At 44.9% G+C, this 142928-nt stretch overlaps 3 protein-coding genes and 1 pseudogene across 9 annotated transcripts; 2 read left to right on the top strand and 2 right to left on the bottom strand.

Moving 5' to 3' along the window:
* The first annotated feature begins 7767 nt into the window (after window positions 1–7767).
* Window positions 7768–26699, top strand: FAM89A (family with sequence similarity 89 member A). Its single transcript, XM_058696129.1, has 2 exons — window positions 7768–8103; window positions 25557–26699. The coding sequence occupies exons 1-2, from the start codon at window positions 7819–7821 to the stop codon at window positions 25818–25820; spliced, it is 549 nt and encodes a 182-aa protein (XP_058552112.1). The 5' UTR covers window positions 7768–7818; the 3' UTR covers window positions 25821–26699.
* Window positions 26700–37485: 10786 nt separating this feature from the next.
* On the bottom strand, window positions 37486–55192 carry ARV1 (ARV1 homolog, fatty acid homeostasis modulator). The gene is made up of 5 exons (XM_058696128.1): window positions 54762–55192; window positions 46700–46819; window positions 44051–44204; window positions 40742–40966; window positions 37486–39858 (listed from the first exon to the last, which is right to left on the bottom strand). The coding sequence occupies exons 1-5, from the start codon at window positions 54969–54971 to the stop codon at window positions 39716–39718; spliced, it is 852 nt and encodes a 283-aa protein (XP_058552111.1). The 5' UTR covers window positions 54972–55192; the 3' UTR covers window positions 37486–39715.
* TTC13 (tetratricopeptide repeat domain 13) lies at window positions 55147–138582 on the top strand. Of its 7 annotated transcripts, XM_058696127.1 has the most exons (24): window positions 55495–55513; window positions 73588–73682; window positions 74708–74796; window positions 77452–77527; window positions 81323–81393; window positions 90766–90831; window positions 92351–92443; window positions 95123–95239; window positions 96300–96410; window positions 101623–101705; window positions 103602–103743; window positions 104246–104420; window positions 106452–106608; window positions 115383–115513; window positions 116292–116424; window positions 117255–117347; window positions 118658–118741; window positions 119566–119650; window positions 130234–130343; window positions 132281–132416; window positions 133611–133690; window positions 136350–136428; window positions 136581–136660; window positions 138118–138582. In XM_058696127.1, exons 5-24 carry the CDS (start codon window positions 81385–81387, stop codon window positions 138230–138232), a joined length of 2079 nt encoding a protein of 692 aa, XP_058552110.1. In that variant the 5' UTR covers window positions 55495–55513; window positions 73588–73682; window positions 74708–74796; window positions 77452–77527; window positions 81323–81384; the 3' UTR covers window positions 138233–138582. The 7 variants fall into 7 exon arrangements, with proteins under 7 accessions (XP_058552105.1, XP_058552104.1, XP_058552107.1 ...); XM_058696122.1 differs by lacking the exon at window positions 74708–74796 and having other exon boundaries at window positions 55147–55513; window positions 130237–130343; XM_058696121.1 differs by lacking the exon at window positions 74708–74796 and having other exon boundaries at window positions 55147–55513.
* On the bottom strand, window positions 85779–85918 carry LOC131493754 (small nucleolar RNA SNORA62/SNORA6 family; annotated as a pseudogene).
* Window positions 138583–142928: the final 4346 nt, after the last annotated feature.

The following is a 142928-nucleotide window of genomic DNA, read 5'->3' as shown; positions in this document are numbered from 1 at the left end:
TAGCCATTCAATGGGAGTGAAAATAGCCATCCAGACAACCTCAGCGAGCAGGGTGTAACCAGGGTTTGAACTGTTGGGAAGGCATATTTTGACTAAGTAGGGACTTTGGTGGAGATAAGTGAGCAGGAAAGGGGCTTTTTTAAATTAGAAGCCGCCAGGGAGGAATATTATTTCTAAAAATCAGAAGGGTCTGAAGCGTGAATGCGTGACCAAGTGTACTCCCCCCAATCATCTCAGATTTTAAGGAGAGGCTCGTACTCCATTCGCGAAAATAACCGCCATGGTCTTCAATGCATTTCATTCATTATGTCAGAGAAATTTATTTGTGTCTTTGAGCCTGGCTCCTTGCCAGGTGCAAAATAGATTAAAATAGAAGAAAGGAAGGAGAGAGGGCGAGAGGGAAGGAGAGAAGGAGGGGGAGGAAGGGAGGGAGAGAGGAGGGGGAGGGAGAGGGAGGAAGGGAGGGAGGGAGAGAGGGAGGGAGGGAGGGAGGAATGAGTGATATTAACTCCAGCATCCCACCAGCTTGCCCGTTCTAATTTCACAGTCTCCTTTTGCCTTGATTTTTCACGTCTACCACTCTATTCCTCTACCCCACTTTTCCGTTCTCCTCTTCCACTAGGTTCAGTTACTGCTGAAAACTCTTGCGATCCTTCTTCTTCTCTCCCAAGGGGCATTTTATCGTCTGGGGAAGCCTCCTGGGCGAGGCACTTCACCTTGCACTCCAGAAAAGCCAACTTGTGGCAGGTCCTTCCCAAATGGTGTAATTCACTTGCTGCACTTTCTAGGTTTCTGCACTCTCCTTGGCCATTCTCTGTAACTTCAAAGGGCTAGTATTGAATGAGAGGGTTTCTAAGTCCTGGTTGGGCTTGCTCTCCCTGTGATGTACCTCTTCTAGGTATTGTGACCATCACTCGTTAGTGCAGACCCTCCGGGCCCTTCCACAACCAAATAGCTCCCTGGATTCTGCCTCAGGCACCTCCCCAGTAAGAAGACAGTGGCCCCGCGGGGAGGTCCCACTGCTTATTAGCTAAGCAAATACCTTTGATGAACCCCTTTCTCCCTCATTCCTTAGAGGGAACTCTGGGAAGTACCTCCCAGGGATTTCTTGGCTCACATGAGAAAGTGCTTTACAACGAACCAAGCGCTGGTTATTTTTATTTCTTTTTCCTATCCCTTGCTTTCTGCCACCTAGTTGGGACCTTCCTTGCCTCTCGATTCAAAGATGCGTTAACCTCTCAACTACTCTCCCTGCCTCTAAGCTCTGTATCTCCCTCCAACCTATTGGACGTGGAAGTGCCTGAATGATCTTTGTTTTGTTAAGAACCTTTAAAAAGAAATGTGAGAGAGAGAGAGAGCAGTGGAGAGGGGCAGAGGGAGAGGGAGAAAGAATCTCAAGCAGGCTCCACCCTCAGCACAGACCCTGATGCAGGGCTTGATCCCAGGACGCTGGCTGGGAGCTCACCTGAGCGGAAATCAAGAGTGGGACGCTCAACTGACTGAGCCATCCAGGCGCCCCCTGACTGATCCCTCCAAAGCTCAGGTTTTAGTCCTTTGAAGCGCTCAATATAATTAAAATAAACACTTAAAATAAAAAAACATAAATAACTAAAGTGCTCAATAGCTTCCCATTACCTAAGAGACAGAATCCAAACGTTACAGCGTGCACTTTGAAACCCTCCCCAGCCTGGTACGAAAACCGGTGTTCCGGCCTCTCTACCTTTTGATCCCCAAAGCACCCCCCCTTCCAACTGACCAGCACTCTCCCTGCCCCTCGCCAACCTCACCTCCCTTGTTCAAAGTCAAGCCCAATTTAAGTGAACACACACCAAATAAGTTTTTTAAACTAGTTATATTCCAGTAGCTTTGCGAATGAAAAAGTGTTAAGAAAATTAAGACCAAATAATGGAGTCATTTTTTTCACCGATCCTCATGCAAATTTCAGGAAAATCATTTCCCCAAAGCAGCAATTCTGTCTGATAAATCTTTCTATGCCGAAAGAGAAACTGAAACAAAAAAAAGTGAAATTATGGGAAAACCTATGACAGTTTACTAGATATTGTGTGCTTCTAATAACCCAACACTGGTAATACTTGATAATCAAGAGTAAATTAACAGGCTAACATTTACAAATGCATACTTTATGGGGCACCCGGGTGGCTCAGTCGGTTGAATGACTGACTTCGGCTCGGGTCACGATCTCTCGGTTTGTGAGTTCGAGCCCCGCGTCGGGCTCTGTGCGGACAGCTCGGAGCCTGGAGCCCGCTTCGGATTCTGTGTCTCCCTTTCTCTCTGCCCCTCCCCCACTCATGCTCTGTCTCTCTCTGTCTCAGAAATAAAGATAAAAAAAACTAGAAAAAATAAAAATGTATACTTTAGAAAGTATATAAGCAATTAGGTGAGCATGTAGGGAAGCTGACCAAGATACATACATCAGGAGATGCAAATGTCCGTCCAGATTGTCTATGTTTCTTTTTTTTTACAGTGATGATATATTTATAGTAATGATTTTTTTTTTCAAAGAATTTTTAGATCACTAAGTGCCTAGCATTGTGCTGGGTGCTATAGCAGCTACAAGAAAAGCCTGGAGGCGCACCTGGCTGGCTGCATCAGTACAGCACGCAATCCTTAATTTTGGGGTTGTGTGTTCATACCCCACATTGGGCATAGAGCTTACTTAAAAAAAAAAACAAACCGAAAAACCAAATACCCTTAAAAATAGAACTACCCCATCATCCAGCAATTGTACCAGTATTTACCCAAAGAATACAAAAACACTAATTCAAAGGGATGCGTGTACCACTTTGTATCGACGAGCATTATCTACAATAGCCAAATTATGGAAACAGCCCAAATGCCCATGGACTGATGAGTGGATAAAGAAGATGTGATATGTACACACACACACACACACACACACACACACACACAGTGGAATGTTACTCAGCCATAAAAAAGAATGGAATCTTACCATTTGGAACAATCTGGATGGAGCCAGAGAGTATTATACAGAGCAAAACAAGTCAGTCAGAGAAAGACAAATACCATATGATTTCACTCATACGTGGAATTTAAGAAACAAATGATTATAGGGAAAACAAAAGAGAGGCAAACCAAGAAACAGACTCTTAGTTACAGAGAACATACTGAAGGTTGAAGGGGGAGAGAAGTGGGGGATGGGTTAAATAGGTGGCAGGGATTAGGGAGCGCACTTGTGACAAACGCCACGTGATGTACGGAAGGGTTGTTGAATCACTGTATTGTACACCTGAAACTAACGTTACACTGTATGCTCACTAAGTGGGATTTAAACAAAAGCTTCAAAGAAACACAACCAAATACCTTTTCCTCCCTCAATAAACTTCCTAAAAAAAAAAAAAAAAAAAAAAAGCCATGCCCTTATTCCAGACTACATGAACTTCAGGGTTTGTAAAAGGAGATCTCAACATGGAGCGAGTCTCGCTCAGAGTCTCTTCTCTCTCTCTTTTTTTCCCGTAAATTTCCTTTAATGTTCATTTATTTTTGAGAGAGAGAGAGAGAGACAGAGACAGAGACAGAGAGTGAGTGGGGGAGGGGCAGAGAGAGAGGGAGACGTAGAATTGGAAACAGGCTCCAGGCTCCGAGCTGGCAGCACAGAGCCCGACGCGGGGCTCAAACCCACGAACCGGGAGACCTGAGCCGAAATTGGACACTAAACCGAGTGAGCCACTCAGGTGCCATTCTGCCTCCCTCATTGTCTTCTTCAGAGCACAAGTCAGGTTGCTACCTGAATCTGTGTCTCCCAAATTGCTCAGACGAATGTCCGTGTGCTTTAATTTTCAGTGAATTCTTTCTTTGTCAACATTTTGAGGTGATAAAGCACCAACTTAAAAAAAGAAAAAACTACATCAAAGAGTCTAGAATTAAATACATGTGCTAAAGTTTTGGCCAAATACATTGCACAAGTGGTCTCAAAGTATTCTAGTTTTAGGTTCTGCCACAAAGGGAAAACAGCTACTGTGGACAAGAAGGTACACTTCTAAATGGCTGGCCGAATTTAAGGTCATTAAATTCTCAAAAAAGAAAGTTCAGGGATGCCTGGGTAGCTCAGTCGGTTAAGCGACCCACTCTTGATTTTGGCTCAGGTCATGATCTCATGGTTCATGGCTTCAAGCCCTGAGTCAGACTCCACACTGACAATATGGAGCCTGCTTGGGATTCTCTCTCTCTCTCTCTCTCTCTCTCTCTCTGTCTGCCCCTCCTGCGTGCTCTCTCTCTCTGTCTCTCTCAAAATAATTAAATAAACTTAAAAAAAAAAAAAGAAAGCTCAATCAGACTTAATGTGCTTTTCAGCTTCCTTCTATTCTATCCACAACCTAAGTTATTCAGGTTTTAGAATTATGAAGAAAAGCACAGAAAGATTCTGTGATGTTCCAGAAAGCACATGCCAAGTGGGTAGGAATTCAGGGTGGGAATGAAGAAGTGGTTGGATTAGAGGGAGGACAGAATGCAGGTAAGAGACTGCCTCTTGGTGAATGGTGTCAGATGTCAGTGACTTTGAGGTCTGTGTTGCAAGGCCCAGGTCCCAGACCTTGACCTACAAAATCTAAGAAGAGGTGTGGGTTACTGAATAAAGCACTAGATTAAACGTCTGCATTCCCCGACCTCCAGGAACTTGTGAATAACAAAACAAAAACAAAGACAAACAGATATGAAAAAAAAGTTGATTTAGCTGAATAGGAGATGGCCGGGCCTCATTCTGGCTTCAAGTCAGAATACCAGTGTTTCAGAATTGAATAAAAGCAAAACAACCAAAAAACAAACAAACCAAAAAACCAAAAAACCCCACACAGTCAGCCTTGAACAACACAGGTTTGAACTTCACCAGTCTACTCAGATGCAGATTTTTCTAGAACTACAGTACAGTGCTATAAATGTATTTTCTCTTCTTTGTGATTTTCATGACATTTTCTTTTCTCTAGCTTTATTATAAGACTACAGTATAGAACACATAAACATACAAAATATGTGTTCATTGACTGTTTATGTTATTGGCATGGCCTGCAGTCAATAGTAGGCGAGTAGTAATTAAGTTTTGGAGGAATCAAAAGTTATACACAGATTTTCACTGTGGTTGGCGCGCCTAACCCCCACGTTGTTCAAGGGTTAACTGTATTTTCAGAAGTTATTTATTACTTCATTCCTGTTATAAGCATGAACTTTAAAAGGTACCTTATATTGGCGGAATATGCAGGCACTGACTGACATTTTCCAGGGTGTTAAAACATTGGGTGGGCTCTTACATAATTATGTTTTGGGTTTATACAAATAAAGTCTTAGCATCATAGACATTCTATAGAAATTTCTGTTCACGCTGGGATGTTATTTCTGATGTAACGGGGGCCTATTTCAATATGTTCACCTCACTGAGTATATGCCAGAACACAGAGCCTGCCTTTAAAACTGGGGGGGTTGGCATCATCCGAGCTGCCCTTTATGACCTGGTGACGAACTATTGGGGGTGATGGTGGGGGGTCCGGAGCTGATGGCCAAGAAAGAATTCTTGAAGATGTCTTTGGTGCAAATAGGTGATTTTATTAAGGCATGGGGACAGGACCCGTGGGCAGAAAGAGCTTGTGAAGAGTGGCTCCTTACATACTATGGGGCTGGGGGAGGTAAAGTCAAAAAGGAAGTTTCCAAAGAGATTTTCATATGCTAAAGACTCACAGATTACCGGTGGCCTAGCTATTGTCAAGCTAAGGTTGTTTTCCCCTCTAGCAAAGCCTTATTAACATTAAGACAGTAGGGAGAAATGTTCCGCTCTGTATTTGCCTGAAGTATTTGCCAATGGGCTGCAGGTTGCAAGGAAATTGGATTTTACCTGTTTTTTTCTTCTTGCCTTTGTTCCCAATATCACTATGGAAGGGAAGGGGATGTTGGGGCTCCAGGAAACTGAGTCTGGAGACTTCTGGAGATTAGGCTATTGATAAGATTGCCTTTTTCTCGTAATTTACTAAGATATTTGTAAACTGACAGAGACTCACATCCTGTATGACTGTGATCTCTATCAGTTAACCATTTGTTTTCTTTCCTTTCCTTTGTCCTCGGGCAGCCAGGAGTGCCTGAGGAGTGCCTGAGGACTACAACTTACCCCTCTGCTAGGCCCTGTAGGACAGACAGCAATGCGACACATGAAATTAAAGGAATTCATGCCAGGGTGTGACCCAAGATCAAAACGTTTCCCACCCTCTCCTCTCCCTTAGTCCCCCACACCAGCAATTTGTAACTTTCCCAAAGAGGCCCTCTGTTTAAACAGGCTAATGAACAAATACCTGAAATCCGGAAATGTGACTAGGTAATTAGTGGAAGGTGAGGCACAGTGAGGAGATGGAAAATTCTGGGCAGTGGGTGGGGTGGGAAGCCTTCCTGATGCTCTCAAATCACACTGCCTGCCCTGAGGCTTCTTAGGGTCAATATCAACCTGTGGCAAGGGTCCAGCAGAGAACATCCGCCAATGTTAAACACACTGATCATGGGGCCGACTCTACAGGGTGGTAGGTTAAAGGGGAAAAGACCCCCCAAAATGCAGGCCTCTTTTACGTTGGGTGTCTGAAGCACTCAGAACACTTTATAATTATGATCCTATTGGGTATTTGGAACAATTAAATCTCTTTGATAATTAAAATCAATACTCAGCGGGCATTAAATTTATCCGCTCTATATGCACTGCATTGGCTTTTAGTCCGTGGAGGGACTGTTGTCTGCTAATCAGTCCTTACTTCCTTACCTTTCTATCTCTAATCTGGTTATAACTGTCATTTTTATTCTGCCTAGAAAGGATACAGCTTGTTTCTCTCTCCCTTTTCTCTCCCAGAGGTGTGAGTCGTGTTTCTTTTCGTCTCAGAGCTGACGGATAGTTTCTGAGATTTAAGTTTTCCCTACTTTTGTCAACATTTCCATCGAGAATTACTCTTGTGTTCACGGCCAGGCTGAAAGGCGTGTTTGTTTGCGGTTTGAAGTTCCAAAAGTGGACCTAGAGCTCTTCCTGGCTGCTGTCCGTAGGGCTGGACATTGTCACTGACTGAGGCCAGCGTGCCCTGGAGGGAACAAGCGACTCGCTCCGGTCTGGATGTCCCAACCCTCCAGGCAGCGAGCTGGACTTAAAAGGAGGTCCCGATTCAGGCCTGGGGGAGGGGCAGGGGTCCTGTGGCCAGAGCCCCGCCTCCCCCACCTCATTTGGCCGGGACTCTGCCTGTAGGGCCCTGGCCTCTGGGGACGAAGACCGCGGGCGGGGGAGGGGGGGGGTCCTCCAGCACTGCCTGACCTTCTCTCCGAGCGGGAGCCTTTGTCCCCCACCCCCTCACGAGCCGTCCGTCGGGTTGCATCGGACGTGGGGGCTCCCTCGGTAATTACAAGCAGGTTTGGCGGCCGGTGGGAAGGCCACCTCGCCAATGGAGCCGTCCCCCAGGACTGTGGGCAGGTGAGGGGGGAGTCCAGGGAGGGGCCTGAGGTGAGGCGGGGCGCGGGGCGGTGCTCGGGAGTGGGGGCGGGGCGAAAAGTAAGGGGGCAAAGTTGGAAGTGAGCAGGGATGCGGGGGCGGACACAGGCGTAGGGGGCCTGGGGGCGAATGGGCGGGGCTGGGGGGGTGAGCCGGGCCGGGGCGGGGGCCGCCAGGGGGGTCCGGGCGTGAGGCGGGGAGGCGGGGCGGGGGCGGAGGCGGAGGCCGGGAGGCGGGGAGGGGAAGTGGGTGGGGCGCCACCGGGAAGGGGGCGGATCCGAGGAGGCTTGGGGCCCGGGCGGCGGCGGCGGCGGGACAGGCGCGTGGCCGGGTCCGGCGCGATGAGCGGGGCCGGAGCCGCTCCGGGGGCGGCGGACGCGGTCCGGGGGCTGCGGGTGGACGGACTGCCCCCACTGCCCAAGAGCCTGAGCGGGTTGCTGCACTCGGCGTCGGGCGGCGGCGCGTCGGGGGGCTGGCGACACCTGGAGCGTCTGTACGCGCAGAAGTCGCGCATCCAGGACGAGCTGAGCCGCGGGGGCGCGGGCGGCGGCGGGGCCCGGGCCGCGGGGCTGCCCGCCAAGCCTCCCAACCTGGACGCCGCGTTGGCCCTGCTCCGCAAGGAGATGGTAAGGGGGGCTCCGCGGGTCGGGGCGGGGGGGGGGGGGTTCCCCGTCCGGGCTCGCCGTCCCGGGAAAGTTCGCCGGGACCCGCGCTCTGCTCCGGAAGTCTGCGCGCCCACCCGCCCCTTTCTGGCTCTTTTGCTCCTGGAGCCGGCGCCGAGTGAGGGATCCTGTCCTCTCTGCCCACGGTGCAACCCTCACCCGGGGAGGGTCCCCACCCAAAAGGCAGTTTTCGGAGCCCGGGCGCCCCAGGTCCGGCCCCAGCTGGCTCGGAAACGGGAGGCGCGTTGTGGGGTTCGCTCGTGGCCTCTGGGCGGACGCGGCGCGCCGCGGTCACTCCTCTCCCGAGTGAAACAGACCTCCGGGGTCAGGGAAGGGCTTTCACTTCGGCTGTGGGGTGAAGGGCTGTGTGCGACTGTGTTTTGCTGCCTGGGAGAGGACAGTTTTTTCCGCGCGAGTGTAGACAGCAGATTGGAACAGCCCTCGCCCCCCTCCCCCGCGCCCCAGGCGGCGCGTGCAGAATCCGATTACTTCGGGATGGCTCCAGCCTCAGATGGCTGTGAAGGCGAGCGCTCGGCCCAACCCCTCAGCGTGGTGGAACCGAATCCCCCAACCCGCTTCCCCGTCTGGGTGAAGCCCGTGTGGGTTCTTCGGGTCGTGTCTGGGCGCCAGACAGTGGGGCTTAGCTTTTTTCAGTCCTTTGGAAGTACATTTGGTGATGTGGACCGGGACACAGGATTTCAGGTGACGCCAAAACAGGGCAAGGGCTGGGATTTAGGTGACCTCGAGCCTTTCTCCAGCTTTCTTCAACAGGCTTAGGCTAGGCCAGCGGAGAACAAACTTCCCTCCTTTCTAACTTCCCGCTGGGCCCTGATCACCTACCCCTGGCCACCGGGCTTTCATCTTGGAATCGGCCCCTTTCTTTCACTTAGTGCAGGTTCTTATCCTCTTTTAAGTACAGGTAGAAACTTTATTAAGGAAATCTAATACACGAAAGCTGCTTTTTTCCTAAGACTCAATTTGCCAAAAAACTTATCACAGAAATCCTTTGTAGATGCATCTGGTACGTTAAGATACTGTTTAGAAACAACTTACGTCGGGGCGCCTGGGTGGCGCAGTCGGTTAAGCGTCCGACTTCAGCCAGGTCACGATCTCGCGGTCCGTGAGTTCGAGCCCCGCGTCAGGCTCTGGGCTGACGGCTCGGAGCCTGGAGCCTGTTTCCGATTCTGTGTCTCCCTCTCTCTCTGCCCCTCCCCCGTTCATGCTCTGTCTCTCTCTGTCCCAAAAATAAATAAAAAATGTTGAAAAAAAAAATTAAAAAGAAACAACTTATGTCTTTCTTTCTTTTTTTTTTTTCAGGAGCATATCCATTCTGAAAAGTGAGACTTAATTAAATCTGGAAAAGCAGTCTTGTTTTTTAATCAATTAGATATTGTCTTCCCACTCTGTGGCTGGCACTGAAATTGTGATTTCCAGTTCTCTCTGAATAGATTTTATAAGCTTCTTACAGAATGACTCAAATTCCAAGACAACCATTTTTGATTTATTAATAAACATTAATTGACACCAGCATTGCACAGCTAGTGAGCTGCATTTTAAGTAGATAAATCCACATCTAGGATGTTTACAGTTGGGATTTAGATGTGGCACAAATATGGGGGTGAAATGGGAGTACTCATCCCGGGTTAAGTTCGACACTGGAACAGACAGGAAAACCTCAGGGCCACTCCTTTTCTGAAGCTCTGGTTCATAAACACACTCTAGTGGCTTGGGAGTCGATGTGCTATTCCCAGAAGTATTTTTCCAGGTCCCTCCTGGTTCAGATGGAGAACAGCCACAACCTTATAATTATGCCTTGGACCAGAGCTCTAAGTATTTGAAATACAAGGAAAAATAAACTGCTATCTTTGGTCCGTCTGATATTTAGCTGAGATAAAGATAAGATATGGCTACAGGCCTTGACAAGTTCTTTCACAGAATGCCCCAAGGTCTTTAAAAGTACTCTAGGTGTTTGGGCTTTTTTTGTTTTTGTTTTTTTTGTTAATGTTTATTTATTTTTGAGAGAGAGAGAGAGAGACAGTGTGAGCGGGGGAAGGGGCAGAGTGAAAGGGAGACACAGAATCCGAAGCAGGCTTCAGGCTCCCAGCTGTCAGCACAGAGCCCAACGCGGGGCTCGAACCCACGAGCTGTGAGATCATGACCTGAGCTGAAGGCCGAAGCTTAACCAGCTGAGCCACCCAGGCACCCCTCTGGGTGTTTGGGCTTTAAGAGATTTACTAGCCTGGGGCAGTGGGGTCCAAGTAGTAACTTAAACGGAGTTCATTCCTGAATTATCTGGAATAATTTGTGTTGATCTATTTCATTGGAAGGCCCCGAGGTCAAATCTGTGTCGAGGGATGTACTAGAAGTCCTGGCAGAATGTGATTAATCCCTTTTTGAAAAAGTCCTGTGCAGTCACAGATTCATGTGATTAATCCTTTTTTTTTTTTTTTTTTTGAAAGTCCTGTGCAAGCCAGCAGTGGTGGTGTCTCAAGGCCTCTCTGATAATCAACAAGGGAATAGCGCAGATTGTACCTTAAAGAGGGAGCGGGCACTGGGAAGGTGGGTTCCAGAGAGCCTCAAGTAGCGTGGGAAGGGTTGAAGTGGAAGACTGGCACAGAATCAGACTTTGAGGAATTAACTTGATAGCAGGGTGCAGAGGAAGCAGAAGTGGGGGGTGCTAGAGGTGTGCTTGGAGAAGGTGAGAGCCTCCAGCAGGGTGGAGGCCAGTGACCGGGAAACAAGAAGCAAATGGGAGACACTTCTCTGAAGCAGAAAATGCAGGAGTTGCCAGTTAACTATTAGAGTCTGGGAGGAGACGTTAAGTTTTTTTATGGAAAGTGCAGCTAAGCAAAACAATGAAAAGTTCCTCATAGACCTAGCACCCTGAGATAATCACTGTTAATAGTTTGGGATATTTCCTGTGTAGGCACAATGTAAATGCTTTCTGTACATCAGAACTTCTCCATGAGATGGATACTCAAGTTCTTTCTTCCTTCCTTCTTACCTCCCTCTTTTTTCTCTCTTTCTTTCTCTCCTTTCTTTTCTTCTCTTTATTTTTCCTTCCTCCCTTCCTTCCTTCCTCCCCCTCTCTCCTCCCTTCCTTCCTCCATCCCTCCTTCCTTCCTTGCTACCTTCTTCCTTCCTTTCTTCCTCCCTCCCTCCCTCCCTCCCTCCCTCCCTCCCTCCCTCCTTCCTTCTTTCCTTCTTCCTTCCTTCCTCCCTCCTTCCTTCTTTCCTTCCTTCCTTCCTCCCTCTTTCCTTCCTCCCTCCCTCCTTCCTTCCTTCTTTCCTTCTTCCTTCCTTCCTTCCTTCCTTCCTTCCTTCCTTCCTTCCCCTTCTTCCTTCCTCCTTCCTTCCTTCCTTCCTCCCTTCCTCCCTTCCTTCCTTCCTTCCTTCCTTCCTCCCTCTTTCCTTCCTTCCTCCCTCCCTCTTTTCCTTCCTCCCTCCCTCCCTCCCTTCCTGTATGCTTGACACACAATGTTAACATTAGTTTCAGGTGTACCACACACTGACTCAAGTCTCTGTGTTCTGGGATGCTCACTACAAGCGTGGCTACTATCTGTCACGACACAACGCTATTACGATGCCACTGACTATATTCTCTATGCTGTGCCTTTCATCCCTGTGACTCAACTCATTCCAGAACTGGAAACCTGTACCTCCTGGACCTTCACCCATTTTGCCCATCCCCCCCACTCTGTCTCCTCTGGCAACCATTGGTCTGTTCTCTGTATTCTTGGGTCTGTTTCTGCTTTTGGTTAGTTTGTGCATGTTTTGCCTTTTAGATTCCACATGTAAGTGCAATCATATGGTATTTGTCGTTCTGTGTCTGACTTACTTCACTTCGCATAATCCTCTCTAAGGTCCACCCTATTTCCATATATTTTAAAAAATCACTCAGAATTTAATTCCCCTAAGATCACAGATTCAACCAGATGTGTCCCAAAGCTTTGTTTTAACCCTTGCATTGTACTGCTCGCATGCACAGGCACTCCCACCGACACAAATACACACGGATCGCATTATACATTCTTAGTTGCATTTTCAGGAGCACATCTTGCAAAGGTTTTCCTAGTCAACACATGTTACAATGTCTTCAGTAACTGCAGAGTCTGCCATTGTGCAGGAGAGCAATAACCTTGCTAATCCATCATTGGGAAGGTGGGGTTCATTGCAGCAACGGGGGAGTCAGGAGGGGTGGCTCCTTTAGAGGGAAAGGTGGTTTGTCATTACATCAGTGGAGGAGTATGTTACACATTTAAAAATGAGGAGCTGGAGGCTGGAAAAGAGGCTTGGACCTGGTGATAAGACAGTGAGGGGTGGGGGTGTTGGGTCCGGGGCAGTCTGGGCTCTGAGGGCAGGGGAGCTGTGTGGACTTGGTGGTTCCCTGCCCCGCATGGTGCCTGCTGTACCCCCTGAGTTAGCACTTCCTGTTCTAGGAACCCTCCTCGGTGAAGCTTTATCCTGCTGCTGTGGTCCCCGCCCTGCCCCGGGGCGGGTGGGGGGAGTGGGGCCATTTGGGATGCGGGGAGGGTCACACAGATAATACTGAGCTCTATAGCTTACCTGCTCTATAGACCGGAAAAAAGTCCTTTAAGACCAGAAGCTGAGTTTGTTGGTTTTTTGTTTTTGTTTTTTTTAAACATCAGAGGATCTTTTAGAATCACATTCAACAGATGTTCGTTGGGTGCGTGTTAGGTGTAAAATGCTATGGAGATCCAAGGAAACTCTCTAGCCATTTCAGGAGCGTTATACCATCTGGGAGATGTGGTCATCTTTAAGCCAATAGGAGTGCTGTAGCGTGGATCACCTCTCAGTTTTCATGCCTGGGCTCTCCGTGTGAGTGATAGTAACTCCGTCTGAACCAGCTCTTGCTGAAGAAAACTCTCGAAGGGCTGGATATATACAGAGACAGACTGGAACCAGGGCCGATGGGGCATCCGGGAAGCCCACCGTATTCTCCTCCCCCCCCTCCCCCCGCATCATTTTATTTTTTTCCCACGTTTTGGACCGTGGCTGTTAACAGGGTCCACACTCAGTTTCGGCCATGCTTCTTAGTTCCAGTTGGTAAATACTGTGTGGAAGGACGCCAGCGGGCCCAGCTTGGGTGGTCTGGCCAGCGTGGGCCAGCTAGTAGTGACTGAGGACAGGATCGCATTTTACTAAGATAGTGTGACCATGTGGATGGGGTAGGGGAGGGGTGGGGGTGCTGGAGATCCCCCCGCAAAGAAAGGCCAGTTAGCAGAAATAGAGCAGGGGGCTGCTGGACAAACTATGTATCCCAGACCTCTTTCTACGTAAAAATACTTTGCCCTGAAGGGCCCCCCCAGTTTAATAGACTCTTACCTGCTAAGCGGATAAAGCCATATTTGCTCACTGGATCTGGGTTGGCTTTTCAAATCCTTGCGTGTGGCTGCAGGACACCCTTGACTCTCAGTGTCAGCCGGGACCCCCGACACACACTTTCCTTGATGTTTGTACACAGACCACCCATCCAGCGGCTCCGTGACATTAGCTCATCAAGTTTGAACACCCCAGAGAGTCACACGAAAGCGTGGACAGCAGATTCTCAGATATGGGGGGCAGGACATCTTTGAGGGGCTGCTATCGTAGGGATTCTTGGGGTCCACCTCTTACACCATCAGGGGCAGGTTCTAACAGCTTTGATTTGGAACCTTTTTTTTTTTTCGTGTTCCCCCCCCCCCTCACCCGTTAAAACTGTCAAATAGCTATTTTGGTCACCAACCCGGGTGTGAGTGGGAAGTCATCCACACAGAACCTTTGAGTGCCTGGGCTGCGGTGGTTTAGGCGAAGAATTTAATCTGATTCAATAACGCTAGATTTCTGAGACCAGCAATGCTTCTCTTCCCTGCGTTTTAGTTGAGAGAACAAGTGCATGTCCAATGAGTTTGTTCAGTGAACTGTATTCCAGGAGACGTGCGTTAGCTTGAATAGCCCGCATTCCCGTGGAATTCAGCTCTTATCCTGCACGTGAAGCCGGTGTGTTAGGGGATTTTAGTCTTTAAAAGGGTTTATGGTAAAGGTCCAGTCCCAAAGTCAGGCCTGTGAAATGCCATCTGGAATAACAGCATTAGCCTCCGGTACAGCATTCTTGATTGATGTTGATCATAGGAGAGCGGAATGTCTGGTGTCCTTTAATACTGTCTTTGTGTATTGTGTTCCCTGAAAAATGGACCACCAGCCCCAGAATCCTCCGGGCTGCTTGCTAAAATGCTAATTCCCGGGCCTCTTCCTATACCAGCAGTATCAGACTAGGAGAAGACAGAATCTGCATTTTGAACAAGCTGTTTAAGAATTGGGTAGCTCATGGGGCGCCTGGGTGGCGCAATCGGTTAAGCGTCCGACTTCAGCCAGGTCACGATCTCGCGGTCCGTGAGTTCGAGCCCCGCGTCGGGCTCTGGGCTGATGGCTCGGAGCCTGGAGCCTGTTTCCGATTCTGTGTCTCCCTCTCTCTCTGCCCCTCCCCCGTTCATGCTCTGTCTCTCTCTGTCCCAAAAATAAATAAAAAACGTTGAAAAAAAAAATTTAAAAAAAAAAAAAATTGGGTAGCTCCTGGGGCACCTGGGTGGTGCAGTCAGTTACATCCTACCTGTGATTTCGGCTCAGGTCATGATCTCACGGTTGGTGGGATCGAGCCCTGAGTCAGGCTCCGTGCTGACAGCGTGGAGCCTGCTTGGGATTCTCTCTCTTTCTCTCCGCCTCTCTCTCTCTCTGCCCCTCCCCTGCTCCCGTGCTCTCTCACTCTCTCAAAATAAATAAACTTAAAAAAATATATTAAAAGAAAGATTTGGGAAGCTCCTGAACCAGGCATCAAGAGCCCCAATTCTGTTATTAGATTATGTGGTATAATTGAAGCAAGCACTTTGCTATTTTCAGCTAGAGGTCCCTTATGGGGAAAATGAGAATTAAATGCCATATAGGCTCCTTTTGGCTATAACAATATAATTCTTTCTCCCTCCTGCCTATATGGGTCTTGATGGTGCCTGCAGAAGTTTACTCTGTCATAAAATAGTGTAGGTGGGGCGCCTGGGTGGCTCAGTCCGTTAAGCGTCCGACTTCAGCTCAGGTCACGATCTCGCGGTCTGCGAGTTCGAGCCCCGCATCGGGCTCTGGGCTGACAGCTCAGAGCCTGGAGCCTGTTTCCGATTCTGTGTCTCCCTCTCTCTCTGACCCTCCCCCATTCATGCTGTCTCTCTCTCTGTCTCAAAAATAAATAAAAACGTTAAAAAAAAATTAAAAAAAAAATAGTGTAGGCACAAGTACAGGACCTACCTGTTGCCATGTGCTTGGTGTCCCTGAGGACACCACGTGGTGTCTGTAAATTCTACAAAGAAAAGGAAGAGCAGCACAAGGTTGTTGTTCTTGGACCGTGTTCGTCAAAAATTAAGCTGTCTAGGGGCGCCTGGGTAGCTCAGTCGGCTAAACGTTGGACTTCAGCTCAGGTCATGATCTCGCAGTTGGGAGGTCGAGCCCCGCGTCGGGCTCTGTGCTGACAGCTCGCGGAGCCTGGAGCCTGCTTCCGATTCTGTGTCTGCCTCTTGCTCTCTGCCTCTCCCCGCCCCAACCCGCCACGCACATGCTCTCTCTCTCAAAAAATGAATAAACATTAAAAAAAATTTTTTTTAAAAATTAGACTGTTTAGGCTGTAATTGCTCTGTATAGTACTTGTCCCCACCCCAGGATCCACCCAATAAAAGCACAACTAGAAAGGTGTATATGTATCATAGTTTGTGGGGTGGGGGCGGGTGCAGCAGGTGGCCTTTTTTTAGGCTTTGGATACAAACCCTTGAGGAATGGTCTCCTGTTTGCAGGCCCAGGACTGGGGAGGGATTGGAAGGAAAGCATCCTTTTCCTTTCTCAACCCCTTCTGCAATTTCATTTTTATAAATTTTTCTTACAGTAATAGTCACACAGTGGGTAATGATACTTGCACTCAGATGTGTCTTGCAGTGATATAGAATAGTGATCGAAACTCACTGAAAAGCGTGTGATAACTATATGAACCTAGATGTTCACAGTACGAAAAAGTAAGTTGCACAGACGTGTGTATATGTGGTATCTAGCTAAACAGCTTGCATAAACATGGTGTCTCGAGGGATACATACTAAACTGCTAAAAGTGGGTATCTTTAAAACTTCTTTTTTTTTTTAATTTTTTAACATTTTATTTATTTTTGAGACACATAGAGACAGAGCACGAGCAGAGGAGGAGCAGGGAGAGAGAGGGAGACACAGAATCAGAAGCAGGCTCCAGGCTCTGAGCTGTCAGCACAAAGCCCGATGCGGGGCTTGAACTCATGAACTGTGAGATCATGACCTGAGCTGAAGTCAGATGCTTAACTGAATGAGCCACCCAGGCGCCCCCTAAAACTGCTCTTAAAGTGTGGGCTGGGGGACATTTAGGGGTCCCTAGATCCTTTTCAGTGTCCATAGTTATGTGGTTGTCATATTGATAAATGAGTTGTTTTAAAATATTACCTAAGGAGGGGGCACTTGGGTGGCTTAGTCGGTTAAGTATTGACTCCATCCCAGCAGAGGTCTTGGTCTCAGGGTCATGAGTTTAAGGCCTGGGCTGGGTGTGGAGCCTACTTAAAAAAAAAAAAAAAAAAAAAAAATTACCGAGGGAAATGTATCAACATTTGGAAGGTCTGCATAATTCAGTGAGTCAATTTTTCACAGTTTTCATAGCACTAATGCTTGCTGTTACAAAATCACACCTGGTTAAAAGATCCATTCAAAGTGCAAGACTGATAGATTTTAAAAGATTTTTTTAATGTTTATTTATTTTTGAGACCGAGAGAGACAGAGCATGAGCAGGGGCGGGGCAGAGAGAGAGGGAGACACAGATTCCGAAGAAGGCTCCAGGTTCTGAGCGGTCAGCACAGAGCCCAACGCGGGGCTCGAACCCATGAACTCCGTGAGATCATGACCTGAGCCAAAGTCGGATGCTTAACCGACTGAGCCACCCAGGCGCCCCTGATGGATTTTAATGTAACAGTATAAAAAGTCCATTGGCATAGTTTCAAATTCCACACTGCAGCCAACTGAAGGGTAGTGTCCAAGAAGAAAACCCACTGTTTTCTAAAAGGCTATTTCATATCTGTGTGAGGCCAGATTTTCTTCATTTACTTCAACCAAAGCAACGGGTCACAAAGGATCAAATGCAGGAGATAAGCCAGGCATTAAAAAGATGTACAAAGTGGTGGCGTTCATAAAAACGTTATGTTGGGGCGCCTGGGGGGCTCAGTCGGTTGAGCGTCCGACTTTGGCTCAGGTCATGCCCTCGCGGTCCGTGGGTTCGAGCCCCGCATCTGGCTCTGTGCTGACAGCTCAAAGCCTGGAGCCTGCTTCGGATTCTGTGTCTCCCACTCTGTCCCTCCCCCACTCATGCTCTGTCTCTCTCTCTCTCTGTCAAAAATAAATAAACATTAAAAAAAAGTTATGTTAACATGTAATGGGTATATTATTTATGTTTAAATGGATCAATATGAAAACTCAGTCTCAATTCCTAATAAGGTAAATGTTGACAGGTATAATACACATAAATGACAGCTCTTAGGGGCCCTCAATAGTTAGAGGTCCCAAGACCAAAACATTTGGAGACAGCTGCTTTAGAACATGGGAGGAGGGAATTATGGTTCACATAATTATGAACCATTGACGTTTTAATATGACTAGAACGTTTTATTTTTATAATGGGGAAAAAGTAAAAGAATGTGCAAAGCCATCACTTCATTGGTACCAATATTAGTTCAGGTTCGAGGGAAGCCAGTGTGGCCTGGAAGAGGTTGCAGAATGGGCTCCGTCAGTGTGGAGTAGTAAACACACTAGCTGTGAGCAGTAAACACACTGAAACCACCTTACGTGGTAGAGAGGGCATATGGGCGAGTGTAAAGCTGCAGGAACTGTGGGTGTGGCTTAATCTGGGGGTGCAGCCACGCAGCCTGGTCTGTTTTCTGTCTCTGAATCACCCTGACTCTTCAGAGTGTAGTTCTCAGCCCGGTGAGCCTAGGGCCCGCACAGGAGACGAAGGAGACCAAGTAACCCAAATGCTTTTCCACCCAGGAGAGGACAGTGCCACGCAGGGGCCACATGATGGACTGGAAGCTTGCTTAGTGAGCACAGAATTACGGGCCACCAGGGAGTTTAGAAGTCCTTCAGGGGCCGGGCGCCTGGTTGGCTCAGTCGGTTCAGCGTCAGACTTTGGCTCAGGTCATGATCTCACAGTTCGTGGGTTCGAGCCCTGCGTCGGGCTTGTGTGCCGACAGCTCGGAGCCTGGAGCCTGCTTCCTATTCTGTCTCTGTGCCCCTCCCCTACTTGCTCTCTGTCTCTCAAATATAAAAAATTAAACAAAAAAAGTCCTTCAGGGGGATCTCAGTCCAGCCTGAGCTGCCAAGTTAATAGCCCCTTCTCCTACTGGATCGACACCAAAGAAATCTTTCTCTTCGGTTTTCCTTTGCAAAAGAGTATGCAGGTCAGCGTCCTTTGGTCACCGCGTCCTTTTTTCAAAAATCAGGTTATGATCCATCAGGTCACTGCTTTATTGCATTCCAGCCTCGCAGATACCCGCTGGACACCTGGATCAGACTTGGGGGCATTTCCCAGGTCTTCTGTAAAATAAATTCGTTCACAAGCCATCCGTGTGTGCTTAGTCATTCATTCCGTTTTTGAAAGGTAACTTTGAAAATGGTCTCATTGTAAGTTAATACATATTCATAGTAGAAAATCCAGAAAGTTCAGAAAAGCCAAATACAAGTCATCTGTGATGTTAGCAGCTAGCAAGCTGCTATCCCAGCTGACACGGCGACACCTCTTTGCCCGGGTCAGCTGTGCGGGCAGTACAGGCTGGTGGTCAAAGCGCTGACCTTGGAGTCCTAAACATGGGTGCTGCTCCCTGCCCTCCTACTGTATGCCGATGATCAAGAGCCTTCATCTTTCCGGGCCCCAATTTCCTCATCATAACAGAATCGGCACCTACCACACAGAACAAGGAGGAGATTATGTATTTGTGCACCACCGAGATTTTCTTCTCTCCGGTCAATCCCTAGAAGGGAACAGTTAGCTGGTTAAAAGTTGTGTGCTATTTTAAGGCTTTTGTTGCCGTTACCAGTCAGACCGCCGCGCAGGTTTCACAGGCATGCAGCCCTGTGTGGTGTTGCCTACATGATATGCTTTTTTATTGTTACTAGTTTTTTTTTTAACGTTTATAAATTGAGAGAGTGTGAGAGCACCTGCAAGCGGGGGAGGGACAGGGAGAAAGGGAGACAGAGAATCGTAGCAGGCTCCGGGCTCTGAGTTGTCAGCACCTACCCGACACTGGGCTCGAACCCACGAACCATGAGAGCATGAGCCAAAGCCGGACGCTTACCTGAGCCGCCCAGGCGCCCGTTATTCCTAGGTTTTAAAATTGAGAGCATTGTGCTCGTTGAGAAAAAAATTAAGCAGTGCAGAAGGCTATAAATTCCCAGTCCCACTTTCTAGAGGTAAGTTCTGCTAACAGACCTTTTCTCTTCCGGTCAGAAGCTTGCACATGTGTGCTTATGCATATAAAGTGAATTCCTACCGTGTACTGTTTGGTAACCTGAGCTTTTGTGCTCAGCACCACACCTGGGTCACTGTTGTGGGTCACTGTTGTACTCAGCTGCTCACCCTTTGAAATGACTGCCTAGTTTTTATTGTATGACTTTACCCTACTTTTCAAAGCCAAGTCCTTACCTCCTTATGTTTCGATGTGAATTTTCATCCAACAAACCTTTTTTTGCATCTGTCCCCGTATTTCACACCACCCCCCTCCCTGCCTATATTATAGCTCATGATTCTTTAGTTTCACTTGGAATCTGTGCAACCCTGCCCATCTTAGGTTGAGGAATGCGGTGGGGAGATAATGGTCTGGTGTGGCAGTGGGGGGGTCATCTCAGAGCCGGTCCCAGTATGATTTACTGAACTAACCCATCCCCCCACGTTGACCTGCTTCTCCCCAGCCCCACGCACAGAGCCGGCTGCGCCTATGGAGCAAACACAAACAAAACCGATTATTTTTGTCTCTGTTGTGTTTCCTACTTATTGCTGGATTTGGGAAGAAGTTGCTTTTGTTTATGTACTGGTGAGTCACCCCAGCTTGTAGTTTCTTAAAACTATTTTTCTTAACTACCACTTATTTCTAAAAAAAAAATACCCTGAAGTTTTTTGTGATGCTTTGTTTTCAGTCATCAAAAGCTTCCTTTTAAAAAGTTCCTTTCATCTTCCGAGCCTTGTATCCGAATGGTCACGTACCTGCTGGAATTGTGTGAAAGTTGGGAACAACACTGACCCATGGCACCTTCCAAAGGTAGAAACTTAGCACCCCGAAACCCGGCTGGGAACCAGTACCCTGTCCGATGTGACTTGTATTCATGTGGCCAGTCTGTTGGGCGTCTTTGAGACCATTTCGAGGGTGATTCAGGATTGTTGGGCCCCATTGTTGGAGATGTGGGTTGCTGAGCCACCTGTGCGTGGCAGCAGGGGTGGGGGGTGGTGGGGAGCTCTGTGCAGGGGAAAAGAGAAGAACATGACCAGGAAGTTAAGCAGGAAGCCCAGACAGAGAGAGGAAGGAATGGCATTAGCAGTTTAAAGCAATGGAAGCTAGCTGATTGTTCTTAATTGTCTTGAAGGTCTAGAATAAGGGCTACAAATTACACGGTCTTAGAATATTCTGTAGTTTTCTTCAATTATCTGAAGTTTTGCAATCTGCTTTCACAAAAGAGCTGTATTTTCTGAATCCAGCCATGAATTAGATCAGCTGGCCTTCAGGGACATGTGGGAACAGATCACTAAGGTGACAGGCTTCCCCTGCTTGTAGTATGGGGACAGTGGTGGGGGAGGGGGGTTAGTGGGCTTGCTGAGGGCTTGGCCCCACCCCAGTTCTTTTTTCTGGGAGGACAGGTTCCTGTTCGTGGGTGATTTAATCACGTTCTGAAACCACTCTGCAGTTGAGTTCTCTTGCATGGTCCCTCTCTCCCCTTCCATATTCTCAGACACCCATCCCTTCCCCCCGGCCTTCAAGGTTGAGAGTGAGTTTGATTTCTGGAGCTGTCCTGAGTCTCTCTCCCTGATGCAGACAGTAGCTGGGTCACTGCATGTGGGCTTGTCCTACATTAGAAGAAAGCAGACCCATGTGCTTACTGGCAGCACAAGGCAGGCAGAGAAGGTGGGGGGAACTGGGGAGCACCGGTGCCTCAGCCAAGGTCCAAAGAGCGGAGGAGAAGCTGGCGTTGGGCCGGGCAAGCAAAGAGGCTTTTTAACACAGTGGGGACAGGTCCGGGACAGTCTGGGGAAGAAGGGACCTCTGGCCAACCGTTGCATGAGGTGCAGGTAGGAGAGCGCAGATTCAGACCAGATTATAGAACGCTGCCTAGGGATTTTCAGTTTGCCTCTAGAAAATGTAAGTTAAAGTGTTGAATCAGCCACCGCCGAGGGAGAGGCGCCCGGCGGGGAAACTGACTTGCTCATGTAGCTACTTCCCTCCTGCCCGCCGAGTTCATTTGGAGGATGGCTGGTAACTCAGAGGAGTTTGGTCTAGTGCCTGCAGAAGGCACTGAGAAACTGGGGTGTGTGTAGGCATGTGCGTGCACGTGTGTGTGCTTAAATCCCTGTTAACTTAGTCTAAGCACTTGGCGTCTGTTCAGCAGGGTAATAGGTGTGTGCAGGACGGAGCTGTATTCCTAGGCGGGTCCGACCTCCGTTTCTAGGCCAGCGTTCCACCCGATGACAGGGCAACTTGGTGCGTCATTCCAGCTGCTGCCGCCCAGAAAGGTCCAGGACATGATCCTGACTCGGGGCCTGGAAGACCTTGGACAGGGCACCTGAAGAGAAAAGCTTGGGACCACAGGTCTTTGAGTTGTGTGGAGTCAGAGGAAGTTAGAGCCTCAGAAACCCGGTTAGCGGTTGTTAGGGCTGTAGAGCCCCGTGTTCCCCTGTGCCCCCCTGGGCCCACGCCCACCCTGCCCAGAAGATGAAGGCCAGGCCTGGTCCGGTACTGCTCCTTCTGGTTTTTCCTCATTCATTTCCAGGGTGGGAAACAGTTTTGGGATTGCCCAGCCCTACTGGTATTAGAGTGACTCGGTAGAAATCGCTTCAGGATTCCAGATGAATCTTCTCTATGACTTTTTTTTTTTTTTTTTTTTTAATAATTCCAGGCTAGTTAACATCCAGGGTTGTATTAGTTTATGACTTTTTTTAAAACGTTGGTTGAGGGGCACCTGGGTGGCTCAGTCGGTTAAGCGTCCGACTTCAGCTCAGGTCACGATCTCATGGTCCGTGAGTTTGAGCCCTGCGTTGGGCTCTGGGCTGATGGCTCAGAGCCTGGAGCCTGCTTCCGATTCTGTGTCTCCCTCTCTCTCTGCCCCTCCCCCATTCATGCTCTGTCTCTCTCTGTCTCAAAAATAAAAAATAAACGTTAAAAAAAATTTAAAAAAAAATGTTGGTTTATTTTTGAGAGAGACAGAGTGTGAGCAGGGGAAGGGCAGAGAGAAAGACAGAGACAGAATCCAAAGTAGGCTGCAGGCTCCAGGCTGCAAGCTGTCGGCACAGAGCCCGACGGGCTTGAACCCACAAACCATGAGATCGTGACCTGAGCTGAAGTCAGATGCCCAAATGACTGAGCCACCCAGGCGCCCCTAGTTTATGACTTTTTAAGCAAATACTACTAAGACTCTAAGAGGGTGTGGCTTTCTTTATTAGAGTTTCCATTCCTTGTATTAAATCCTAGCACGGACAGTAGGTATGTGTGAACTTGCCAAGTCAGAGTCTTGCAGTTTGGTTACTGTATTCAGACCCGGACACTATGGAGGAGCCCTGGGAAAAAAGGAGCAAGTCCCTGGGGAAGGGACTAGTTGGTTAACGGACCAGGACATCATTGCGAATAGTTGAAAGACCCGAAGCTACTGGCTGGAGAAAACAAATCGTTTTTTTCAGGGGTTAGAGGTGGCAGACCGAAAATTACCTTCAAGTATTTAAAAGGTGGTTAAGAGAAATGAGATTTGTGTGCGTTGCATAATGGTCACACCTAGCATCAGGGGACCTAGAACCTAAGGGCTGGGAGATTTTGACTTGGCATGCTGAAGAATTATGGCTGTTGGAAAATGAATGAATTGGCCTGGAAGGTCCTCCTTTGGAGGGTTTGAAGTAAGACATTTGAGGTCCTTTCCTGTTCGAGAGTCTGCAGTGAGCACCCTGGTCCTCAAGAAGCAGGTTTGCTGGTTAATTTTCAGCTGGCTTGTGACTTCCCTGGCAGGTGACCATCTTCTACCAAAGATGGTCAGGTGGTTGCTGCTCCGTCTGCGGGATTGAGTTGGGGCAGGAGGAATATGGCTCCACACGGGCTGCCTGGTACATCCTGTTCCTGCCGTTCCTTTCCAAGATGGCATTCTGTAGGCTGGCAGAGTGGAAAGAATCATGAACATAGTAACAACAGTAGCAGCTGTCACCCTTTCCAGAAGTTGAACAGGATGTCCCTGGTCTCACAGCTAGGGAGTGGCAGAGCCAGCATTTGAACCCAAGCAGGCAGGCTCCAGAACCCGCGCTGTGTTCCGTGCTCTTCTGCCTGGCTGGCCTGAAAGTCAGTGCTCACAGGAGAATAAATACAAGGGGCCCAGGGAAGACAGATACTTGTGTCAAGAACACTGGCTTCGGCACCAGAACTGGACGTCAAGATCGTCTGGGTAATTTTCCAAACACAAAGGTCGGGAGCCCGCTTTTCCTCATGACGACATGTGCACAAGCTGATCAGGAACAAGAGTGTTGGTGTCCGACTCTAGGATGTGGCCCTGTGGCCTGGGCGTCTTTTGGCTTACCCACGACTTACCTAGTCAGGGTGGACTTCTGACAGTGGATGCCATCCAGCCAACTCTGCCCTCTCAGACCCTCTCTCCTGAAGTCTTCCCTGAACGTCTTGGCAAAATATGCTAAGTCAAGGTGCCTTGGTCCCATTTCTGTGGTCTACTCAGCTAGAGCAGGGAGATAGCCAGTGTTTCCTCGGCAGTTTAGCGTGGTTGAAGGGCGTGAAGAAAAATCTGGGACTTAACACCCAGTCTTAGTCATGAGATGAATGCTGCTTTCTGGACCCCAGCTTCCCTTGTGTGAAAGTCGGACCGTCTTATATGGCGGGTCTCGTCGCTGGGTAATTAGGCTGTAGATCTTGTCTTTCTCGGTTTTCTGTGTGCACATTCCCATGCCTCTTCGGTGCTTTAGCCCTTGCTGCACAGGAGACATTTGATGACTGTTTATTAAAATGGATGGGTAGCTCATTGGAGCCCTCCCGGTAGCCCCGTAAGAGAAATGATTATTCCCTCTTGTCATCAGCCAAGGCTTAGAGCTGATGCATGGCTTGCAAAAGGGCCAAGAAGCAGGAGGCAGGTCTCCTAGCATCTATGTAGAGTGTCTCCCCTTACGACTCGCAGGGAGGTCTACAGCTCAGCAGCTCTGTCACCAGCGGCCCCACACCCGCTGGACGCGAGGCCGCACGGTTAACAATCACCGCAGGTGATTCTCATGCAGTGGCGTCGGATGCACTGGGCTGGGCTGCATTTCCAACTGGATTAACCCTTCTGTCTTTGGGACTGATGGAAACACTCCATTTCCCGGGCTGACTTGTGCTCTTTCCCTTGGGACAAGGCCGTGGGAAGAAGGGAACTTGAAGGTGAACAAATAGGTGACTTTCAACTGTTCCTTGATAAGCCACCAGTGGTGAAAGTGGTTCCCAGGAGAATCCGTGGAGGCCCCCAGGTCTCACTAGACTTACTCAGTCGCCTGCTCTGGGGAGTGATCCCACAACCATCTTTGGGTAAGACTGACCTTGTCCGAAGAGAGGGAGTCGGAACACTTCTCTTGGGGGCCCGGAGGCTGAGCCGGTCAGAGGGTGGGTGCTCCAGGGCGCAGTGTGTGACACTGACAGCTGAACCGCTGTCACTGGCAAGGGGACTCTTGTCCCAGAGAGTTGAGAATGATTTTGGTATCAGGGAGGGCACACGCGGGTCCCCTCTTGAGTCTGATCATGAGGAAAGGCCACACTTGTATCTTGGCATCCAAAGGGTAACCAGTTGGGGCCACCAGAATGCGTAGCACTGTTCCTTCCCAGGGCACGCCCGGGTGCCAGGGTGAATTCCACAGGCTGGGGCCCACCGCCCCGACGGTGCGATCCTGCCCTGACACACTGAGTAACGTCTGAGGTGTGGGCATCCCACAATTAAGGTTTTCTCCAAATTGGAAAATCCAAAGCATCCGAGTGATGCCCTGCGTCGTCCACGGTACGGAAAGAATGTGCTGGCACGAGCAGATTGCTGGCTGAGCGTTCGACTAAAATTAAACTCCAGTGCTGACTTCTTGTTTTTCCCTCCCCCCCTCCCCCCGCTCCCCTCAAGGTTGGCCTCCGCCAGCTGGACATGTCCTTGCTCTGCCAACTCTACAGCCTGTACGAGTCCATTCAGGAATATAAGGGAGCGTGCCAGGCAGCCTCCAGCCCGGACTGCACCTACGGCCTGGAGAACGGCTTCTTCGAGGAGGAGGAGGACTATTTCCAGGAGCAGAACACCCTCCACGATGGGAGGGAGCGGGGCCCTCCACGGGACCTGCCGCTGCCCGTCTCCCCGCTCTCCAGCAGCGACTGGATTCTCGAATCCATCTAGAAAGGGCTCTCCGCCGAGAGGCCACTGCTGCTACCGGACCACCAGCATTTGCCTCTCCTCTTGAAGAAAGCTCCTCTCCTCCATCGTGGGCGGTCATCGGGCGCCAGCGGCCGGTGCTGTCAGTTTAATCTGGAGGACACACGTGGCGGGGTGTTCTGGTGGCCGGAGTTTGTGCCTGGGCGATCCAGAGGTGCCCAGCCACATCCTCGGCTCCGTGGTACTCAGGCGCGCCTGCCGAGGAAGGTTCTTCCTCCATCCTTTCCCCCGGGGGACACCTTTCGGGGGGTTTTGCGCAAGGCGACTTTTACTGGTTCGTTACTTCCTTACGGGGTGGTGGACGATTTGCACCCTCTGTGTTGTAGGAACTGCGTCCAGTTTGCAACGCAGGGAAACTAGCATTTCGCGGCTCCCCTGCCTCTATGCATTCGGCAGCCTTTCTCGTTTCTGTCTTGTAAGCGTTTAAGGCCCTGGGTTGGGCTTTATTTCTCTGTAAGCCGCACTGCTAGCTGCCCAGGTGACTCAGTGGAAGCTTTTTACCAAAAAAGTAAACATTTCAGGTCCTACCCATCGACTGCGTTCTCTTCACCTGTCGAAACAACTCCTATCGTTCTTTGTCTATTCTATGGAGGAGGGAGGGAGCTAATACGGAGATGTGTGAACGTGGGAAGCTGGGGCAAGCTCATGTTTTGTGTCATTCACCGAAAGGTGGTGGCAAACGTTTTTGTTATGAAAGATTCTGAACGTGAGCTAGAATATTAGCGATCCTGCCTCTTCCACTCAAAAGCAACGATCACCTTAAGCCTTAATATATTTATTAAAATCCTTCACGAACACTTTACACTTTGTAGGTTAAAAATGAGGATAAAATGCTAGACTCTCTGACTGGGGTTGTGTGTTCTTTTGGTCTGAACGCCGAATCGTCCGTTTCCAGAACTTGAATGCATTGAATCCAGTCAACTACTGAAAGAGAATTACAGTTTGTTTTCTTGCCGTTGAGAATTTCAAAGACGCTTCATTCCTCTGTTGATTTATTCTTGGACCACGAAGTTGGGTCTCAGCGCTGCTCTGTCTCTGACCACTTCAGATCCCCTGCCCTCTTCTTTCTTTTGACGTGATAATTGCTTACTAACGTCTTTTTCGGGTTAGAGAGAGGAGGGAAAACTAATCCCCAGGAACCAACAGTTGACAGCCTGCTATGTACGGGATCGGACCGTGTGTTGGGAACTGGGGTGAGGCATACAGAGAAGGAAGAGCATTCCTGCTGATCTCCTGTGTTGAAAGTAGTAGTTAAATGAGAGACGGCAAACTGCCTCCAGTATGTGGCTCAATCGTTCAGGGGGGGACAAGAGAATTAAAAGTGGCAGGACTGGTGCAGTCTGGTCATCTCCCGGAATCTTTGAGGTGGGGCCCCTACTTAACAAGGAGTCGAACCTCAGGTCAGCTGTTCTCAACCCTGACCACGTTAAGATCACGTGGGGGGCTTTCAGAAGAATATTGAGTCTGGCTCAAGAACCCCCATCTCCATTCTGATTTAATTAGTCAGGAGTGAGGCCTGGGTCTCTGCACACTTCTAGAAGTCCCCCAGGTGATTCTAACGCAGATCCAGTTGCCATCTAGTGTTCACACTGGCCCGGGAAGCAGCATCTTCTTGGAGCCCCGGACAATGGCCAGGAGACTCTGTCCTCTCAGGATGGGCACCCACAGCCAGGGAGTGAAGCTTGCAGGGAGTGAAGCTCAGGCGAGGGGGAGCCCCCCAGTTTAGAATGCACAGCTTCTGGGTGCCTGGGTGGCTCAGTCGGTTAAGCATCCGACTTAAGCTCAGGTCATGGTCTCACGGTTCGTGGGTTTGAGTCCTGCATCAGGCTCTGTGCTGACAGCTTAGAGCCCGGAGCCTGCTTTGGATTCTGTGTCTCCCTCTTTCTCTGCCCCTCCCCTGCTCTCTCTCTCTCTCTCTTTCAAAAATAAATAAATGTTAAAAAAAAAAAATCGAGAATGCACAGCTTCCCTGGGTCTGCTGCCTCTGGACTCTTCTGGAACTGCAACCACAGATTCACAGTGCCTTTGAGTTTGGGGACCCTCATGTCAGTATTGGGGGGATAGGCTACCAAAGCTAGAAGTGGAGTGAATCCAGGTAAGCAAGGGGCCTCTCCCTTACTGTGGGGAAGGGCTGACACGTTCCTCACCCTGATGGTGACGTGGCAAATATACATAAACCACTGCAGGCCTTAGTAGTCCATTCGAAATCTATATAAATTGCCCCAAACTTTCTCTTACTCCAAATATAGTGTAAATATATCTTGGCAAGGAATATTAAAATTTCCCAAACAATAAAATGTTTTCTAATACCTCACCTTACAAAGGTCCTGCAAATGATTAGAAAATAAATTCTGCTGGGGTGGGGGGGAGGCTCCTGGGTGGCTCAGCAGGTTAAGTGTCAAACTCTTGATTTCGGCTCAGGTCATGATCTCTCGGTTCGTGGGATCGAGACCCGCATTGGGCTCTGTGCTGACAGCACGGAGCCTGCTTGGGATTCTCTCTCTCTCTCTCTCTCTCTCTCTCTCTCTCTCTCTCTCCTCTCTGCTCCTCCCCCACTTGCACACTCTTGCGTGCACTCTCTCTCTTACTCTCAAAATAAATAAGTAATTAAATTCAGCCACTGCCCTTTATTGCTCCCTGGCATAAGTCATCACCTCTATGTTTGGAGTGGGGCTATTTTGCTACTCCAACAGAATGGCCAATGGAGGGCCTGGTAGGCAGTAAAACAGTCCAATTTTTGCTGAAGAAGCTGTAATCTGTAAGGCAATGTACAGAGCAGATAGAGAAAGGCACCTTTTGCTTTCTAGGGCACATGTGCAGTGAACCCAGAGTTGTTGATAATTTAAGCCTTGCCATTCACAAATGATGCAGTTCCTCTCATGTCCCTAAGTGGCTCTCAGAGTCAATTAACCAGCCTGATTCCTTGCTTTCATTTTTCTGTAACCTAGGTTGATGTCATTCATTCGGCTGACATGTACTTAGTCCTATTTTGGGTCGCGCTGAGGCAGGCACTGAGAGCACAATGCAGAACCGGGAGGGTCTCTGGCAGATCCCCCTTCTACAAACACCTAACGTGTGCGGGTAAATACTACGATCAGGGAAGTACGAGGGGCCCCTGAGGCCCAGAAGGTCATGGCTAAGGGAACTGGAGTTCTCAAATGAGGTTTGGGCTCCATTTACGCTTAAGACCCAAGCAGGTGTTGGAATAACGTGCTGTAGCCCCTCGATCTTAAATCACAGCGCGTTATTTCACGATTTACCGTGCAGTGCTCTCTCCTGGATCTTGCTCTGACTTCTCCGTGCACACGCCTAATTTCTTTCAGAGCCCGTGATTATAGACATAGGTATGGCCAAGCGCACGGGTGACGGAAAGGCTCTTTAGCAACCAACGTCAGGCCAGGTATCCATTTGATTTCATCCTTCTGTCCAAAGAAAACTGACTGATTGTAAAAGCCCAAACATGTCTGGTCTACTTGTCTTCGGGGCAGATTGTACTTTGAGTTCGGAGAGATGCATCTGAGCCGATTCTACACGGAGGTGGTAGGGCTTCTGTCGCAAAGATGACACCTGCAGGCTCCACGTGAGAGACAGCTGACACCTGGGTCACAGTCCCATGGGTGAAAATGCGACGGGAGCCGGTGGGCCTCGCGACCACCCAGGGAGGACAGGCTCTGGAAGTGGACCTGGTGCCTTTGTTCTAACCAACTGTGAGAATGCATTACGTTTCCACCTCATTTCTCTGGCTTCCGGTCAACTGAGGACAGGTCCCTAGATACCCAGATCCCTGTCTGCTTCTGACTCCCTGAAGAACGTGCACAAACCGAGTACCTACAGAGGGTTGAGCAAAACCTTTGTTAGATACACTAACGGGGCAATGTTAGCAAAACGAAAAGCGTGAAGCAAGTCAGTAAGGAGGAGTTATGGCCCTAGGGAGCCTATGCCAGAGAGAGGAGAGAGCACAGGGGCACATGTCAGCCTCAGGGACAAGCCCGGAGACCCCGCCCCCACCTCCCTGCTTCTTGTTTGGTCTCCAAGATGGGGAAGCTCCAATGAAAGTCCCACAGGAACACAGAGACCGTTGTTATTGGGAAGGCGGGTTTTGGTGGGAGGAGCACTTGTGTTAGAAATAGACGTGGTCAAAGCCACAGTCACCTCGTGGCCGAGAGCACGCCCCAGTTTCCTTCAGAGGGAGCGGCCTAGGAGAAGGGAAGTGAGGACTGAGTCGGGCTCTGTCCCAGGACTTAGGGAAGAGAGCACCTTCCCCTTCATTCCCTTTCTTTCTCCTGTCCTCAGGATGATGCAACGCCAGGGTGGGGCTCTGGGAGAAAGGGTGAAAGGGGAGACCATTACGATGGCCTCTATGGGCACCTGGGTGGCTCAGTCAGTTAAGCATCTGACTCTTGATTTCAGCTCAGGTCACGATCTCACGGTTCGTGAGTTCGAGCCCCATGCTGGGCTCTGCACTGATGACGAGCGCAGAACCTGCTTGGGAAAAAAAAAAAAAAAAAAGATGGCCTCTAAAAAATATTGTGTTAGAAACAAGAAGAAAGCACCTTTGAAACCCCTAAGTCTAGCACAAGGGTGGGAAAACAGCCCGGATTTGAGGTTGAAGGGCAAGCTGGTGACCGTGCCCGCCCATTTCTCCCGTGTGTCCCTCTGCAGAGAACCCAGGGATCTAGATGGAGATGAATTTGGGGATTGAGGACGGCGCTCAGTCACCAGACTCCACTTGCAGTGTGTGCCCAGCATGTCAAGGCCGGCAACACGCCCTCCGGGGCACGGGTCCTCTCTGTGGCTGATCCCTACTTGCCCTGCCGGCAGAAATACCAGGGAAGACAGGTTCAGCTCCGTCCCCCTGTGGTCATACGCCACCGTCACCATGTGTGACTGATTCCTTTCAACAAGCTTCTATCGGACACACCCTGATGACTGCCTCCCTGAGGAATAAACCTCCAGAGGCCCAGCCACTCCTACCAATGCATTTTCACTGTGCCAGGACCTCAAGCTGGAAGGAGCCTGGCATAAGACCTGGAAGTTGAGTTTACCTCGCCCTACCGTAGAAGAAAGGATGGAAACACACCCCATAGGGCAGGAGACAAACTGGGACCCATATGTGCTAGGTCATACACTTCTTTGTCTTAAATGGATTGATACGATGTATATACCACCTTGGGTCTTTATAAAAATTCACACAATACAATAAAATGCCATTAAAAAATTTTTTTTTAACGTTTATTCATTTTGGAGAGACAGAGTGGGAGTGGGGGAGGGGCAGAGAGAGAGGGAGACCGAATCCGAAGCAGGCTCCAGGCTCTGAGCTGTCAGCACAGAGTCTGACACGGGGATTCGAACTCACGAATCGTGAGATCACGACCTGAGCCGAAGCCGGATGTTTAACCAACTGAGCCACCCAGGCGCTCCCAAAATGCCATTTTTTTTTTTAAAAAAAGTGGGTTTAGAAGTCGGCACAAAGCTGGGGCACCTCGGTGGCTCAGTCCGTTAAGTGTGCGACTCTTGGTTTTGGCTCAGGTCATGATCTCATGGTTTGTGAAATTGAGCCCTGCCTGACAGCTCAGAGCCTACTTGGGATTCATTGTCTCTCTCTCTTTCTCAAAATGAATAAGCATCTAAAAAAAAAAAAAAAAAGACGGGCGCCTGGGTGGCTCAGTGGGTTAAGCGTCCGACTTCGGCTCAGGGCACGATCTCAGTTCATGAGTTCTAGCCCCGCATCGGGCTCTGTGCTGACAGTTCAGAGCCTGGAGCCTGCTCCTGTTTCTGTGCGTCTCTCTCTCTGCCCCTCCCCTGTTCATGCTCTGTCTCTCTCTGTTTCTCAAAAATAAATAAACGTTAAAAAAAGAAAAAGAAATCAGCACAAGGGGAATACAAGGGCAGGACAGAGAAGAGGAAGCCAGCTGTAAAATCAGCACAAGACTCACCTGTGAGGAATGCAAGTTGTCCTATTTGCTAGCAGAACACAAACGGGGCAGATACGGGGTGAAAATGCTCAGCTCTCAGGCAAGTGTTTACTTTGGTGTTTCCCTGCCGAGTGTGTCTAAGTGAGAGTCGACTTCTGGAAAATGTGGGGACAAGTCAGAAGAGCATTCTTTAAATGTTTGCAAGGGAATCGCGAGAGTCACCGGGATCCACTCCCAACCGCTGTAGGGATCTCCCCCGTGACCCACATCTAGTCTCGGAGCTTCTGCTGCAACAGCTCCCAAAACAGGAAGCTGTGCAGTAAGGTGACTGTCAAGAGTGTTCCTTGTAGGGCCCTGACGTCTGCTTTCCCTTTGATGAAGTTACAGATAAAGGGTTAGGCTTCACGGGAGAATCCTATTCAAGCGTGGGAGGGCGAGGGTATTTGTATGTGTGTGGGGGCGACGTGGGGATGCTAGGGGGAGGGGGCTGCTATTAGCCAGGCAGTTTTGTGGCAGGCTGAAAATTGTCCCCCCGAAAACATCTGGCCTAAAGACAGAATCTCTGGAACTTGTGAATGTTACTGTGTTTGGAAAAGGCCTTTATAAAAGACGTGATTAAGGATCTTGAGGTCACCGGAGTACCCTGGATTATCCAGGTGGGTCCTAAATGCCATCACAAGTGGCCTTGTAAGAGAAAGGCAGAGGGAGACTTGACACAAGGGAGGAGCAGGTGACGTGGGGTTGGAAGGGACATGGGAGAGACTTGGCCACAGCCTTGGAACCGCAGCAGCCACCCAGAGCTGGGAGAGGCAAGGGTGCATTCCCCGCTGTAGCCTCTAGGGGGAGCAGGGCCCTACCAACACCTGTGAACCGGAGGCCGGACTTTGTTCTTTCTGCCTCTGGATTTGTGAGCGGATAAATATGTCGTCTTTAAAAATAAAAAAAAAAAAAAAAAAAAATTTAACGTTTACTTTTGAGAGAGACAGGGAGAATGCAATGGGGACGGGGGCGTGGGGCAGAGAGAGAGAAGGAGACACAGAATCCGGAGCAGGCTCCAGGCGCTGAACTGTCAGCACAGAGCCCGACGCAGGGTTCGAACTCACGAACTGTGAGATCATGATCTGAGCCGAAGTCGGGCTTTAACCGACTGAGCCACCCAGGCGCCCCTAAATATGTTGTCTTAAGCCCCCAAGCTTGTGGTAATTTGTTGCGCTAACCACAGAAAACTAACACACGTTTCGGGGTACTGTTCGGTTCTTCCCCGCCTTTTCTATTTATGTGTGTCACCCGGGGACATCATCACTCAATCTGCTGGCTGAACACGACGTGCTAACTCCTCCAATGCATTCAGATACGTTTCCTGATGGGCTCTTGGAGTCATTTTAGTCCACAGACGTCTTCTAGGGTTAATATAAGGATAAAATGACTTATTAATTATAAAGCCCTTAAAATAGTGCCTGGCTCCAGGTAAATATATTACAGTGCTCAGCTCAGAGCGTATATAAATATTTGTCAAGTCGGAATAAATAAATAGGATCCTGTTTGGGGTCCTGGAGTTCTTGCTTTTGTAGTGCTTTTCCTCTGTTGACTCTTCGGGAGCCAGAGAGCATTTTAAATTTAGTCTTGGGTTCATAACATTTCCCTTCAGAACGTGTGCCCAATGTTATAAGGAAAGGTTATGGCTAGATGTGTTACATACCAGAAAGAGACAATCCAAGTTTTAAGGCTCACAGCTGTCCCACGGAGAAAAGTCTACGGTAAAATGCTCCTCTCTGTCTACAGTGTCTTCCCTTGGAGACTAATATCTGAATCCAGTCCTAGGGGCTCCTTGGTGGCTTGGTCAGTTAAGCGTCTGACTCTTCATTTCGGCTCAGGTCATGATCTCACAGTTTGTGAGATGGAGCCCTGTGTTGGGCTCTGATGGATGCACCATCAGACGGGGGTGCAGACCAGCACAGCCCCAGGGCCCTAGTTATGCTAGCAGAGGCCAAGGGTTTAGTCCCAACTCTGTCAGTTATCTGCTTGTGACCTTGAGCAAATCCCTTTACCAATCTAAGCTTCAGTTTCTTCATAGAAGACTGTGATTCAAAAAAATACCTGTAGGGGCGCCTGGGTGGCTCAGGCGTCTGACTTGGGACAGGTCACCATCTCGCGGTTCGTGGGTTCGAGTCCTGTGTCAGGCTCTGTGCTGACAACTCAGTGCCTGGGGCCTGCTTCAGATTCTGCGTCTCCCTCTCTCTCTCTGCCTCTCCCCCCATCAAAAAATAAACATTAGAAAACATTTTTTAAAATGTCTAACTTTTCTGATTGATGCCTCTTTGTCTTACAAATATCTAAAAAAAATGCCTTCTGTGACTCTTGTATACAGTGCTTTTGTCCCAACTTAGTTCAAAGGGCTTCATTCACTTTGCTAAAAGTCTTTTTTTTTTTAATTTTTTTTAACGTTTATTTATTTTTGAGACAGAGAGAGACAGAGCATGAACGGGGGAGGGTCAGAGAGAGGGAGACACAGAATCCGAAACAGGCTCCAGGCTCTGAGCTGTCAGCACAGAGCCCGACGCGGGGCTCGAACTCCCGGACTGCGAGATCATGACCTGAGCCGAAGTCGGCCGCCCAACCGACTGAGCCACCCAGGCGCCCCGCTAGAAGTCTTTTGACAAGACCACTGTCTATTTTCCATGTGCCTGATTAGTCTATATTGTGCTCTCATAAATTGGGCGCTTTCCTCTGGTTCTGGGTGACGTGAAACACTCCAGGGCCAGCGCCGGGGTCTGTCAGAGTAGCCACCGTGTGACCATAACCCATCACACTGTGAGTAGGGGGCAGGTTTTCTTTGGTGGCTTGAATACATATACTTTTCAATGAAAGTGGGGCTATCTGAAAGGGATTTGATTTTTATAGCTTCCAGTGGATTTGCATATAAATACCTTTTGCTGTCGTTGTGAGACCACATCTCGATCTTGCAGGGAAGGGGTGTCTTGGAAATCACAGGTGCCTTTCTAAAGCTCCAAGTACCACCGCTACCTTGTAACTTCCCAGTGTAACTAACTGAGCGATTCTGCCGTCTCAGGACTCATCATATAAGCAAACCCGAAAAGAAGTCAGGGAAAAATGTCACAACTGTAAAATGTAGGTGGTGGATATATGGTTTTTCGCTGCAGAATCCTTGTAACTTTTTTGTATCGTTGAACTCTTTTTCATTAAAACATGTTGAAAAATACGTAGGGCTGCTGACAGGTGAGAAAGATGAACTCCGTGGGGTGGGGGAGAACTCATCACTAGTTCAAGTGCACCTGCCGGGCACCTGTGGGTGGCCTCTCTGCGGTGTTCCTGGAGTCTTACCCTTTCTCGGCTCGGCCCAAGGAGGATGTAATAACCAATATGCTGGGTGGACTCCGAGTGCAGATTTGGATCAAATGGGTCTCCTCTGTAGTCTTCTACCATACCTTGCACAGCCTTTAGCTGACTCCGGCTCACCAACACCAAGGAAAGGGTTTAAAAATGAGCAAGCGGGGTAGGGGTCCGCACTGTCAGCACAAAACCCAATGTGGGGCTCGAACCCAGGAACCGTGAGATTGCGACCTGAGCCGAAATGAAAAGTCAGATGCGCAATCGACTGAGTCACCCAGGCGCCCCTCAGGGAAAGGGTTTCTAATAGTTGTTTTCATAAAAATAAATACCTTTATGGTGCTCAAGAAAGATTGGGGATGTATCGAGTGTGGATTAAAAGATCAGTGATGTGTTCGTCTTCACTGACGAGCTGACAGGTCAAAGATTCGAAAAGCTGTGACCAGCATATTACATTGTCATTTTTTTTCTACAGGCTCCATCCTATGGCTACTATGCGAGGTCATTCCAGTTGGTTTTACTTTTTACCTTGGCGTCTTCTTTTTGGCGTTCTGTGTTGGTTTCATCATCCTCAGGATAAATTACAATTCCCGAGGCCCTCTGTTATCTGACCTTACGTAGCTTCCTAGGCTCATTTTTTAAAACCCCCAGCACCCACACTCCACCCAGTTGTGTGGGCTCTTCGGTTCCCTGCACACGTTACATTCTCTGCCCTCCAGGGCTTGGCATGCATGGTTATTTTCCCTCCAGGGACACTGGAAAGTTCCTTTCCTTTCCCCCTCCTCTCAGAGGACCTTCTCGACTTCTAAGGCCGGAACAGGTGTTCCTACTCTGCATTTCCCTAGATCCCCTTTACAGCACTTACCCATGCTCCACTGCAAATACCTTCTCAGGTTTCCAAACCTATCACTACTTCTGTAAACTTTAAGAGGCCTACTCAGCCCTGCATCTATACTGTCTGATGCACGTGGTAGGAGCTCCATAATATGTCACATGAATAAGCGAATGATGAACAAAAGGGTAAACGAAACAGGGAGAGAGAAAGGGGGGCAGTGCGATCTTATCTAAAGGCAAGATTATCTTGCTTTTATCTAATATCAGTTTTATGGAGATAGAATCCACCCCTGTAAAGTGTCGAGCTCAGTGGTGTTAGTTATTTAGTTTTGGATCAGCCATTAAAAAAAAATTTTTTTTTTAATGTTTATTCTTATTTTGAGAGAGAGAGAGAGATAAAGAAGGGGAGGGGGAGACAGAGAGAGAATCCCAAGTCGGCCCTGCACTGTCAGAGTGGATCCCGACCTGGGGCTCAAAATCACAAACTGTGAGATCATGACCTGAGCTGAAATCAAGAGTCGGATGCTTAACCTGCTGAGCCACCCAGACGCCCCTGGGTCAGCCATTTTTTTTTTTTTTTTTTTAACATTTTTTATTTATTTTTGGGACAGAGAGAGACAGAGCATGAATGGGGGAGGGGCAGAGAGAGAGGGAGACACAGAATCGGAAACAGGCTCCAGGCTCCGAGCCATCAGCCCAGAGCCTGACGCGGGGCTCGAACTCACGGGCCGCGAGATCGTGACCTGGCTGAAGTCGGACGCTTAACCGACTGCGCCACCCAGGCGCCCCTGGGTCAGCCATTTTTAAACAGTAGCTTAGTCACAGGGGAAAATACTGAATTCATGAAAAATTCACAAAAGCTGTTTATTTTGACTTTATTAAGAGAAAAATATTTCTGTTGTTGTAAGAACACAATACTAAATACATTATTTATAGCCAGTAACTTACCATTTAAATTAAAAAGATATAAACATGTCAAAGGAATGAAACATAGATCTTTTATTATGTGTGGATCATGGATTCACGTTCCTCCTCCATTTCCAGAGCTTCCCCGAAGTGGTCTAAAGTAGGACTCTCCCCTTGTCCTCTCCCTCATTCCCCAGGCAGCACCCCGGGCTCTGAGCTTGCCTGGGTCTGTGCCTATATGTGGTTCAGTTGTTTCTTATGGGGGCTATGTGGTAGTTTTGGGCGTTTCCGATGCCATAACCATAGCTTTCTTTTTCAGGAAGTGTATCCAAATCTTTGCATCATTTTGCTTGGTTTGTATTTTATGTCTTCTCTGTTGCAAGGGCAGTTGGTTGTGCCACAGATTAATAAAGAACACAACTGGGGGCAGTAAAAGAAGTATGTAGGGTGACACATTCTGCTCAAAATCAACTCCACAAATTCTTCTTGGGGCAGGCCCTGTACTTTGGGAAACATGCTGTTTCCTCATGTATAAACCACCCAGTCTCTCCCAGAACCAACCTTTTACCCAGGCTGGGGGAGTCAGGCATAAACGCTTGGAATCGGAATAGAAGATGTGGACAATATAAAACATGAGGTAACGTAATAGGAGGACAATGGTTTTCAAACGGTTGCGAGGCAGGTGACTTTGTTTTCCTGACTGGAAATTACAGTGGATCGCGTGACAAGTGGAAGCACCTGGGGAAGGAGGACCAGAACAGTCTCCGGAAATCCTGGCTACGACCGCTGTGGTGCTGGGCTGGGCCCTGGGGGGGGGGAGGGGGTCAACGGGAGTGAGCCCACAGACTCGAGTTTTTGGAAAGCCTTCCTTCCACAGAGAAGCCAAGATGACCGACTCTATCTGGTTGGGCAGAGATGAGGCCACTCCAGGCCCCGGGGAGAGCAGAAGACATATGGGGAAGTGCAGAGGCTGTAATTGAAGATGGGGGTAGGAACACGTCTGCGGAGAACGAACTGGGACCGGAACATTGAGGACCACGCTTATGCTAAGAGAACACACAAAGTCGTTCCTCAGGAAGAGACAAGAACCTCCAGGGTCAGCAGTAAGAGACGATGACAGACACGGAGGGACGCCACCACGGTGCGTGGCGCCGGTCTGGGTGGAGGGCCTGGGAGGAGGCTGTTGTAACCTTTGGGGCAGGAGACAAGAGCTGACCCGGAGTCTGAGTGAAAAGGGACATTTCCAGAGAAAAGCTTCGGGCAAGGATTCTGTTTGGGTGGGTACAGGGCGGTGAGATGGGAGTTCAGCTTCAGAGGGAAAGGCGGGGCTGTGCTGGCACTGCCTGGGAGGCAGTGGACGGGCAGAGAGAGCGGGCAGAGGGGCAAGCTGGAGGTGCTGGGTCTGGGAAGCCTATGTCCTGGGAGCTGAACGTGAACGGCAAGAGAGAGGAGAGAAGCTGAGGTCAGAGTCCCGGGGCTGGGAAGCCAGTGAACAAAAGACCGACGGAACGGGGAGGGTCTCAGAAGGAGGGGCTCTGGGTGAGCTTCCAGAGCAGAGCTAAGGGAGGAGTCTGACAAAGACCTGGCAACTGGCTTCCCCCTGATTTTTAGGAGGGCAGAGTCAGGAGACTATGGGAGAAAGTATGTCTTACAAAGAGGAAAGGTGGTGAAGAAGCAGGCTTGACCAGTTGTTCTAGAACAGAGAGCTATGCGTGTACGGTTTGCAGAGAAGCAGCCAGGGCACGGGAGAGGACAATGAAAAGAGCTGTGTCTGAAGACCTGGAAAGGAAGAGCATTGGCTGAGCATGAGGGGAGACTGAGGTCACAGGAGGGAGGATGGCCTTTCCGCAGTGGAGAAGGTTCGGACCTGGGGTGCTCTCCTGCCACTTTTGGGCTTCCCTCGCTGCCTGCACCCCCACCCCCAAACCGGCCTCTGGGTCTGCTCCAGGCCCCCCGCAGCCAGCACAGGCTGCAGGGAGGGCCAGGCTGTGGGCTGGAGCCTGACTGTGACCTGGCGTGGGGGGGGGGGGGGTGGGGAAGGACGCTTCCAGGGAGCAAACAGCCCAGAGAGGAAGACAAGCATGGGTCCAGGACCAGAGGGAGGGAAGGAGGGAAGAAGGCAGGCGACTAAACGAGTTTTGAGCTGAAGAAGGAACAAAGCTCTAGCAATAGCGTAACCAGCTTGACTCTCAGCAACGGGAGGGCAGACGCGGGAGGGAGGAGCGTGGGGGAGGTTCACTGGAGGTGACCACGAAGGCAGAGGGGCATCACGGAGGTCCAGCTGAGGCTCTGTGCACGCGCAGCGCTGGCCTCGTAGGGAAGACGGCCGCGGACTCACCCCAACGGCTCGAATGAGGCGCGGCCGGCAGAAAGGCAAGGAGCTGATGGGTTTCGGGGACTAATGGGGATGAATCGGCAGCTGCCTACATTTGCAGGTGGGTAAAAAGCGAAGCAAGGCCGGTCAGAAGTGGAGGTCGAGGGAAGGTGAAGAGGCAGCCCACAGCAGGGACCGTGGAAGGGAGGACGAGGGACTGGGGCGGGGTGGGGGGGGACAGCGGCCAATGGGGCAGATTTCGGAGTCAGGTCCCGCTACAAGCGACATGGCGTGCCGGTGTCAGAGAGGCGGGGAATAGGGCCCCAGGAAGCAGCAAAGCACGGATGTGGATGTCCTTGACCTAAAGTGAAGGACCCAGAGAGATGTGCACTGAAGTCCTCGAGGGGGGCGGCCGAGGTGACCCAGAGGCAGTCAGGGGCTGGGTCACGTAAGGGCATCTACGGATTCTGCGATGACGTTGGTCTCATTTGAGGAGGACGCCCGTCTGAGTGTGTGAATGCTAAGAGGCTTTTGTACCCTCTTCAAAAGTCTTGAGATTTATAGATGGTGCAATCACTTCCCACGTCCCATTCCATCCTCTGGAAGAAGTAGACCATGGTGCTTTCCACCAGTAAGCCACTCACGATGGCCAGAAAGGAGAGCTTTCGGCTGATATTCAGGGTCACTGGAAAAGAACAGACAACTAGTAAGTCCTTAAGAGTTTAAGTGATGTCAGCATGTAAAGTACGTGGCATTCTGAATGGAACTCTTTTGTAAAGCTGTTTTTGAGAAAAATCTCTATTTGTTCTTATTAATTGGTGCTGGTATCCTTTCCCACTTTTTTAAAATCTACGGACCTCTGGAGAGAAACAAAGCATGTGCCGATAACAAACCCACGAAGTTTCTCCTCCTGAAATCAAGACACAGATTTCCATGAATACTGAGGGAGAAAATTCAGAACAGATTTTAAGGTTATAAAGAGATCGACAAAACAAAACAAAAACAAACCAACCCGGAGACTCTCCGTTTAACAGTAAGCATTACGATAAAAGGTATCAGGTAGCAGGCTCATTTAAAATAACCCTTCGGGGGGATTGAGCTCGAGCTAGCTCGAATAAAGGCTCTTTTGCTTTTACATCGGAAAAAAAATAAAAATAAAAAAAATAAAATAACCCTTCGTTCTCACAATGGATGGGGAAAATGAAGACCCCCAAGGCGGCTCATCCCTTCTTTGGTGTGGTAGGAGCTGTGCTTCCTGGCTTGACGACTGCCCCGCCACGTACAAGTCATCCGCAAAGCGGAGGTTAACGACGGCTGCCCTACTAACCCCATGGCACTGAGATGTTGCACATGAAGGCATTTTGAGAACTAAAAAATACCACGTGGTTAACGTGAACAAATACCGACTATGCGCTCTGAATAAGGCATTAGAGGAGTGCCAGGCCCTGTTATTATTCTATGAAGAATTCCAGAGTTTAACAGGTTTGGCAAGAGCGTGTCGGAGGTGCAAGGCTTTAAGCTTGTGTGTGGGCTGAAAGCGGAGGAGACGGAATAGAACATAAACATACCTCTGATTGCCTGAAAATTGGATGTAAGGACAAATACTTTGATGAGTCTGAGGCACAGGGATGTGTAGTCGTGCTCCCAAATGACGGCTGGAATCAGCAAGAGTTTTCCGTAGCTCGACAACAATAATGCTTTCAGCAGCAAAATGAAGTCGGACTTTTTTTTCGCTGTCGTCGGTCGTTCTACCCACAGGAAAGTAAAGATGCCAGTAAAAAAGGCAGCTTGTTCTAAGGAGGGAACGGAGGACAAACACATGAATGTCCCTATCTGAACCATATCTCTCTAAAACCAAATAAGCCACAATTCCAAAATACAACTTACCGGCTGACTTCATTAGAATTGCTTTATCGAGATCAAATTTTCTTTTTCCTCCCTCCTTTTTTTTTTTTTTTTTTTTAAATAAGCCCCTGCCTTTTGTGTCAAATCCTGCTGGTATGATTTCAGAAACATAGTTCAACAGTTCTTTCGTGGAGTATTTCATCACCCACCGAAGCAAAAGTCAGTCCGTTAGGATTGTGATCATCAGCTCTCTGAAGTTCTTTCTAGGAAGTAAGACTCTGTTTAGGTATTTTCAGTGTTCGAGGCCTCCAAAGAAAGAATAATACAGGAATATGGAGGTTTTTTTTTTTTAAGTCCGAAAGACAGGACCCAGCCTAAGAATTGCATATGAAGATGTTTTTCTTCGCTCATTCTTCCACGATTTATTGAGTACCTAGTATCTACAAGATTTTGAATACTGTTATCTAAATTTAAAACTTCCTTAATTCATGTTAACAAGCTTTCTGAGTGCAATTCCTTATCCTTCCAGAAAGTATTCATAGACAGAGTCCAGTACAGAAGAAGCCACAGTTCCACTGGGTCCACAGAACAGAGCATGGGCTGTTCTAGTCCCATTAACTAGGATTTTAACATTTCTTTTAACTGTGGTATTATTTTTATTCAGACTCTTAGTCCTCTGATTACCCAGCTGCATACATTTTGAGTGATCTGTCCCTAATTCTATTTTTTCCCATAAGCTATGTTATGTAGGTTTCTGCAGAATCTGGTTTTTCTGGAACACGTGTCATCTTATAGGAGAGACAACTGTATCCTTCCTAAAATGTTTTATAACCAAACAGAGTCAAACTAAAGAGGTTCCAAACATAGGTGATTAGAATCAAAAATAATTTTGGCCGGTTGACCTACATGACAGGGACACCAAGGGCTTGTCAACTGCAAAGACCTGCTCAAATAGGCTGATCTTATAGCCTCAGATTTGGACCAAGAAAGTAATAAAAGCAACAAAGAATTCCTTAACAACAAGAACGATCTAATAGTGGGTTGTTTCCTGTGGCTGGAGATACTCAAACAAAGCTAGATCATTTTGCAGAGCTGAGGGAAGGATTTCTAGCACTAGAGAGAAGGGTGGACCAGATAACCTCCACATCTATCTAACTCAGAACTTCAGAGATTTATGTGTTTGCACCAGCCCTTGGGCTCTGCACAGTCTTTCACAAGGCAGATACTATGAGGCTTTCATGGATCAGCCGGGTTCAGGAGGACTTCCCCTGCCTACAGAGTGCTGCACGGAGAAAACACCAGATGGGGAGCCCGGGGAGCCACCTGTCTCAGTGCTGACCTAACCTGCGGTGGGATTTTGGGGAAATCATTGCCTTCCTCCTTCTATGTCTCCACGGGAGAACCTAACCTATCTACCAAAGAGGATGGTTGTGAACATTAAGTTGATAAAATCGTAAAAGCAGTGTTTAAATTATAAAATGCTATATTTATGTAGGGCATTTTTTAATAACCTATTTTAGGGGGTCAGAACCTAATAGTGGATTAAAAAAGTAACAGTAGAAAAAATTTCTGAGTGTCAAAATATCCACTATAGAGTAGGTGCTACAGCAATTCTGAACTATTTGAAAATAAGCCTGGTTTATTTTTTATATTAAAAATTACGGACACACAGGAGCTTATCCTCAGAAATTTTAAGAGGTTTTGCTTTAAAGCTTAAAATTACATTAGGTTCTAGTTCCTGGCGTAGGCAACGTTCTCAAGGATGTTTTTAATATTATTATATACGTTTGCGAATTCTTAAAATGTAAATTTTAAAACCTCAGAAACGGATGAGAGGACCAAGGAAGTGAGAACAAACAGAAGAAAATGGGACAAAAGAGGACACACAGTCCAGGGATATGACACTGCAGTGCACCGGAGACTCAATATTGCTAAAACAATATTTCATTATAATCAAAGAGTTTTAGAAGCAGAGCATGGAAGCCTGTAAGTAAGAAAACAGTGGCAGAAATTAATTCAACACAATTCTGACCTCAGTCACAAACTCGAACTCTGGAGAAAAGCAGTTCCTTGAACTTAAGGAACTTGGGACAGGAGTCACTTTTCCTGAATGCAGTCAGAGAAAGAACAAGTTTTCCCTATTAAACAGGTTGCATGAGTTCAATGCAATTAGCACAACACATTGGATAAGGTCTGGCAATTATCAGTCTGTTTTAATAAAGATGAGACCTGGGGAGTCTTTCTTTTTTTTTTTTTAAAGTTTTTTTTTTTTTTTTTTTAACATTTATTTATTTTTGAGACAGAGAGAGACAGAGCATGAACGGGGGAGGGTCAGAGAGAGAGGGAGACACAGGATCGGAAACAGGCTCCAGGCTCTGAGCTGTCAGCACAGAGCCCGACGCGGGGCTCGAACTCCCGGACTGCAAGATCATGACCTGAGCTGAAGTCGGCCGCTCAACCGACTGAGCCACCCAGGCGCCCCTGGGGAGTCTTTCAACTGGACAATCAGAAAGTAAATTTAAGAATTTTATCGGGGTGCCTGGGTGGCTCAGTCGGTTAAGCGTCTGACTTCAGCTCAGGTCACGATCTCGCGGTCCGTGAGTTCGAGCCCCGCGTCGGGCTCTTGGCTGATGGCTCGGAGCCTGGAGCCTGCTTCCGATTCTGTGTCTCCCTCTCTCTCTGCCCCTCCCCCATTCATGCTCTGTCTCTCTCTGTCTCAAAAATAAATAAAACGTTTAAAAAAAAAAAAAAAGAATTTTATCGACGATGGTATGCCTCGACATATTTTACGAAACTCTCTAATCTGATAAACCTAACCATTTCCATAGCAGATGTGTATAACAAATAAAAAAGCAAGCGAGCACATAATTTAGACAAACTCATCTAGCAGCTTAGCAGTAGAGCTGAACGTTTAAGTCTCAAGTCCTATGTTAACCCCCTCCTCTTACCAATGATTAAGCCCACCCACTTCACTTGTGATCAGAATAGTGGGGACTAGTTGGCTGAGAACAGAAAGCGTGGCTTCTTCGTACCTAGAGAAGCAATTGCGAACATTCTATAGAAATCCCACTCCTTGGCATATCTGATGAAGTCGTCGGGATCAGTGTTCTGGTTTGAATCTTGAAGCTGCCACCATCTCAGGTACGCTTCGCAAAGCAAACAAAATATGCAGAGTTTCCCGTGCATCTGGTAGTCAAAAAGACAATGCCATTTACTGGGTAGAGAAACACCTAATTACACGTAATACCGAGTAGGCACAGACGTAGCTAAGTACTTGCGGTTTTGAAGAACCTCCCATCCCACAGCTTTTCAAATTCAGGACTGCCCGGTTAAGCGTGTAATTGTGTTGCCTGTAAACCCGATGGCTCCTCATCAGCAATGACCATCAGAATCACAAGGGGAGACTTTTCAGATTGCAAATGTCGAGGCCCCAGTCCTGACTCAGAATCTTGGGAAGTAAATCCTACACATGCAATTTGGAAACAGTCCTGGGGGCAAGGCGGGATTCTGATGTATGCCCTTCGCTAAGAAATACCGCTCTAAAGAGTAGTTCACCCTTCACACTCTATTTTCAGCATCTGTCCTATACACAGAAGCAAGCACAGAATTCATGTGACTCGTGGATAGGCAGAAGCAGCAATGAGAACACATTTTAACCTGAAGATTCCATCATACCACATAGGAAACTACTAGTCTGAACATAAATTTTTATTTTTATTTTATTTATTTATTTTTAAGTTTTATGTATTTTAAAAATGTTTACTTTTATTTATTTTATTTTATTTTTTAATTTATTGTTTAATTTACATCCAAGTTAGTTACCATATAGTGCAACAACTGATTTCAGGAGTAGATTCCTTAATGCCCCTTACCCATTTAGACCATCCCCCCTCCCAGAACCCCTCCAGCAACCCTCTGTTTGTTCTCTGTATTTAAGAGTCTATATGTTTTATCCCCTTTCCTGTTTTTATATTACTTTTGCTTCCCTTTCCTTATGTTCACCTGTTTTGTCTCTTAAATTCCTCATGTGAGTGAAATCATGATATTTGTCTTTTTCTGACTAATTTTGCTTAGCATCATACCCTCCAGTTCCATCCACGTAGTTGCAAATGACAAGATTTCATTCTTTTTGAATGCCGAGTAATACTCCATTGTATATATGTACCACATCTTCTTTATCCATTCCTCCATCGATGGACATTTGGGCTCTTTCCATTCTTTGGCTACTGTTGATAGTGCTTCTATAAACACTGGGGTGCATGTGCCCTTTCGAAACAGCACACCTGTATCCCTTGGGTAAGTACCTAGTCGTGCAATTGCGGGGTCATAGGGTATTTCTATTTTTAATTTTTCAAGGAACCTCCATACTGCTTTCCAGAATGGCTGCACCAGTTTGCATTCCCATCAGCAGTACAAAAGAGATCCTCTTTCTCCCCGTCCTCGCCCACATCTGTTCTGAACACATATTTTTAAAAAATGGCCCTATGCTGGATGAGTGTCAATTAATATATGGAAAAAACAGTAATTAAAAGGTAGAAATTTTTAAAGCTGCAAGTTCTAAAGAGTCTGAAATTTTGGCAAAAATAAAAATTATCAGGTAACAAGAACTGGCTTTTTACAACACGTTTCTCCTGGGGTGCCTGGGTGGCTCAGTCGGTTAAGTGTCCAACTCTTGGTTTCAGCTCAGGTCATGATCTCACGGTTTGGGAGTTTGAGCCTTGCCTCAGGTTTCTGTGCTGACAGTGTGGAGCCGGCTTGGGATTCTCTGTCCCTCTCTCTCTCTCTGCCCCTCACTCTCTCAAAATAAATAAACTTTAAAAAATAAAATAAAACCCATTACCCATTGGACTTTCTATATCAATATAAAGTGGGGAAAAGAAAGTGTGTGAAAATGCAATGCAGTCCCAGGATAGGTATCAGTGTGGGCTTCTGAGGTTCTTCTAGTTGGCACAGTGGTTCTCCTGGCTGCACTTCAGAATTACCTGGGGGTTTTAAGAAATACTGATGCCTGAACTCATCCCCAAAGATTCTGATGTAACTGATTCTGGGTGAGGCCTCGGCTTGGAAGGATGAACTGCTATCCACCCTCTCTCTCCCAGGTGATTCCATTGTGTACCAAAGTTTGGGAATCAATGCTCTAGCAATTTAAAAACTGCCCTGGTTATTTATTTTTATTTATTTTATTTTTATTTTTTATTTTTTTTCAATATATGAAATTTATTGTCAAATTAGTTTCTGCCCTGGTTATTTAACGTGGGGGAGGGGAAGGAATTCCCTCAATAGGATATAAAATGTAATACATTGTATTAAAATATTTCTCTTTTAATGGTCGCTTACTTCCTCTAGCTATATTTCTCTCCTTACCTGGATATACTTAATTTTATTCTGGTAGAAATAACTGGTATCTGTTTCAAAAGGAAACCCACTAAAAGGCAATATAGATTATAGTTTTTCAACTTCCTCCCAGTGAGTGTATTCTTAAATATTCACTAAACATTGTGTGCCTTGTTTATCAATGCCTGCTATTTCTAGAAATTTCCAGACACTGTTGAGATAAAAGACCCATGCTTAATAGACTTTCTTTTTAAAATAATGTTCTTTAATTCCGTTCAAATTATTCTTTAAAAATGCAAGAGCATTATCAAGTAAAATTAGAAAATAAAAAAATTAGCACAACTTACGTTTATTTTCGTATTGAAAAGAATATGTCTGTAGGCCTGGGCTTTGCATAAAATAGCATTAATCAAGATGATAACAGGATCATACTCGATATATTTGTCTACAGGTTTCTGGCAGGATTTCTGAAATAATGCAAGATAATATTAGAACAAGCAAACTCATACATTCTGAAATCTTAAAGGATTCTGAACTAGTAGAGTCTATTTTGGACTTGTATAGCAATAAGGACATGTCAGCATTTATTTAAATTAACTTCTCTTCAGATACAAAATGTTCACATAAGCTCTGGTTTCAGAAATGACTAAATGCAATCTTCTAGGCTAGAAATAGTAATCTTTTTTAAAAAATATTTTCTTAATGTTTTTATTTATGAGACAGAGAGAGACAGAGCATGAGCAGGGGAGGGGCAGAGAGAGAGGGAGACACAGAATCCAAAGCAGGCTCCAGGCTCTGACCTGTCAGCACAGAGCCCGACGTGGGGCCTGACTTCATGAAATAGCGAGATCATGACCTGAGCTAAAATCGGACACTTAACCAACTGAGCCACCCAGGCGCCCCAAAAATATTTGATTTAAAGACTGGATTAGGCAGAAAAGTATCCCAGAAAATGCTTTCACTTTGTAGGACTTGTTATAAAATAAAGAAATACATTTATAACGTACTTCCATTGATAAACTGTTGCCTATTGGCTAGATGGCCACCAACTCTGCGGTTCTTGAAACATGACTTGGAGAAAGGGGTTCAGAGAAGTAAGCCTGCACGCGGAGATTCTGAGAGCTAAAAGCAAGTAAAGAATGTGGCAGATACTGAGAAGCTCTTTTCTTCCCCCCCCCCTCCAATTAACATTGAGAATATGGGAGGAAAATGCTCTTTCTCTGTGATGAACAATGGTGAAGACGCTGGAAAATGTTGAGCTATACATAAGCAAATGGGGTGCAGCTTGGTTCCAGGTTACCGGAAGCAAGACACCTGGGCTCTCAGTAATTCCTACTACATTAACTTTTTTGGACACAGGTGATTACAATGTTATCAAAGTTGAACACCGGCAGAACACATAAAACAGGTGTACAAGAACGAGCTCATCAGAGGGGTGCTTGGGTGGCTCAGTCTGTTAAGCGTCAGGTCATGATTTCACGGTCCGTGAGTTTGAGCCCTACATGGGGCTCTCTGCTGTCAGCAGAGCCCGCTTTGGATCTTCTGTCCCCCCTCTCTCTGCCCCTTCCGCATGTATGCTCTCTCTCTCAAAAATAAATAAACATCAAAAAAATTTTTTTTAATAAAAAATATTTTAAAAAAGAGAACAAGCTCATTAGAAATGTGACATTTCAAAGAGTTTTAGTTACAAAGTTGAGTTAAGGCAACTGTTCTAATAGCTACAATTCAAACATAAAACATTTTGAAATTCTGAAAAGATAAAATAAAAATGGAAGTGATGGATATGCAAACATACTGGGATGGCCTTTTAATTACATCAAAGTGCTAGGGGAAAAAAACGAAGGGCGTTGAAAGATATCAACCCCACATTCCAAAGGTAAAGAAAAACCACTTCCGACTGAAAGAGTTTCTCCACTTCATTCGTGTCATTTACAAGAAACGCGTATGTTTTTAAGTCATCAAGTGAACCAATGAAGAGAGACGTGCTATTACCTCATTTAAATACACCTAATCACACCGAGGCATAAGATGTTAACGATTTCACAGTTTTTCAGCTGGGCAAAGAGTAAGCCAGTGTCTAGACAGAAGCCGCGGAATCAGACATCCTATATTCATGACGAAGAGCTGTTTTCTAGACACCCTGCCTGTGCTGCCCCTGGGCAAAACACCTCCTCTCTACAAACAACACTGCAACACCGGGAGATACTATTCCATCGTAAAATGGAACCGCTGGCTGGTCAAGGGTCTTATCTCTGTCCAAGTTCCCTCAAGGGCACCTGGGTGGCTCAGTGGGTTAAGTGACTGCCTCTTGGGGCGCCTGGGTGGCGCAGTCGGTTAAGCGTCCGACTTCAGCTCAGGTCACGATCTCACGGATCTCGTGGTCCGTGAGTTCCAGCCCCGCGTCAGGCTCTGGGCTGATGGCTCAGAGCCTGGAGCCTGCTTCCGATTCTGTGTCTCCTTCTCTCTCTGCCCCTCCCCCCTTCATGCTCTGTCTCTCTCTGTCTCAAAAATAAATAAAAACGTTAAAAAAAAAATTAAAAAAAAAAAGTGACTGCCTCTTGGTTTCAGCTTAGGTCATGATCTCCCGATTCATGGGTTCGAGTCCCATGTCAGGTTTTGCACTGACAGCATGGAGCCTGCTTGGGATTCTCTCTCCCTCTGCCCCTCTCCCTCTCCTGCTTGTTCTCTCTCTCTCTTCCTGCTTGTTCTCTCTCTCTCTTCCTGCTTGTTCTCTCTCTCTCTCTCTCTCTCTCTCCCCCCCAAGAATAAACAAATAAAACTTTAAAAAAAAGTTTCCTAAAACCCGTACGTATGGAGGCGGCAGTGCAAGTCGAGCTGAGCCAGGATTTGGACAATTTTTGGGAGGAAGTGGCAGAAGACAGCAGCCCAGTTTTCCCTTTTACAATCACTTGGCCGACAGATGTGTCTGTCGGGGCCACAGTGTTCATTGCAACAGCTCTCCCAGCCATTTTTATGGACCAGGCACTTCCAGGATGCTAGAAACTCCCCTTGAGATGTCAGTCCCTATCCTCAAGGACCTTATAGTTTAGAAGAGGACGCATAAGCACGCTACTGCAAACACTACAATGGAAGGGACACAGGGTGACAAGAATCCCCATAGGAGGGGCGGCTCCTGGTGTCACGTGCCCTGTGATGTGCTACGCCCACCTTCCCTTCCTAGCATTCTGAGTATTTTACAAGCACTGAAAGTTCATTAGCGCCCACTGGTTCCCTCCCTATCAGGTTAAGCCTAATTTGTCCTTGTTCTGCCTCTGCTACCTTGCTTCTCCCACGAGGGCTCCCTCCACCTTGAATGCAAGGAGGAAACCCACACAGGCACAAAACAGACACACAGTAAAACATCCTAGTGGCAGGCGGCTACGTTTAGATTATGTTTTCTTACTCTGGCAAAATCGTTCCGCTCCCTTTACTACTGACTGGACGAGTATCTCGAAAGAGAAAGTTGTCCTCTGAGAAATCTGTAAGCACAAGGGACTATGCACATCCCAGAAACGCAGATATTTCCGCCACCTCTGTTACCATGGATACGAATTACTTTCTGCTGCTATGTTCTTCAGTGCCCTGGGAAATCACCTCTCCTTCAGCATATAAGCTGGCCAATATTTTATGAACGTTCTTGCTGCTTCTTCCTCCCCATCATCTCTAGGGCCGTCCCCTTCCCCACTCATTCTCAAACCTGTTCCATTTTAGCTCCACAATCAGCAAAACATGTATCTTAAAACTGGAGGCCCCTAGACTTGAAGCTCTTCAGGGTTAGGATACCCTCTCATCCATCTCTGCATCCAGCATGTAAGGGTGGAGGCTCCATACTGTTCGCACTGAACAGAACTCAAACTTGTGAGGATCTCAATGGAGTCTTGTCTTGTTACCATCATGAACCTATCAAGTATCTGAGCACACAAAACAATCCGGGCACTATAGGATGTCAAAAGCACTGTATCTTTAAGCCTACTTATAAGAAACCGTGAAAAGCTGAAGGAGAGGGAGTGGCTGAAAGCAAGTGACATGCTTCCATTAGATGGAGAAAAACTCGGGAGACAGGGGCAAGCTGCAGGGGGCAGCACTGGAGACATAAGAACAAAGGGAAGGGAGGTAACAATGAGAAATACAGGTAGGAGATCAGGCTGAGTATACTGCTGGTAGCTAAGGGACCGAAGCATGCGTGAGTCACCAGCTTATAGCAACTGTGGCTATTTTTCCAGAACAAATAGCCTGATGTGTAAGAACTGTTTACTTTTTACTCTCACGACTTGGAGGGCCTTTAAAAAATTATTTTGCAATTTAATTTCCAGAGTCCAGCATCAACGAAGTGATTTTCCCTAAATAACGCTACTATGCAGGGGCGCCTGGGTGGCTCAGTCGGTTAAGTGTGCGACTTCGGCTCAGGTCATGATCTCACGGTTTGTGGGTTCGAGCCCCGCGTCGGGCTCTGGGCTGATGGCTCGGAGCCTGGAGCCTGTTTCGGAGTCTGTGTCTCCCTCCCTCTGCCCCTCCCCTGTTCACACTCTGTCTCTCTTGAAAATAAATAAACATTAAAAAAAAAAAATTAAAAAAAATAATGCTACTATGCATATTACTATGCATCATCACGATAAAGGAGATTACCCACTCTTATCTCATCAGGAAATGGCTGTGTACAATAATGTACTGTACCACCATTCATTACCCCAAATATAATTCTATAATCTGTCTCCTAGGTGAGAGGGGGCAATGTTGGGGGAACGGGTGGGGAGCCAGACGAGGGTGTAGCGGCTGACCTAAACAGCTATCCAATAATTATTTTCCATAAAATTACTTTCCATAAATAAGGTATAGAGAAGCCAGCATCTGATGATTAGGAAAAGGATTTTGTTAGTTTAATGCCAAGAATTTTAAAAAATAGAGATTAATTTATATTATATATAATAATTTGTTATATATATTATATTATTAAAGATTACTAACTTCAGTTAGATGGTTATGTGGTTGTCATCTTTAAGACAGATGACTTAATTGTGCCAGTCCAAAAATTATTAAGTTTAGATCCCATATAACTTACTATTCTCTCCCTTTGTACTAGGATGGCCAAGGATATCACTATCTAAAAACATAGAAATGGCTCGTTCATTCAACAAATATTTATTGCATACTTACTATGTGTTAGGCACTGTTCTGGATGATCTAGCTACATTAATGAATAAATTATATGTAATCTCTTGTGTAGCTTGTATTTCAGCGGGAAGAGACAAGCAATAAATAACAAATAAGTCAGTTTTACAGAATATTCAAAGATGATAGGTGCTATGGGAAAGATAATGCAGGGAGAAGTGATAAGGCATACCAGACCTGGCAGGGGGAACCACAATTTGTAATAGGGTGGTCAGAATAGACCTCTCTGAGAGGCCAATAAAAATACTTGAAGGAGGTGAGGGAATCAGCCATGTCAGATCCTGACAGAAGAGTGTTCCAGGCACAGTACAAAGGCCCTGAGGAAGGAACTTGCCTGGTTTAAGAGCTATCTGGAGGCAGGGGTGCCTGCCTCCAGTTGGTTGAGCATCCAACTCTTGATTTTGGCCCAGGTCATGATCTCATGGTGGTGGGACTGAGCCATGTGTTGAGTTCCATGCTGACAGCATGGCACCTGCTTGGGATCCTCTCTTTCTCCCTCTCAAAAAAAAAAAAAAAACCCCAAAAAACCAAAACAACAACAATAACAAAACTATCAGGAGGCAATGAAACTGCAGTAGGATAATGGAAGAGTAGCAAGACTACATGAGCCTTATAAACCAGGGCAAGGATCCTGACCTTAATTCTGAGTGAGATGGAAAATCACTGGGAAGTTTGAGAAAACTTCAATTTTATTTTATTATTTATTTATTTATTTTTTAAGTAGGCGCCATGCCCAACATGCAGCTTGCACTCACAATCTGGAGATGAGGAGTCTCATGCTCTACTGCCTGAGCCGGCCAGTTGCTCCTCTACCTTACATTAAAAAAAAATTTTATATGTTTTAATTTATTTTCGTGAGAAAGACAGACACAGTGTGAGTGGGGGAGGGGCAGAGAGAGAGGCAGACCCAGAATCGGAAGTGGGCTCCAGGCTCCGAGCCGTTGGCACAGAGTCCGACGCGGGGTTCGAACTCGTGAACCACGAGATCATGACCTGAGCCCAACTCAGATGCTTAATCGACTGAGCCACCCAGGCGCCCTGTCTAACTTACATTTGAAGAAGAACACTTTGGCTCCTGTGTGAAGAGGCTCAAGACGTTCAAGGGTGCTACAGGTTAAGAATTATGACAATAATCCCGGTGAGACATGATGGCAGCATGGACCAGCACTGTAGCAGCAGAGGTGGTGAAAAATCAGTGGATTCTGAACACGATCTGAAGGCAGAATTAACAGGACCCGCCGAGCACCCGAATAAGGAAATAAATGCGGGAGAAAGGAATCAAGGATGACTCCAAACTTTTTTGGTCTTAGGAACTAACACGGCAGAGCCGCCATTAACTGTGAACGTTTGAGATAACTAGAAATATCCAACTGGAGAAATCAAGTCGTCAGTTGGACATTTGTGTTCTGGAATTCAAGGAAGAGGTTCAGGCTAGAGGTTCAAACTTGGGAACTGTCAAAGTGTAGATGGTCTTTAAAGCCATGAGCCAGAATGAGCTCTTCAAAGGAGAGTGTGTAGACAGAGAAGAGGCCCAAGAACTGAGCCTCACGGCTAAGAGGTGAGGCAGGTGACACAGAACCAGAAAGGAGATTGAGAGGAAACAGCCAACAAGGTAAGAAAACTGGAAGAGCCTGGTGTCCTGGCAAGTGCACGCAGCGTGTCCAGGGGAAAGTAATAAGGTCAAATGTTGCTGACAGTTCACTGAGAATAGACTATTGGGTTTAGCAAAGTAGAGGTCTGTGATCTTAAGAACAGTTTCTAGTGAAATGCTGGGTGGGAAGAAAGTGTGTCTGAAGAAGATTCAAGAGAAACTAGGAAAGGAAATCGAGATAGCAATTAAAAATATCTCTTAAAGGACTTTTGCTGTCAAAGGGAAGGGGAAAAAGAGTGGGAGCCCAAACAAAGGAGGAAGTGGAGTCAAGTTGTGTGTGTGTGTGTGTGTGTGTGTGTGTTTAAATTAAGGAAAGACTGTACATGTATCGGTGGGAATGATCCAGTGGAGAGCAGAAGATTATAGTCACAGAGATGTCCCTAATGGAAGACGACAGGGGCATCTAGTGCACATGAGCACATTGGTTTTGGACAGGTATACTGAACAGTTCATCCATCCTAACAGCAGGGAAGACAGAGCATATGAATAAAGGGTGCTAGGAATGGATTTATGTGGTTGCAAAGCTTGTGGAAGGTCTCCTCTTTTCTTTTTTTTTTTTTTTTAGCAAAGAGGGCAGCATATGTGGGGAAACTTGAGGAGCGAAAAGGTTTGTGGGAATGGTGCATGGATCAGTGAAATGCAATGTGATGGTCAGATGATATCATGGGCTACGTGAGGTTGGTGGTCATGAATTTAGGTGTCTTTTTCCTCAGTGAAATACAGCTGCAAGGGTGAGGAGACAGATCAGACAATATGCTGGACTCAACCAGGGTTGCAATTTTGCCAAGTGAGGGAAAGCACTTGAGACAGGAACAGTGATAATGTCGGCTGACAACAGATTAAATAGGTACACGTTCCTACTTTGTCTGCTCCCTGTGTATTAACACCAGGCCATGTGTTCCGAATGAGGATTATTACTAGCAAATCATCAGATCAGAAATGGGACAAAAACCTATTGACTGCCTACTATGCGGCTGGTTCTTTGCTAATACCGCAAAAAGAACCTCCAATTTTGTGACTTTTTAAACATAAAAAGTCCTGCTAACTCGTCATTTTTGGTTTTTGTGTCATCAACGTCCAGCTTAGTGCTTTGCACACAACACAAACTATACATTCGATCATCGCAAAGGATGAGCCCGACATAAAGTGTTCTAGGAAAATTTAATACAGGTTATGGAGTGTATGGATGATAACATTTACCTGTGCAAGGGTGAACAGCTAAAACTTAAAGAGTTTGGGCGTAAACTCAAATGTCAACATAATCCGATTTTTAAATTTCTCTGCACAACGCCTACATCCATCTCCATTCGAGAATCCGTCCGCCGCGTTAGGTCTCACCAGCAAACACGACGGGTATGAGAAAACCACTGCAGGGTAGTGAGTTCTTTAACACTATGGATAACCGCAAAGGCTCGACTGACTCCGGACAGGAATGTCAAGTATTAAACTGAAGACTGTATTACAGGACCCTGAAACTCGTTGACTTTTCTGCCCTAAAACGCTGACATACATATCCCACTGCCTCTCATGGTCCCCAAATCCCGCCACGCCATTTTCTTCCCCAGGACACCCCACGCCTGACAACTCACGCAGATGGTTATCTTCAGCACTCCGTGGTTATAGTCTCGGTACAACTCCTTGGCCTCTTGGTTGCATTCGATGCACCTGTACTGGCAAGAGGCCGAGGCAGCAGTGGGAGTGGGAGTAGCTGCAACCCCATCGGTGTGCCCCTTGCCCGCGACCACCCCTTCTGCGTTGCCCTTGCCTGGCCGTAGCCCATACCGCCCACCGGTGCCCATTTCCACGCAACTGCAGCCGAGAACTTCCGATTCAGTGGCGGGGAAAGACGTCAGACATCAGACCGGAAAGCCTGTACCGTGCGGTGCTTGCTGGGATTCGTAGTCTCAGCCTCGGAAAGGGGACTCGCGGCTGGCCGAGCTGGGACTACAACTCCCAGCAGGCAACGCCACACCCCTTCCCTCCCCCTTGCCACGGCCCACCTGCCCGCCGCGGGTTAAGGCTGGGAGGCCGCAGCGTGCGGCGAGGGCCGCCGCACATGCGCCTTGAGGAAAGATGGCACCTGCCGGCTGCTGCTGCTGCTACTGCTGCTGGGGCGGCGCTGTGGCCGCCGCGGACGCCGCCCGGCGCGTCCTGATGCTGCTGTTGCTGGGGGTCCTGTCCGTCGGGCCGCGCCCGGGTGCGCTGGCCACTGAGCACTACTCGCCGCTGTCCCTGCTCAAGCAGGAGCTGCAGCATCGGCAGCAGCAGGAGGCCCAGGCAGGCGGCGGCTGCAGCCCGCAGTCCGGGGACTGGGGAGACCAGTACTCGGTCGAGTGCGGCGGTGAGTGGGCGGCGGGCGGGCGTCCGGGTCGCCCGGGGCCGCGGGGACGGCGGGGCCGTGGGGACGGCGGGCTCCCGGGGACCGATGTGCGGGCGGCCCGGGCCTCGCCGCCGCCGGCCGCGGTGCGGCGTGTGCTCCTGGGGGAGCCGGCTCGGCGAGGTGTCATCCTGGGGCCGCTTCCCGCCGCTCGCACCCACGCCGCTGCGCGCCCTTCTCTGGTAGCTGCCGTGGGGAGGGTGGTGAATAGAGAAAAGAGCTGAAGCATGTTCCTGGGGACCAGGGCGGTCTCTTCGGAGTTGCAGCGATTGTCGAAAGGGTGGAGGAGGAGATGGCAAGTGGCCTGGGGCAGCCCCGGTTCCCTCTCTGTGCCCCACGGTTGCCGGTTGCCTCTCTGTGCTCCCTTGCCGGAGCAAGGGAGGGGAAAACGGAAGGACGGAGGAGCACCGGGCCCAGTGGGGGGCCCGCGCCCGGAGTGGGGGTCGTCTGGCCCTTCTTAGGCCTGGAAATCAGGTTCTCTGACCTGGGTTTGATGTCTTGTATTAAACATTATCTCTCCAAATTCGATCCCTGGAAGAAAGAAGGGAAGACAAGAGTAAGCCTATTTTATCTGCTCGATGACATCTTGCTGCCAGTTATTTAAGAGTGACCTGTGACCTGTCCGGTATCTCCCAGTGAGTAAGAGGGCCCCGCAGGCCTTCAGCCTGTGTAAGTCAGAGCCGGGGTATTGGAACTAGGCCATCTCATTGATTAAGTTGGGCGCTTTTGCCCCCAATTTAGTAAGTCGTGGCAGATGCCTTAGGGGCAAATACGTGCTTGTGGTTTTTTGTTTTGACATTTCCATCGGATCTTTTCACCCTTCAATCCCCTCCCCTTCCTTTCCTTTTCCTCTTCCCCCTAATTCCCTCAAGGCTTGCTTTTGAAAGCTCTGGGTCTACCTAATTCACTAGAAGCTGGCTGGTTGCTTTTGCAGCCTGGACAGCTGTGTTCTTGAATATTGTGTAACTGGGAAGACAATAAGCATTTTTTAGTTGAGAGATGTCAAGATTAGCACACTCTGATTTCCTTTTAGCACAATCTGACTCCCTTGAGGAAGTCTCACTCATTGACTTTGTTTTGTAGTGGGCCTTGGCTAGTAACAGCGTAAAAAACTCGGCGGGCATTGTATAGTGGGAAAAGAATGGCTTTTTACCTCTGTGGCTTCCTGTGACTCTGAACAAGTTAATTGCTTGTCTTGGCAAGCGAAATTGCCGCCTCTGTAAATTGAAGACACTGTTACCTAATTACCGGGTTTCATTTTCTTCACAAGAGTGCTGCGGGGAAAGTGAGAAATAGCCAACATAATATGGAGTGCTTGCCGTATGCCAGGTGCTGTCGTAAGAGTAGGTTGGTTAGCCTATTTTCTTAAGTCTTTTGGAACACCCGTCACTACCTCATTGAATGGTAGCTCCTTTTCCTCAGATGAGGAAACTGCGACACGGTGAAATCATCACTTTCCTGCAGGCCCACCGCTGTAAAGGGACGAGGCCAGGTGGTCAGGCTCCAGACAAAGCTTTGTCTTAGACACTAAGTCATTATAGGTAGAAGAACACATCTGTAGTGAGTGCTAGCATATAGGACGTTATGTAAATCTTCATTTCCCCTTCCCTTGTATGGTCATGTGATGCTCACTGGCTCAAGAAGACACAGATTCTAGGCAGTAGAAGTTACAAATTGATTTATATTATGAAATTGATTGATAGTATTGATCTAGGTGGCTCATTTCACTCCATGGCTTATGCCAGTCTTTGGAGTCCTTATTTGGGCCAACTCTGACCTGTATTATGCTTTTCCCCTAGGTAATATAAGTTTTCATGAACCGGGCGTTCGGAGGAGTTTTCCTGTCCATTCTACCATTCCCTCATATGTGGAAACCATTATCCAGAGTTCTTTGCGTCAAAGGATGAACGCAATCTTAATGAGGCTTTAAGCATAATTGGTCAAATGTTTCAGTTTTTCATTTATCTCCCCCCATGTAGTTTCTTAGTACTTGGTTTCTTAGTTTGGCATTCCACATGTGCTGTTGGAAATGTGTGGCATGAGTCTTTGAGCCAGCCTCCCCTGGGGTGACGTGAATGTCCCGCAGTTGCTGACAGGCGCCGAAGTCACTTGGCTGCTGCTGCTGTTCCCAGTTAATAATTCCCAAAGGCAACTGCTTATGCTACTTGGCACTCCAGCTGTGGGACGTGACAGGAGCCATCTCTGTCATGGTAGAGACTCCCCAAATGTCTCTCATTTCTCCCTCTTCATTTTGGACGAGTAGGTAGAAGCTGGACCCTGTGAAACTGCCCCATTCCCTCACTGTCCTAAGAAGAACAGATGTGGGAACAAATTCAGGATTTACAACTAATCATATCATAGCCCAGAGGTTCTGAATCCAGAACCCCCTTCTGATCAACAGAAGGGTCTAGATAAGTGCCAGGATCCAGAACGAATCAGTTCTTGAGAGCCTCACCATCCATTCATCACGTCGTCATCACTTGCTGGCCTTTCCAGCCACGAGCCTGTCCGTGTCAAGCCAGTCCGTATGCAGAGGACAGACACAGAAGCACCGCCACTTTTCAGAAGTCTTCCCACAGCTTTCGGATTCAAATGGCTGAATTGACACCTGCTTGGGTCTAAATCTGCACACCTTCCAATGAGCTGTATGGGTATTCTCGTAAGACCGAACCCCCAGTGATTACAGGGCCAAAGACAATATGTGTCTTCCTATGGTGGGAGCCCATAGGTCTGAACAGTGCACTGGCAATGGCTGATTGTGCTGTGTGGACCACCATCAAATGGAATCCAGTGCCCTGGGATCAGCCTCGAGCTCAGTGGGCTGAACCCCATCGAGGTCCAGCTGCACAGATAAGCATGGATGACTGGGGCACCAGCGGTCTCAGCCTGACTTTGCTGTTCCCAGGCCCCCTTCGACTTTCTCCCCTGGCACGTTTTTGTATTTTATTTGAAAAACATGTATAGCCACAAACGTCAGGCCATCTGTTTTCCTGTGGGAAAAATAATCTTTTTAAAAACGTGAACGCTGTAATGTACATATTTTTCAAATAAAAATCAATTTCCCGGGGCACCTGGGTGGCTCAGTCGGTTAAGCATCTGACTTTGGCTCATGTCATGATCTCATGGTTCATGAGTTTGAGCCCCGAGTCGAACTTAGCACTGACAGTGCAGAGCCTGCTTCAGATTCTGTCTCTGTCTCTGACCCTTACCCACCCCCCCCCCCCCGCAGTATCTCCCTCTCTTTCTCTCAAAAATAAATAAACATTAAAAAAAAATCATTTTCCCTTCCTTGCTACCTTTGCCCTGTTTGTAGTTTGGAATTGCAGGAAGAAATAAGGAACAGAAGGTTTTCCCCCAATTTTTCCCCCTGGTTTTATGTGTATACGCACCGTATGTTATTTAATCCTCGACACTGCAGCAGGTACTGTTTTTATCCCCATTTTACCTAAGGTGAAACTGAGGCAAAGAGAAGTTGGGGAAGGTCCCACAGAGGAGTGCAGAGCCAGGGTTTGAACCTGGCCTCCCGACCTTTTGTGCATTATTTCCTTAGTAATATCTGCTGCTCAGTATACCTTCTTATTACTGATCAAGTCCCACTGTCTTCACGTTTGTTGAAAGTTACATTCTTAAGTAACTTCTAGAATTTTTTTGTTTACGTACCTGGAAGGATGCTTCACTGCACCGAATATTTTGGACGGTAGAGCTAGGATGGCTCTGTTCTTTTGCGGGAAAGCTATCTGTGTGCCTCCCACTTGCTCAGTGTTTTGGATCCTTGGGGATACAGTAGTAGTGGCTGGCTTCCCCCAAGTGGAGCCTGTGCCGGTGCAGGAAGAGACCAGTGTTCAGTAGGCCCGCTGCTAAGTGCCCTGAAGAAGGAAGAGGGCTTTGCTGCCTTGAGGGGGGCCAGGGAAGGCCTCTGATAAGGTGGCATCAACAGGGACCAGAGCAGAGCGAGCTTGGGAGAGGTCTTACCCCTTAACTTGGCACTGTAATGTTACAGATCAGGCAAGTTAAGGGCTAGATAAGCTGTAACCTGTCCCTTAAGAATTCGTCTGTGTCCCCTCTGCTCTTCCTGGGAAAGCCACCTTGCGTCTTTCTTCAAAGGCAGCATTCGTCCCGTATGAAATACATCTTCGTCTGTCCTTTATGGACCAGGATGTATTGTAATAGTTCGAACCTGTGCACCTCTAGTCACTGTTTTTTTTAATTTTTTTTTTTTAACGTTTATTTATTTTTGAGACAGAGACAGAGCATGAACGGGGGAGGGTCAAAGAGGGAGACACAGAATCTGAAACAGGCTCCAGGCTCTGAGCCATCAGCACAGAGCCTGACGCGGGGCTCGAACTCACGAACCGCGAGATCATGACCTGAGCCGAAGTTGGACGCTTCACCGACTGAGCCACCCAGGCGCCCCTCTAGTCACTGTTTTGAAAACACTTTCATTTTCCTTCTTTGAAAATGTAGTATTTACAACAAAAGTGATTTCGGATTTTTTTTTTTTTCCTTTTTCCTGCCTTCTTGAGACTTTTGTCTGCTCCTAAGTTAGGCAGTCCTTGTACCTGGTGTCTTTCTGGAACCTTTGAAATGGCCACCTGCATCTAGCCAGCAGCATTAGTTCTCTCTACGCTTAATGTCTCAATGAAGTTTGACGGTTAATTTACAACCTGAAGTAATTTTCCTTAGTTTGTTGAGATTAATAATCCAAGATTTGAGTTTATTTCCCCACGGTTCTGTGTGAAGAAAAGGGAATTCGTGTCTGATTCGGGAGCTGTTAACTGTCACAAAAATAAGGAAGTAACTACGAACCTGGTTGTGTTTTTGACAGTAAGACCTAAAGATTGTCTATATCTTTCTAACTAAAGGAGGCAGTTATTTAAAATACATGAAATCGGTCTTGCTCACAGCACTTAAATCATTGCTGTGCCTTAACCGTGGCAGGGAATCAGTAGAAGGAAACTTTTATAATGAGCGCTATTTCCTTTTTTTGTTCTGGCTATGAGGAAGTTAAGAACCACATTTTAAGCCCAGTCATGGTAACTGTGGTAACCCTTACTGTTAGTAGATTTGCTTGATCCCTTTTTTACCCTCGGCCCTGATTCTCTGTGCATGTTATCACATCCAGTTTTGTGGCAAATCTCTTCTAGTCTTTTCCTTAAGGTCTACAGAAGTAAGTTTGCCAGTATAAGATAACTCGCTTATTTTGAGTAACAGAGACGGAGGCATAGAGTGAGAAAGAGATTTCTGTATCGTCTCCCCCGGCCCTGGCCACTGGGGCATCGCCTGGAGACTGCTTGCCTCTTTTGCATCTTTCAGAAAGTCTTCTGGTTTAAGAGTTGCTTTTTATAGCATGAGCCCTATGAGGATGACAGCTCTGCTATTTGCAGACTTGTGAAAATTTCTCAAATAGATCTATTGTTCTTAAGAATTACATTTACCTTTTGAACGGTCTGTACCCCAGTAGACCAGTGTTCTGCTTTGGGTCATGAGGGGTCGTCGCTCTCTGGATGAGGACAAAGGATAATGGGGCCTGGGTTTTAGAACCTACCCTGCATGAAACATGCCTACAGGAACGGCAGAGCACTTTGGGTGTACGGACTTTTCAAGAAGTTCTACGGCGCGTAGACACGGCCTGGCGTCACTGGACTCCCTAAACACTTGGCTGACTGACCGGCCTCTGAAGCTTCCCCTTTTCACAATATGGTGTTTCAAAGAGGCCATTTTATCTTTTTTGTTCGGGCCTGTTATCTTGCAGATAGAATAAAGACAAAATTCATTGAAGTAGCAGAATTTGAATACTTCTCACTTCGGGGTTAATGCTTTCTGACATTTTCATTCTCTTATCTTTTTTATTTTTGCCTTTTATCGAAACATGACGTCTATGTAGAAAAATGTATCACAGCTGTTTTCACAAACTGAACCATCTGCGTAACCGGAGGGGGTCCCCAGTACATAGCTGATATCTGTGTTTAAGCTTTGCTAATGAAGTCTCCTCCCCCGTTCCTCCAGTTTGGTTTGGAGGTAATTTGGTATGGCTTTATGTCTGATTCAGGAACCAGCACGGTGAGATTTGCTCTGACTCGGGTGCCGGCGCCCTTTACGTAGACACTCAGAAATCCTGGGTCAGACGGTCCGCCTCTTCGATGCGAAAGGCCAGTTGAGTTCGCTCGCAGTGGAGTGTTCAAAGTGACCCTGTTCCCTTTTCACTAATGGTTTCACAGCATTGCTTTCCCAATGGATTTGATGGTATTTGACATCACGTATAGGTTTATGGACAGAGTCTTCAGCTCTTAAAAGTATGTGCCACCTTGAGCATCTGATGCGTGTGTAATCCATGTTACGACCCTAGGCTAAGTGAATAGCCTTTGTGGCTACAGCGCCCCCCCACCCCCCACCTGGTTCTGCTCTTGGGTCAGTGCTACATGATTTACTTCCTTCCCTCTTTTTCCATTTTGTGCAGCTGACCAGCTCCTTTTTTTTTCTTTTTTAAGGTTTTATACATTCTTTACACCTGTTAATACTTTTGTTAACGTTAATACAGCTTTGATCAGATTATGGTCATGCTTTGTTATAAAACTGCGAAAGATGGCTTTTGCAGATCTTTGTTCTGGTGGATTAATTATACGTTGGCTTTATAATCTCGTTCCCAGTGGGCAGCCTCTATTTGCAAGTTGTTTTATGATAACTTACACATCTTAGGTACTGATGAATGTGATTTTGTTAGAATAAAAGAAGCATATGAATTCCGAGGAGAACTCTTCCTATTACTTTTCGTGTTATCACATTCTAAAAGAAATTTACCATTTGGGACCATCAACCAAGGTGATGTGCAACGTCCTCAACGGTGGTTGTCTTACAAATGCAGAAATTGATCAAAGCAACAGACAGTATAACTGATGCTGCGTATCAGCCCCTTGGCCTTCAGGTCGCGCCTCCAGCCACAGTAATTATTTCTGCTCTTCCCAGGTCACCCTACACCTAGGACTAGAATTGCCAGTAAGTATCTGGCGTCTGACTCCCACGTTCCAGCCCATCGGTGGGAAAGGCCCCGTCATCCTGGTTTCCAGGTGAACTTGGCCCACTGTTCTAACTAGGGCGCGGTGGTAAGTGCAGCCCAGCAGCTGTTGAATCCCTTATAAAACGTCTTCCTTCAGGGATCGGCTCTGAGCGTGCTGCTTGCAAACTTTCAGGCCCTTTCACCTGCCGACATGACTGTATGACAAATACGTGGTACTTCCAATGCCCCCCGCCCACCCCCCACCCCCCGCCACCCCCCAGTCTCCTCTCCTCCCTAGGAGGTAATTTGATTGAGGAAGATGAAATCAGCAGAGAACTTCCGTGCTTCCCACCATCACAGCTGCAGCGTGCCTGCAGCCCTAGGATAGCTTCTGCCTTTGGTCCTGGCGCTGTGCGGAGCTGTGGGAGCCTCTGCGGAGCGGGGCACGCTCCCTGTGCGGGAGCGCTCATTCCCTCTTGTCTTCCGTCAGCATACAGATGGCTCTGAGAGCTCCTGTCTGGAAAACACAAGAAACCAGGACAGGACTACCTGCCCCTCCATCCACCTCTTGTGTCTCTCTCTCTGCTTCCTTTACAGCAGAATTCCTCAGAGGAGATGCTTCTGTGCACTGTCTCCCCATCTCCCATCCTTTGCCGAAGCTACTGCAGTTGGCCCCTCGTGTCTTTACCGAAACCGCTCTTCTTAAAATCAGTGGTCTGTGGGGTTTGGGAGGACAGGAAGGAAGCCTGAGGGCATTGCTAGGACCCAGCAGGGGCAGAATGAGTGGTGACAAGCGGACCGTGCACCTCTGTTGATGTGGTGTCCTGGAGCACAGATGCGGGCGATTTCTTCGTCTTGTGACTTAAACACGCGCGTTAACACTGACCTCGTTTCCCCACGTGTGTGATCCGCCTAAGGCGTGTCCTCCCTGCCTCAGAGGAGGGAGAACCAGTGGACAGAGTGTTGCGAGGGCATTTCGAAAGCTGTCAAGTTCTGCGAAGACCAAAATAATCTTAAGAAGGAAGAAGAAATTAACAGAAAAAAATGGCAATTTCCGAGATATGTATATAGTGGACCCTTAGGGGGTTAGGGGCACCAACCAATTCCCCCCTGCCCCCCACACCATCAAAAGTCCATGTGCCACTTCCGACTCCCCCAAAACTTAACTGCTAATAGCCTACTGTTGACCGGAAGCCTTACTAATAACAAGCAGTCGAGGAACACATATTTTGTATATGTATTACATTCTGTATTCTTAGACTAAAATAAGCTAGAGAGAAGGAACCGTGGTTACGAAAATCATGAAGAGAAAATACGTTTACAGCAGTATCTATGTTTATTTTAAAAAATCTGCATGTAAGTGGACCCACGCAGTTCAATCCCGTGTGGTTCAAGGGCCCGCCCTACCAACCTGTGACAACCATTTCCTGTGAACTGTGGGTATCACGTCTATTCCTCGTAATAGGCCTGTGAGGGTATGTGGGGGTAGTCGTTCCTGTTCTATAAATGAGGAAACTGAGGCTACGAGATACAGAAGGACTTGTGCCAAGTCAACCAGTTAGGCGTCTGAGCCGGGTCAGTCCGGCTCCACAGCCCACACTCTGAACGACTCTCCGACTTTGCCTCCACACTAATTACTCTTTCTCTGACTTCAGATTGAATCAAATTTCACTATCAGAGCTGGTTCTTCGAAAGTACTGGTGAAGTTTAGACAGTTACCTCGCAAGGCTGGTCAAGGAAAATGAGAAGAAACAAATACTTGACTTCAGGAATAAGGGAGTATAATGAAGAATGAAAATCATTATAATAACTCTGTGTGTAGTTTTATGGCAAGGCTGCAGAACAATTCAAAAAAAGTAATTCTGTTTTTCTTTCCATGTTTTAGAGAGAGGGTACGTATGCGAGCAGGGGAGAGGGGCAGAGGGAGAAAGAGAGAAACTTAAGTCAGCTCCGTACTCAGCACAGAGTCCGATGTGGGGCTCGATCCCACGACCCTGGCTGGGATCATGACCTGAGTGAAAATCGAGTTAGGCGCTCAGCCGACTGAGCCACCCAGGCGGCCCTCAAAGAAATGACTCTAGATAGTTCTTTAGAAAAAGGTCATCGATTTGCCCTCCTTTTAAATATCTCGTCCCCACCAGGGTCAGCTCTTTTCTTATTACATTTAAGCTTCCTGAGCTGGCAGAGATCCTACCTACACCCCCTGTTTACTCATCCATCTTAAGTTAATGGTCATCACATTCATATCTGTAGCTCTTGCCTTTCTCTGGAATTGGCCCTTGACTGCCCGCTAGAACCACTTTTCCTCTCAAACTTGCCATTTCAGTTAATGGCACTTCCCCTCTTGTTGCTACACAAAATGGAAAGCCATGCCTTTGTCCTCTTCCCATGCCTACTTTTTCTCAAAGCCCTGGCTTTTTTTTTTTTTTTTTTTTTAACCTCATATATCTCTTTGGAGTCTGACCCTCCCTTTTCAACCCGGTGGCCTCTATGTTTGCACTTTTTCCCTGTTTTAGCTGGCCATGGCCTCCTTGCTAGTCCTTCCGGCTCTTCTCTCTCTCTCCTCACACAAACTTCCGTGATCTTTCTTCTGCTGGAACCTTCCGTTGCTTCTTGGTATTGAAGAAAGATGGGAATAAATGAACTGGATACTAAGCTTGAGCAACAAGCAAACGATTGGGAAATTGGAAGCTTGTCTAGAACAAAGCCAGAATAAATGAATTCGAAACAGAGCAACAACGGTATTGATAAATCGATCCAAGAGTTGTTTTTTTCTTTTTTTTCAAAAAAGAAGAAAATAGATAAACCTGATAAGGCTAACACATAAATAGGTGAGCAAATGCAAACGTACCTTAGGAATGAGGGGCTGTGTGGACAGTGGTAGAGGCCATTAGAATGAAGAGACAAATGTGAAGAAATTCCTGCTAATAAGGTCAAAAATATGAAGCAATAAATAAATGTCCAGGAAGATGATCTGGAAGAAAAAGATGAGATTCTGTAATGTGTTTTGAGAATATTTCTATAGTAATTAATTTTTTTAAATGTTTATTTATTTTTGAGAGAGAGAGAGAGAGAGAGAGAGAGCGTGGGGGAGGGGTAGAGAGAGAGGGAGACAGAATCCGAAGCAGGCTGCAAGCCCTGGGCTGTCAGCACAGAGCCTGATGCGGGGCTTGAACTCACCAACTATGAGATAATGACCTGAACTGAAGTCAGACACTTAATTGACTGAGCCACCCAGGCGCCCCACGTAGTAATTATCTTTAAATTTTACTTGCATTATCTGAGCAAGGAGGAAAACAGAGACTTTTCCTAATTGTATGAAAACCTATTCCATCTAAACATAGATTGTTGGGTTGTTATTGTTAGACAATTAAAGCCATATCGAACAAAACAGTTTTATTTATTTTTTTTTTTAATTTTTTTTTTTTAATGTTTTTTATTTATTTTTGGGACAGACAGAGACAGAGCATGAACGGGGGAGGGGCAGAGAGAGAGGGAGACACAGAATCGGAAACAGGCTCCAGGCTCCGAGCCATCAGCCCAGAGCCCGACGCGGGGCTCGAACTCACGGACCGCGAGATCGTGACCTGGCTGAAGTCGGACGCTTAACCGACTGCGCCACCCAGGCACCCCAGAACAAAACAGTTTTAGATCAAAGAAGAAATTTAACCTGTTCCCAGAGAAATCTAGGTACAACTGTAATAAGCTGTTTTTCTCTTACAGACCTTCTCAAATCAGCGAAAAACATTGATGACAGAACTTAATATAGTGGCAAGTATGGGTAGAAAACTATAGCACAGTTATAAAAATCCTAAGTAAAATATTAATAAGTTGAAACCAGAAATTAAAGTAATGATGTGCCTTGACCAATTAGAATTTATTTTAGAAGTGCAAAGGTGGTTCAACTTAAAAAAAAAAAAAATTGAATTAATCACCTTAGCAAGTCATGGAGAAAAATCATATGATTACCTTAAAGAAATTCCAAAAGCACTTGATAAAGTTCAGCCAGGTTTCCTGATTTAAAAATTTTTGGTAAAATAAAGAGTAGGAAGGGACACCTGGGTGGCTCATTTGGTTAAACTCATGATCTCACGGTTTGTGAGTTGGAGCCCTGTGTCAGGCTCTGTGCTGACAGCTCAGAGCCTGGAGCCTGTTTCAGATTCTGTGACTCCCTCTCTCTCTGCCCCTCCCCTGCTCATGCTCTCTCTCTCTCTCTCTCTCTCTCTCTCTCTCTCTCTGAAAGTAAATTTTTCTCTCTGAAAAATTAAAAAAAAATTTTTTTTTTTTAACGTTTATTTATTTTTGAGACAGAGCATGAACGGGGGAGGGTCAGAGAGAGGGAGACACAGAATCTGAAGCAGGCTCCGGGCTCTGAGCTGTCAGCACAGAGCCCGACGCGGGGCTCGAACTCACGGACCGCGAGATCGTGACCTGAGTCGAAGTCCGCCGCTTAACCGACATAGCCACCCAGGCGCCCCCCCAAAAAAAATTTTTTTTAAAGAATTGCTAAAACTGTACATTAACGAGCAGAGGAGTACTTTACAAAATTTAATCTATTCAAGTGTTTTATTGGCCTATGTGAAATTTTACAATTTTTCTATAGAATTTATACATTCAAATTTGTTGTGATCGAAAAGAAAATTGGTGGATGGCCATTGCTTACGTGTTTGTTGCACATCTGCCTTGTTCTATTCACTGCTCCGTGGTCCGCAAAACCAGAAATGACCCCCGTCCTTGTCTGCGAATACTATAGTTCAGGGAGGGAAACCAACAGTAAGCGAAATCACACGGACATGTGAAATCACGGCAGCTTAAAGACCCTACGAACTAGAGCAGACCATGAGATCATGACCTGAGCCGAAGTTGGACACCAAACTGACTGAGCCGCTCAGGTCCCCCTACGGTCTTCACAATTCTAATAAAAATCACAAGAGGGACTTTTTGGTTTTGGATCCTTAATGACAAGTTTATTTGAAGGAAGAATGTTGATCCAAATAGCCAAGAAACTTTTGGGAAAAAAAAATTGATGAGGCTTTCCTTTACGTTAAAATGTGTGCATCTATTTTAAGGATACATTATGAAACTATTGAAGTCAATAAGCAGATCATTAGAAGGAGTTAGTCTAGAAACAACAAAATACAGGTTTATCGTAGAGCATTGAAATCCTAAAGATATTAAATTAAAAAATGATATATAATCGGGGCGCCTGAGTGGCTCAGTCGGTTAAGCGTCCGACTTCAGCTCAGGTCACGATCTCGAGGTCCGTGAGTCCGAGCCCTGCGTTGGGCTCTGGGCTGATGGCTCAGAGCCTGGAGCCTGCTTCCAATTCTGCGTCTCCCTCTCTCTCTGCCCCTCCCCCGTTCATGCTCTGTCTCTCTCTCTCTCAAAAATAAATAAACGTTAAAAAAAAAATTTTTAAAAATGATATATAATCTCACTAAGTTTAAATTTAAATAGTTTGCAGAAGAAAGTTTAATCAAATGGGGAAGTGTTTATATTATATTGTTACGTTAAAAGGGCAGTTACAAAACAGTGTATCTCCTCACAACCTAATGGTAACAATAGCAAACATCCTCTGTCTCCTTCTTTGTGCCAGAAACTGTACCAAATACTTTACTTATATCTCCTTGTTTATTTTTTTAAAGTTTATTTACTGATTTTGAGAGAGAGAGAGAGAGAGAGAGAGAGAGAGAGAGAGAGAGAGGGAAAGAGAGAATCCAGGCAGGCTCTGTGCTGTCAGCAAAGAGCCTGACGTGGGGCTGGATCCCATGAACCGGGAGATCCTGACATGAGCCGAAATCAACAGATGGACACTTAACTCACTGAGCCACCCAGGTGCCCCTATAATCTTGTTTAAATCAACCACTCCTGTGAAGTAGATACCATCAGCGACCCTGTTTTACAAATGAAGAAACCGAAGATTGATGAGGCCGCTAGATCAGTGGCCAAGAGCTAGTAAGTAGTTGCAGAGAACGGGAATTCAAACCGAGTCTGTCTGATTTCAAGAATTGTCCCTCTTAATTACAGTAATTAACGCCAAGATTTTCACAGTGGATCTCAATGTATGGTAGTATTCTAAATGACTTTTTTTTGGTTTTGTGATTTTTTTTCTATTTTCTAGAATGAACATGGAAGTCCTACTGTAATATTTTAAACATCAGTGCCCGTATAGATTGAATAGTCATCTGTGAGAGCTATTTTAGTTGGATATAACTTATCTCAAAGCTTCCTTTAAGACCCCGGTGACTATAATGTATCGTAAAGGCGGTGTTCAAAATCGTTCTGAGAGAACTGGAAAATAGATAGACATTCGCTTCTGTACCTTAGGCCGGAATAGATAAAATGACTTAAAAATTAGCAGAGGAAACACATGATTTACAAAAGAAGAGATACAAATGGGCAGTAAACCAAAAGTTTGGTCTCCCTAGTGCTATTGTCAGATTAGGAAGAGATGAAAAGAACAGAATACTCTGAGCAGAGTGAAATAGACCATCTTCTACACTGTTGGGTGGGAATGAAATTATTATTACATCCTGGGAGGGAAACGGGGCAGCATATGTGAAAGGTCTTAAAGTTAGTTACACCCTTTGCCTCGGCAATTGTATTGGTTAGAATTTAATTGCCAGATTGGGTGAATTTAAAAAATACGGGTCAAGCATACTTGTAAAATACTATTTATCAGAAGGGGGAGAGGACAGCCTAATTACCCAAAGATGGTTAGGTTTCACAGAAGGGAATGAGTGCATCCACTTACAATTATACCAATGCATGTTTATTGAAACCTCAGTGAATCCCACCAAGTGGAGGGATTGTTAGAACAGAATGAGGCCACGTATATGCAATGCTTACTGCAGCACTTTGCATATGGCAAGGCCTCAAACGTTAGCTTTAAGAAGAAATAGGTTAGAAATTAATGTTATTTCCAACAACCATTACTGCCTCCTCACTCTGGTGAGACTAAAGCCTTTCTCTTGGCTCCAAGACTCCCCAGTCTGACCACTCACATTCCAACCTTCCATCTTTTATTTTCCAACACCGGCTCCCTCTAGCCAGGGTCGCCTGCTTACTGCTCCTTTGCATTTTCTTACCTTTATACTTCTGTGTACACCACTCATCCCACTCGGAATACCCATTCTCTCTGTTCCCCAGTCTGAACCCACCCATCCTCTTATTATTTACTTAATTTTTTACATTTATATCCAAGTCAGCACATAGTGCAATAATGATGCAGGAGTGGAATCCAGTGATCTACCGCCTGCGTATAACACCCAGTGCTCATCCCAGCACGTGTCCTCCTAATGCCCCTTGCCCATTTAGCCCATCCCTCCAACCTTCTCTCCTCCAGCAACCCTCAGTGCTCTGTATTTGAGTCTCTTCTGTTTTGTCCCCCTCCCTGTTTTTATATTATTTTTGCTTCCCTTCCCTTATGTTCATCTGTTTTGTATCTTAAATTCTACATATGAGTGAGGTCATATGATACTTGTCTTTCTCTGACTAATTTCACTTAGCATAACACACTCCATCCACAATGTTGCAAATGGCAAGATTTCATTCTTTTTGATTGCTGAGTAATATTCCATTGTATGTATATACCACTTCTTCTTTATCCATTCATCTTTCAACGGACATTTGGGCTCTTTCCTTCCTTTGAGTATTGTCAACAGCACTGCTATGAACATTGGGGTGCATGTGCCCCATCAAAACAGCATATCTGTATCCTTTGGATAAATACCTAGCACTGCAATTGCTGGGCCATAAGATAATTCTATTTTTAATTTTTTGAGGAACCTCCATACTGTTTTCCAGACTGGCTGCACCAGCTTGCATTCCCACCAGCAGTGCAAAAGGATTCCTTTTTCTCTGCATCCTCACCAACATCTGTTGTTGCCTGAGTTGTTAATTTTAGATATTCTGACAAGTGTGAGGTAGTATCTCACTGTGGCTTTGATTTATATTTGCCTGATGATGAGTGATGTTGAGCATTTTTTTATGCATCTGTTAGCCATCTGGATGTCTTTGGAGAAGTGTCGATTCATGTCTTTTGCCCATTTCTTCACTGGATTATTTGTTTTTTCGGTGTTGAGTTTGATAAGTTCTTTATAGATTTAGGATACTAACCCTTTATCAGGTATGTAATTTGCAAATATCTTTTCCCATTCCGTCAGTTGCCTTTTAGTTTTGCTGATTGTTTCCTTTGCTGTGCAGAAGCTATTTATCTTGATGAGGTCACGATAGTTCATTTTTGCTTTTGTTTCCCTTGCCTCCAGAGACATGTTGAGTAAGAAGTTGCTGTGGCCAAGGTCAAAGAGGTTGTTGCCTGCTTTCTCCTCTAGGATTTTGACGGCTTCCTGTCTTATGCTTAGGTTTTTCATCCATTTTGAGTTTATTTTTGTGTAGGGTGTAAGAAAGTGGTCCAGGTTCATTCTTCTGCATGTCTCTGTCCAGTTTTCCCAACAGCATTCGCTGAAGAGAATGTCTTTATTCCATTGGTTATTATTTCCTGCTTTGTCAAAGATTAGCTGGACTTACGTTTGTGGGTCCATTTCTGGGTTCTCTATTCTGTTCCATTGATCTAAGTGTCTGTTTTTGTGCCAGTACCATACTGTCTTGATGATTACAGCTTTGTAATACATCTTGAAGTCCGGAATAGTGATGCCTCCAGCTTTGGTTTTCTTTTTCAGGATTGCTTTTGTTATTTGATGTCTTTTCTGGTTCCATACAAATTTTGGGATTGTTTGTACTAGCTCTGTGAAGAATGCTGCTGTTATTTTGATAGGGATTGCATTGAATATGTAGATTGCTTTGAGTAGTATCGACATTTTAGCAATATTTTTTCCTCCAATCCATGAGCATGGAATATTTTTCCATTTTTTGGTGCCTTCTTCAGTTTCTTTTATAAGCTTTTTATAGTTTTCAGTGTATAGATTTTTCACGTCTTAGGTTTATTCCTAGGTATTTAATGGGTTTTGGTGCAATTGTAAATGTGATTGATACCTTGATTTCTCCTTTTGTTGCTTCATTATTGGTGTATAGAAATGCAACCAATTTCTGTGCATTGATTTTATATCCTGCGACTTTGCTGAATTCATGCATCTGTTCTAGTAGTTTTTTGGTGGAATCTTTTGGGTTTTCCATGGAGTATCATGTTGTCTGTGAAGAGTGAAAGTTTGATTTCCTCCTTGCTGATTTAGATGCCTTTTATTTCTTTGTGTTGTCTGATTGTTGAGGCTAGAACTTCCAATACTGTGTTGAATAACACAGTGAGAGTGGACATCCCTGTCGTGTTCTTGACCTTAGGGGAAAAGCGCTCAGTTTTTCCCCATTGAGGATGATATTAGCAGAACCCACCCATCCATTTAAACTCTGCTTGGGCCTTGTGAAATTTAACCTTCCAGCTTCAGAAATCACTCACCATCCAGAGCTTCTTTGGTATATTAGCTCTAGTCTCCAGCTGTTAAGACAGACACAAATGAGAATTTATCTCTGTCGGTTCACATGGTCGCTTGAACACAATTTGATGCTCTTTAGTGACTGCTGAATTACAGTATAGGTTTAAAAATAATTGTTGAGGCAAAATTCACATAACATAAAATTAAATGTTTTCCTATGAACAGCTCTGTGGCATTGAGTACAGTCACAATGTTGTGCAGCCACCCCAAAACCTTTCCATCACTCCAAAGTAAGCCCCTCACCCCTCAGCAGTTTCTTCCTCTTTCCTCCTTCAGCCATGGATGTGCATTCTGTCTCTATGGATTTACCTTTTCTGGTTATTTCGTATCAGTGAGCTCACACAATATGTGACTTTTTTGTCTGGCTTCTTTCACTTAGTTTTTGTTTTGGAGGTTCTTACTCATTACATGTTGGAGGTTCTTTCATGTTGTTATATGAACATGTAAAATATTTCATTCTTTTTTAAAAAATTTATCTTTAATATTTGAATGTTTCCAAATATAGGCTAGCATTTTAGATGTAGCTGAGAGTGAAAAGTCTCCAAATTTTGAAATGGTTAAAGTATAAATGTAGATTTATTATTTGAAGAGTAAAGTGTACTAATTAATGGTGATTGTAGTACTTTATTCTGTTTTAAGGCTGAATAGTGTTCCACTGTATGTATATACCACAGTTTGTCCATTGTTTGTTGATGGACATTTGGGCTATTTCTACCATTTGGTTATTGTTAAATATTGCTTCTGTGAAGATGCATGTTCACATACTTGTTTGAGTTCCTGTTTTTAGTTCTTTTGGGTATATTCCTAGGGATGGAATAGTAGGACCATATGGTAATTCTATGTTCAACTTTTGGATGAACCAGTAAACTATCTTCCACAGTGGCCACACCATTTTACACAGCAATCTACAAGGGCTCTAATTTTTCTACATCCTTGCCAACACTTGTTTGCCTCGACAATAAAAAAAAAAAAGCCGTTATTGTGGCAAACCTCATTGTGGTTTGATTTACATCCCTAATCAATAATGATGTAGAGCATCTTTCCATGTATTCAGTGGCCATTTGTGTATCTTCTTTGGAGAATTGCCTATTCCAGTCCTTTGCCCATTTTTTAATTGGGTTGTCTTTTTGTTGTTGAAATCAGGACTTATTTATATATTCTGGATTTATATATTCTGGATATATATCCTGGTACATATCTTTTAACATTAGATCTCCCTGGCTCGACTTTGTTCTCCCTTTTGTAATATTTTTTAACCTATGGTAAACGCTGCCAGGTAGGAGATGTCTGAAAAAGGGATCTTAACAAGTATCGTATTAATGACTGGTTGTGAGGACAGTCATGACAGCTATGCAAGGTATTTGGAAACTGTAGAATGTGACACAGCTGTAACGTGGAAGGCAAGATGCCCCTTTTGGTGCTTTTTTGCCTTGTCCTTATTTTGGTTTGGTAGATTGTGTGTGTGTGTGTGTGTGTGTGTGTGTGTGTACGCGTGCGCGCACATGTGTGTGTTCCTAACATTATAATTCATAGTTAAGAACCTAAGAACCATAAGTTTCAGGTTCGGAGAATAACCAGGGATGTTTGCTTTTCAGAGTCATCCTTTCTGAACTTCCACGACTCAGACTGTGAACCCAAAGGGCCGCCACCCTGTGACTCACTGCTTTCCCTCAACACTGAAAAGATCCTGGTACGCATCTTCCGTCCATGCTTCTGTCTTTATGACCTAAAGTACAATGATACATGTTTCAAAAGGCACAGGTCACCTCTGTTTACCAACTAGGAGTTGGTTCTAGGTGGTCCTATTTGCATAAGATAAAGATAGGTCATCTGGTATTTCGTCACGTTACATTATTATGACTTATGGATTGGATGGTTGATCATTCTAGACCTTGGCCTTTTTACTTCTCAGTTCCAAGGAATAAAGGGGAGATAATGGCTGAGCCTTGCTTCTAGGAACCTAATGTATTTTAAGGTATAATATATTATTCTTCCAGCTTTTGCCTGTGTGGATATCTTTTATATCTATGTTTTTAACTGTCAGTACCCGCTGAACTGTATAGGAGGCCTCTCCACTCCAGGGATGAGTTCCTGGCACTACATAACGTCTGTCTCTGCCTGTTCACGTTAGCACGGACACTCCTCCAGCCTAGCTGCCTCAGGTGCAAGGCTCTTTTTTGTTGTTGTTGTTGTTGTTCACACTTAATTCTCTGAGGCTGAGTTGTTCTTTCAGTGCCCAAGGTGAACATATTTTTTTCTCCAGGCCTTTTCCTTCAGCATCCACATAGATACTGTTTGCTTCTTGTGTTTAAAATTTCCCTTTAGGTTGCTCTCTCTTCTCCAGATAAAGCTTTGCCTTTGCATGTGAGAAACTACTGAAAATGGGTAGAGTTTGCAAGCCAAAGAATGATCAACAGATGTTACCTAACTCATTGCATAGCGATCAACTCGATATATGGAAGAACTTGAATTAGACTGGTCCCCAACCAGAATGGGCTAGCTTGTAGTGAGTTGGCCACCAATGAAAGCACTTAAGTAGAAATTGGGTAATCCCCACCTTGGGGAGGGGATTAGATTCTTAGAATTATTAGGGACCTACCGTCTTACTGACAGTAATTCAAATATTTTCTCCGTGTTGCATTTCTAGTTTAAGATGGCACTAGCTAGTGACCTATGGGAGAAAGCTCATCAATCTTGGCCTTTCATTTTCCCTAGGTTGAAAATATGGGAGTTCGACTATTCATTTCTTCATTAATTCTCCAGATATTTATTTTGCACCTATTATGTGCCAGGCGTTGTGCTAAGTAAGTACTGGGAATAATGCCACAGTGAGCCAGCTAGCCTCAGTCCCTGCACTCGTGACTCCTAGTCACTAACCAGATAATTATACAAATAAACATAGAGGTATAGCAAAAGATCAACATAATCTCCCTTTAAATTAGGGGGATCAGGTAGGACAGCTTTCAGAACTTGAAGCGTAAACAGTGACCTGAGGATGGGTTGGAGTTGGTGTCCCAGCAAAGTGGGGCTGTGTGCATTAACGTCTTTGATTGGAGCTTCTCCCCGCTGTCCAAAGATATCTACAGATGCAGTATTAGGTGGGAAAGACTCGGGGCTCTTGGGTGGCTCAGTCGGTTAAGCGTCTGACTTCGGCTCAGGTCCCGATCTCACAGTTCGTGGGTTCGAGCCCCACGTCGGGCTCTGTGCTGACAGCCCAGAGCCTGGAGCCCGCTTCAGATTCTTTGTCTCCTTCTCTCTCCTGTTCCTTCCCTGCTCACGCTCTCTCTCTCTCTCTCTCTCTCAAAAATAAAGATTATAAAAAAAATTTTTTAATAAAAAAAAGAAGTGGGAAAGACTCTTTTTGATCAAGAAGTTAATTTGTCCATATTATACTTTTCTGCCCACTTCTGTTAGATGTTATTTCTAGTAAAATAAAAACACTTTAACTCAGATATGCTCTTCAGTATACTCTTGATGTTGCTTGGTAATGATTTCTTTTTTTTTTTAAGTTTATTTATTTATTTTGAGAGAGAGAGAGACAGAGACAGAGGGAGAGTAGGGGAAGGGCAGAGAGAGGGAGAGAGGGAAACCCCAAGCAGGCTCAACACTGACAGTGCAGAGCCCAACACAGGACTGTGAGATCACGACCTGAGTTGAAACCAAAAGTTGGACGCTTAACTGACTGAGCCACCAGGCGCTCCAAGTAAATGATATCCTTTTATGGGATTTCATTTTTGTTTTCTTCCTGTGCCTTTCTGCCCAGAGCCTTGGCAAATGGGAAACTCTCACTGAGTACTGGATGAAACGATTAGACTTTTTAAGTACTAAAAGCAATACTCATAGACTCCTTTCCTTGGCTATATGTAACTTACTAAGCGGAAAAGTATTTTACATCTGCGTGCTTATCTGTGACCGCCTGACAAAGAGGAGAGCCTCGTGTCTGGTCACACGGGATGTATGTACTGTGATGCCTTCACATGTTGTTAAACCTGCCGCTTCTTAAGTCTCTCGAGGGTCTCACTGTAAGGCTCCCCATAGCTGTGTGGAAGCTTCCAGCTATAGAGCAAAATGCGAAAGAGCTGAGAGACTTCCTGTCTAGTCATCAGGTTTAACATTCAGTGTTAAACGTTCCCATAGTGGTAGAAGTTTCAGACGTTTCATTTTGTCTGGAGTCCTGCATGGAATGAAGTGCGCATTCATCCCAACATGGGATGCCCTTCTGGCCTCTAGCTTTCAACCAGTGTTTTAACCAGAGGTAGATTATTCTTGACCTGTTTCATAGGCAGACTAAATACCACGCCGTATCTGAGTATCATTCTAGATTTTGAGAGTAAAGGGAGTATAAGCGGAAGTGCCTTGTTACTCTGTTATTTGAGTCCATGAAGTCCAAGAGGCCACAGTTCGTCATCTGCTAATGACCACCAATCATGAGCTGGAAAGCACAAACAGCAATTAGGAGAGACTCTCCTGTAAAATTATTTGGCCATCATATATGCCTATAGGCATCCGTACTATGCATTTTTAAAACAGAAGAACTCAGTTAATTAGGACGCCACTGAGTTCTAATCCTGTGGTCTTGCCCAAAGCCGCAAATCTTTAGTCCCTCACTGTCTTAGCTTCTCCTGTCTCTGTGTATGTACAAGTTTTAATTGTGTCTTAGGTGAATCTCACATGAAGTAATCATTTTAACACGTACCCCGGAGGCTAAGCATATCCCAACTTAGCATCAGCAGTTAAATCTTCCGGGGAAGTGGCCGCTGTAGCGTCCGACGTGATTTGTCTCCTGCACCCTATAGAGCCGTCATTTCCCGTGCTGCTTGTAAAATCACTCCGGTTACTAAGCAAACTTACTCATTTTGTCTGCCCCTAGTTTCCACTTTTGGTTCCGTTTTCCTGCCAAATGGGCATATGTCTGCAGCAATTCTTTGTAGGCAATTTACTGCATTGAGCAGGATGGAGATGTTCACCATCTGCTGTGCACTTTCTACTAGAATGTCTTGTTTCCTGCTCAGATTTTGTGGGTCCCTTTCTGGTGTCATCTCTGGACAACTGGTAGCTCTTTTTTCTAAAGTATTTTTAGAGTTTAAAAAGCAGTATTCTATCATCCAGCCGCATCGGAGGACCGATCGCTAGAACGTGATCCTCGTAACCTAATCGAGGCCATTAAATAGTCTCTGAAAACATGGAGGGAGCATGGAGCAGCCAGCAGGATAAATCCCTCTGGGAGCGAAAAGAAACTTGTTCTTAGAAACAGAACCACTAATGGTAGGGAGGAGGCAAATCAGTTACACCATAAGCTATGTGCTTGAAGTACACAATTGGCATGACTTAAAGTGAACCTTTTCTCACTTCCGTATGAATCAAATGTAGCTTCACTTTGTAAAAATACAGGTTTTCATTGCAAGCCTCGTCTTCATTTGTGAGAAGCTAACATGTACGTTTGTTTGTTTTTATTTCAGAGCCAGGCCAAGTCTATTGCAGAACAAAAGAGATTCCCTTTTGCCACGGATAATGACAGCACAAACGAAGAGCTAGGTGAGATTTGAATCTGGGGGAGGGGGCGGTTCCTGGGGTATTTGCCTAGAATTTATGATTCGATGCCGAGCAGGTAGGCAAGGTGGTGGAGTGGAAAGAACACAGACACCGGCTCTGCCAACATGAGTGGTGTGGTGTCGGGTAGGACGTTCAGCCCTTGTGTGGGTCCGTGCACCCTATGTCAGGATAACATGAAATAGAGAAAATACAGTAAAACCTTGGATGGCGAGTAACTTGTTCTGCGAGTGTTTCGCAAGACGAGCAAACATTTCTAATAAATTTTAACTTGATAAACGAGCAGTTGTCTTGCAATACGAGTATTACGTGATGCCGAATGTCACATGATCACAACTGAACCAGTTGTTACTGAAATTCACTTTGATACACAAGTGCTTTGGATTACAAGCGTGTTTCTAGAATGGGTTATGCTCGCCAACCAAGGTTTTACCGTACAAGGTTTGGAGGAAATGATCGGTAAGGACGTGTCGACCTCTGTGTTTCTCTGGAAAGTAATAATGATGGTCATGAGCCCTTAGGAACGGTTATCATTCATTAAAAGGTCACTTGGGCTGTCATCAAATAGGAGCCGCACAGCAGTGAAAGCCGAGGGGACTCACACCTACTTAATCTTCTGTGTAATAAAATAGCTAGGTGTGGGTTAATTTTACCTTGAGGCCAGTCAGTTATTGTTGTGAGTGTAGAAAAGTTGAGTTCATTCATTGCAGGGGTCCTGCAAGTTGGCTGGGTCGTGGCATGTTTTAAAATAGTCTGGTTTCACCAGTGTCTGACGTGCTTTGGGTGTGTCTCATTCATTGCCTAGTCAGCTTACACTTGAAGGAGTGGAAACAAAATTGAAGACCAGACTGAACGGTGCAGCTGGATGGACTTCCCATAAGCACGTGTTCCTACCTGGTACCTGGTGACCCGAGGCACCTTTGGGAATTTTTTCTATCTTTATACGTAATTATTTTATCCTTTCTGTGGCCATACGCATTTTATATTAAGACTAAGCACTTCAGGACGTGTGGCTGGCTGAGTCGGGAGAGCACGTGACTCCTGATTTCGGGGTCGTGAGTTCAAGCCCCACATTGGGCCTAGAGCTCACTTAAAAAAATAAAGACTGAGTGCTTCTTGTATTGGCTTCTTTGCTCTGTTTGTGCAAGCAAAGAGTTGACTATTTTAAAAGTATTAATCACTTCTTGGTGTTATTCTTTGAGTGGGCTTTGAGAATTAATTACCTGTTAAATCAGATTTGGCCTTTTCTGAAATCCTTGGATCTGTTCAGCCCTGTATTCACATACTAAGTGATGTAATTAAAGGCCTGGTATGGGGTCTAAGACTAATCCTAGTGGATCTGGATAGTATAGGCCCTGACATGGCTTAGGATCTTTCATATCACAGCATTTTTTTTCTTGGAAGAACAGCTTCTGTCAACACACACATTGCCAGGAGATGTAGAATTCTGGTCAGTAATGATTTCTGTGAGAATTCCGGTGTTCTCTTTATGTCTTTGTACTGCCACAGCAACATTTGGCCCTAATACTTATTTATATCTTTGCAAGATTTGGATTAAAAAAAATTTTTTTTTTTTTAACGTTCATTCATTTTTGAGAGACAGAAACAGCACGAGCAGGGCAGGGGCAGAGAGAAAGAGAGGGAGACACAGAATCCAAAGCAGGGCCCGAACTCACGAACCATGAGATCATGACCTGAGCCGAAGTCGGACGCTTGGCCAACTAAGCCACCCAGGTGCCCCAAGATTTGGATTTTTTTTTTAATGGATTCTTTTGGGCTTTTCTCAAAACACATTTACTCTTAGAAAGATTTGAGAGCTGTGTTTGATTTTATTTGAGTGGGGTTCAACAGCCGAGCCACGGAGAACAATTGAAACATGTCCCCAAGTACAGTATTTATCCCCTCACACTGTATTTGTTTTTATGGGTCGCTTATTCTTTTGTTCACTCGACAGATATTTACTGATTATGGGGAGATGGGTAGGAAATTCGAAAAATTTAGATCTGAAAGGAACCTAAGAAAATGTTCTGCAGGCTTGTTAGGCAAGACCCAGAGAGTAATGAGAAGTGACTGAGGTTCCCGTGATCACCGGTGTTTGGCAGAACGAGAACCTGAGCGCCTATCTTGGCCTTCCAATACACACCATCCTCCTGCATTCCAAACAGGATACGTTTATATTTCAGTCTCTGTTCATGTAATCATCAGGAAAGTCAAACCGTTTTGCAGGCCAGCCCGGCACACGGCAGTTTCGGTACAGCCGTGGTCTATGGCAGGGTATGTGTCTGGAGGGTGGGTCCCAGAGCGGGCAGCCTGGGGCCTGTGTCACTGCGCATTCTCTTCAGACAGTTTGTTTAACTGCACTAAGTTTCATTTCCTTGTCTTTGAATGGGGATAGTCTTCGTACCTGCCTCACTGCACTCAAGGAGCAAATGAGTTAATACATGGAAATGTACAGAGTGCCATGCACGTCACCTATTACTCTTGTTGTTTTTCCCGCCTGCTGCTCCTGCCCGCACCCCAAGGGTGTCTCTGGTCATCTGGTCATCTGATACATCTGAACGATATCCATTCTTATTATTCTGAATATGAGTTTGACCGTAATTTCTCTTTTCAAAGAAATTATGACAAAGACAGCCCTCTTCGTTTTGAAGAATGCCCCCAAAGCTCTTGTCTTGTTATGACATTCAGTGCTTTTGAAATTTGCCTTTTTCAGGTTAACTATAAGGATACTTACTTAGTCTCTTTCTGCATTGAATGTTTTCACTACTTTTAACTGGCAGGAAATTTAAGCTCTTCGCGACAAGAAAAGATTTAGTTGCTTGTCTTCACGACAAGAAAAGATTTAGTTGCTTGTCTCCTTGAACACCTGTTAGGGCCTAGAATCAGAGTGTTGCAGTAAAGCTTTATTTGCAAAGAAATGTGACCAAAATAGTATTGTTTTGAGTGAGGAATACAGTTTTTTGAGGGATATTTGGGGATTTAGGGAGTTAGGGCAAGTTTTAGAGATGAAATGTAATATAGAATATCAATAATGTATTCTAGTTTGGACAGGTGAAAAAATGGAGTCCAAATATTGCTGTGTTTTAGGAGGTTGTCATGGCTCTAATTTCAAAATACCGCTTACCTACACAATTTGACTGGAAACTATTCATCTTTAGTGTATATTTAGAGTAGTGTTTTGGCCCTATTTTGAATACAAGAAGTAGGAAAAAGACTGTTGCACTGCACTGTTGTGAGTTGGCTACAATGAAGCATTCTGCTCATATGTATTAATTTGAGCCTCTGTTTTTGTTCTTACTGGGCAACTGGCAGTAAGTTCAGCACCACCACCGCCCCCCTGCCCCCCCCTCCCCCAGCCCTGGAATTGAGACTTGTGCTGCTGTTTGCGTGTTTCTCTTAACTTTCACCATAAAACCACATTGTCATGTTATGTGGGTTTTGTTGAGGCTTATTACTAGCTCTTTTGATGTATAGGTGGGAAACATCATAAAGGTTTTTTGGTATTTGAAAGTGAACAATGGGCTTAGAAAAAGATAATTACTTCTGTAGGCAATGTTTTATAGATGGCTTTAATAATTTAAATCTAGAAAGCACCAGAAGACTGATAGCAAGTGGCGAGTGGTGGAAGGAATTCAATTACATCTTCTTAACTTCCAGGTTTTCTTTAACTGCTTCTAGCCCTTGGAGCTGCCTTTTAGGATTCAGCAAAGCATTTAGTCACCGATTCTGGTGTGAGATCCTTTGTTCTTTCTTTTAATATTTTTGTATTTTGTTTCATAGCTATTGCTTATGTGTTGATTGGCAGTGGTCTCTATGATGAAGCCATAAGACATTTTTCAACAATGCTTCAGGTAATTTCTCTTCTTAATTATGTAATTTCAAGCTTATAGTCACGACAGAAATACAGGCTTATGCGTAAAGCACTACAAGAATACATTGACTTTAAGGTTATGTGAGAAAGTGAAAGAAATCAGCCCTGACTGAGCACTTTCTTGGCGCGGGCCTTGAAACACTGCTCTCATGTCATCTTTGCAGTTTTACTTTATTTTAAAGGAGGAAAATGAGATCAAAGGAGGTCAAGCAATTTGCTGACAGTCTCCCCACCATCAGCGAGAAGAGATGGGACTCAAATGCAAGTTTAAAAGAAAAGAAAACCATTAGCTTCCGTTCACTTTGCTCTGTACCATGCCATCCCCCATAAGATACGGATGCTGGACATTCAGGTTCACTTTCCGTGCAGGAGTTGATCTGCATGGTTCCACTCGTGGGTTTGTTTCTCCCCTTGAAGTATAATTGTGAGACTCCTCAGTGGCCGCATTGAGCCTTCACTGATTGATGGCTGCATTAAAATCTGGTTAAGATAAAAGGCTTAAACAAACATGTGTAAGAGTTGCAGTGGAGACCCGTAAAATAGCCCAACGTTGTTAGCCTCACACCCTTATCTTTATTTAACGGTGTTCTTGTAGATGCTGACCATTGCCGATTGTCGATGTGCGTGTGTCCAGTAGAGTAGTGCAGTGAAGAAGCATGGTCTTTAGAGTTAAAGACTTATACCCATGTTCTAATCCCCTCTGCTGGTTGCTAGCAGGTTATTTAACCTCCTGGCACATGGGGATAATAACCATTACCTTCAAAAATATTCTTGTTAGGTTTAAATGACATATTCTGTAAAGTACTTAGGACTCAGTGCCTGGCACAGAGTAAGTGCTCAGTTCCTTTTAGCTACTCAAAGCAGCATTCTAGCATATTCATCTGTGCCAGCACAGTGAGAACCAACAGATAATTTGCAATCCAGCAGGTAAACTGAATTTTAGAATACTCATTTGGGAGTTTCTGCACCACTTTTGTTTTCTTTTTCGAATTGATTATATTGACAATCGTGCCTTCATCCTCGAAATCACAGAGATTCAAGCCGTCATGTGTTTGAGTGCTCATATGGAATAGCATTCTTCAGCAGAGTTTGAAGGATGAAGGGTAGATTACTAATGTTAAAAATCGCCTTTCTGTGAAGCCTTGCAATATTGGAAAATAGAAGCAAGCACTTCACACAGTTAGCACTTGGCCCTGGTTTGAGAGGGAGGTTTTGGTACTTTTATCGAAGCAAACGTCAGCTAATCTCTGGTGACTGATAGCAGAAAACAGTGAGAGCTTTCAGACATATTATCAATTCATTCAACTTTTTGAAAACTACTTTTACCATTGTAGTTGAAGGCAGTATAAGAATCATAAAGAAAAACTTTAACAAAAAATTTCCTAATTCTGCCACTGTACCGTTCATTGAAGTTGTTTTGCGTATGACCTTTCAAAGCGTGTATGCATTCGTGTTTTATAATCTGAATACACGTAATATTTCATATTACTTTTCACTGAATTTTATACTGTAAATGTTTTTCAGTAAGTCTCTGTAATCTTATGCCTCCATTGGCTCTATGCTACTCCTCGTCTTGTCTGTTTATTGTTTTAAAACGTGTTTCTCTTGCCATTGCATTCAGAAAGTTGATCAAAATTTCTGTGTGTCCAGGCAAGGTCTTAATATACGGATATTTGACATAGCATTTTTATCAGTCTGCGATTCAATGGGCTGCTTTCAAGTGGGAAAGTTTTCTTTGAGCATGTGTGGTTTATACAGTTGGACTCCTTTTCTGGTGATGCAGGCTATTGATGGGGCAGGAACAGAGAATGGGGAACAGCGGAAATTCAAATACTACGGGCTCACAGAGGACAGACCCGGGTGACCACTTAGAACACATTTTGATGTAGGAACAAGAGTGCCTCTGGCTTTCCTGCTCGTGCTGTTCTTGGTGACTTCTGTCTTCTGTGCCTTTGTCTCGGTGCTTCCCAGCCTTATCCACATCAGGACACGTGTGGAAAAGCCTATTCGCACAACACACTGGAGTAAACGAGAGCAAACGCAGAGGCATCTGGATAGAGCTCAGTGAAAATTTGTTATGTTGTCTTCGTGTTCCATAACTACGAGAAACACAGGATATAAAGATTGGTTAAAAAATGCTAAAATTCTTTTCAAAAATTTTAATGAGAGGGGCACCTAGGTGGCTCAGTCGGCTGAGCATCTGACTTCAGCTCAGGTCATGATCTCACGGTTCGTGACTTCGAGCCCCGCATCGGGCTCTGTGCTGACAGCCCAGAGCCTGGAGCCTGTTTCGGATTCTGTGTCTGGCCCTCCCCTGCTCACGCTGTGTGTGTCTCTCTCTCTCAAAAATACACAAACATTTAAAAATTTATTATTTTTTTAAATGAGAAACTCAGTCCTGCCTTTCAGGACAAAACTTTTCCGTGTCCAGGGTCCTGAAGAGCGGTTTGCTCACCACTGCTGCATGGATGCTGCCCTCTTGCCTTTCCCTGTCCATGTTAAGACTGCACTGAGTACCACCGCAGGACGATTTTTGTCAGTATGTGCCAGTGGGTGTTCACCTTTCCCTGCAGGACCCTTTGCACGGGCAGAAACTCTGTAAGCCAGCACACGTCCTCTAGCAAACCTGCAGTGGTAACTGCACACAAGCGTTTCAGGGGTTTTGAGCTCCTGAACGCTTGACAAGACTTTTCGTTTGGACAGCCCGTGAGCTCCTCCAGTATCCAGCAGCAGAGTGTGGATGGAACCTGATTCCTTTCACAGAAAGCTGAAAACAAATGGGACCATGAGGGCTTGGATTATATGAGATTTATCGTTTTTATAAGATCGTTTAATGTGCAATTTGGATCTGTGCATGTGGGCTACTTAAATTCCAGCGTGACCTTTTGATGTAAAGCTTTTAAACCTTTTTTTCTTAGCTGCACCATGAGGGGCAAACTTACAAGATGTGTCCACAGTTTCTGGTGCCGTGAGGTATTTGAGTAGTTCTCTAACTAGGGGGTACTTGGTACAGCTATAAAGGAAGGAAAAAAAAACTCCTCAAGCATCCAGGTTTCTAACTGAGCATAATTTCAAAGCTTGATAGAGCTATCAGACTGCATTGAAAATTCTTGGTTTAAAAGCTTGTGAATTAGTGCTCTCTCTGAGTGTCCTTCCGCATGTCCGTGCATTGAAGACCGTGTTTTTGAAAAGCAGAACCATTCCCTGTGCTTCTTTGGTCCCCAGGCGGGCCTCGGTAAGCTAAGTGCTACAGAAGTTTTATGAAGCCATTGGCCTTTGTTATTAATTGTGTGGGCTTGAGCTCATCTGCTTCAGGTGGTACTGAATCCATAAAGATGTTTCTTATTTCACACGAGCAGACAAAATAGGAAACATGCCTCTCTGTGTGATTTGTGGACATCCTTCATGTAATTATGTATGTGGGTCTGCAGCTCGGGCAAAACTCAGTCCTCATTACCTTGCTGTGCACTGACTTTTTTGACTTATTTGTCTTTGATCCAGTGACTTTTGAGTTTTAATCAGAAGGCCAGGCTTGGTAGTGGAAAAATAAATATTTGTAAAATTTAAAGCCACTCTATAAATGGTATAATGAGGATACTAAATTAGACCTTTCTGAATTTAAGGAGATCGATGTCTTGGGACTTGAGACATCTAAGTGTACATGATTCCAGTAATGTAACTATCTTATTATACAATGATTGTGCATCCGCATAAAGTAAGTAATATTGGAAGATTGAAATCTTAGTTTTCATTGAAGTCATTTCAAATTCAGAACACTTAGGGGCACCTGGGTGGCTCTGTCTGTTGAGCATCCAACTTCGGTTCAGATGATGGTCTTGTGGTTCGTGAGTTCGAGCCCCACATCAGGCTCTCTCCTGTCAGCCTGTCAGTGCAGAGCCCGCTTCAGATCCTCTGTGTCCCTCTCTCTGCCCCTCCCCTGCTTGTACTCTCCTCAAAATAAATAAATATTTAAAAAAATAAAGTAAAATGCTGAACATTTGACAAAACGTAGATATTATTAGACTTGTAGACTCAAAAATCTTTTGAAAAATGGGTGTTCTGAGCCCAATTTGTTTTTAGAAGTAAACATTGGTTTTTATCTGAAAATATAATGCATTATGACATTTCTTAAAGATCTTTGACTTCTTGTTAACATCCAAAGCCCATGATAGACAAAATAATAAACTTGTATCAATCAAGAAAGGTAAGATAATCTGCCCTTTAAATTTAGGACCTCTTAATACTAGATTGTAACTGAAATAACAACCACAATAATCCCTTACAGATTCACACACTATTTAGGTTTCTGTATTCAATTTACTTTTTTTTTTAGAATTACTTTTTTTTTTTTTTTTTTTTTTTTTTACATGTGGCAAGAATTACTATCAAACTCCACTCACTGGACCAGAGACTCTCATGGTGTTAGGGAAAGACTTGCCCTTTATGTAGAACACTGCTGACACTTGTGAGTTCGTTGGCCAGCCAGTGGCCTCTAGAATTTCTTTTTATTTTTTTTAAGTTTATTTATTTATTTTGAGAGAGAGTGAGCGCACAAGCGGTGGTGGGGGGTGGGAGGGAAGGGTGGTGCAGAGAGAAAGAGAGACAGAATCCCAAGCAGGCTCCACGCAGAGCCTGATGCGGGGCTCGAACTCATGAACTGTGAGATCATGACCTGAGCTGAGACCAAGGGTCAGATGTTTAACTGACTGTGCCACCCAGGTGCCCTAGAATTTCTTTTTAAACAGTATAGCAGGATGTATAATTACTGTTGTTGTTAAATAATAGATTTTGTTACTCGTCTTGATTGATACAACTTGTTATCTGTCACTGGCAGAACTGAAAGTCACCGCCACAAGCATCAGACCACGTGGGTGACCCAGAGGGAGGGCTGGGGAAGTGAGGCACGTGGGGCCACTGTAGGGTTCTCTGCCAGTGGCAGCCACATATAAAATCCTAAGGGCCAAAATAATGATGACCAAATTCAGGAAGTGGTCAGTGTTCAGATATTTGAACTGTTACAAACTGTTTAATGGCTATCTTTTAAAGGCTTGAAATCTTTTATTGTTATAAAATATTATAGCTGTGATTGCTGGTGGCCCACCTGGAGCCATTCCAGTGGCACATGTGTCACCCTGCTTTGCCTTATGGAACTATGAATTGCCTTTTTTTCCAATCACGGTACCCCATTGTTTCTGGCCAGGTCATCTGCTTGCTCCCCCTATGAGAAGAGGAGGCCAGGCCAAGCTGACTTTGATCTGATTGTCTTTAATACTCATTAAAATCTTCTTGTCTGCCTAAAAAATGGCCAGTGATTGTTGTTAACTAACAACTGCTACATATTAAGACTCACGTGTCAGGCTAAGACTAAGTGTCACAAATCCAAACATGAGGATACATTCCCTTGAGGAGATTGTCACCATGGGTGACAAATGTGCAGATGCAGTATAATGAGTAATAAGAGAATGACTTCAATGGAATTATATCCGTTAAGAGGCTCCAACTCGACTGCATGCTTTCGCCTGATCCCTCCACACACCCCTACCCATAACTGAGAAAGAATCCCTAGTTGTGTGCCAGTGCCGCCCGGATCAATGGGTGGCACCCTCTTCACTGGCATACGTGAGTCCACCTGCTCCACACATCTGTGTGCTGCTGATTTCAGCACCAACTCTCTCTGGATAGCTCCCAAAGGACCTCTCCTGTCCCTCTGCTTCTCCTGCCTCTGGTCAAACCACAGCCAAGCCACTATCACCTGCCAGATAACCGGTGCAGGCATGGTTGTCTGGCTTATCACCTCACACTCTCCACACACATGCACGCCATCCATACACGTACACTTTTGCACTTTAAAACACACACGTACTTTGCTGTTGTTTTTAGCTTAAAGATTAAAATCCTTAATAACGTCCCTGTCTACCTCTCCAAACTCATCTTGGAGCAGATGCTATACTTCCTGCTTGCCTTGGGGCCTTTGGCTCCCTCTGCCTGGACCAGCTACTCTGAGATGCCCTCACCTGTGGCACATTTCATCCAAGGCACCTCTTCCTGGGGAAACCTTCCTAACCGTGTCTAGTCTTTATGCATTTGCTAACAGCACTATTTACTACTCTCGTTCTTACTGAACCCATGTAACTTTACATTTATGTTTGCGATTCTTTGGCTAAACTCCAAGAAGGCAAGAATCTTACCTTCTGTCTTTGTTTTTGGTGACTATGGTATTCCTCACACATGAAACCAGACATGGCTGAAAGCTGGCCCTAAGTATTTGTTGACCAAATGACTAATGTCTGTACGGTATACAGTAGGGACCAAGGCAAAGGAGCTTATTTATTTTCCAGGGGAGTCTGGAAGGAGTCAGGGGAGAGGTGGTGTTTGAGCTGAGCCGGTGGGTGAGTGTTCCTGGCAGAGGGACTAGCATGTGTAGCACGCTGAGCTTGGGAGAGCGTCTTGTATCTGGGGAGCTATGAAGTAGTACTCGTCTACAGAGTACGAATTATGAGTGGAAAGTGGAAGGAGATGAGACTGAACAAGGCAAGAAAATGACCGATATTTTCTACCAAAGCATTTAGATGTTATCTCATTGTTTTTCAAATTGTGAGTCGCTGCCTTTTAGTAGGGCCTGAAATTGATTGGCAAGTGAGGACAAACACCTTTTAAAAAAATGAAACACACTAGAATAGAAACTAGAAGACTGCATGTCAATAGGAAGACTAGGTTTGACTTAGTGCAACTCTCATTTCTAATGCGTGTATGTGTGTGCGCGTGCATGTCACGGACATATGTATGTGTATCCTGGGTAACGACGTAAAAGGCATTTTACTATGAGTTAGAGCCACAGTATGTTTGAATGTGGCTGTTGTAGGTATATAGGGTGTATGGAGATGCCACTTCAGTAGAAGAACTATTTATTTACGTAAACTTTTTTTTTTCTGATTTGCCCCTTATAATTTTTTTTTTTTCAGTTTTAGGAGAAAAGCTTCTTAGATCATATATTTTGAGACATTACACATCTGAGAGCAGGTGTTGGAGAAAAGCTTCTTAGATCATATATTTTGAGACATTACACATCTGAGAGCAGGTGTTCCTCTCACTGGAGAATGTCCTCAGAGGGGAAGAGCCATGTGGGCTCACTGCCCCCTGCCCCAGCCTGTACTACTTTCTGTGGACTGTTCTGTCTCTTGGCAGGTGGTATTGCTATGGAAACACATGAAGTCAATCTTACCTTAATTCCTCATCAGGAAACTGTTTTCCCTGCTCTTCCTCTCCCTCCATGCCTGTATCCTTCTCCCTCCAAACTAGCCTCTCTGCCTTTTTTATTTTTATTTATTTTTTTATATTTGAGAGAGAGACAGAGAGTGCGTAGGGGAGAGGCAGAGAGAGAGGGGGAGACACAGAATCCAAAGCAGGCTCCAGGCTCCGAGCTGTCAGCACAGAGCCCAACGCGGGGCTCGAACCCACGAACCGTGAGATCATACCTGAGCCGAAGTCGGACGCTCAACCGACCGAGCCACCCAGGCGCCCCACTCTCTGCCTTTTTTATTTTCCAGCCAGGGAGGATATTTAAATGTTTCAAGTGTTATTATCTCTGGGTGGCAGGATTATGGGGTGCCCTTCTCCTTTGTGCTTTTCCTCATTTTCTAGATTTTGCTGTAGTTTATAACAAGTATTCCAACTATTTATCTGAATAAAATGTTTTGTTTATAATAAACATGTCGATATTCTATAATGCATATTACTTTAAACATCTTTTTCCGACTATAAATGTATACATGTTTGTCTTGAACAAGGAAAAGGAATAGTAGTAAGTAGAGTGGGAACATAGCTCGTAATCCCACTCCCAAGAGAAAATTGTTGTTAGCATTTTGGAGCATTCTTTTCTGTGCACGTACGGACCCACACAAATCATTTGTAAGTACTGTTTATAAAAGGAAGTGGCATTCCCCTGCAGTGCTATAACTTGGACTTTTTCCCCATGTAAAGCATAGCATGGAGCCCTTCATGCCAGTCACATATAAGTTATAAATCCCAACTCCAAACAGAACCGTCTGGAGCCAGGGAAGTCGTTTAAATGAGCAAAGTGGACTGCTGTGACGTAGAGGTGATGGGTGGGCTTCTGGGAAACTGATGAGTACACACCCCTCATCTAAGGAAGCCGCCAGTACTTAGCTCTAGTTTTTTTTTTTTTTTTCATGAGAGAATGCAAAAAATATGGGCTTATCTTTGCTGCATGTTTTGATTTTTCAAGTGAAGCTAGAGATCTTTCACTGTTTACTTGAATTTTTCCCATTTTTATACACCGTGAGCCAGTCTGCCGGCTGGGTTGAGGCCACTGATGCACCAGTTTGCTGCTTGATACGGGTGTACCTGATTCTGTTTCAAGTAGTCTTTTTTGTTTTCCAATATATGGAATCTTCTCGTTTATTTTTTCTCGTTATTGTTGGAGTTGCTGTGTCTTTTTCTGCAATGCGGGCAGACAACCTATCTCACATTTGAAACCGAATGATAGACTAGTCTACAAAGTGCCTCATCTGGTACAGTTCTGTTCAATTCTTTAGCAGCATCAAGAGTTTCACCCCGGACGATATAGCCAGAAGCTATATCTTCTTTCTTAAATGCAGAGGAAGGATTCCGAGAAGAGGTAGAAATTGCAGAGGCTAAATGTAGAAGAGAGACATTTCCCTCAGGAAGTGGGATGCTTCATACCACTGACCTGTTTGTGGGGACCTGGTGGCGAGGCAGAGGACCCTGTCCTTGGGCCTGAGGAGGGTTTCATCTAGTCCATCAGGGGGCAGCTTGCAGAAAGGGTCTGATTCCTATTCTGACATACAGCATAAAGGACTGCATTCACCCCAACCGATTGTGGAGTGGACTCGTTTCTTGTTGCTCGATGGAGTTGGCACTGGGAGGTTCTTCCCTTTTCAGATGATTTCACGACTGTGCGAGGGGACAAACTGGGAAGAAGCATTGCCCAGTGCTTCGCGCCTAACCGTTTATTTCCCCAGGCCTCCGTTTCCCCACCCAGAGCACACGATCGCGGACGCTGCGGGTCATAGGGTTGTTGAGAGGATGTTTTAAAGGAGATGACCGTGTGACAGAAACTAGCACAGGGCTCGTTAATGTTGGTTCTCTTTATTATTTTTTTTAACGCAAAGAACCTTAATCACGTGTCTCATTCAAATGAGCCCCAAGCACACTGACTCTTCTGGTTGGGGACCGCGTGTGGACGTATGTGTGGCAGTAGCATAAACTAGAGCTTGTTGCTTGTGGCGTTAACGCGCTTTACGCAGAAACTGATTTGTTTTGTTTTGTTTTGTTTATAGTTTTTGACGTGTTTCTGTTTTGGTCTGACTAGGAGGAGCCTGATCTGGTTAGTGCAATTTATGGCCGAGGGATAGCCTATGGAAAGAAGGGATTACATGTGAGTATGGAATAGCTACTCTTGCCATAGTGCCTAACATGACCTGACCTGGACCAGGGTTCCGACAGAACCGCTCCCTGTTGATTGAGTGCCGATGGACACACAGTGGGGGCACGCCAGTTCCCGCCTGAGAACGTGGCTTTAGAGAATGTACTCAACATCACGTGGCCAGGAAGGTGGGAGCGGGGGACTGGGGATCTCTACCCAGGGCTCCTGGGAGTCCGTCTTGCCATGTACTCTAAAAGGACAGCCTTGCCAGCCTAAATTGTACTTCATGATGAGCTGGACATAGAGCAAGGAAAGTATGAGACCTTAACTGAATTCCCAAGAAATATTCATTGGTAGAAGTGGAGTCTAGGGATGCATAGTGCAGTAGGACTTAGAATCTGAGTTTCTTTTACAATTTTTAAAGGTTGGATAAAAGACCAAAAGGGTTTGTTTGGTTTTTTTTTTTTTTGATAACGATTATTTTTATTTGTTATCATGTATTATACTCTCCCCCAGATAAGTATATCGTTTTCACCTTCTTCCCCCCTATTTCTCTGGGGAATGCAGAAGGAGGGTTGTAACAGACATCTCTTACGCAACAAAGGCACCATGGTATAAACGTGAAGATTTTCCTGAGACTATATGGCAAATAAGGAAATAGTTTAAGATTCAGATCTTTGTATTTTCAGTTAGAATATTGTACACAAACTATTCTGTTGTCCTATTGTATATTAGAAATACTCAAATTAATGATGATTGAAGGAGAAGCATCACTTTTGTCTTTGCCAATTTAAAAAATTGTACGAATCAGGTGCTGGCCTATTGGTGAAATTTTATATAATATTTGTATACTTCTGAGACATAGAGGACTGAGAACGAACTCAGATCTGGGAATGACAGAGGTGTTTAGGAAGGAAGCAGTGTTACATTCAGAGCATCAATAAATGACAGAAGTTGTCAGCGATGAGCTTCTTCCCAGTTCTCCTCTCTTTTAATTTTATGTCTCGACATGAAATTTCCTTGTATCTTTAATGCATTTTTAATGTAAAAGTGACATGCTCATATTTCTAATATAAAAATAACATGCAAATTTTAAAGACAACTTACCTGGACTTCCTAAGGTGTAGGTATGGAGGCTTAGGGGTTTTGACGGACACTGACTCGGTCCCTTTGTATCCCCATGTTGTCACTGGTCAGCATCATTTTGCATGCTGCTATCCATGCACATACTCATCCATTGAAATTCATTGATTCAGTGTTTAAATAGGTTCAATTTAGAAAATAACCTACCATCAGTGGAACTTGTGATATGTAGCCAGGTCTAATGGGCTACTGATGGGTAGGTAGACTTGAGTGAGTTAAATAATCATAACTGAATTTAAACCAGCAGCTCTTTTATCTAGAAGCTAAGTTCATATTTACTTCTAAGTAAGTAGTTATATCTTTACTAAATTTTTAGTTTTTTCAGAAAAACTATTGCACCTGATTTTGAGTAACAGTGTATCTCATACTAAGCTAATGCCTTTTCAAGGACATTAAGAATGCTGAACTTGCTCTGTTCGAATTGAGCCGAGTAATTACCTTGGAACCAGATCGTCCAGAGGTATTTGAACAGCGAGCAGAAGTGAGTGCGGTTTTCTTTTTCCCTCTGTCGTTATTGGATTAGTTGAATCTCAGATTTTTTTTCCTATTATTTTATGGCTTATACATTTTAAAGCTCCCTTATCTATTGCATTTTCCTCCATAGGTACTTTATGCCTTTAAACGTGGTTGAAATTACTAGAAAATTATGGACTGACTGAGAGATACTCCTGATTTAACATTTAATAGTAATATTTAGTATTAAAATATGTGGTTATAACATGTACTATTACTGTCAGTGTTCATGTTTACTCTATCTATGACATACTTTAGTCAAACAGTATGACAGTATGGTCAGAATGAAATTTATAACCATTACAAGTGCGTGCGTGCGTGCGTGTGTGTGTGTGTGTGTATACGCTTATGTACAACTCTTGGGAGATGTACTTATCTACATAGAGACATAGAGCAGGTAAGGGTGACCAAAACCAGACCTTGAAGGAACTTAGGACTTGAAGTGGAGACAGAAATAACTTGGTGAAAATACCAGGTAGTATTTGTGATGGGAGACGGGAAGAGGAAATGCTTCTTCGGGAGCAGGGAGACGTGGTGTGTCAGAGCTTGGGGGAGGCTGGCAGGGGCAGGGTGGGGGTGTGTCTGCCGAGGCCTCACTGAACAGATGATACTAGAGCCAATCAGAGCCCACATCTTGGGGGACAAGGTGGAGAAAGGGTATTCAGATCAGAAAAAGGAGCGTGTGGTGAGGCATTCCTTTTAATAAAACGTGTTCCTCTTACCATTTGCATAATATAATTATAAACTACCCAGATTTCATTTTACCGCTCATTTAACCATATCAAATGCTTTAGAATTTGTTAACGTGTTCACACTGGCTAAAACTTAACTTTTAGTCATCTGACATAATGGGATTTCATAGTTGAACTAAAGGAAAAATGACTTGTTTCCTCTTATGGGGGAGAAAACTTAGAAGTAAAGAAAACACTAAATGTGTTAGTAATTTAACAACTGTATTTGCGATGTTTGTATTCTCAAAATTACAGTGTCTAAAGTTATAGTTCAGTCTCACAAAGTGAATTTTATGTCTTATTGGGAATTTGGGTTTCTGAATAAAATTCTTTCTCAGTTAATGATATAATTCCTTATCTCTTGTCTATTTTGGATTGTAACCGTAAGGGTTAAGGGATTGTAATTTGTTCGTTACTGCACGAGAGCCTTGTTGGTATTTAGGGTGAGATTTGGTGATATCTGCTCTGGGGAGGGGTGCTGATGCTCTTTCCCTCCATTACTCTGATGTCATGTTAAAATGTTACGGTAAAGCATGAATTCATTAAGTGTGCATAGAAAGAAGACTTGTTCAGCAGCTTCAGAAGTTTCTCAAAAGCTACTCAAAAAGCTTCTCATATCTACTCAAAAGCTAGTCGTGTACCCAAAAGTGATATTGGTAATCCAAAAAGTAATTTTCAATGATCTTCAATATATATAGTGATATTCCTCTTTCCTGGCATCATTGGGCAACGATATCACTACAAAGTGGTTTTTCTAGCTAAATTACAGCTTACCGTTTACATACATCTGAAATTATTTGATGAAAAATCTTTCTCTTTCATCCTTGCTGCGATAGTCTGTGTTTAATGAACATCATTCAACCTTTTTTTAGTTACTCAGGTCATTATTATGAATGTTGATTATTGTGCTGAGGTGTGGTGATTCAGTTATGTACATAGGCGTTATGAACTAGGTAGGGATGTTCTTTCTCCCAAAATCTAACCCCAGACTGCTAGGCTTTTTGAATTCTCAGGTGTATATTCTGTAATTTCTTTCTTTCCTGTTTCTGAGCTTCCATTCTTGCCACTGGTGATGTGCCTGCCGGAATCCTCTCTCTTTTGCTGGTTTTCGGTTCCTGCAGAGTAGGAAACCACGTAGTAGAACCTGATGGAAGTGACCTATATTCTAAGAGCAAAATTAACCCGAATTTCAGGACATTTGCTCAGGATGAAATGCTTGAGCTTGATTGCATGAGTCCTGATAACCCATTTTGGATTTTCTCACGTCCTCTTGGTGTAGTTTTGCATTCTCAACTGTCTTCTGTGTTGTCATTGTCACCTGCACACAGCTGACTGCTGCATCACCAGGGTTTCCCAAACAAGCCTGCAGACCTTTGTTCTTCCGCTGTGCAGATCTTGACCGATGAGCTGAGAGTTAACACAAAGGGACTCCCAAAACACCTGGAGTCTTAGATTGTCAGTCAGCCCTTAGTGCCACAGAGGTCATAGCTAAAGACCATGAAGGACTCTAATCTGTGTCTGTCAGTTTCTCTGCTCTTAATGGCTCAAAGTCATCCTTCAGATTAACTTTGAAATGCTAAATTTTGTTTTGAAAGATAAGGATAGGTTGAGAAAAAAAGGGTCACATTTCAAGAAAAGCGACATCTGTTGTAACCCAGACCATGAAACCGTGACAAAGCCATTGCTGTAGTTCTAGTTCGTCAGCCTCCCCGTCTGCGGGACAAAGATCGGCAGCCCCTCGGCCTGTTGACTTTGAACCTCACTGCGTAGTATGTGGGGTCAAGGATTCTTGCCGCTGGGAAAGTAATCTTGTGAGTGGGGTGTGGTGAGGTGGAATTGAAAAGTCAAGAAACATTGGCAGTTTGGGGGTTTGTCACTGGAAGATTTCTCCGCTAATGACATGTTTGGGTTTATAGATTCTGTCCCCTCTGGGACGAATTAATGAAGCAGTGAATGATCTCACCAAAGCTATTCAGCTGCAGCCCTCAGCACGGCTGTACAGACACCGGGGGACCCTGTACTTCATATCAGAGGTGAGTTATTTTTGCCTTGAAATGTTCCTTTTGTGATAATAGAGACTTCGCTTTTCTGTTCACTTCAGAAAGCTGCTCTTTGATAGATGTGGGTTCGGGGCTGCATAATAATATGCTTGTGACACAAGACAGTCATAAAAGCACTTTCGTTAGCTGAAATTGAACCCAGCGGAGAAACGTTAAGTACCAAGAGTACATTGTCTTGTTTGAACTGTCAGCGGTGACTAATTCTAGACTCGGGGAAAAAGAAAGAGAAAATGAAGAGATTTGGTTCATTGACTGTACTTCAGCCTTTTTTGCACATGTCAGCACAGGGAAACAGGTGCACATGTTACCGATGTGATTGTGAAACTGAAAGGCACAGTTGGAATTTCCTCGGGGAGCAAGAGCCATAACTGGAACCAACGTGGCTTCTCAGACCGTAGCTTGTCGGTGGCAGTGACCCAGATCTGGCAAGATTATCTTTTATCATCATGGTGGTATCTGTGATTGCCGCCATTATTTGCGTGGGTTTACGTAACTTCAGGAACAATTTTCTATTGCAAGAGAAAATGGGTATGAAAACAATCTCAGCATAACACACGTTAAGGTTGACCTATGGCACGATCATTTTAGAAGTGTTCAGTGTAGTAAGATGCTAGTACCAGAAAATAATTTGTTAAGTTTCTCTGACAGATTATGACTTTAATACTGTTTTTATAAATAATCTTTTTTTTAATGTTTATTTCTTTTTGAGAGAGAGAGAGAGAGAGAGACAGAGCATGAGCAGGGGAGGGGCAGGGGGAGAGAGACCATAAATAATCTTTTTGTAGTTGAAACAGCGTATTTAAATTAAACCTTTGCAGGATTTCCCCCATCACTTTCTTAAGAAAACCCACTGTTTCAACGAATAGGATAAGCATTCAGCTGATATTTATGGTCATGAAATGTTCCCTTTAAAGCCGAAGAGGGCATAGAATGAAACGGGATTTTTTTTTTCCCTCTACCAATCAAAAGTAGGAAATGTCTAAATATCTAATGAATGCTACTCTCTTTTTTTCCCTTGCTCTCCTTTCTGTAGGACTATGCGACCGCCCACGAAGATTTTCAGCAGTCCCTAGAGCTGAACAAAAACCAGCCTATAGCTATGCTATACAAAGGTCTAACTTTCTTTCACAGAGGACTTTTGAAGGTGAAAGTATTACACAATATGTGCACCATATAATGATTCTGCTTTTCTCTCGAGGGTGGGAAGACTTTAATGGGATTCCACTTGGCCTGTTTGCAAATGGCATCTCATGTGTCCACCTAATTGGTTTATTTTAGGAAGGAGTTTGAGTCGGTGTATTTATTGAGCTCCTACTATCTGGTGCAGACGGGAAAAGGATAAATAGGGAGAAAGAATTCTTTGCACTTTATGCTTAGGAAGGATACAGTTCACCAAGTTCCCCTCTCCCCCCCACCCCCGACGTATAATTTATCATATGGTAAATACACGAAAAAAAGTAGTGTAAACTAAGCGCTTTGGAAACAGGGATAGGAAGGATTCACTTAAGCTGCGGGGTTAGAGAAGGTTCCAGAGAGCAAGTGGACATTGTCCTCGGCCTTGCAGGCGGAGTGGATTGGGGGCAGCCAGCTACTTCAGGCAGAGAGAAAGCATGAGTGCTGGCATAGAACATGGAGGTACGGCCAGTTTGCGGCATAGCAAGGAGGTTTGAGTGGAAGGGAGTTGAGCTGTCAGGTTGGCCGAGGGGAAGCCCCCAAAGTGTCTAGAGTGCTATGCTGAGCATCTTGATTTTAATTTGTAGGCCCAGAGAGCTGTAAAATCTAGCTTTGGGGGAAAGGATGTCATTGAGACCCAATCTGCTATTTAGGATGTGGATTCTGACAACCCAGTGGCTGGGGGGCTTAGGGGCAGAGGACCACGGGGAGACACGGGTAGCTGGAGACCTGATCGGACTCCTGGGGGCTCCAAGAGTGGGTCTGGAGACATTACTACAACGAGCACATTGCTGCTGCCGCCTGGAGATTGCTGTTGGGGGCAAGGAGTTGAAGGAAATAGAAAAGGTGTCGTCCAAGCCGATTGATGTGTGGAGAGGCAGTGTCACCTCTGGCCTGGCCCTGCCTCCTGTCCTTTGCCTGGCACTCTCTGGGCGTGTTGAGGACCTATGGTGCAAGAGCCTTATCTTGGGGCAGAGACCTGGCTGGGAGTCGGGAGGGGAGCTCTGGTCTCTCACCGTGGCCTCCTCGGCGCCCACAGCCGGCACAGGGTCAGAGCTCTGGTGCAGGACCCACCCGAGCCGTCCGTTTGAAGACAGGCCGGCCTAAGAGTCAGCCTGGGTAGGTGAAAAACGCTTAATGCTGTCTGGCAGGTCAAGAGAGCCTGCAAAAGAGAAGGTTGTTCTTTACCTTAACTTTGAAAGCTGTGACGAATCTCAGGAGCGCGTGGCAGGAAAGAGTGCTCTGGCAGAAAGAACGTGCATTTTATTACGGAAAGTGGTTCCGAGGATCACGCCCGCACTCTTGGGGGGTAGGCACAGTTGACCTTTAAAAAGGCCACATGTTGTAAACCCTCAGCATCATGGGCGGTGCCTGTCACATAGTAGGTGCTCAATAAGTACTAGTGGACTGAATGAATTTCAAGGACAGAGCGTTGGGTTTGGAGTTGGAAGGCCGTGGCTGGAGCTCCCGCTCTGAACCCTGTGAACTGTCCCACTGGACAAGCTGCTTAAGCCTTTTCAGCCGCTCCTTCCCTTATCTGTCATGTAGAGATGATTCTGCCGTCTGCCTCTTGAAGGGGTTCAATAAAACAACGTGTGTGAAAGGTACTTTAAGAGCTATGAGCACGAATCAGGTATTAGTTATTATAGATCGTGTTACATGTGAACATTTAATTTCATCTAAGTGTCATAGACCTTAAAAAAATAACTCCCATCCACAAACTACCAAACCAGAGGGAACCGGGGAGATTTTCTTTCGTCTGCCTCCCGTCCTTCCTGCCGGGGTGTGGTGGGTGGTCCTCACAGACCTCCCGTCTCCCCCCGCCCCCCAGGACTCAGGCCAGCAGCCCTGGGTGTCGAGAACAGTTATTTAAAATGTGCTTTGAGCAGCTGCCAGATGGGCGTTTCCAGTTTTATTTTGCATCTGCCTCTCACCTTCTCTCAGTTACCTTAAATTTAAAAAAAACCTCATGGTCACAACACCAGATGCAGAGTCTGTCCCTCGAGTAGCAACCTCGCCGAACTACGTGGTGCTTTCTCCTCTTCGGTGTCCTTGTAAACCCAGCATGAACGTGTGTAATGGATGGGAACCTTTCCTTTGCATTTTTATAGATCTGCTGTCCGAGGAGGTCAGAGTGTTGACGTATTGTCTCACTCGTCCCAACGGCATCCCCACGAAGTACATAGAAGGGGCAGAGGGTGTCCCAGTTACACAGAGTGGAAAACTAGCGGTGACACCTCTTCCTTAAACTAATGAACTTAGTGTAGATATCTTTAGGTCTCTTGTTAACTGTAGAGACAACGTGTTAAACGGACCCATGAATTGGCGCTGTCTTTATATCCTGAAGCTGGTCTGCCCAGGTCAGCGGCAATTCAGAAATGAATTACGGGGGGTGGTTTGCTTCTTTACTTAATGAGGTAATATGTGAGAAATTCTGCAGGCGATATGACCTGACAGATTTCGCAGCCGTCCAGCTTGGTAGATCTGTCAGCCATTTTGGATTTCTCTGGGGAAAACACAGCAAACGCTTGTCTCGTATTTGTGTCGCAAGGATATTTCAAACACGGTACACTCCGAGCGCATGTTTTTTTTATCAGCCTTCGCTTCGAGAGGTCCCTGCAACTGTTCTCTTCATTGTAACGAAGCAGGAAGGCCGGAGTGATGGCCACCCACCACTGGTGAGGGAGGAAGATGGCGGCCCGGGTGGGGTGATGCCCGCCCGCGCTGCGCAAACAAACTCCGAGCCGGTTCGTGTGCTTGGAGACTGATTCATTTCGAACGTAGTTTCTTTGTTCCGAGTGGCTTCAAATCTTGATTCTGCTATGTCCCCTCTTTGGCAGAATGAGGTAGAGAGCTGTGCAGTGATTAGACAGGAACCCCGAAACCAAAGACTCTTAAAAGCTGAAGAGAAATCAGACTTTGAAGAACTGTGGCGTCCCAGCGTGCTGTAAGTGCAGTGGGCAGCAGATGTCGCCCGGGCATCTCCCCCAGACGTCCACAAACACCCCAGACTTCCCACGCCCCAGCTGGACTCATCACCTCCTCCCACCCCTGCCCTGCAGCCGGCCCCCCTACTTCCTCACGTTGGCTAACGCTCTCGCCTTTCACCCGGGCTCTTCAGCTCCTAAGCTTCCTGCCCTCCCTTCTCCCTCACCACCCCCTACCCACGGCCACTGGATTCTTAGTTTGCCTTTCAGGATACCTCCTGAGTGTGACCCTTCTTTTCTGTCCTCAGAGACACCGTCTCAGTTTGAGCTTTCTTTATCTCCTGCCTGGGCTCCTGCAGTCACCTCCTCACTGGGCTTCATCCCCTCCCCTGTCCCGCCCGCCTGCTCTGTTGTGGCCAGTGGCAGTCATCTCTAGAGTCAGTTTTGTGAGGCCGCACACCTACTCAGCCCCCAGTCCTCATTGCTGGCAGGGTGACGCCCCCACTGCAGAGCACGCCAGAGGCCCTTCCCCTCTGGTCCCGGCTCGCCGCAGGGCCTGGCCCCCTGTCTCTTCCTTCCCTCCACTCCCACCCAGGCACCCGCACTCTTGCCGTCCTGCCTCCCCCACCGCTGCGCACCCCCACCCCCCCGTCCAAGATGCCCTCTTTCTCTGCCACCCTCCTTCTCATTCTCCCAGACCCAGCTCAGTTGTCACTTGCCCTCCTGGTGAAGCCTGTCCCGGTGTCCCAGGCTCAGTTAGGTGTTCCTTCCTCTTTATTCCCAGAGACTCTTACTTGTATCTCTCTTGTAGCTCTTAGTTTATATTCTAATAACCTGGTTAAGTAATTGGCTTTCTAACTAGACTGAGTTCTTCGAGGACAGAGAGAGTGATTTGCTCGGCTTTGTGTCCCCTGTGCCTCACCCTGCCCCCGGCACATAGTAGGCGCTCAATACATGTTTGTTGAATTGAAAACGTAGTTGTAAAAAAACTCAGAAGATCTAGACTGTGCCAGGGCCAGAAGCCTAATGAAGAGTAGTCTTTCACATTTAAGTGTTAACATTTATCTGTTCTCATCCTTCCGCTGAGCAGTACAGTCAGTGGGACTCCTTAATGAGTAGGTTGTTGTCCCCGTTGTCACCTGAGAAAGGTTTGAAAGCCCGCCCCTCCTACCCTGCTGCCTCCTACAGAGAAAATCAAGAAGCAGGGAATGAATGATTTTTTTTAGAAAAGAATTAGGATTATGTGCCTACCAAATCACTAAATATTTATTGAGTGCCTACCATGTGCAAGGCATTTGACATGTTAGTAGTTTTTGTGCTATGAATTATCTAATCGGGTGTGAAATACACAGAAGTTTTAAAGTCTTTCTCTTGAAAGCCTTCAGAGATCCTTTGTAGCCACTAACTTAAGTAAGACACATCTTTTCCTTGGGAAATGTGTGAAATGTCTTCATCATTTTTTATCACAGTAAATAATCAAGTCATAATGGAGAGCACACTGAATACAGTGTAAGCCCAGGATGTTTACTGGGAAGCAGACTGGTGCATTGTAGTAACAGTTTCCAGAGGATTCCACAGCGGCCAGGTGCACTGTGCGTTCCCGGCAGGCTGCTCCCTAGAGCGTAACACCCGTGCCGCCTTCTCACTCCGTCAGCCACAGACCCGGAGTTGTGCTGGCAGAAAACTAGGTCCCCCCAGATGCCCCCACCTCAAGGTCTCTGTTTTGTTTTACTGTATCTTTTTCCTATAGATCATGAGATTCATTCACAGAGTCCATCTAGGAGCCTTGGTGCTTTTTGTCTTTTTTTAATGAACAATCTCACTTTGGGCTTGCTTTTTTGTCTCTTTCACTGGTTCAGTTTAAATGCTGCTAGTTTGATCATTTAAAATTGTATACAGCTAGTAGGCTTACTTTTATTCCACAAGGCCTTTGTTGATTAAAGAAATGATATTGACACAAAGGTGATATCGTTACCTGATGAAGTAGATGGAGGGAAGCCGTTTCCCCGTTCTGAAAGGGGAGAAACTTGCAAGGCTCTGTTATTGCCCACAGCAGAGCATTTGTTTACTGTTGAAATCAAATCCTCCTGACTCAGTTTGTCAGACTCTCTACCTCTTTTTGTGAAGTCCTCATATTAAAAAAGGAAAATCGCTCCAAGACCGTGTACGTTATATATTTAAGTCCATTAGTGATTTAAGTGAAACTCAATTTTAATAGTCATGCACATGACATAATTTCCCATATACTTTTTTCAGGAAGCTATTGAGTCCTTCAAAGAAGCCTTGAAGCAGAAAGTTGATTTTATTGACGCGTACAAAAGTCTGGGACAGGCCTATAGGTAAGAAAAGGAACAGTAGTCAGGGTAGGAGGGAGGGTGTAGAGTGGGGAGACAAGAGAGCCTCACATTAATAGTGATATTTTATTAAAAAAAACTTTTTTAATCTTTATTCTTGAGAGAGAGAGGGTGTGAGCAGGGGAGAAGCATAAAGAGAGGGAGACACAGAATCTGAAGCAGGCAGGCTCCAGGCTCCGAGCTGTCAGTACAAAGCCCGACATGGGGCTCGAACTCACGAACCACAAGATCATGACCTGAGGTGAAGTTGGACGCTCAACTGACTGAGCCGCCCAGGCACCCTGTCATAATAGTGATATTTTAAAAGAAATTGTATTTCTTAACCAGAAGAGATTGTCCTTCTAAATCACATAGGCATTAATATGCTTGTTGAGAGCTTCTCTGGAATATAGAAAGACCCGTGGGTCAGAGGGTATCATGACGTATATATCATCTTTTAAAACGACTTTGCTTTGTATATATTGGTCTAGAAAATGTTCGTCCTTCAAAATTTATTGTTTTGAATAGCAGCATTATATGCTGGTTGAGTCATAGACACTGATGCTTTTCTAGACCGTAAATAAGGTTAATTCCCACATCACTGTGATTCGTTTGAAGATTCCTTGATTAAAAGGTTGGAAAATTATGCTGCATAGGATGATATCGATGACCATCAATATGATCAACTATGATATACAGTCACTGTGCATCTCTATCAGGAGTGAGAAGTTGTGTTTTGACCCTGGCATCCTGACTCCTGGTGTCACCCTGACCAGTAGAGCTACTTTGACTTTTGGCTTTCAAAAATCTTTACAGTCTGACCTGAAAAGGAGATTGCATGGCTTGACGGAAGGGCTCGGGATTCAGGAGTCAAGAGATTCGGTTCTGGTTCCAGATGGTCCATTCCACACTTGTGTCTCCTCACCTTCCCTGAGCGTCAGGGTTCTCCCTTACGAGGTTCTGTGAAAGTTAGGAAAGAGACAGTAACCGAGATCCTTGTCAGAGCTGTTAGTCACCTCCCCCAGGAAGGATTGAATTCAAGAGCTTATTTATCTGATGCAGTCATTGGAGAAGGTCTCTTACCACTAACTTGAAGAAAGTGTCTTTGCATTCGTTTTTAATTTAAATGATGATATTTATCCTTGCTGTCCCACAGAATGGTTGGGGACATATGTTGAAAACAGATTTGAAAGCACCTAGAGTAACCAGTAAAGTGATATGTAAATGTAAATGGGTAGTATATTTTTAAAAAATATTATTTACAAAAAATAGACACATGGCATGTTTTTAAGGTGTTTTTGTTATTTGTAAAAAATTTGATAGGTAAAAGAAGCCTAATAATATTTCTACTCTGAAATGATTACTATCCTAAAATATACTTTCTTTCTGATGTTTTAAATTACAAAATGATTTACTGGATTTTAAGGGAAGTAACTTCTGTGACAGGAAAAATACAATTTTCGGCCTATGAATTTGATTTAGAATGATATACCTATGTATGATTGTAACCTACAAACTCCCCCCCCCACCCCCCACCCCCCCACCCCCCGCAAAGGAGAACCATGATTTTATCTAAATACTAAAATCTACACATAGTTTTTTTAAGGGTCGGAGCTCGTCATGAATTGGGGAAAAGGATTTGAATAAGCACTTGCTTTTGGAAAGCAATAAATTCATTTTCCCCAAAGAATTTCAAGGGCTTTGTGGTTATCCTGCAGTCGAGTAAAATTTGGGAAAAGTAAGTGAGATGTGATGTGTCAAAGTGAAAAGTGGTAAAATAGAAAAGGGAATCCCTATCAAGGTGTCTGATTCTCATATGGGACTGCAATTCTGAGGCTAACTTGTTCTGTGTGTTTACTGAAACGTTCTGCACTGTGCTCATAACTGTTGTCAAATACCTAGAGAACTGGGCAATTTTGAAGCCGCCACCGAGAGCTTTCAGAAGGCGCTGTTGCTCAACCAAAATCACGTACAGACCCTGCAGCTGCGGGGAATGATGCTCTATCACCACGGCAGCCTGCAGGAGGCCCTCAAGAACTTCAAGGTGAGCATCCATAAGTGAGAAGCACTGTAGCAGCTCGTGGAGTCTTTTTCTTTTCTTTTTCTTTCTTTCTTTTTTTTTTTTTTTAACTGTTTATTGACTTTGAGAGAGGGAGAGGGAGAGAGAGAATCCCAAGCAGGCTCCACGCTGTCGGTGCAGAGCCTAATGCAGGGCTCGATGCCACGAACTGCATGGATCGTGATGTGTGCCCAAATCAAGAGTCAGACACTCGACTGACTGAGCCACCCAGGCACCCCTGGGATCATTCTGCAACAAAATTTAGTGAAATGACTAGAGAGAAGGGCAAGGTAATGTTTATACCCTCGCAAAAAGAAAGAGAAAAAAACCACTGCTGTGTCCTAGAGACTGATTTACAGAGCATGCGTTTGGTCGGATTTAGCCTGGAGGGAAAGCCCTTCTAATTCCAGATTGAAGAATAAAGCACTTAAGAGTTATCTGCAATTGTATTGAAACTAATGGGGCGTTTTCTCCCTCCATGCCTCAGCGATGTCTGCAGCTAGAACCCTATAATGAGGTGTGCCAGTATATGAAAGGACTCAGCCATGTTGCGATGGGACAGTTTTACGAAGGAATAAAAGCACAAACTAAAGTTATGCTAAATGATCCTCTTCCAGGCCAGAAGGCTAGCCCAGAGTATCTGAAAGTGAAATATCTCCGAGGTAAGTCACAAAATTGCTGAAGCATTGAATTTGGATGCTCAGAGCCACATAAATCATATTGCTTGTCGCTTGTGAGGTATGAGACAGCTGAGTCTCGAAGGCACTAGGAAACATGAACACGGCCATCCCTTGGTGGACTAGATAAGACCCCTGTCTTCTAGAGACCAGTCGCGTACTTTGTCTATCACTTCCTATGGAATTTTTTTTCTCTTTAATGTTAAAAAAGTTAAAAAAATTTTACTCAAGTCAAAAGAAACCTATTTTGAGCTAAACGTGACAACCATCTGGGTATGGGATGGGTCTCATTACACCTGGTCTGGAGACATAGGAGTAATAGGAAAGTAACATTTTCTGAGGTTTTTGTTGTTAAATGTAAACTTGGTAGCTTTGACGTATCTCCTTCATGTCAGAATTCTCACCTACTTTGGAGATATTCAGTTGGGATGAGGAAGAAAGCAAATCTTTGTGTCATCTTTTGATTAGGCAGAATCTCACCTTTTCTCTGCCATATAAAACTATATTTTTGTTTTGTTGTTTTTTTGTTTTGTTCCAAAATGGATTTGTTTTTTATTGAAGCATACTTAACATACAGTGTTATATTTGTTCTAGGCACACGGTGCAATGATTTGACGATTCTGTATACTTTCAGTGCTCATCACGATATAACATTTTTGTTGTTCGTGCAGAGCTCAGATCTTTACTCCCCTTTTTCCTCTTTCCTTTGTCATCAAAAACCCTCTCATACCACTACTGCCCAACTGTAAAAATTTATGAGCCCTGCAGTTTTAAGTTTTTAGTAGTCACGTTAAAAAAAGTAAAAATAAACAGGTGGAATTCATTTTATAATACATTTTATTTGATGTGGTGTATGCATAGTATCAGTTCAACATGTAATTATTATGAAAACATTATTTGTTAGTATCATTAGATATTTTACATTATTTTTTTTACTAAGTTTTTGAAATGTGTATATTTTATATTTACACATCTTATACTTACATCTTTATACTTACATTGGATGTTAAATTTTTATTGGAAGTTCTTTCGTCAAATACCTTTTTTTTTGTCAAAAACTTTTTTTTCTTAAGTTTTTTAGAGTGTGGGGAGGGGCAGCGAGAGAGGGAGAGAGAGAATCCCCAAGCATTCTCCTCAGTGCCAGCATGGAGCTTGACGTCGGGATGGGACTCACGAAACCGTGAGATCATGAGCTGAGCCAAAGTCAAGAGTCTGATGCTTAACTGGCTGAGCCACCCAGGCGCCCCGAATTTTTGTTGGAAATTCTTAATTTGAAGTCTAAATTTTAAATTTTAAATTTTAAATTTAAAAGTAAAATTTAAAGTTGAAAAGTAGGTTCATACATGGGAGTTGTTCCAAATAGACTAAAGTTTTCTAATAATTGACTCAAATATCAGGTTTTAGGTTTAGAGTAATTAAATTAACATTTAAAATACAGTTTCTTGGTTACACTGGCCACATTTTAAGTGTTCACTAGCTAGGTGGCTGGGGGCTGCCTACTGGACAGCATAGCTCCTCACTGTAAATTACAGTTTCCTCTTGTTTCTCGGGTTAGTAGAACATGGGAGCTGTAGATTGAAGGAGGGGCACTCCATGTCCTGGTCTTTTTCTGCACTGCTTCCGTAGAGATAAGCAGCAGTCAGTTGATGAAATCATGTACATGGTCAGTTGATTTATATCAGTTGACAGAAAACCAGGCTCCAACACTGAACTTGGATTCTCAGACTCTGCAGCTAAAAAGTGAGATTTTTGATGGTGTCCATGGAAGGATGATTAAAATTTAGCCAAAGTGGACCCTGATTGACTGGCTTATATTTGACCCTGGTAACTTGAGTTACCCTGTATCATGTGATGATAGCGACTTTCTAAAATTTGGAGCCACCCTTTAGGATTCTGGGAATTAACAGTTTGTCACAGAGCAGTTGTATGACAGCCAGCAAGAAGAAATACTTCTGGAGCGATATTTGGGGGCGTGTGTCCGATGTGGGTGTGTCAGATCTCGTCTCATACCTGCAGAGTATTCTCGGTATCTTCATGCACACCTCGATACTCCCCTTACGGAATATAACATTGATGTGGATCTGCCTGGAAGCTTTAAAGACCACTGGGCTAAAAATCTGCCTTTCCTCATAGAAGATTATGAAGAGCAGCCAGGGTTACAGCCCCACATAAAGTAAGTGCTTTAAATAAAATGACTTTTTTCAAGACTGAACTATAAGCTTATCATGATATCTCTTGCTCAGTAAACGGCTTTCTACCCACGTCTCTCAAGTATTTATTTTTGGATTTGATATGTCTGCAAATAGTTTAGTTTATATGGCACCTTGAAACTTACCTTTGGATATCATCTCTCCTGCTAGCCTGGCCTTCCCTGCTAATTTTATGCAATCTTCAAACTTCAAATGTACTTACTGGCAGTTTTTGATATGCATTATTATTACCATGTTAGTTTTTATTTATTTTATTTTATTTTTGAGAGAGACGGAGCATGAGCATGAGCAGGGGAGGGGCAGAGAGAGAGGGAGACACGATCTGAAACGGGCTCCAGGCTCCCAGCTGTCAGCAGAGAGCCCGACGTGGGGCTCAAACCCACGAACCGTGAGATTATGACCTGAGCTGAAGTCAGACGCTTAACCTGCTGAGCCACCCAGATGCCCCACCATGTTACTTTTAAAACAAATTACTTAAAGCCAGAAGTTTGAAATTACACTGCTGGTCAACTACTGCTTGCATTATGGCAAAACATTCAGGCTAAAGGGCTATCCCATTACAAAAACAATTAGATCAGAAATTAATTCCTGGGAGTCTAGCAGTGCCTTAAAAATTAAGAAAAATCTGCAAAGATCGATCCCCTCATGCTGTAAAAAGAAAGACAAGCTGGGGTGGGGTGGGGGTTGTTGGTGGCAGATTCAAACTAGAGTGGTGAATGATAAGCACATTTGAAAAGCAAAAAGTGTCCTGGAGGTAAAGGCATGTAACAGCCACTACAGTGGGAGGCCTTAAGGTCTAAGCAAGATAGGCTTGCTAAACTTTTTCAAGGAGCTAAAGCAGCCCCATATTGGGGGACGATATTCACAGGATCTCAACAAGAGCAAATGCAAACCTGCGTGGAAAGAAAGTAGTGCCAATTTGGGGTCCAAGTATTTCCGCAGATTAAGATCATTAGAATGAGAGTCAAAAACCAAGATCACCAAAACCATATGTCAAAATCAACAGGAATAACAAACAACAGACTTAGACTCTCAAGGGCTTCAAGTATTGGAATTGTTGAATACAGTCTCTGACACCAAATGAAATTGTTGAGAGAAATTATGAAGAAATCAGAAACATGAGCAAGAAATAAGAGATTATCAAAAATGACCAGGCAGATTAAAAATAAATTGGAAGCTTTAAGAATAGAAAATACTGAAATGAAGAATTCAGTATGTAAGCTTAACAGCAAATTAGACATAGGTGAGAAAAACTTGTTTAATTGGAAGGTGGAGCATTAGGAATTAATCTAAACTGTGGCACAGAGAGTCCAGGTGTTAGAAAACATGATATAGAAGATGTGGAAGATGTAAGAATGTCTAGCATATATCTGATTGAAATCTTGGGAGAAGAGAATGGAGGAGAGGCAGTTTTTGAAGAAATAATAGCTAACAATTTCCCAGAACTAAGGAAATATAAATCCATAGATTTTTTTTTAAGTTGCATAAATGACAAGAAATCCATATCCAGACATACCATAAGTAATAGGAGAACACATAAGGAGAAAATTTTTTAAACAGAAAAATCCTATCACCTTCTTATGGTCAATAATTGGACTGACTATAAACCCCTCAACATCAAAATGGCAGTGAGAAGATAATAGACTATCTTCAAAGTGCTGCAAGAAAAAAAATAACTTTCAACCTAAAGTTCTGTACCCAGCAAAACTATCTTTTATGAATATAGACCAAATAAATATATATTCCATAATCAAAAACTGAACTAACCATCACCTGCCATTCACTAAAAATCTCTTAAGGAATGTAATTAAAGAAAAAGGTAGTTGGCCACAGGCAAAATTTGAGATACAAGAAGGAATAACGAGAAAAGAAAAATGGTAAGCATGATAAATTGGTAAGTCTAAATAAGTATTGTCTATTTAAAATAATGCCTGGTTTGGGGGCTTTATAAAATGGATAGAAATAAAATACTGGGAACAATAGCAAGTAAGTTGAGAGACAGTAAGAATTAAGTATGCTGAGGGAATATGAGTTAAATATTATGTTGAAGCTTTAAATTATACATAAATATTTAAAATACTAGAATGAGTACTAAAAGTTAGAAACAAAGTGTATAGCTTCTATATTAGTGGACGAGTAAAAAAATAAAAAATAAAGTCTACAATCAACCAGAAAAGAGGGGAAAGAGAGGAAGCATAAAAAATAGGGCAAATAAAAAGAAAAAAGTAAGAATAGGTTGAAATAAACCAGGTATATTAATAATGACAATCAATATAAATGGATTTTTAAATGTCAAAAGACAGACATAGTTGGATTTGAATTTTTTTTTTTAATGTTGATTTATTTTTGAGAGAGAGGGACAGAGCACGAATCTGGGAGGGGCCGAGAGAGAGGGAGACACAGAATCTGAAGCAGGCTCCAGGCTCTGAGCTGTCAGCACAGAGCCCGATGAGGAGCTCAAACCCACGAACTGCGAGATCATGACCTGAGCCCAAGTTGGACGCTTAACCTCTGAGCCACCCAGGCACCCCTGACTGTTTTAAAAATCCAGTTAAATGCTTTCTACAAGAGACATGTAATGCCTAAGGACACAGAAAGATTGAAAGTAAAGGGATGGAAAGAATTCTACATGGGAAACACTAAAAGATTCCTGATGTAGGTATGTTTATATTAATGGATTTAAAATTTGTTTTAATTACTAAGAACAAAGATTGTTATTACATAAGGACAGAGGTTCAAATCACCAGGAAAGATGTAAATTTAAACTTATATACACCTACTAAAATAACTTTACAAACTGATAGAAATACACAGAGAAATCAATAGATTCAGTATCCTAATGAGAGATTCTAATTTTTGATCAGTCACACACACACACACAAAACTAGTAAAGATTTAGACTTTCTGGGGGCGCCTGGGTGGCTCAGTCGGTTGGGCGTCCAACTTCGGCTCAGGTCATGATCTCGCGGTCCGTGAGTTCGAGCCCCGCGACGGGCTCTGTGCTGACACCTCAGAGCCTGGAGCCTGTTTCAGATTCTGTGTCTCCCTGTCTCTCTGACCCTCCCCCGTTTATGCTCTGTCTCTCTCTGTCTCAAAAATAAATAAACGTTAAAAAAAAAAAAAAAAAGAAAGAAAATACAAAGCTAAGCTTTAGGCAGGCTTCTTTAAAAAAAAAAAAAAAAGAAAAAAAAAATAGACTTTCTGAACGTCATGATTAACAGACTTGGCCTATCATTCTGCTATAGAACTGTGTACCCAATAATCAAAGAATACATAGTCTTTTCAAGTACACTTTGGTCATTTATAAAGACTGACCACTTACTTATATTTAAATACATTTCAAATAACTGGTGCCATAGTAGATTATGGTAAAATTTTCATTATTTGGAAATTTAAAAGCACACATATTAAAATATAGATTAAAGATAAAATCCACTCTGGAAATTTGAATATACTTTAAAAACAAAAAAAGATGAAAACTCCACATACCAATACTTGTGGAAGCAGTGAGACCATTATTGTATGAAACGTTAATATCTTTAGATGTTATACTAAAGGGGAGCCGAGGTGGCTCGATCGTTGAGTGTCTGACTCTTGATTTTGGCGCAGGTCATGATCCCGGGGTTGTGGGGTTGAACCCCATGTTGGGCTCCGTGCTAAGCATGGAGCCTGCTTAAGATTCTCTCTGTCTCTCTCTCCCTCTACTCCTCTCCTGCTCACAGAATCTAGAATAGAATAGAATAGAATAGAATAGAATAGAATAGAATAGGATACCAGAAAAAACAAGCTAATAGATAAGTATAAAAATTAAGAAGTAGGAAAAACAGCAAAGAAAGCAGAAGGAAAAATAAAGCTGAGGAAAGAAATTAATGAAAACTAAATGTAAACCAGACTTTTATCAAAGGTAAAACTTTGTCTTTTTTTACTAATAGAAATTTCTGGTCAGATTTTTTTTTTTAAAGAAAATAACTAAAAATCTCAAACTTAGAAATTATAAAAAGAAAAATAACTACAGATGTGCCAATATTAAAATGCTGAGGATGCCATGAAAATTTACATGCACATAAATTTAAACACAAAAAATAAATGGACTAATTCCTAGAAAGTCACAATTTGTCAAACTGACTTGAGAAGAAATAAAAAACCTGAATAGTTCTATAATTATTAAAGATATCGAATTGGTATTTATTTTATTTAATTTTTTTAATGTTTACTTATTTTTGAGAGAGAGAGTATGTGCACACACAAGTTGAGGAGGGGCAGAGAGAGAGGAAGACCGAGGATCCAAAGTGGGCTCCAAGCTGACAGCAGAGAGCCTTCCCCATTGCGGGTCTTGAACTCATGAACCCTGAGGTCATGACCTGAGCTGAAGTCAGACGCTTGACTGACTGAGCCACCCAGGTGCCCCTTGAATTGGTATTTAAAAATATCCCCACTTAAACCAAAATCACCAAACCCAAATGGTATCACAGAAGTATTCTATCAAACTTTTAGGAGACTAGAAGGTTAGTATTCCCAAATCATTTTGTGAGGCTAATAGAACAATGATCCCAAATCTGACGAGTATTGTACATGAAAGGAAAATTAGGGGCCATTCTTACTCTTTTTAAATTTTTTTTAAAGTTTTTTTTTTTAACGTTTTTTATTTATTTTTGGGACAGAGAGAGACAGAGCATGAACGGGGGAGGGGCAGAGAGAGAGGGAGACACAGAATCGGAAACAGGCTCCAGGCTCCGAGCCATCAGCCCAGAGCCCGACGCGGGGCTCGAACTCACGGACCGCGAGATCGTGACCTGGCTGAAGTCAGACGCTTAACCGACTGCGCCACCCAGGCGCCCCGGGCCATTCTTACTCTTAAGTGTGGATGTAAGAATCCTAAACAAAATACTGGTAAACCAAACTCACCTGTGTATAGGAAAGATACTATCATGCCAAATTGGGTTTTTCCTAGGAATAAAAAGGGGATCTAATTCAGAAGATGTATAAATATAATTTCCAGTTAATCGATTAAAGGAGAAAAACCACACTAATTATGCCAAAAGAGAAAACCAAGTAGAAGAAAAAAAATAACCATCTACACTTAAAGAAAAAAAATTCATCTGGAAAACCACAGTACAATAGTCCTCCCCTCTTATGTGTAGGGGATATGTCCCAAGACCCCCAGTGGATGCCTGAAACTGTGGATAGTACTGAACCCTATGTATACAGTTTACTTTTGAACATCTTGTGGGTTTGGACAGTTATAATAGGGTACATAATAGAAGCTATATGCCATTTAAAACTTATTGTTTATTTCTAGAATTTTTTATTTAATATTTTTGTGCTGCACAGGATCCCAGGTGACTGAAACTTCAGAAAGCAAAACAACGGATGGGGTTGGGGGGCACTACTGTATTTTCTTAGCCTGATAAGTGATAACTATCATAAACCTACAGCAAACATCATTTTAATTAATAAAGTGTTAGATATAATCACATTAAAATCAGGAGCAAGACCAAAAAGTCTAAAATCATTGCTTCTCTTCAGCAGGGAAGTAGAGGCTTTAGATAATGCATAACAGAAGACAAATCAAATTTATATAGATTTGCAGATTGCATGATTTATTTACAAAAAAATATCCATAAACGAATTACAAGAAGTGGTAATTTCACAAGGTGGTTGATTGTAATTAATGTACTTATAAAAATAACTTGCATTTCTGTATACTAGCAACAAACAAACATACCATTTATAATAGCAGTAAGTACTTAGGAATGTATCTTACAGATGATATGCAAGACCTGTATGGAAATCATTATAAAACTTTATTGGAAGTTACTAAGAGAAAACAAAGAGAAATACTATGTTCAAGAATAAGAAATTCAGTAGTATCGATGGGTCAGTTCTCTGCAAATTAATTCTAGAATCAATAAAATGTGATTCCAAATCCCAACAGTTTTTTGAGGAACTTGATAAACTAATTATATAAATTGCATGGAAGAACAAAGAACCAAGAGTAATCAGGATACTCCTGAAGAAGATGATGCCAAGGCTTGGAGGGGAGGCCTCTTACTCTACCAGACAGCGAGGCTTAAGATAGCAATGAAGACAGAGTGATATTGGAGCAGGGGTGGCCAGGTAGACCAAAGGAGTACGATAGAGAGCTTAGAAGCATTTATCTAGAGAGCCTAGATTTTTTTTTTTTTTTTTTTTTTTGTAATTTTAGAGCACAAGTGGGAGAGAGGGGCAGAGGAAAAAAGAGAATCTTAAGCCAGCTCCACATCTAGCATGGAGCCTGACACGGAGTTCGATCCCATGGCCCTGGACGTTTAACCCACTGAGCCACCCAACCGCCCCTAGAGAGCCTGGATATATGGCAAAGGTGGACCACAGATCAGAGAGGAACTCATCAGCATGTGGGAGTGCTACAATTAGGTTGTCATATGGATAAAAATAAAATGGATATTTATGATAGTGTAGATGCGATCCAGTTCTGGACAGATGAAAATCTTAAATATGAATGGTAAAATTTTTTTAAAGTTTAAGAGAAAATAGAAGTGAATAGTTCCATGATTTTAAGGTAGAAAAGGATTTCTTAATGCACATAAAGCATAGACCTTAGAAAGACTGATAAATTAGACTATGTCGAACCTAAGAAGTGCTGTTCAACAAAAGATACCATAAACAATGAAAAGATAAGTTCAAACCATGAAAGGGTACTTGAAACCTATAAACTGATTATCCAAAATTAGTATCCAGAATTTATGAAAAATTTCCACCAATTAAAAAGTAAAAGTCAAACAACCAGTAAAAAATTGTGCAAAAGACATGAACAAGGGAAAGCACGAATGGCAAATAAATATGTGAAAAGATGCTGCGGTTCCTCAATACATATGATCACGTTCCTCACCCACTAGATAAGCAAATATTATGAAGTCTGATAGTAGTAATATTGACCCCAGGCGGGGGGGCAGGGGGCCAAGGAGAATATAAATGCCTGGTGAGAGTTTAAATTGCCATAACCACTTCGGCAAGCAGTTTGTCCTTATCTTATAAAACTGAACATTTGTATATCCTGCAGTCTTATGATTCTTCCACTATGTGTATTTAGAGAACCTTGTACTTGTGAACATCTCCAATGGGAGATCTGTACCAGACTGTTAACGGTAGTGTTTGTTCAGACTGAAAATCAGCCCAAATATCCATAAGCAGAAGAATGGATAAAAGTGATATGCCACACAGTGGGGTATTATAGAACATTACCAACATATAGCCTGTACAACAGTGTAGACTAATCTTAAAATATAGTGTTGAGTAAAAACAGCAAGCCAGTAAACTGCAGTGTTGTGTCATTTTCCCCATAAAGTTCGTAAGCAAAACTATAGAATATATTGTTTAGAGACATACATTTGTAATTGGTTTTTTTTTTTAAGTTTATTTATTTTGAGAGAAAGAACGGGCATGAGTTGGGGAGGGGCAGAGAGGGAGAGAGAGAATCCCAGGCAGGCTCCGCGCTGTCCGTGCAGAGCCTGACGTGGGTTTTCATCTCACAGCCGTGAGATCACGACCTGAGCCGAAGTCGGACGCGTAACCGACTGAGCCACCCAGGTGCCCTGATTGCTCTCTAGTTCTTAAAATGGGTGATAAGGTTGTATGCTTTTGTATATATCAATTATTATCTAACCAAAAGTAATAAAAAGAAGAGATTGCTCAAAGAAGTTATATATATTCTCTACCACCCCATTTTAGAGAAGTACCCATGTGCAGAAAAGCACAAACCTAGGCAGGCCTGCACTGCTGTCCCTGGAAAAGTCTGCTTGCAAGGCCGGCCCCTGGGTGGCATCTGGGAACGTGGATTTCAGGAGGGTTCCCATCATGCCCAGAACTCATAAGAGTGGCTCACTGTGTGCCAAAGCTGCTTGTACAAACAATATGATTTATGTTAAACACTTGCTTTGCCTCTGGGTATTTGGAATTTGAGTAATTCCAGGCAAAGGCTGTTTACACGATCAGCGTCTGATAAAAAACCCTGGGCACTGAGTATCTAATGAGCTTCCTGGTTAGCATTTCACACAGCAGGGAGGGGGGTTTAATCCTGAGTGTCTCCCCTGGGACAGGACCCTTGGAAGCTTGCGCCTGGTTTCCTCTGCGCTTCGCCCCCTGAGCTTTTCCCCTTTGAGGATTGTGCCTGTGTCCTGCTGTGCTAAATCACAGCCATGAGTACAACTGTGGAGTCCTGTGAGCCCTCCCAGCGGATTATGGGACCCAAGGGTGGTCTTGTGGGCCTCTACACAACCTGTAACCTAAGATTGCAAACTCTGTTACGCAGACTTCGGGCAGGTAGGCAGCCAAACAATTAATAGGCCCCAGGCCATCCCAGGTATACTTGGTCTAATGCAACCTGGGGCAGGGGTGGGGGAGAGACATAGGGCAGAGATTTGGTTGCTTGTTGATAAAGTCAGTCCATGCAGGTTATGTATCCTGGGGAGGTTTATGAAGCAAGTAATGGCCAGAAGTGCCTTCTGAATTGCACTCTAGTTACCAGTGTTACAAGCACGTGATAATAATTGCGCGCATACATGCGTAAAGATTCTTCTAATTTGTGTAAGATTGGGTGCCAAGCACTGGGGTCAAGATTCTGTGGTCATAGGTTTCTCGATCAGTTCTCCAGTGGAGGAAATGACTGCTCTTCAGGTAAAATTGGATTAGCAGACCTCTGTTGTAAAGTCCCTAATCGCGTATGTCGTGTTCCTTCCAGAGACGTGTTACATCAGAACTTTGAGAGTTATAAGCCAGAGGTACAAGAGCTGATCTGTGTAGCTGATCGTTTGGGATCCCTGATGCAGTATGAAACGCCTGGCTTCCTGCCAAACAAGAGAATACACAGAGGTATCCTGAAACCATCCGAAAACGGACAGGTTGCTGACATAAGAGCAAGAATCGTCAAACCATGTTGCGCTTAAAAAAAAAAAAAAAAAAAAAAATCATTTGTGCTAACTCATAAATCTCCATTTGATCCGGACAAAACTGTAGAGATTCATTCACACTGAATTCTGAAAGAGAGCTTCCCATGTGGCCTTGCTGCTGTCGCCACCCTGTTGATGTAGAATATGGGTCTTCAGTTGTGGCTGTGGATGCGACGGCTCGTCCACGGGAGCGGTTTGCTTAGTGTGGGAGCGAGGGAGAATTTGAATCTCCGGTTGTTTAGGAGGCAGAGCTGGGAGGAGACAGCTTCGGGGGGGTGCCTCTAATTTCCTCTGATAGATGTTAGTTTTATGAAGACTGACACGATTGTAGCGTATCTCTGGTCTTGTTAAATTACCAATACGTACAATTCTTTTTTTTTTTTAAGTTTATTTTTGAGACAGAGACAGACAGAGCATGAATGAGGGAGGGGCAGAGAGAGAGGGAGACACAGAATCAAGCAGGCTCCAGGCTCCAAGCCATCAGCCCAGAGCCCAATGCGGGGCTTGAACTCACGGACCGCGAGATCGTGACCTGAGCTGAAGTCGGACGCTTAACCAACTGAGCTACCCAGGCGCCCTACAATTCTTTTTTTATACGGTGACTCAAGTTATCACCGAGACTCTGATGTTCCGAGGGTGAACATCAGTCCCTTGGAAGTGAACTCACAAACCCTTGTTTTCTCAATATTTCCTTCTTTCAGCCATGGGCTTGGCAGCATTGGAAGTCATGCAAGCTGTACAGCGTACGTGGACCAACTCGAAAGTTCGAATGAATGGGAAAACACGGCTGATGCAGTGGAGAGACATGTTTGACATTGCAGTAAAGTGGAGACGGTAACTAATTAAACTCATGTTTAAATAAAAATAAACTAGAAGGGTTATCATTGTAAAATAATAGAAGGCTCCTCTGGGTAACAGGTGTCTTTGGCTAGTGGAGCTGACATGAGGTATCACGCAAGTCTAGGCACATCTGTACATTACGCTGTGTTCACTACAGATGTAGCTCCCATCTGTCCCACACAACACCTTTACAGTAGGACTGTGGTCCTTACGCTGTACCTTGCACCCCGTGACATATTCATTCCATTACTGGGAGCCTGCCCCTCCCACTCAGTTGACGGGTTTCGAATTCTGTTTTGATTACTAGCAATATGCCTTGTAAGTTACTTTTTCCTCTCTACAGTTTGTCGGAAATTGCTGGCATCATTATTCTTTGAAACGCCTTCAGCCGATGTTTACGAAATATAGGAACTGACTGCTCTCAAGTTTCCAAGCACGTTTTTAAGCGAAGTGTTTTAGAAAAAGCCGTCTCTTGGAAAGAACGCATTATCTGGGGTGTACCTTTGAATGAACTGTAGTGTACTGGTCCCTTGATAGTTGAAGTGTGTGCCTGGCTAACCAGCTATGGCTTAGTGGGGAGCTACTGATATTCATTGACATGAGAAAAATACTACTCTTCTAGTAAACCTATACTGACTTCCTACTGGCTCCAATTGGAACATTTATTTGGAGTTAGCAGGTTGGTGTGGCATACTTTTAGATAATGGGCCGAGTACTTGCTTTCTCCCCACTCTTTGCAAAGACTCATCCTGTTTCATTGGTAATGCTTTTGAACATTTCTAGGTTTTATAAGTCCTCCATCTTTAACAAGCTCTGGTTTACAGGATTGCTGACCCGGACCAGCCGGTGCTGTGGTTAGATCAGATGCCAGCACGAAGTCTTAGCAGAGGTTTTAACAACCACATCAATTTAATCAGGTAGGAACCCTTTGTGCATCTTTCCTGTTTGCACAGGAGTTTGTTCTAAATAGACAGGTCATGGAGACCGTGGACGAACGACCCTTGATCCTCTCCCGGGGACTTTTTGAAAAGGGCCCACACGGATTAGTTCTGTACCTGCAGGGTCCCGCCTGCACTCCTTAGAGTGAGTCCAGCTGCAGGAAGAATGAAGTGCGTGCCATGTTCCCTCTCCAGTCTCTCCTCTTAGGAAGAGACTGTGTGATAATTCAGGTGAACAAGTGTGCAAGGGAGGGGGAGCGGAAGAGATGGAGGAGAGAGTGCAGAATCAGGAGCACTGGCACCAGGTTGGAAATGGAGGAGAGCGTAGGGACCCACAGGGAGGCGGTCCCCTCTCTGGCTCAGGTGCGAGGTCCTTCCAATAGGCCAGGTGACAATAGGAGAGAAAGGAGATGGCCACATTTGGGGGCTGGCGCTTGGGGGGAAGTGCAGGGTACGGGAGTGACTTCCTGTGCACGGTTACGAACCTGAGGTCTGAGATGTCTGTAGGGAATCTGGGGAGCGATGCCCAGGGAGCGGTTGGGTGTGTAACACGTTGTACACACGCATGCCGGTTGGATGTGTCCATCAGTATGTCGGCTGTACATGAAGTTCTGGGAGAGAGTTTTAAAACTAGGAGGCGGGGACAGAAATGTGAGTAAAATTTATTTATTTATTTCACTTTTGAGAGAGAGACAGAGCGCTAGCAGGGGAGGGGCAGAGAAAGAGAGGGAGACACGGAATCCGAAGCAGGCTCCAGGCTCCGAGCTGTCAGCCCAGAGCCCGACGCCCGGCTCGAACCCATGAACCACGAGATCGTGACCTGAGCTGAAGTCGGACACTTAACCGACTGAGCCACCCGGGTGCCCTGAGTAAAATAATATTTAGAGTGGGCAGAGGAGATGAAGCCTGTGTGTGAGCTGGACCACAGGAGAACTATCAGGAGAACCAAAGGAGAGGAGAAAAAGTCCAGGGATTCATGAAGGAAATTGGCATAAAAAGGCTGAACGTCGTAGAAGTACTTGAGGATTTTTCTCCTCATTTTGGCATCTTCGGGCCTGAGTTTGGTGCCTCTCCTACCAGGAAAAGCTGCAAGAGCTGACGGGCAATCCTGCCAAGACAGTTCTCTGCTTCTTCCATGCACCGGGTGCAAATAAGCACAGTTTCCAGACTGTTTTGCTACACTATTCTCACAGCTCTCTTACCGTTCTCTTGAATTCACTTGGAAGTTAGATGTTGTTTCTGATACAGTCCTTTCTAAAACGATTCTTAATTTTTTTTTTTTCTTTCAGGGGCCAGGTGATCAACATGAGATACCTGGAATATTTTGAGAAAATTCTTCATTTTATTAAAGATAGGATTCTTGTTTATCACGGGTAATCCTTCAATTTTCTTTTTCACGGTAATCGCTAGCTTTGGTAGAGTTTACAGCAGTTGTATCTGTGAAACTTGAAAACTAAGCCTATTGACAGACTAAACAAAGTCTATCAAATGTTGACACAGTGTTTGGAGTCGTAAAGCCTTTCGATAATGACTTACCAGCCTTCTTTTAACAGCTTTACAGAATCCATGAAATGTTTTAATCTTACGATACTGTGACTTTTCTCATCTCCTTCTCTGAAAAGCAGGACGTTTCTTTGAATTTCTTTATTAGGGGTTTCAGCCGTAATATTCATTCTCTCTCACCTGAAAGGCCATATAGTGAACCCACAGTGAACAGAACACGGGGAAGAAAGAATTCTGAATGGATAGTTATCACCAAGTAAATATAAAAGTGGCACAAAAACCTAGCAGGATATTTCCGTTTGAGCAACTGTAGAAAGGAAAAAAAAAAAAATCACTTCTGATTTCAAAATTGGTCTATGAGAATGAAGGCTTCATCACCAGATTATGACCAGAGACCCGTGCATGTATATACGACCACCGGCCAGCAATCTGTTGTTTCTCCGTTTCACCTTCTAGATGGGCTTCTATCTGTTTTCTTAATTGTCATCTGCGGCCCCAAATTCATTAGGATTAAACCATCCCCATATTTAGAAACTTTTGTTTGGGCCCACCATTTTGACTATGGAGCTACTCATAATTGAGGTTGATTCATTAAAGCTTAAGGTAATAGCAAGTAATAGGATTGTATATTATGTTTCTGTATTAATTTTACTTGCCATCTGCCTCTGTCTCTGTCTCTTTTTCTCTCTTCAAGAGCTAATAATCCTAAAGGATTGTTGGAAGTCAGAGAGGCTCTGGAAAAGGTGCACAAAGTAGAAGATCTCCTGCCAATTATGAAGGTAAGTTTATCATCAGAATCCTGGTAGGTGTTTTTAGGGAAAAAACACAACTAGAGCACTTTTTAAAGAAGAGCTCATAACCGTTTAATGCATGTGTATTAATAGTGTGCTAGAAGCACTTTAAAATTATAAGCATTCTGAGGGGCACCTATGCGGCTCAGTCGGGGGTGCGTCCCACTACGGCTCAGGTCGTGGTCTCACCGCTCGTAAGTTCAAGCCCCGCATCGGGCTCTGTGCTGACAGCTCAGAGCCTGGAGCCTGCTTCGGATTCTGTGTCTCCCTCTCTCTCTGCCCCTCTCCTCACGCTCTATCTCTTTCTCTCAAAAATAAATAAATGTTGGGGCGCCTGGGTGGCTCAGTCGGTTAAGCCTCCGACTTCAGCTCAGGTCACGATCTCACGGTCCGTGAATTCGAGCCCCACGTTGGGCTCTGGGCTGACAGCTCAGAGCCTGGAGCCTGCTTCCGATTCTGTGTCTCCCTCTGTCTCTGCCCCTCCCCCGTTCATGCTCTGTCTCTCTCTGTCTCAAAAATAAATAAACGTTAAAAAAAAAAATTAAAAATAAATAAATAAATAAATGTTAAAAAATAATAATAATAAAATTATAAGCATTCTGAAAACCCTAACGTAAACACCCTCTGAATAATAACCCAAATCACATAAAACACAGGCATCAGTCTCAAACATAAAAGCAAGGCTGTGAGGAAGCAGTTGATACAGGAAACAGAAGGCAACTTAAAAGTATATACCGTTGAATTCTGCTTCTGGTCACAGTGGAGTACTTGATAGTTGACCTCCTTTCCATACTATAACAGTTATAAAACTCCACAAAATACAAGGCACCTGTTTTCAGGGGTTGGCAATTACAAGACTGATTTTTGAGGAAAGGGAAACACTTTCTGTGAGCCCCGTGTTCACCCCAGCCTTCTACCTGGGATTATTTACTAAACCGCTGTGTATGTGGAGCCTAAACAGAGTTTGGCGGTCTTGCTGAGCTAAGGAGGCAGAGATTGGAGTTGGGGTCTGCCGAAGTGGCTGGAGTTTACAGGGCAGAGTACAGAAGAGGAGAGAGCTGCTCAAGGTGAGAAGTCCCCAGAGGTCAGCATGGGCGTTCCTTGTCACGCTTGGCTGAGAGCTGGGCTCTGCTCGCTCGGTGAGACCCAGAGGCCCTGCAGACAGTGGCTGCTATGGGCGTGAGAGCTGAACGGAGGTATGAGCGGTTTTACACCAGGGTGTGAGAGCCGAAGGGAGGTAGCCTCAGTTTTACACCACTGAGAGACATTGGAGTTGTGACCTTGCCAGAATGGAGGGATCCTGGGAGCACCCTGGGCATTTACTCACAACCCCAGAAAGGACACACTGTAGGTATAAGACCACCTAGAATGAGGTCCACATTCTAGGACAAAGGACAATTTCTTTTTCTTTTTCTTTTTTTATGTTCATTTCCTGAGAGAGAGAGAGAGAGTGTGAGCAGGGGAGGGGCAGAGAGAGAGGGAGATACAGAATCTGAAGCAGGCTCCAGGATCTGAGCTGTCAGCACAAACCCCTATGCAGAGCTCGAACCCACCAACTGCGAAATTATGACCAGAGCCAAGTTGGACGCTTAACCGACTGAGCCACCCAGGCGCCCCGAAGCACAATTTCTGAATAGATCACCCTAACGGAAAACCAAGCCTAAGAGGATTAAATGGATCTGCTAGTGATTGGATTGCCTGCCAAAACAAAACTCAACACCCTTTAAAGGAAGGAAACATAGTCTAGACTTCTTAATTATTAGACAAAGGAAGAAGCAGGAGAACGTGATCCATAACCAAAAACCAAAACCAGTTAACAGGAACAGACCCCAGGAGATCCAGAAGTTGCAATGAACTCTTTTAAAGTCTTTGTTTCATTAACATGTTCGAGGACTTAAAGGAAAACATGAGCACAGTGATGAAGAACCTGAGCAGGAGAATGGAAACTATAAAAAGAACCAAAAGAAAATTGGAGGACGCGAAAGTCAGTGGTGTCAGAGAAAACACTACTTTAGTTTTGCAAATGGCCCCAGGTTTGTGTGCCAGTCCTCAGCTTTCCTTGTCCAGAGGCTGTCTTCCAGGTCAGGATGCCTTATGAGGGTCAGTCGTCGTTCCTCAGAGGAGGCCAGAGATGGAACACACTACTCAATAATAATACGGAGAAAGGGTACTGCTAACACACAGCAGCGGGGGGAACTTTAGAAACATTATGTGGGGCAAAGGAAGTCGCATACAGAAGAGTATGATTCCATTTGTAAGAAGTTTGACTGATCTAGAGAGACAGCAGAACAGTGATGGCTTCTGAGGAGTGAGGTTTACCTGAAAGGGGTAGGAGAAAACTTTCCAGAATGATGAAACTACACTATATCTTGACTAGAATAGTAGATACATGGGTGTATATATTTGTCAAAATGCATCAAATTATACACAATACACATGAGGTTCATTGTATATAAACTTTACCTCAATGAAACATACATAAATTAACTTTCTGAGAGATTTGAGCCAGTATCATATGATAGGTAGATAGGTAGACAGACAGTAGCAATAAAAAGGAAATAGAATACTCATGATTAAAAAAAAAAAATCTCCGCTAGTTAAGACTAGTAGATTAAAGACAGATGAATATCAAATACATGTGAGCTGGAAAATCCAATCAGTAAATTCTCCCAGAATATAGTATACAAGGACAAAGAAATATAAAATATGAGAGACGATGAATGCGGAAGATGAAGAACGGACCTGATAGAGATCAGAAAGGAGAGAAGAAAGATAAAGAAACAGAGCGGTTAGTCAACAAAATAATAGAAGGAAAGCTTGTGGAGAGATGAAAAGATCAATGCAGGGCCTCCTAGATGTTCAGCATGATGCTCAATATTGACACCTAGACACATTCTGATAAAATTTGGGGACTTCAAGATTAAAGAGAGTTCCTCAAAAAAATTAGATGTAGAAGGGAGCCTGGGTAGCTCAGTCAGTTGAGAGTCTGATTCTTGATTTCGGCTCCAGTCATGATCTTTGTGCTGAATGTGGGGCCTGCTTAGAATTCCCTCTCTCTCTCTCTCTCTCTTCCTTTCTCCCTGCCCCTCCCTCTGACTCCTTTCTCAAAAATAAATAAATAAATAAAGGTAAAAAATTAGACATAGAATTATGATAAGATCCAAATACTCCCCTTCTAGGTGTATATTCAAAAGAATTGAAAGCAGGGACTTGGATATTTGTACACCCACGTTCATGGCAGTATTATTCACAGTAGCCAAGAGACAGAAGCAACCCAAGGGGCCATTAATGGATGAATGGATAAATAATATGTGGCATGGCCATACGATGGGGTATTATTCAGCCTGAAGAAGGAAGGGAATTCTAACACAGGCTACAGCACAGATGAAGCTTGAGGACATTAGGCAGAGTGAAATAAACCAGTCACAAAAGGACAAATACCCTACGATTCCACTTATATGAGGTGTCCAGAGGAGTCAAATTCATAGAGACAGAAAGTAGAAAGATGGTTGCCAGGGGTTGGGGGAGGGAGACAGAGCTTCTATTTGGGATGATGAAAAAAGTTCTGTGGAAGGTTAGTGGTGATGGTTGCAAACAATGTGAACTTTTCCTTTTACTGCTATTATTTTATTTAAATCCAAGTTAACATATAGTGTAATAATGATTTCAGGAATAGAATTGAGTTGTTCATCACTTACTTACATATAACACCCAGCGCTTATCACAAGTGCCCTCCTTAATGCCCATCACCCAGTTAGCCCATCCCCCCCCACCCAGCACCCCTCCAGCAACCCTCAGTTTGTTCTCTATATTTATTTATTTATTTATTTATTTATTTATTTATTTATTATTTTTTTTTAATTTATTTTTGGGACAGAGAGAGACAGAGCATGAACGGGGGAGGGGCAGAGAGAGAGGGAGACACAGAATCGGAAACAGGCTCCAGGCTCCGAGCCATCAGCCCAGAGCCTGACGCGGGGCTCGAACTCACGGATCGCGAGATCGTGACCTGGCTGAAGTCGGACGCTTAACCGACTGCGCCACCCAGGCGCCCTGTTCTCTATATTTAGAAGTCTCTCATGGTTTGTCTCCTTCTCTGTTTTTATATTATTTTTGTTTCCCTTCCCTCATGTTCATCTTAAATTCCCCTTATGGGTGAAGTCATATGGTATTTGTCTTTCTCTGACTAACTTATTTCACTTAGCATAACACACTCTAGTTCCATTCACATTGTTGCAAATGGAAGGATTCCATTCTTTTTGATCACCAAGTAATATTCCATTAGTAGTGCAATTGCTGGGTCCCAGGGTAGTTCTATTTTTAATTTTTTGAGGAGCCTCCATGCTGTTTTCCAGAGAGGCTGCACCAGTTTGCATTACCACCAGCAGTGCAAAAGGGTTCCTCCTTCTCTGCATCCTGGCCAATATCTGATGTTGCCTGAGTTGTGAATGTGAGCCATTCTGACAGGTGTGAGGTGCTATCTCGTTGTGGTCTTGATTTGTATTTCCCTGATGATGAGTGATGTTGAGCAGTTTTTTCATGTGTCTGTTAGCCATCTGGGTGTCTTCTTTGGAAAAGTGTCTATTCATGTCCTTTGCCCATTTCTTCACTGGATGATTTGTTTTTTCGGTGTTGAGTTTGGTAAGATCTTTAAGATTTTGGATACTAGCCCTTTATCTGATAGGTCATTTCCAAATATCTTCTCCTATTCCGTTGGTTGCCTTCTCCTACTCCTGTGGGTTTTGCTGATTGTTTCCTTCACTGTGCAGACACTTTTTATCTTGATGAGGTCTGAACGTTCTTAATGCCATTGATCTATACATTCACAAATGGTTAAAGTGGCAAATTTTATGTTACATATTTATTTTAACACACAAAGAGTAAAAAGAACATCTTCAAGCTTCCAGAAAAGAAAGAGAAAGAAAGAAAGAAAGAAAGAAAGAAAGAAAGAAAGAAAGAAAGAAAGAAAGAAAGAAAGAAAGAAAGAAAAACTAAGGAAGGAGAATTTCACTGATGCCCAACTTCCTTCCAGCAGCAGTAGTGGATTCTAGAAGACACCGAAGGGAAATTTATTTGAACCTACTCTACCAGCGTTCAAGTGTGAGGGTAAAATAAAAACTGTTTCAAACATACAGTTATTTAGGAATTTCACCAAGTGTAGATTTTCTTTGTCAAAATGATTGAAGGGCATATATACTCTCATCAAATAAGCCCAAGAGAGAAGAAAACACGAGATATAAGAAATCGTGGTGAACAAATAAACCAATGAAATGAATTGTTAACACCTGATGTTTAAAAATATGTATGTCTGGAATTAAAATACTGGATAATGTCAACATTAGAGGTTAGAGAAAGTAGAGAAAGGAAGTAAAACTGTTACTAAGGTATTTGTTTTTTCAGTGAGACAGTATAATCACTGACCCATGATATCGACAGAAAAATGCGTGTTTAAAATATCTATACTAAAAATTTAAAGGCAAACACTGAAACAACAGAGATGCAACGTATCATCGTCTAGACCTGTAGAAGGCAGGAAAACGGCATAAAGAAAACAATGTCAATTCAACTCAAAGCTTAGAAAAAGAGGGGGATAAAAAAGTAGGGTGGGCTAGGAAATGTAGGGAATGACAGTGACAAGTCAACGTGGTGTTATAATTGATCCCCTCAGTGAAAGACTGAGGATTTCAGATTGGTTTTTTAAAGTCCAGCTACATGCTGTTTGCAGGGAGAAAGGCGTACCAGGCAAATGCTAATGAAAAGAGAATGTGAGTGTAGCATGTCGCTATCAGAAATATTGCAATTCAAGATGAAGTACACTTATGGGGACAGAAATCATTGTTTAAAAGTATAATCTATTAAGAAGTTACAATTTTACAAACATTGCCTCTACCCCAGATTATAACTACTCAACAATTTGGCAACAGAAGGTGGATATTTTTTTTTCTTTTTTTTTTTTTTTTTTTTAAATTTTTTTTTCAACGTTTTTAATTTATTTTTGGGACAGAGAGAGACAGAGCATGAACGGGGGAGGGGCAGAGAGAGAGGGAGACACAGAATCGGAAACAGGCTCCAGGCTCCGAGCCATCAGCCCAGAGCCTGACGCGGGGCTCGAACTCACGGACCGCGAGATCGTGACCTGGCTCAAGTCGGACGCTTAACCGACTGCGCCACCCAGGCGCCCCTGGATATTTTTTTTTCAATTAATGGTTTGAACTTTAAAACGTGAATCAGTGTTCTCCTTGTAGCTATAGTAGAGAGGTTTGATGTACATCAGATGAAATTTAAGAAATTGACATGAAGAACCAGAACTTATCCATTTCTTTTGTTTTTTTTAAGTTTATTAGGTTATTTTGAGAGAGAGTGACAGCGTGCGTGGGGGAGGGGAAGAGAGAGAGGGAGAGAGAGAATCCCAAGCAGGCTCCGCACCGCCAGCGTGGAGCCCGATGCGGGGCTCGAACTCAGGAACCGTGAGATGGCCTGAGCCGGAACCAAGAGTCGGGTGCTCTACCAACTAAACCACCCAGGCGTCCCTCCATTTCTTTCTTAATTTTTAAAAAATGTTTATTTATTTTTGTGAGAGAGAGCATGATAGGGGAGGGGCAGTGAAGGAGGGGGACAGAGGATTCCAAGCAGGCTCCATCCTGACAGCACAGAGCCCGACACGGGGCTCAAACCCACCAACCATGATATCATGACCTGAGCTGAAGTTAGACGCTCAACCGACTGAGCCGCCCAGGTGCCCTCTGATCTTACCCATTTCTGAGGAATGAGAGCAGGAAGGATCAGGTCATGAACAAAGCAGCGAGCTAATACTCTGCACACCAGGGTCCACATTCACCTCTTCCACTGTCTAAGTCCCAGGCTCTTGTCTGCTAAGAGCACTGATTCTCTCCAGGCCTGTTTCAGGGGTTATTGCAAGGACCTGATGCACTGACGCAGTGGTTCCCAACCTTCTCAAAGCTACTGTAGTATTGGGGTGCCTGGGTGGCTCAATTGCTTAAGTGCCCGACTCTTCGATTTCATCTCAGGTCATGACCTCGCGGTTTGTGGGATCAAGCCCCACGTCAAGCTCTGTCCTCACTGAAGAGCTTGGAGCCTGCTTGGGATTCCCTCTCTCCCTCTCTCTCTCTCTCTCTCAGAATAAACTTAAAAAAAAAAAAATCTACTCTAGTATCAGACACCTTTTTCACTGCATTCAAATGAAATTCATAGAGAATATATCACACCTACGCAAAATAATTCTTTAAAAGGCCAACGTAGTGCCATAAAGGAGGTCTAAATGGTAAATCATTTGTAACAGAATAGCGTCTGTGTTAGGATGTTGGATTCAGACACGTCTTCACAGAAGCCAGAAAGAAGTAGCTGGTTGCTTACTACACCTGCGGAAAAAGGGGGGTGAACAGGGCAGCTACAAACGCAGCCCCACATCAGTGTGATTTGCTGACTCTGGTATCACGAGCTGCTGGTGACAGCGTTTTTTGAAATGGTAAACTTCCAAACAGTGCCTAATAATCCTGTTTCCCCAGTTGGATGTGCTATTCGCCTTCATGGAAAATTCAGCGTGGATTAAAACTATGTTAACAAATGTTTAGTGTCTAAGTGTGAAATGGAGTCTGGTTCTAGGCCCAAGTAACTATTAAAATATTATTTTAAATGTTTTTAATGTTTATTTTATTTTTGAGAGAGAGAGAGAGAGAGTGTGTGTGTATGTGTGTGTGTGTGCGCGTGCGAGTAGGGGAGGGGCAGAGGGAGACACAGAATCGGAAGCAGGCTCCAGGCCCTGAGCTGTCAGCACAGAGCCCAATGCAGGGCTTGAACTCACAGACCTGGAGATCATGACCTGAGCCGAAGACAGACGCTTAACGGACTGAGCCACCCAAGCGCCCCAGGAATTATTAAATTGTAAATAAGTTCGTCATCTACATGGCAGTCCAGTGGGGCATTGGCAGTCATGCATAACGCGTGACTGTTCCCTGACCCCCTCCCCCCGGGACATCTAGTGTTTTCAGCCCCACCTGCTAAGTGCCAGTGGTAGCCTCCCCGCCACCCCCACGCTGTAGCCACCAGACTCTCCCATAAATTCCCCAGATGCCCCCCAGAGGGCAGAACCGCTCCACTGAGGGCCTCTGGGACATCCTGTACAGAAAGAAAACTGGCGCATGTCTTCGTTTTTAATCTCCCTCTTGTTGGTACTTTAGGCTTTTAAACTTACTCTTTTGGGAAGAATACCAAAGCAGCCTAGGGGGATTTTAACTTTATATTCTCTTTGTTTAAAAAGAAAAGCATAGTGGACTCCAAGCCTGCAATTTACTCAGGGTGCCGCCAAGAGGCCGGGCGCCTGCCCGGTGTGAGGTCCCCGCCTGTCTGACCGTGGTCCGGAAGTGACCATTCCGTCGGGGCCCTGGACACCCAGCTTTCACCCGGGACTGTGGGCATATTGATATTTTTAAGGGCATGCATGGAAGCATATAAAACACCTTTGGTTCTCCAGTGCTTGGTGCGATGTGATGTCACGACAGCTTCCACTGAAATCTGCTTTCAGTGACAAACCAAGTTAAAGTACAATTGACCGTTGAACAACATGGGTTTGAACTGCGTGAGACCACTTATGTGGATTTTTTATCTCTAAAGGCGTCACAGTGCTGTAACTATCTTCCTTGGGATTTTCCTTTTTCTAGCTTACTTTATTGTAAGAATACAGGATCCATACAACGTACAAAATGTGTGTTAATCCAGCTTTTATGTTATCAGTCAGCTGCCCATCACGTTGTTCAGGGTCCACTGGCTACCTCAGCTTCCCTTGAGGCAGCTTATCAGCATATAATGTGGTCTGGAGGCCACTGCCACTCCCGGCTCAGTAACTCCTGCCGGGCCCTCCCCTCCCAGCTGGTTTCCTCCTCTGCAGGATTGAGACTATGCCAGAAAACATACCTGTCTTACCGGTATGTTGTAAGCATCAGATGAGAAAATAGCGTGTAGTAAGTGTTAACGCATTTCTTCCCCTAAAAGCCCTTTCTTGGGGCGCCTGGGTGGCTCAGTTGGTTAAGTGTCCGACTCTTGATTTTGGCTCAGGTCTTGATCTTGTGATCTGTGACATCGAGCCCCACGTCCGGCTCTGCACTGAGCGTGGAGTCTGCTTGGGATTCTCTCTCCCTCTCTCTCTCTGTCCTGCCCTGCTGAAGTACGCACACACACTGTCTCTCTTTCTCAAAATAAACTTTAGGGCACCTGGGTGTCTCAGTCGGTTAAGCGACTGACTTCGGCTCAGGTCATGATCTCACGGTTCGTGGGTTCGAGCCCAGGGTCGGGCTCTGTGCTGACCGCTCAGAGCCTGGGGCCTGTTTCGGATTCTGGGTCTCCCTCTCTCTCTCTGCCCCTCCCCCACTCACGCTCTGTCTCAAAAATAAATAAACATTAAAAAAAAATTTTTTTAAATAAATAAACTTTAAGAAAATAAAATAAAAGCCCTTTCTTCATGAAAGAGTTCCTGTTCCTGTTCCCAGTGCTGGCTCTGATCACCTGTGCCTCATGTCTGTTTGACCGAGGTCCTTCTCTGGACCATTAGTGACCACCTAATTAGTGACCACTAGGGGTCTGCCTAGTTTAGACAACCTTTCCCCTGGTAGTGGCTTATGTAAAGCACAGCGTCTTCTTATTTTATCCTTGGTTCCTTATCAGTTCGAACAAAAACAGCTGGCAAGACTAAATAATTGAACCTGGGGAGGATTTTTCCGGACTGGTGACAAAATCTATTAGCATTTTGGTTTTGCTAAAAATATTTTCCTCTGAAACTGCCTTCCTACTTGTCACCCCTGAAGGCCATTCTTGGCCCTGTGTCGTCCCTCTAACATACTTTTCTGTGGTCTGCAGAGCTGTGTGTGCACATGTGTGAAATTCTCGATTTGACAGATGGAATTCTGAGTACTTTTCGGGACAAATCAGACTGCCTCGAAGGAGCGCGAGCATGAGCACAAGGTGTTTTTCGAGTTTTGGGGGTATTAGGCACAACTGTCCTGCTAAGAATCCCAAGGTGCTGCCAGTTAAGATGATGAGAAACCCAAAGGCGCTCTCAGAAGTGAGCAGCACGCCCGCTGACTCGGGGAGCTATAAGCCTGGTGTGCTGAGCTTCTGTGCTGGCCTCTCGTGGGGGCCCCGGGGCAGTGCAACTTGACCCTGGGCTCTGTGTGGGGCCATAGGGACTGGCAGAGGGCCCTCGGTCACTGTAGAGGTAGGCGTGGTCATGGTCACTTGTGTCGGGAACTTCGGTGACCCTTCTGAAAAACATGGAAATCAGGGGTCGCCTGGGTGGCTGGTCGGTTAATCGTCCGATTCTCGGTTTCAGCTTAGGTCATGAGCCTTACAACCGGCTCCGCCCTGCTTGGGAATCTCCTTCTCTCTCTGCCCTTCCCCTGCTTGCGCTCTCTCTCTCTCTCTCTCTCTCTCTCTCTCTCAAATAAGTAAATAAATAAATAAACTTCAAAACATGGAAGTCAGAGTCAATGCTACAGAATAGCAGTTGGGGGTTTACAATGAGTTATACGCTAGTAATGTGAATTTGTTTTCCCCGAAAGCAGTTTAATACTAAAACGAAGGATGGGTTCACTGTGAACACGAAAGTTCCCAGCCTCAAAGATCAAGGCAAGGAATACGATGGATTCACAATCACGATTACGGGGGACAAGTACGTATGCTTCCTAAGCATGGGCGTGAAGGCGGGCTGGTGTGAGGAAGTGCGCATGCACCTGATTATTGCCACGGGAGGTTAGACCTACCAGACTTTTGCTTTATCCTGAAATGAAAATTGTCAAGGTCCAGCGTGCAGCTATAGCCAGTTATGTTTTTAACGTGACTTTTAGAGTATTACGCCAGCAGACATTCGACTGTGCTGCTATCTAACAACTTTCTAGATATTAAGTATAATGTCTAATGTGCTTTGTGGAAAGCATTCTTCTGGGTTCTTAAAGTTCCTTGTGGGCAACACTCTTAATGACAAAACGAAAAAAGATGACAGATCGGCAGATAGAAAGCCATTGTAAGATTTTTTTGGATATAGGTTTTAATATGTTATGAGATTAGTGCAGCCTTATTATGGAAAATTTAGAGGGGCGCCTGGGTGGCTCAGTCGGTTAAGCCTCCGACTTCAGCTCAGGTCATGATCTCGCCGTTCGTGAGTTCAAGCCCCGCGTCGGGCTCTGTGCTGACAGCTCAGAGCCTGGAGCCTGTTTCCGATTCTGTGTCTCCCTCTCTCTCTCTGACCCTCCCCCGTTCATGCTCTGTCTCTCTCTGTCTCAAAAATAAATAAACGTTAAAAAAAAATTTTAGAATGCACAGATAGGCAAAGATAAAAAAGAAAATCATTAGGTTGTTTTCCTTAAAAACTGAGGTTGTACTCCACATTGTTTTATAACCTGTTTCTTTTCTACCCTTACCATTACCTGATCATGAACATTTTCTCATACTCTTATAAGCATTTGTAATGATTACAGAGTATTTCATTTGATGGATATTTTTGAGTTTCTCTTACTACTTTTCTGTTACTGACCATTTAGAGTGTTTCTCATTTTCACTTTATAAAATATAGCACTGCAGTGACCGTTTTCATTAACCAGTCTTACTTATATCTGAACTCCAAGCTTCACCTAGGAGCCTCCATATCCCTTGAATTTTGGGTGTACCCCCCCCCCAACCCATGTGCCACCCTCCCCCACAGCACAAGTAGATTCAAAACTGGTGTCTCCGTCCCCGTCTCCTGGTGGCTCCCCACTGCAGACCCTCCACTGCCTGTGGATACTGAGACCACCTCCCCTGCCAGACACGAAAGACCTTTTGTGATGCAGCCTCGAGCAACATTTCCTGCTTGAACTTGGCCTGCTGATTCAGCTGGGCTGCTTGTTCCCTGCGGTCACCTCCCACCCCCTGCTTCTGAGCCTCTCTCACTCCCGTCCTGATTTTCAAATTCAGGCCCCTTCCTCCATGAAGCATTTCCTGTTTTCGTCCATGTCTTTCCAAATTAGACCTAATCTCCCTCTTTTGAACCCTGAGGAACTAGGTGATGCATATGGTCTTATAATAATTGATGGCCTCAGGGCTCTGTCCCTTTCCCAGTAAATGCAACAGCTGTGCTGTGTTCTTCTTTACAAGATCTAAGAACTGTTTAGTTATATGATAAACGCCTGTTGCCTCAACTTTCTATCCTCCGTAGTACCTGGCGTGTAGCCAGGTGTGCAGCAAAAGCTTGAAAAGACATCTTGGAGTCCTTGAACTTCTTCTGCGCACAGTGCTGGCTCCCGATCTTCAGTCATAATAGGGTGGCTGTCTGAGAAAATATTTACTATGCCCTCATTTTTACGATGTGTAGTTTCCTTCTATATTAGCTTAAGCTCCTATAGGTACACGTGGTTAGACTGAACAGAATATTGTATTTTGTGAAAAAATTGCATGCTTAGGGAACACGCCTTAATCTGGCTGTAGTTAGGTGGGATACACTCTCACACGTCTTGTGCCACATCGACCTACTGGTTCCTTCCTTTTTTTTTTTTTTTTTTTTTTTTTGCTTTCTGTGTTTGGCTCTTTGAATTGTATGATACGTGCCTCTGACACACATTGTTGTATTTTTAGGGTTGGCAACATACTGTTTTCTGTGGAAACACAAACCACAGAAGAAAGAACACAATTATATCATGCCGAAATAGATGCACTTTATAAAGATCTAACAGCAAAAGGAAAAGTACTGATCCTTTCATCAGAATTTGGGGTAGGTTTTTTGGTTTTTTGGTTTTTTCCATTTTATCCATGCTTCCTAGGATTCTTTTGTAACCTTTTTAAAGCCTCTACCCTTTCGCTGGTATTGTGCGTGCACCTTATGCTTGAGATCGGTTTTCATTGATGACCTATAAATACTTCTTTTTAATATTCTTATGGAAACAATTACTGTATTTAGTAATGATAGTGACTGAGGAAGGGCAATGATACATTTATATAGTTGCTATAAGTCTGGGCTTTCTCAAGATTGAAGTGAACAAGTCGGTCCAGAGTGACAGCAGCCCATGCTGCACTCAGTGGGCCTTTCCTGGTCTGTGACCTCTTCCCTCCGGGTCCCACCCCAACTCGAGGGGTCTCCTTGGAGGCAGGATCTGGCCTGCCCCCTTGTTGATAGCAGCTACCGCTGTGCTGAGAGTATCCGCATTCTGGAGTGGATATCCGTGGTCCTTGGGAAGTCCGTTCATTTCTCGTGCATTCAATCAGTTCATGCCTACAATTAAGCATTCAGGTTTTTACGTAATTAAGTGTATTTATCACGTAAATCTCGGCGCAGAGGGTGTGCCTATCAGAATCTTGGGAAACCATCCTCAGCATTAATAAGCGCTTTGTTTTGTTTAAATCTTAATATATATTTTGACGTGTCAAGTAACATTAAAGGAGGCTGAGATTTTTATGTTTATCAGAGAAGGTTTCAGTTTTAACAACAGCTCAGAAAATATTGCTCGAAACCAAACTGTATGCATACCCTTTCATTAGGAAGAAGTGGTAGCGGGTGCCTGGGTGGCTCAGTCGGTTAAGCGCCCGGCTCTTGGTCTGGCTCAGGTCACGATCTCGCGGTTCATGAATTCAAGCCCCACGTCGGGCTCTGCACTGACTGCGGGGAGCCTGCTTGGGATTCTCTCTCCCTTTCTTTCTGCCCTTCCCCTGCGCACACACACACACACACACGCTCTCTCTCAAAATAAATAAATAAACTTAAAAGCATTTTTTTTTAATAAAAGGAAAAAATGGCAGCAAAGAGTATGAAGTATTCAAGAATGGGAACGTAGGTTCCTGTAGGAGAGGCATGAAATAACCCTTTCCTTGATGTAAACGATTCTTATGTCTTGTCACCTCGTAAGAAACTAGTGTATAATCTAGTATTTAAATTCATGAGCATGTGTCTTTTTTTTTTTTTACCCCCTAGGAAGCTGATGCTGTTTGCAACTTAATCTTATCCTTGGTTTACTACTTTTATAATTTAATGCCACTCTCTCGAGGATCCAGGTGAGTGATACCCTATAATTTAAAACTGTTTTTAAATAAAAGTTTTTACATTGAAAAAACATACTCTTTTTTGCTTGTACTACATACCCCCAGGCAATGGCAAGAAACTCCCTTTTGTCTTTTCCAAAATCCACCCAGATATTATGTCCTCAATCTACCATATCATTTAAAGAATTATGAAAGATTGTTCGAAGATAGTGTGCTTAAGTTTTACAGGTTAGGGGGGCATCTGGGGGGTTCGGTCAGTTGACTGTCCAACTCTTAATTTTGGCTCAGGTCATGATCTCACAGTTCATGAGATTGAACCATGCCTTGGGCTCCGTGCTGACAGGGCGGAACCCTGCTTGGGATTGTCTCTCTCCCCCTCTCTTTCTGCCCCTCCCCTGCTCCTTCTCGCTCTCTGTCTCTCTCTCAAAATAAACACACCTGAAAGAAATCTTAAAAAAAAAAAAGTTTTACAGGTCAGGGATTCATTCATTCAACACAAGTATATTGAAGGCCTACTATGTGCATGCGTTGTACTCACTGTATTTTAACTTCTCGTATTGGCCCAGACTGTTACCCTTCCTTCTTCTCCCCTTCCTCCCAGTTTTTGCCCATCAGTTTTATACTTTTTGATTACCAACCATTCCATACTACTTTTATTATTGTGAACAAATTCTCACTACTTATGAATCCATCAGGAGCCTTTCAGGTGTCATTAAGACGGAGGGGTGAGTCTGCAGAGTTTTCTGTTTATTCTCTGAGCCGTAGATCAGGGAAGGGGCATGTGCTGTTGCTGGCACAGACTTGAATTCACGATATTTTGGCCAAAATAATATACTTGAATGTCCTTAGCTTCAATACTTTAAAAGTAAAGCTCTCCTAAACATGGAAGTAAGTTTTGCTGTGAGAAGGCATGGAGACAAACCAAGAGCGTAAATATTGTGACCTCAGCCTAACTGTTATTAGGGTGCGCACTGAACGTGTGATGTGAGCACGCCCCTGCCCACCCCCTTTTATCAACCACCTAAGCAGGCTCCGCGAGGATAGCCAGCATTTTCCGTTTTGTCCTCACAGCAGCTCTGCTGGCTCGTGGTGACACAGGAGGGGGGTGACCTACAACTATAATCACCTGCACTTCTCCCCCCCCCCCCCCCCCCCCCCCCCCCCGAGCCTACATGTATTCAGTCCCTAATCCGGTTGGGTCTGTCCTCTCTACTGCTCGCAGCTACTGCCACAGTTCAAACCCTCGTCACCCATACCTTTCTGGCTAGTCTCCCTTCTTCCAGGCTTTCCTCCTTCCCCTCTCTGCCCCAGTTCTTTTGTTTGTTTGTTTGGTTGGTTTTAATTCCAGTACAGGTAACCTACAATGTTACCCTGGTTTCAGGTGAACAACACAGTGATTCAGCCTCTCTGCCCCCGTTCTTTGTACCTAGCGGCTCAGGTGCAAACTCGGGGTCGTCACGCATAGTGCCCGTCCCATCTGATCCTAGCTTGCCTTGGCCTCCTCACCGCCCTCCTTCCTCTGCCCTTTTACTGCCCTGCGGAGCTTCTCAAGGGTCTTCCCGTTGCCCTGTCCTGCACGGCTGCCCGCCATGCCTCACCCCTTCGTGTCCACGTGTGCTCTCCCTCTGCGCCAGCTACTTCCCTTCCTTCTTCTCTGCCCCCTTTGCTCCACCCCAGCCCTGAAGGTGTAGCCTGCATGCATGCCCTTGGCCTCCGTGGGGTCGTCCCCTTGGGTGACCCCCAGGCTTCGCTCACTGCACACGGGAGGCTTTGTCTGCAGCTCTCTTGCTGTCTGCCTCCCGGGTCTGGCTGCTTGCTCTCAGAGGCCAGAGCCTCATGCTGGTTATCTTTGCCCAGGGTGCCCTGCACAGGGGCACACATAGTCGGTGTGTACTAAATGTCAGAAGCAAGAGAGAGTCTGTTACATGCCAGGAAGGAAATTTACATGACGCGTCAATTTTCCAAGCAGGCTGTTAGCGCAATCTGAGAAGGTGTTCTGCTTTTCTTCTTTGTGGGCCAAAGGTTTTAATGCTTAAACAATACGATTAATATGTTTATATTACAAAGTGTATTGTATATATGCATTTTAAAAGCCACACTGGGTGCAGTTGCTGGAAATAGAAGCAGACACATTTTCTAATTCATTACTTTATAAGAATAGAAAAGCCAGGTGGGAAGAAAACTGCTAAATAAAAGAAACACTTTTTCCTCAGAAAAAGAATATTCTGGGGGCGCCTGGGTGGCTCAGTTGGTTGAGCGTCCAACCCTTGATTTCAGCTCAGGTCATGATCTCACGGTTCCTGGGTTCAAGCCCAGCATCAGGTTCTGCGCTGACAGAACGGAGCCTGCTTGGGATTCTCTGTCTCCCTCTCTCTGCCCCTCTCCTTCTTGTTCTCTCTCTCTCTCTCCTTCAAAAATGAATAAACATTGAGAAAAAAAAAAAGAAGAATGTCCCGAGTCACATTTACCCTTAAAATAGCGAATCTGTAAATATTTTTATTGGAGTAAATTAGTAAATATTTTTAAGACAAACTATTTTGAAGTTTAATTTCTAGAGAATTCTTAAAAGAGATAAAATGCCGTCTTCCATGGTGGAAAATCCATAATGAGGTTTCACACAGTACCTGTCCGTGGACTGGGACTGACTGGTCGTTGTTCTTTGTTTAAACAGTGTGATAGCTTACTCCGTGATCGTGGGAGCATTGATGGCAAGTGGAAAGGAAGTAACAGGAAAAATTCCCAAAGGGAAGGTACATTGACCCTGGAAGGGCGGATGGCGGGCTGAGCGCTGAAATTCCAGTCCTTGGGTTTTTGCGGTGCGGTCCAGAAGTTAAACAGATCTCCGAGGGAGCCTTTCTTCTCCCCCACACTAATGCCATCCCTCAACTTCCTTCTTTTTCAGTTAGTCGACTTTGAAGCTATGACAGCCCCGGGTTCAGAAGCCTTTAGCAAAATAGCCAAAAGCTGGATGAACCTGAAAAGGTAACTGTTTGGTGGGGGGTCAACAAAAAGACGTTTCCTCCGAAGTAGGGAGGGGACTTCCTGCTCCTTTTGGGGCTGTGCGAGACTGGGGCTGTGCTCCCTTCGCGAGTTCTCACTCTGCCTGTGATGGAATCCACGTTGCCAGGGGGCGTGTAAGACCCCCTGAAAAGGGGGAGTCCACAGATGAAAAACAAATAACGAATAAAAGGCAAGGGCACTGGTGTGGGAGAGAAAAGTTACAAACGTCTTCCTTATATATAATCAGGGATTTGTCTCTCTTGGCTAATTTTTACCCTTTATCCCAAACTGCTAGGGTTCAGGAGGGAATTGGAGGAGGGTGAGCTGGACCCATTTCAGACTTACTCTGAGTGGGTGCACTTTGCCCATTCAGCCGCATTTTTACTGCACTGTAGACTTTGAGAAGGTGGCACTACATTGTAACGTAGGCAAGGAATACACGTGAGTGGTTAGTAAATACTAGTAAATGCTAACCGGACATCATCCCCAGCGGCTACCAGGAGAAGTCCAGCACCCTCCTGCCCTTTCCCGATTCTTGTTTCCAGGAAATTTGGGACGAAATTAACCTCGTAGGTGCTTTAATAGTTCATGAACAACAAGCAAATCTCACTGTTTGACCCCATTTATTCTTGCTCCTTCCCCGTGTGTTTTACGTCACCTCCAACTTTGCCTGTCCCATCTATTAGACATAACAGCTGCTCTAAAAATTGCTGGGTGATTTGCGCTCTGTTTCAGACAGAGAAATCCATGTCTGTAGTGCACTCTTGTTCGATTTGTAAGTATTCTATTAGCTTTGTAACGATCGCTGCTAACGGTCACCCTTCGTTCCAGTATATTCTCGTTTCAGGATTGCTCTTCTCACATGTTTTAGTAAGAGGACCAGAAGGTCAACGATATGGCTTCTGTTAACACGGTTTCATAGTGTTAACCCTTCAACAAGTCTTTAAGGAATGAATAAAAAACTACCTCCCACTGAGCAGGTGCCCTTTCACCCCACCCTTTGGCATCCATTGTCTCCTCCTTTGCTCAGGGTGACTCTGTGAGTTAAGGAGACTGTCCCCGTTGCTACTGATAAGAGTAGGGGCTGGAGAAAGTCCCCTTGCCAATAAGGAGCGAGGTGGGCCTGGGCCCCGTGTCTCTGATTCAAGTCTAGCATGCGCCCCGACGGGACGTGTGTGTGTCACAGTCACGTGTACATCAGAGTTTAATTTTCCTTCCCGAAGACTCTGGTTAACACTCTGCAAGCAGCTCGTTGTGGGAGCCGACAGGTATCCCAGCCCACCGCAGTAGAGGCATCCGTTCTGTTCACAGCGCCTCTGACGTTACACACACGGGGTTGTTGGAAAGAGAGTAATGTCATAGGAATAAATATAAGCTTTGCCACTTTTGGTAAATCTGTGTTAATTTTTCTCTTCCTTCTTTGTGTTTCTCTTTTGTAGTATTTCACCTTCTTATAAGAGTCTCCCGTCCGTGTCAGAGACGTTCCCAACGTTAAGATCAATGATCGAGGTGCTAAACACTGACTCCTCTCCACGTTGTCTTAAGAAACTCTAGTCACGCTGTGGTATTTATACAAGTAAAGGGCCGGACCTCTTGCTTCCTAAGTTATTTTTTAAAACATGGCATTCTAAAGAAACTAGGTCCTTTATTACTTTTGATACCAATTTTTGATAGGAATTGAATACTTGAAATCATTTTCTTTACTTTTGTGAACCATAACAAAAATCACGGAAGAGGGTTTTGGGGGGAAGAGAGCTGGCTCCGTGTCGGGGCAGGAAAGCGTGTCTAGAGGTCACCAGCCTCGTCGGCTTCCACCCACAATGTCATACGGCTCCTTCCTTACGGCCGAGAAGTTCGCTTGAAAAGCCAAACATCGGTCATTAAAAGGAACAAAACCAGCCACAGCACAGGAGTGTTTCCATTCCTTTAGAGATCTGGGTATTTTTCAAAGACCTCCTTTATGTGCACATCGTGGTAGGCCATCTTGTTTCCCCTCACGTGACCTTCACGCGTGCGACCCCCGTTTTATTCGAACGATAGGACACTCGCGGGCCACCACCGTGCCCCACAGCGCTCACAGCCAGGGACGTCTATTGTGACTGATGCAGACTGTATTTGCCAGTGACCCAAACACTGGATTATGGAACCATGTTTTGTTTCGGTTTTTTTTTTTTTTTTTTTCTCTGTGTTGGAAAAAATAAACGAGGGGTGGTTTCTATAACTCACCGGTTTTTGACACTGGATTACGTATGTTTTTATTCTGCGAACTAGTGTCACTTACAGGTGTAAAAACGTTCGGGAAGTGAATGATGCCCCCCCTCCCCCCCCCAACCGAGGCAGGGTGAATGACAGTAAAATGGGTTCATTAAATTGTTGCCATTTCCAGATCAGAAACTGTTCGCTGCTCCCTGCTATTTACTCCTTGTCTTGAAATCTCACGTAAGGGGTAGCACGCCAGGACATCGTGCTTGACTTTAGTGACGCTGGACGTGAGCCGTTATGTGCCCGGCTCGGTAGAACCCAGCTTTTGATCAAGGTGACCTGTCCTTCGGCCGCACGCTGTCCGCGCGTTGACACGGCTTCACAGCAGCCACTGAGTGTGGCTCCCGTTCGTGTCTCATCTGGTGGCCACCAGAAGGGGAGGGAATAAGGGTCTACGTTGTCAGGCACACCCCATCTTGTGAACAGATTTCGCCTCCACAGGTCAGTCTTCTCCTGACGCCGGCATTGCGCCCACAGAGGGCAAGCGTCTGTTCTCATTCCACAGGGGGAGGGAGTTGAGGCTCTGGGCCGGGAATGACTCTCCCAAGAGATCGAGCTGGTGAAGCCATGGTCCTCGCTAAACCCAGGGCCTGCCTTGCCCCACCACGGTCTCCGGAACCAAAGACTCAATCCTCGGGCTTTTCCCAAGACTCAGAGACGATGTCACACGGCACCGTGCAAAGTCCCGTGTATTCCGTTTCTTTGTACTCTCGGCTTCATGCTGTTCGAGCAGACGGGTCTACCTGCAAACTCTGAAACCACAAAAGAGCTCCTCCAGAGATGCTGTGCGTTGCACAGCAGGATGGCGCTGGCGGGGCTTAAACAAAGTAGAAAGGTACAGGCTTTTAACCTTTCTGCCCTTTTTGCTTATTTTCTCAAAGCCAGAATTCTTCACTTTTATCAAAGACCTCCCTTCACTTTATTGCTCGCTCTTTAAGATTTTGAATTACGAGATACTGATGTTTCAACTGGGGGAAATGGTCCAAATAAATTAGCTGACTTTTCTAAAATGCAACGATGCGTCGAACCCCCAGAATTGGAATATATCTTTCTTGAAACTTGGTTTACCAACTGCAAATGCCTACCTTTGCATTTTTATTTCAATAGCCCCGTTTCGCTTCATTCAAGTAAGGTGATTATCACATCATCAGAAATACTGACGTGCTAAATTCTGTGATTTCAAGATGTTTTGGGAAAACATTCCGTCTCCTGCCCCAAGTCCCACAACGCTTGGGCCAAGTTGACTGTGGTCCGAACTGTGTTACGTGCAGTTTTGTTTGGTGGCCAAGAAGGTACTAACCGCTGGGGCGCTGTCACGAGAAGCTTTGGAATGCATTTTTATATCATGATATTTCAAGTTTTCGCCTCTTCTATTAAATTGAAAAACTGTGCCTAAAAATCAACCAGAGTTGCATCATACAAGTTATTCTCTGTTTAAAGCTTTTTTACAGAACATAAATCTCTGTCTTAAAAGTCAGAATTTGGTTTGCTTTTATCCTTAAAATTTCACATCAAGACCTTTTGATCCTTCTGAGGAAACAAGACTGCTGTTTGTTTTATCTGTTTCATTTTTGTCTTGGTAGGTACACGTATCCTTTTGGTTTTATGGCATAATGTTAAGCCCTTCCTGATAGGTGTGTGATACCCTCAGCCTCGTCCCCCTCCACCTCCGTGATGAACTGGAAATCCCACGTTTGAGGTCATCTCTGCCCAGGTCAGATGCGAGTGAGAGGCTGTGTTCCCAATGCCCTGCAGGTCGGGCCACAGGTAGCTAGTGGCTATTATATGGGATGACACAGCCTGGAGAGACCCTAATTAGACTTTAGGATTAAAGTTTTTTCCACAGAAATATTCCCAAGTGATGTTCTCTGGTGGTAACTAATATTATTATGTCACAGAACTTGTAGGAGTAGCTGAGCTTTATTTGTAAAATTGCTCCTAAGAAACAAAAGATGCCAACTTTCCAAAGACTTAAAAAGATCTTCTAGATAAGACGTGTTGGTCAAGTAGGAATTTTATGTGGAATTTTCCTAATATACTTATCTTCCAGTAATTTGGAAATAAGGAAGTGAGATTTATGTGGATCAGACCAGAGATTAAAAGGCCAGTATGTCCCCAACCAGATTTGGCCGTATTCATGAACATAGCTTAAGTTGTCCGTAATGGAGCTGCTCATTCCTTGCCCTGAAGTCTGTCCCTTCCCCACTCTTCCTCTTTCAGAAATGGCATCCTTCCACCCAGTGGCTCCAGCCAGAAACCCAGGTGGCCTCCTTGGGTCTACACTGGCTCTTCCCTAGTTTCCAAATCACCACCCAGTTCCACATCCCATCCAATACAATTTACTTCTCTAAATACCCCAGAAAGGTTCATGTCTAGCCGTCACTGCAGTCCTGCCCCAGCCTAAGCTATTTAAATGTACTTTAAAATTAAATAAAAGTAGGGGCACCTGGCTGGATCCACGGGTAGAGCATGTGGCTCTTGATCTCAGGACCATGACTTCTAGCCCCACATTAGCGTCGAGGTTACTTTTAAAAAAAATTAAAAGTGAATGCTTTTCCCTCACCTGCATTTCAGGTGCATTCCCTCACTAGCCCCATTTCAAGTGCTCAGTATTGGGAAGGGCAGATACAGAACATTCCCATCATCACAGAAAGTTCTACTGGGTGGTGCTGTCACCCTAAAGAGAGGAACAGCCCCTCCACGTTTCTTTTTTTTTTTTTTTTTAATTTTTTTTTCAACGTTTTTTATTTATTTTTGGGACAGAGAGAGACAGAGCATGAACGGGGGAGGGGCAGAGAGAGAGGGAGACACAGAATCGGAAACAGGCTCCAGGCTCCGAGCCATCGGCCCAGAGCCTGACGCGGGGCTCGAACTCACGGACCGCGAGATCGTGACCTGGCTGAAGTCGGACGCTTAACCGACTGCGCCACCCAGGCGCCCCAGCCCCTCCACGTTTCTGTGGGACAGTAATTACAGTGGGAGTCCCTGTGGTTTGAAGCGAGTCCAGGCATACACCACCCATTCCCCTTCCCTCTTCCAGCTGCTGGCCTGTCAACACTCCACAGAGTCCTGGCATCTACCGGGCGCCATGATGACCTGCAGGACTGGGCCAAACTGTCCAACTGCTGTGGAGGTTCCCCTGTTGGCCATTGCTTCTCCATTCTCAGTGCCAAGGTTTGCCGCCATCTTTCCTGGGGGGACTCAAACCAGATGCTTCCCTCTACAGGGTGAGAGACCCTTTTGGAACTAACACATTTTAGCACTTAGGTACCCAGGTTGGCATTTTTCTTAGCGTTGTACATTATTAGCTTCTTTAATCCTCTCGAAAACCCCCATGAGGTAATTAATGTGTGCCTGTCATAGTCTGTCGATAACCAATGTTAGGGTTGGACCAGCCCTTGTGGTTCTTACTGTGATTTCAGGGGCCCTTCAGCGATAACCATCGAGGAACTCTGAAAAAACCAAGGTTTATTATTTACAGGACCTAAAATTTACATAGGACACACAGAACCACGCAACAAGGTTGTGGCAAGGTCCAGCAAGCATGGACCTAGGGTTCTGTTCTTATTAGGGTTGAGGATGGGAGGACGTAGGGTTTCACGGGCTCACTCTTTTATTATTATTAAATGCAACTCTACAGATACCGTAAGAAGGAGCAAATTTGTCAAGGCCTATGATCTCAGCCAAGACTAGGAATTGTCACTTACGAGGGTCAGAATTTAAAATAATACATCTCTGTCCAGAAATGGATTCTGAATCGGTGAATCCTTTCATTAGCAGGCGTAAGTCTAGAGCGTTCTATACATGCACATTAAGTCCTAAATTACCGGTTTGGTGTAGAAGTAACTTCCGAAGTCAAGCAACCTTCTGCTTCAGGCAAATATGTGTGTTTACCCACCCCACTTCACAAAGGTTTAAAATAACGCGTACAAATACATATGACACCAAAGAATAATATCAGCGGCGGAACAATAACTCCATAAACTGT

Source organism: Neofelis nebulosa, chromosome 13, assembly GCF_028018385.1.
Source record: "Neofelis nebulosa isolate mNeoNeb1 chromosome 13, mNeoNeb1.pri, whole genome shotgun sequence".
Classification (NCBI taxonomy): domain Eukaryota; kingdom Metazoa; phylum Chordata; class Mammalia; order Carnivora; family Felidae; genus Neofelis; species Neofelis nebulosa.
Note: the sequence above shows the minus strand (reverse complement) of the source record. Positions and strands in the feature narration are given on the sequence as shown.

Coding starts and splice junctions, on each gene's coding strand:
- TTC13 (XM_058696121.1), top strand. CDS start 55,246: ATGGCACCTGCCGGCTGCTGCTGCTGCTACTGCTGCTGGGGCGGCGCT. Junction 103,744..104,245: donor AGGCCCTCAAGAACTTCAAG/GTGAGCATCCAT, acceptor TCCATGCCTCAG/CGATGTCTGCAGCTAGAACC. Junction 136,429..136,580: donor GAAAAATTCCCAAAGGGAAG/GTACATTGACCC, acceptor CTTCTTTTTCAG/TTAGTCGACTTTGAAGCTAT.
- FAM89A (XM_058696129.1), top strand. CDS start 7,819: ATGAGCGGGGCCGGAGCCGCTCCGGGGGCGGCGGACGCGGTCCGGGGG. Junction 8,104..25,556: donor CCCTGCTCCGCAAGGAGATG/GTAAGGGGGGCT, acceptor GCTCCCCTCAAG/GTTGGCCTCCGCCAGCTGGA.
- ARV1 (XM_058696128.1), bottom strand. CDS start 54,971: ATGGGCACCGGTGGGCGGTATGGGCTACGGCCAGGCAAGGGCAACGCA. Junction 44,205..46,699: donor TTTTCAATACGAAAATAAAC/GTAAGTTGTGCT, acceptor TTTGACTACCAG/ATGCACGGGAAACTCTGCAT. Junction 39,859..40,741: donor CAATTTTCAGGCAATCAGAG/GTATGTTTATGT, acceptor GTTCTTTTCCAG/TGACCCTGAATATCAGCCGA.